A 144,179-nucleotide genomic window follows, 5' to 3' on the forward strand; every position below is an offset into this window, starting at 1 on the left:
AGAGAGAGCATGAGTGAGAGAGGCAGAAGGAGAGGGAAAGAGAAACTCAAGCAGACCCTGCTCTGAATGCATGAAGCCCAATGCTGGGCTTGATCCCAGAACCCTGAGGTTGTGATCTGAGCTGAAACCAAGAGTCGGATGCTTAACTGACTGTGTTACCCAGGTAGCCCTTAAACACATATGTTTTTAGAAAGTTTTAGAAAGTTCCATAGAGTACGGGGCACCTGGGTGGCTCAGTGGATTGGGCCGCTGCCTTCGGCTCAGGTCATGATCCCGGGGTGCTGGGATCGAGTCCCACATCGGGTTCTCTGCTCGGCGGGGAGCCTGCTTCCCTCTCTCTCTCTCTCTCTCTCTGCCTCTCTGCCTACTTGTGATCTCTGTCTGTCAAATAAATAAATAAAATCTTAAAAAAAAAAAAAAAAAAAAGAAAGTTCCATAGAGTAACTTTGATATAAAAACTCATGGATAGGGGTGCCTGGGTGGCTTAGTGGGTTAAGCCGCTGCCTTCGGCTCAGGTCATGATCTCAGGGTCCTGGGATCGAGTCCCGCATCGGGCTCTCTGCTCAGCAGGGAGCCTGCTTCCCTCTCTCTCTCTCTCTCACTGCCTCTCCGTCTACTTGTGATCTCTCTCTGTCAAATAAATAAATAAAATCTTAAAAAAAAAAAAAAAAACTCATGGATAACTGTGCACACAACTGCCTGTGCTCTAGGGTCAAGCCAGTCCTGGATATCAGAATCTAAAACCTCCTAAAGCAGGAAATTTGAATTCTATGGTTGGAAATGTGCTGTGATGCAGCAATCAGCTGCTTGTGAAAGCCATTACTATGTCATTTCCTCTGACCAAAGTCTGGATTTGGAAAGATGGGTTGAATTCGGTCCCAGCTTTGTTGTTAATCCAAGATATTTTTATGTTTAGTTGTACAGGATGAGAAAACACTAAGTCAATGCTAGTTTAATGAAGTTGAAAACATTTTTAAACAATTCTATTTGGTGATGAAATGGAAATGATTTATTTTGAGAAGTTTGGTGCAAAGACCATTTGCATTTTGCTAAAATTGTTTGCATTCTGGCAAGGCAACACATTTAATAATGGCCATGTTCTTAATTGTTAACACCCTGTTCCTAAAACTATTTGCATTACTTATGAAACATATTCTTAATTTTCAGAAAACTGAAAAGAGAGTATCTTATTTTTATATAGAAACTAAAGAGTATTAGAATTTCAGTTTTATTTAAATTATCTTTGATTTTTGAAACAAAGCTATCCACTTGATAGTTTCAGAAACAAGAACTGTCACAGTCATTTTATAGACGAGTAAAATAAGACTCAAAAAAAATTTACTTCCATTCTAGTGCCATATAACAGGACTGGAATGGGAGGAGTATCAACTGCTTCAGGTAATTTACATATATGACAGCATGTATTATTTTAACAGCTCCTCAAGAAAATTATTTTTTCTCCATTAAAGATTAAAGAGCTTTAAAAATGGTTGATCTAATGTTATTTGACCCCAAAGCCAAAGTCTTCATGACATACTAACTTCCCTCAGCAAAATGAGGAAACCTACAGAACCTCTAAAAAACTGTTTGGACCTCCTTTCTTCCCACTCACCTCCTGAATTAATAATGAGCCTTCAACTGGAGTAATAAAACTTCCATTGCATTTTATTGTTGCAGGAAAAATGGAGTAGATAAATGAAGGAAAGAAACTAGGATTCAGTATAAGACCTTCCTAAAGGTTTAAGATCAGAGCTGAGGGGTCAACATAGTTGACATAAAATTTAAATATTTTGTATTAGGAACTCTGCTAACCTATGGGGATAGATGACCAAGAAAAATACTTTGCCATTGAAGAGTTTGCTATCTAGTATGGGAGGTTGATGATGTCTTCAAAGTACGACCAATTTGATCTTAATTCTTTCACATCAAGATTTCCAAGAGAACGTAATAAATAGGATCCTTCACGGAACACAATAGGCTTTGGTAACTAAATAAACTTGAAGTCTCAGTGGCTTAATACAATAAATGTTTGTGTGTTGCTGAAACAAATTCAGAGCAGATCTATGGTTTGGAGGTGGAGGGTTCTGCTCCATACAGTCACTCAGAGATCCAAACTGGCACCATAGGAATCCATCGTCTCAAAGTTTTCCATGGAAGAGAAATATAAGGCATAGAAGATTCATACTTTCTCTTTTATGCAGAGAAGTAATACATGTTACTCTGCCATCTATCCTCTGGCCGGAACCAGCCACAGGAACCTACCTAATACAAAAAGTTGGGCACTCAGTAAGCAGATAAAGTCTTGGCTACAGATCTCATCCTTGACAATAATCCAAATAGGATGATATAGAACATTGTAATCTGGGAATTCTCTCCACAGGTTAGCAGAATGTTGAACTTAAATACAACATCCAGGAGAAAAACCAAACTAGAACACCTCTAGGTAGTCTCTTCCGAGGAGCATATACTAGGTTAAAAGTCAGAATCCTGGAAGGGAATGACCAAAGAAGATTAGGAATGAAATATAAAGAGTGAGTAAGGTAACTTTTTTTTTTTTTAAGACTTTATTTATTTATTTGAGAGGGGGGGAGAGAGAGAGAACATGAGACAGGAGAAGGTCAGAGGGAGAAGCAGACTCCCTGCAGAGCTGGGAGCCTGATGCAGGACTCAATCTCATGACTCTGGGATCATGACCTGAGCTGAAGGCAGTTGCCTAACCAACTGAGCCCCACAGGCACCTGTAAGGTAACTCTTTAGCTGAGTTATGTGTATAAAGTGGTTTATTAAGAGGAATGAGCCAGCACAGAGACTCCATGCTAACTTTAAGTTTATAGGTTTCTATGAATACTCAAAGCTGTTCCTACAGTTGCCTTTCTTTATTTGGAAAAAGAAAGGGGGGGAAGCCCACAGTTTTTAGATAATTAACTTTATTCCCCATTTGTCTGGAAGTTTATTTTTTATTTTTATTTATTTATGAAGACTTCTTTTTTTCCTATTTATTGGACAGAGAGAGTGAGAGAGCACAAACAGGGGGAACAGTAGAGGGAGAGAGAGCAGGGACCCCAAAGCAAGGCTCAATCCCAGGACCCTGGGATCACGACCTGAGCCAAAGGCAGATGCTTAACCATCTGAGGCACTGAGGCACCCCTGTCTGGAAGTTTAGAAAGGAGAAGTAAATAAACCATTTCATCATGCTTTTAAACTGGTTCAGATCTCGTCCTGTGAAAAATTCTTTTGAGTATTACTAACTGGCCACTGAGATGAACAGTGCAAAAAAGGATTTGGAAAACTAAAAACAAAAACTAAAATGAATGAATAAAAAGAAGTAAAGTCTAGATAGTTTAATTAGCAAAACTAGATGGGTCATTTATCAAGTGAAAAGTGAAGTTAACTTAGATGCGATTCACTTACATGTCATACTTTTGTATGAACATACCTGTGAAAAATCCCTGGTATATATAGCACACTAAGAGTGTCTTTTGACATTAGAAAATAATATTTCCCTAAGACACTAATATTTCTGGCACACCAAAAATGACACATCTGAGCAGAAATCCTGGTCATGTGATATATGGCAACAACTGAGCTAAATGGAAAGTTAAGTAAACTATTAAAGAACTTTATACTTGCCTGTTTATTTCTGAGTTCATTTACATGTTCCAGAACTTTATGGAAATCATCATACCTATGTTTTGTAGATATAATAAAATACATTACATTCCATTTTATTCCCAAGAAGTTCTTAGAAAAATCTCATTTTCTTATTAATATGATCTCTATAATTAATGGAACAAATACTCTTCAACTCAATTTTGTATATTAAAAAAACAATTTATGAAATTGATTTCCAGAATGCTTAAGGATGCATTCTGGAATGCAGATAAGGATGAAGAAAAGGCAGTTAAACTTTTCCACAAGAAGAGTGGTTGAACGAAAGAATGGGCTGCCTCAAAGAGTAATGGGTTCCAGTCATTTCAACTGTTGACATGCAGGCTCACTTGTCATTTGTCAAGGGGATTCCTGACAAATGACAATGTTATGTAAATATCTGTATTAAAGTAACTTTTTATATATCTTACCTCTGAACTATTTGCTTTTATTCATGTCTTTATGTATTAAAAACCTTAAGAGACTGATTAGTCTGGGTAGCTCAGTCAGGTAAGCATCTGACTCTTGATCTCAGCTCAGTTCCATCTCAGGGTTCTGAGTTCAAGAAAGATCCAGAGAGATAGATCACTATCAAATTAAGGAGTTAGTTTGAGGTAAGAGGACTGTCTTTATAGGTCGAGTAGTAAAATTGTGATGACCCATTGGCGAATGTGAAAGAAAATCTTTCGAAACTTCAAGAATAAGTTTGTCATATCTTCTTTCACTTGAACAATATGAAACAGTACTGGTTTGGGGCCACTGGAAGTTGACTTTAAAAGAAACACAATAATTAAGGAAAATATTTTACTGGCATAGGTTAGGCCAAATGACAAGTCCTGTCCATTACTGATGCTTATTGTCCATTTGGCTGTGTAGATGGGGACTTAATATCTCCAGTATCATGGGTCCTAAATATCTCTCTGTCTTCAGCTCTGATCTCAATACCTTCAGAAGATTCCATGATTCCCATTTCAGATAGGCAAGTAATAAAAGTAAGCTATTAGTTTCTACCTCCATTGAAAAAAGTACTTGATATTTAAAGTACCTTAAAGTGGAACATGGAATGAATCCCTGAAAATAGGAGTTAGAAATCTATTTAATCTGATCTCAACAATATTTTGGGATTTATACCATTTCTTAGGAAACTGGTTAATCATTCTAGAATGAGACGGTTTGTGTAAAATGCTAACAACTTGAATATATATCACTGAACTAAGATAATTTCTTTTAGCCTGAATATTCTAGAAGTGTAAGGTTATTTGTTTCAATATATACTTTTAGAAGACTTTCTGAACTGTCACCTAATTCTCTGAACAACATTCATAGTTGCCATAGTGATTATCCCCATTTTTCCTCTTGTAAATCCAGAGCATAAAAAGGTCAAGTAACTCACTCAAGACACATATGATTAAGGGAGGGAGTCAGAATTTGAACCCAGGACTCGTATTCTTTGCCAGTTTATGAGATCGTTTTTTGAAATTCCTTCCATTTTAGATGATTTTATTCAGTGACAAGCTGGCAGAGAAAAAGAAGGCAAGTATTGGGAGGAAGTTTAATTTGAGGGTGTAATAATGGTGCCAGTTGAAATTTTCTTAGCACCATAGGAGTTAACATAAACTCATCAGTGTTGGAGGCTTCATTACACAATTTCTTCAGTGTCAAAGATGGCAGCGACCAGCCTTAATGTGTGTTTGGAAAGAATTCTGAGATGGCTCTCGCAGAACTTCACAAGAGCTTATCTTTCAGATTAGACAAGGAATACAGAAGACATATTGTGTAAAAATAAAAACAAAAACATCTTTTTATCTCTCAGGCTAGGGTGGTTTAGCTCTCTTCACCTGTTTTCTTTCATTAAAGTTCTCTTAAATCACACACTCTCTAAAAATTCAAGCATTTCAGGGACATCTGGGTGGCTCAGTCAGTTAAGTGTCTGCTCGAGTCATGATCTCAGAGTCCTGGCATCAAGTCCCGCATCGGGCTCCCTGCTCAGTGGGCACTCTGAGGGCTTCTCCCTCCTCCTCTATTAAGAGATCTCTCTCTCAATAAATAAATAAAAATCTTAAAAAATATTCAAGCATTCCAGTATATTGGAATACAAAATTTTTTATAAATATTGCCTCAAAATTAAATTGAATTTTAAAAAGTATCAAGTAAAATAAGGGCTTTGTTTATTTGTTTAAAGATAGAAATATATACATTTCTTCTAGAAAATCTTTTAAAAACACAAATATAAGATAAAACTATCCATAATTCACTATCTAGAGATAAGCCACTGTTGACATTTTCTTTCTCTCATATGCAATAAACCAGAAAGTTCATACCCCAAGAATAAAACAGTAACTTTATTTGAGCATTCATCAAAATTGGATATTGCCAGAAAATATAACCAATTATATTTGATAGACAAAAAGTATTATCTCAATTCCTGAATATCCATTTCTTTGACTTCTAATGACATGAATACATTTTTTTTCCCATTTGAGTATGGCATATGGCATATGAACAAACTACAGTGAAAGGACAATGGATCTGGTTTTGGAAATGTGCAATACAAATTCTATGCCCTGGTGTGACATTTCAGGAAGACAGCTTGGAAAGCTGCATCGCAGTTCTTCTCTCTGCCTTGCCCTTACTCTGCTGTCTTCAGTACAGGGACTGCATAGTGTCTCCGGCTTAAGACTCACAGACACATTCTTAAGGAAAACATATGATTATGATGACATCGCACAGGTCTGTATGGTATCTTTGGCCATTAAAGTGGAGAGCTAAAGATTTCCAGTGCTTTTCATTGAATTTCACAGAACTGGGTTTTTTTTTTTTTTTTTTTTGGTCACCTTTGTGAAATGATCAAGTCTACAACAAAAATAAGTACCTATTATTTAAATTTCTTTCCTGGCAAAGTTAAGATATTAAATATTTGTTTTGAAAAGAAAAAAAAACCTTCTGTGAAGGTTTTCTGTGAAACCTTCTATTTCTTTTTTTGTGATGTTCTTTTGTCTTTCAGTTATAGAGTCATTGGGTTATTGTTGATTAGCAAGAAATCTTTACATATTAAGGATATCAAATTTTTATTTTGTATTTTTTTACAAGGTTTTCATTTGCCTTTTCATCTTAGGGTGTATTCTTGTGCCAATAATATTTTAGGTGTTTTTTTAAATTCAATTAGCTAACACATAGTACATCATTAGTTTTTACTGAGTGTTCAGTGATTCATTAGTTGCATTTAACAGCGAGTGCTCACCACATCATGTCCTCCTTAATGTCCATCACCCAGTTATCCCACCCCAAACACACCTCTCTTTCCACAACCTTCAATTTGTTTCCCAGAGTCAAGACTCTCTCATGGTTTTTCTCCCCCTCTGATTTCTTCCGATTCCATTTCGCTTCCTTCCCCTACAAACATCTCAGCTCCTTCCACAGTTTAGCTATTGTGGACATTGGTGTTATGAACATTGGGATGCAGGTGCCCATTCTTTTCACTACATCTATATCTTTGGGGTAAAGACCCCGTAGTGCAATTGCTGGGTCCTAGGGTATCTCTATTTTTAACTTCTTGAGGGATATCCATACAGTTTTCTAGAGTGGCTGTACCAGCTTGAATTTCCACCAACAGTGTAGGAGGGCTCCTCTTTCTCTACATCCTCACCAACATTTGTCATTCCCTGTCTTGTTAATTTTAGCCATTCTAACTGGTGTAAGGAGGTATCACATTGTGGTTTTGATTTGTATTTCCCCGGTGGCAGGTGCTGTGGAGAATTTTTTCATGTGTCGGTTGGCCATTTATATGTCTACTTTGGCGAAGTGTCTATTCATGTCTTTTGTCCATTTCTTGACTGGCTTATTTGTTTTTTGGGTGTTGAGTTTGATAAGTTCTTTATAGATCTTGGGTACCAGCCCTTTATCTGATATGTCATTTGCAAATATCTTCTCCCATTCCACATGTTGCCTTTTAGTTTTGTTGACTGTTTCCATTGCTGTGCAGAAGCTTTTTATCTTGATGAAGTCCCAATAGTTCATTTTTGGTTTTGTTTCCCTTTCCTTTGGAGACGTGTTTGCTGTGGCTGGTTGAAAAGTTTGCTGTCTGTGTGTTCCTCTGAGATTTTGATGGATTCCTGTCTCACATTGAGGTCTTTCATCTGTTTTGAGTCTATCTTTGGGTATGGTATAAGACAGTGGTCCAGTTTCATTCTTCTGCATGTGGTTGTCCAATTTTCCAAGCACCATTTATTGAAGAGACTGCCTTATTTCCATTGATATTCTCTCCTGATTTGTTGAAGATTAGTTGACCGGACAGTTGAGAGCCCATTTCTGGGCTCTCTATTCTGTTCCATTGATCTGTGTGTTTATTTTTGCACCAGTACCATGCTGTTTTGATTATCACAGCTTTGTAATATAGCTTGAAGTCAGGTATTGTGATGTCCTCAGCTTTGGTTTTCTTTTTCAACATTCCTCTGGCTATTCAGCATCTTTTCTTGTTCCATACAAATTTTAGGAATGTTTGTTCCAGCTCTGTGAAAAATGTTGATTGTATTTTGATAGGGATTGCATTGAATGTACAGATTGTTCTGGGCAGCATAGACATTTTCACAATGTTTCTTCTTTCAATCCATGAGCATGGAATGTTTTCCCATCTCTGTGTCTTCCTCAATTTCTTTTATAAGTGTTTTGTAGTTCTTAGAGCACAGATCCTATACCTCTTTGGTTAGGTTTATTCCTAGGTATCTTATGAGTTTTGGTGCAATTGTAAATGGGATTGACTCCTTAAATTCTCTTTCTTCATTCACATTGTTAGTATATAGAAATGCAACTGATTTCTGTCCCTTGATTTTGTACCCTGCCACATTGCTGAATTGCTGTATGAGTTCTAGCTATTTTGGGGTAGAGTGTTTGGATTTTTCACATAAAGTATCACGTCATCTGTGAAGAGTGAGAATTTGACTTCTGCCTTGCAAATTTGAATGCTTTTTATTTCTTTTTGTTATCTGATCACTGAGGCTAGCGCTTGTAGGACCATGCTCAACAACAGTGGTGAGAGTGGGCATCTCTGTCGTGTTCCAGACCTAAAAGGAACAGATCAAATCTTCTGTTTGGTGTTATACATAAAATGTCCTCACCAACCCAGCTATATGCAAATAATCACCCATGTTTTCTTCTAGAATGTTGCTTTTGTTGGTCACATTTAATTTTTTAGCATAAAAAAATTTTATTTTGGTATTTGAAACAAAATAGGTACCTAACTGTATTTATTTTAATGATTAACAACTTGTCAAAAACCGCTTATTAAGTAATACATCCTGCTCATCACATGTACTATTTGTTCAATTTGCCTGTATCTAATATCTCTCACACATACACATAGCTGCAAATATATCTAAGTACTAAGTACTAAATGTATGTATAAATATACATATACTTCCTATTTTATGCAAATGATCTATTTCTTCTGGCAATCACCATCATTTTAATGAATTATTTTACTTTAAAAATACCTTCTGATCTGTTAACAAAAGTGACCCACCATATCACTCTTATTTTTCATTTTTTTTTTCTTGCCTAAGCCATTTAAAAATTATTACTTTAGGTACCTGGGTGGTTCAGTTGGTTGAGCATTCAACTCTTGAGTTCAGCTCAGGTCATGATCTCAGGGATGTGAGATTGAGCCCCGAGTCTGGCTCTAAGTTCAGCAGAGAGTCTGTTTAATTCTCTCTCTCTCCGCCTCTCCCCTGGCTCATGCATGCTTTCTTGCTCTCTTTCTCTCTCAAACTCTCTATTTAAAAAAATGATTTTCTTCTCTTTCTGTCTTTTTGTTTTTATTTAAATCCAGTTCATTAACATACAGTGTAATATTAGTTTCAGGTGTGCAGTTTAGTGATTCAACACTTAACACAGTGCTCATTATAGCAAGTGCCCGCCTTAAATCCTCACTTATTTAACCCATTCCCTCACCTAACTCCCCTCTGGTAACCATCAGTTTGTTCCCCATGGTTAAGAATTTTTCTCGTGGTTTTCCTCATTCTTTTTTTCCCCCTATGATTATTTGTTGTGTTTCTTAAATTCCACATATGAGCGAAATCACATGGTATTTGTCTTTCTCTGATTGATTTATTTTGGTTAGCATTATATTCTCTAGCTTCATCCATGTCAATGCAAATGGCAAGAGTTCATTCTTTATTATGGCTGAGTAATATTCCTTATACTTATATATACCACATCTTCTTTACTCATTCATCAGTTGGTGGACATTTGGGCTCTTTCTATAATATGACTATTGTAGATAATACTGCTATAAACATTGGAGTGCATGTATCCCTTCACATCAGTATTTTTGTATCTTTGGGGTAAATTCCTAATAGTGCAATTGCTGCATCATAAAGTGGTTGTATTTTTAACTTTTTGAGGAACTTCCATACTGTTAAAAATGAATTTTCTTAGTTTATGTTTTAATTTTAGGCTTTTGTGGGTTTTATTGTTTTTTGTTTTTTGTTTTTAAATCTACAGGTCCTGTCTTTTAAATAGACATCATATTCTATTATCAAGCATTCTTGAAATAGGTATCTAGTCTTTTTCATGGAAATGCCTAGCAGTTAGGGTTGAGAAGTCAAAATGCTCTTGGAACCAGCATAGCAACAAGCATGGTCAACATTAGTGGTGACTCTGTGTGCTGAGAACTCCACAGTTACTGCAGAGCAAGGAGCAGGAAGTGAGGCAATGTAAGTGCTCCACTGTGAATTCATGGCCACACCTCAGTTTATTTCTGGTAAGCGCATGTGACAACTATTCACATACATTACTATCTTTATACTATCCAGGATATGCCAAATAAAGTAACAAGTCCAAAGGCAGTCTGTTTTAGAAAATTAATTAGAAGAGAGGGTAAAATCCAGTCTTGCTTATGCACAAAATATAAACTTGGAGCTTCTTCTGAGACTTGGTATAGTTTAGGAAGAAACAAGCTAGTGTTTGGAATATTTTGATCAGTTGACTTGCTCTAACCACTTTTTTAATGAGTCCTCCTCAGCATAGTGCAGCAGTGAAATGTGGAGGGTAAGGGTGGGGGAGTTTTCCTCGCTATTTTCAATTAGAGCATCCTATGAAAACGTCCCTAAGTGGAAATGGTGTAAAGTGAAGGAGCAATTATTAATTTATATGGAGATATTTTTTAGCATTCCCAGCCCACTCCTCCCAAAATAAACTTTCCTGAGCTTTTCTCATACCTTAGGATACATCGTGCTAATGGAAGCATAAGATCAACTGAGATAAAGCCCAGATGCTCCCAGGATACAGTTCAAGGCTGCTGTGGCTCTGAGGGGTGTCGCCCAGGGTGGTCCCATAGTAGGAGCTGGGTGGGGCCAGTCTGGCTGCCTACTGTCCCTGCAACAGCTGGGGCAATGCAAACGCCCAATGCTAGTTTCCAAAAGCAAGTGATTCTTGTGTAACTAATTTTTCTTTATACTTCATTGAATTCCACCAATAAAAGCCAGGAATGAGCAGTGAATGGTCGGATTGTTGCTTAATTCTATTAGACATAGCCTGAAAAACTTCCCTGGACATCCCTAAGAAGTCTTTTTGCTTACTACAGAGCAAAGCAGGACCTATTTAATACGGTTTGGCACTGATCTCCAGAAGGTGGCCTTTGCTCTTCTGGCTTTCAAGTTGGAGAGAAGGAAGAAAAAGTTGATTCCTTGTGCATTTTGCTCTAAACTTTAACCCTTGGGCGATTAAAGCCTCTTTATCCAAAGCGAGTCTCTGGTTAATAAGGTTCTTTTTATAACCACTCCGAAACACACTTTCAAAACAAAAGTTAGAAAGCTGTATGATCCATTCTCAAGAAAGATCTGTTTCTGTTCAGAACCCGCCCTGACCTTTTTGTTGAAGAAGAACAAAATAATGGAGTAACAAAAACACAAGTGGCTGCCAAAGGAAGAGAAAAAAAAGTTCCTGTAAGGCACTGAAACAATAAATCTCCTCTCTGCTGAACTCCCAAAGGGAGTGTGTGTATTTCCTCCCGTTCTTTATCAGAGCCCCCGAAATAAGTGGGAATGGGCAGTGGCTGCTCACACTCCGCGCACCTTTTCCATTTGCTAATAAGGCCCTGCCAGGCTGGAAGGGAGTTGTCCCTGTCTGACTCTGGAGAAAAGAGCCACTGAGACGATCCACAAGACGATCCACGAGCACCATGAAACTCATTCAAGTGACCATCCTTTGTCTTCTTCTGCCCAGTCTTTGTAGCAGTAACAACAACACAGGTACCGTTTTCTCTTACTCCGCTGACAGGGTGGATCAGAAATCACTGGGAGGGGACTCAGCCTCAGTTGACCTTCAGGGACCTTCCCCTGAAACTTGGATGCAGCAATTCCTTTGCTGTGTCGGGTGCATGGGTATTGATTGACCTGGAGTGCGTGGAGAAGGCTCCACAGAGAAGATGTTTGCGCGGGAAGGAAATGCTTGCTGGTTCCGTGGCCTTGCTGTGTATTTATTTGATGGCACCATAAAGGTACTGAGAATGCATGACAGCATTTTTGAAGAATAAAAATCTGGGGGTAAAATGCTGGTTACAAATGTACTGTTTCTCAAAAATGTTCCTCTCAGGCGTTAAGCCTAGAAATAACAAGATTGTCAGGTATGGGTGAAAGGCTGTAATCAGAAATACTGCATTGCAGATGTTGGCCTATATTTGTCCCAACTATCTTTTGGTTCTGATAAATGGAGAGGTTGGATCAAGCTGCCTGAGGAAGTGAATATTAATATCTTGAGGGGGCAGGATGGGTTAAGAGACGAGTCATTTGATTAAAGTTAATAACATTTGCTCCGGAAATAAGTACATACCTACACATATACACACAACATTTTGCACAACATTTCAGAAATTTGTAGATGGACCACAATTTCAGAAATTTGGTAATAAAGATATATATGAACCACTATAAGCTCTGACTATATTAATGACCAGTTGCAAGAAATTATTACATATTATTATAGCCCCGTCTGAGAGATTCTCTGTAAGCAATTAAATTTGATGAATATTTATTAGGATTCTAGTACTTACCAGTGCAAAGAATATATAAATGATTAAGATTACCAATGATGTCCTTACCAATGATTGTCTTTACCAATAGTGGTAAATGTACTATTGGGGAAAAACAAATATGTAATTCTAATACAGGACAGATTTGGCAAGTGTGAAAACCAAAGTTACCATCTATCAAAAAAGAACACAGTTGGGAAATATTGATTCTGAGGGGCCCTGGAAAACAATCAGTTCAATTTCATTTTACATGTGCTCTTTTCAAAAGTTTGCTTCCTACAAAAATTCTAATTTAGAATAATAGTGTAGGAAAAATTAGACACAGTCTTTCAACAATCTTTGTCATTAATTTCCCAAAATACATATACAAATTTAGGATACATTCCCAAACATTTCAAAATCATGTATGATTGCTTATCACGCATCTTGGCATTTCCAGAGTTAAGTTGCCCCAGGTCTAAAGACCAGAAATTCTAACTTAGAAGAGTTACCAAGCCTCTGATTTTTTAAAATAAAGAGTATGAAGGGCCACAGAAATCAGTGCATAAGCATGTAAATAACTCTTCAGTATGCAAGGGAAATCCTGATGCCATGAAAAACTCTGCTCACAAACAGGTGTCAGGTCAATATAAATTTGAAAGTCTGGCTTAGGCTTACCACTCCAGCTCTTCTACCTCACTGGTAATGAGCCCAGCCTGTTAATAATGTCTTCTTTCTAAGGACCAGTTAGTGCAAGTAGGATAATTTCTCTTTTGAGCAGAGATAATAATTACATCATGACTATCTCCTTAACCTTTGCCAACAACCCTATTTGTTAACTTAAAGAGCATGCCTGCAAAAACTACTCTATTTGTCTTAGAAAAGGAAGTTCTAGCACAAGAGCATAAACTGACCATCTGAGTGGTGCTTGGAAGGAGCTGGAAGAGATTTTCCATCCAGGTGTATGCTTTGTCACACCTGGCTCTGCCGGTTTTATGTTTCCCTTCCCAGACAGGGCACAGGAAATGAAGCATTTCCTAAGCTGATTTATTAAGTTCTTTCCCAAACCCTCTACACCGGAAACACATTGATTTTAAAGCTTTGTACCTTGCCCAAACTTAGAATGCTTACCATATTTCCTCAGCAGGGTTGATTATTAGGGATGAGGAGGGAGGCAATTCCTTGGCCTTAAATTCACAAGTTGTCAAGAATATCCATGCTACTTTGCATAGCAATTTATTCCTAAATAATGATATTTTAGAGAAATTGACTACTTTTCTTTTTCCTTCTGACATTTTTGTCAGTCACAGATTTAAATACATACAATGTAGTCTTTTGTGCTCTTTGTGAAAATCAAGTGAATCTTTTTACACGCCAGACAGTGACCTTCTATTACTTGGTTGGTGGTATAATATTTTACCATCTCCAATTTGGAAAGCTCTTCTGTTGAAATATGCAGGGAAGTTTCCTGAAAAAGAATTGTCATTCTTTCCCAAGGTTTTCTGAATTGTATTTAAAACTGAACAGCCCCTCCTCCTGTGGCTTTTAAACCCCTCTGGCTTATAAACCTAGATGGAAGAGCCTTTGACTGTCAGGACCAAGAGAAGTTAAATGAAGAGGGATTCCAAGAGAAAGGAGGCCCAGGAAACAATGTACTCTCCCAGCACCATTTGTTTTTTGAATTTTACACTAATTTAGGAAAGGTTAAAATGTATTAGGCATTTGCAAACAGGAACAAACATCATTTTATTGATATCTGAAGAATCATTGCTTGGAGAAATTCATTTGTTAGGGATTAAACATTCAGTTTCATGGGGAAAAAATGGATCGTAAAGATTGTGAGACAGACATTATGCTAAATGCTATAGATTTATAGAGATCAGTAAGACTTGGCCATGACCCTTGAAATGAGGGAGAGAGGAGGAGTCAAGTAATTATAAGTTTGATTATATTGTAAGTCTTAAGTGGTAAATAAAGAATGGTCCAGAGCTTAGTTTTCAGTGTGGGATATCAGTAAAGGCTTCATATAAAAGTGGAAATTGTGATAAACTTTGAAATTTGAAAAACAGATTTTAAATTGATGAAATTTCTTGAGTAGGAACATGAAAACCTGAGGATATTCTAAAGTACACATGTAAGAAGGTCAAAGATTGGACATAGGTTAAGTTTTGGAAAATAAGGTTGGAAATAGAGCCTCAAGATATATGCTGACTACCAGGATAAGAGCTATTGACTAGTTAATAGTCAATAGTTAAAATTGAATAGTTGTTTAGTTTAGAGCCTCTAAATACGTTTGAATGTGAGAGTTACATGATCAGGGATATAAATTGGAAAGATTAATCTGTCAACAGAATATAAATTAGACTATTGTAGTCAAGAGAGACAAAAGATAAAGAAAATAGAGCAAATGTTATTCTAAGTTTGAAAGCCTATCAATAAAATAAAAAGAAGGATCTGGGGAAGCACTAAAGGAAGTAGATTGTTGGTGATTTGACATATTCTTGACCAAAAATGAGGGAGAAAGTGACTGTGATGTACAGAAAGGATTATCTGAATACCAGGAGTAGGGAAATGGTTTGGGAAGAGAGGGAGGGAAAGAGAGGTAGAGACAGTTTAAGGAGAAAATTCGTGTATTTGACTTTGGACATGCTGAGTTTGAAGCCCTAGTAAGATATTTAAATAGAGATGCACAGGCTAAATTAAAATCCATGGGTAGTTGGAATCCCCCTGTAGCTGGATGAGGGGGTGAGTGTTCCTTACTCTTGAATCCCAGGAGTTCTTAGTCCTGCTTTTTGTAGAATTAATAACATAGAAAGACAATTTATTTCTCACCTAGCTACTCATATTTCTAACTCCCTTATGGCACTTGTTTTTTAATTCTGTCATAATTATGTGTAGGCATATCTTATTTCCTCTATCAGACTATAAGCACCTTGAAAGTAGGGACCATATATATTACCATATGTAGTTTGTCCAATAATAATTCTTTTTTTAAAAGATTTTATTTATCTATTTGACAGAGAGAGAGAACATAAGCAGGGGGAGAGGCAAGCAGTGGAGAAGGGGGAAGCAGGCTCCCTGCTGAACAGAGACCGGATGTGGGACTTGATCCCAGGACCCTGAGACAATGACTAGAGCCAAAGGCAGATGTTTAACACACTGAGCCACCCAGGCACCCCTGTGCAGTAACAGTTTTAAATATATAATAAGGGCATAGCTGAATGAACACTTAGATTAATGATACAATTGCCTTTATTTTCTTTCATTTTTAATTTCTTCCAATGACAATCACTTACCAGTTTACTGCCTTGTCCTTGTGAAAAGATTATGGACACATATAACACATAGCATAGAACACGGATACAAGTTGTGGATTACTTGGATCCCTGGCTATGAAAATGGGCACCAAATACAAAGAAAGGGGCTTCTTATCAAAGGTAAGCCAATTCCCAAAGTCTAGCCAGAGGAGAAAGTGATAGGTATAGATGGACAACCTAGTACCAGGTGACAGTAATCGACAAAAAATCTGGAGATTCAAACTGCTCTGACCAAAAAGAACAGGCTCTCCCTTTCCTTTTGAGGTATAAAATAATTTACATAATATCTTCTTATAGTTAGAAATATTCAAGGAGAAAATTTATGCTCAACCAACTTCTTAAAAATACAAAATGGCTTTTTTAAAAAATGAAGTTCACAAAAAAGGAAGTTTAAGAAAGTTAAATAAATACCACACATCCTTAATTGATGTCTTATTTTAGATTGCATATGAGTTGCTCTAGAGCAGATCATTTTACTTATTACTTCTGTTTAGCTTCATCACTATCAGAAAATCTTACCTAAAATAAGTGATCTGTTGTGGGAAGAATGAACCAATATATAAACAAATCCAATGGGAAAGTGTTTAGTCCCCAAACCATTGGTTTAGCATTCATTTTTTTCCACGACTCATTATTTTTAATAGTCTCTGCTTAAAAGTAGATGTAATTTCATTCTAGAATTCCTGTTCTCAAAAGACTCATAACAGCTGTCACCAATAAGTTCTCTGGCGATTTTATCTTGCTAATTTTAATTATTCAGGTAACTCAGGGGAAAAAAATGATGCACATTTGAGGGTTTCAGAAAGCTTTTATTTTACTGGATCATTGCCTGTTCTCTCATTTTCATTGATAAAGGTACATTTCAAGCTTTTAACTTCAACAAATTTTAACAATTTTAACTTGTGAATAATTACTAATTCAAGTAACTTCTATGCCTTTTTTTTTTTTTGTCATCTCTTTCCAACTTCCTCTTCATCTTTGAGAACAATTCGAGATGCACATTTCTAAACACTGAATGTCAAAGCAGGAATGTACTCTAAGGGACTTTCAATTCCTGTTAGTAAGTGCCTCCTTTCCTGTTACTGAATTCCTGTGGGTCGTTATAGCTCTATCAGGGTAGGATAATAATGCCTGTTGGGTGTTAAAAGAAACTCTTTCAGTTAGCAAACAAGACCCTCTTTGTGCTGTTGCAGACACATCAGCATCCATGTGAAAAACATTAGTGATGTTAATTACATCTAGAAAGGCCACTATATGGGTCCTGAATTTGGGAAAACCATAAGAAAAATCATTTTAAAAAAAGAAAAGAAAAATCGTTTTCTCAACTTAAATAGAAGTTTTGTGTCTTTTAGAAATATTAGCAGAGATATTCGTAACTAGTCTCTAAATAGAAGCAGCCCTTGTATAAGTATTAGATACCTGTTGTGTCTTTCCCTGTACCCTCTCTGGCTGTGCTTACTCCAGCCATTGCTATGGCAACCTGCTATGCACATGTGTAACCTCATGTGAACTTGTATCTTTTGCTTTCCTGTCTGCTGTTGTTCTGACAACAAGGCATGTGTCACTTGCAGAGCCCCTGTTGACAGTGATGTATGTCTGAACTGGAAGAGCAGGAAGAGTAGCCCTCTATGAGATCAGTCATGCCAAGAGGGGGGATGGAGCCAGTGAGTGAATGTTTTCCTCCTCTATTCCTGATCCATTTCACCGCCTTTGTCCTCTAAGCTTTTCCTTGACTTCACTCTTATTTATAGACTGTCTGCCCACAAACCTTTGTCTCAGGCTCTGCTTTCTGGGGAAATCCAGAATTTATTATTTTTCTTAATGAGAACCTTTTGGTTTGAATGACAATATATACCAAGATATAGATCATCACCATTTCTCTGATACTCCAATTATTATTATTTTTTTTAGATTTTATTTATTTATTTGACAGACCAAGATCACAAGTAGGCAGAGAGGCAGGCAGAGAGAGAGGGGGAAGCCGGTTCCTTGCCGAGCACCGATGCGGTGCTCCATCCCAGGACCCTGAGATCATGACCTGAGCTGAAGACAGAGGCTTTAATCCACTAAGCCACCCAGGCACCCCTCTGATACTCCAATTATTATTCACTACCTTTCTTCCTCTTCATTTAAAAAACGAACAAATGAGAAGTTTTATCAATCTTTTGTTGAATACATTCAATCATGTTCTAAGCAGACCCTGTTCTAAGGCAATCATTTGCTTATTTGTATAGAGTCAGTAATGAACTAAATTGTGAGGTTGGTAGCCAAAAATGTTGGAGTCATTGATTTTATTCTTGGTGTGCTGCCCATCTGAAATATGAACTGCTTTTGACATCTGTCTACTCAGTCATGTTCTGGCTTGAACCCAAATTAGCTGGGTCAAAACCCAGACTCATTTGAATCGGGTCCAAGTGAACCCAGGTGAGTACCGTCACAACATCTACTGACATCTACCATTCATCGTGTCTGGCCCTTCATGTAGATTCCTTCCATCACAGCATTTAAGGCCGACTTTATGATTCCCACTTTAACAATTAGGAAACGAGGCTATAAAATTATACTAGAGCAATGTGGCTTAAAATCAAACCAGAGGATGTTGTTCTTCAAAATCCTCCTTATAGCTTGCTGCCTTCCAATGTGGTGAAACTGTAGCAAGTTGATATTTTCGAATAGAAGAGAGGAAGGAGAGAAACTCGGCACTTGAGTAATTCAGAAGCCACTGCTGCCTCTCCTAACATCTTCCACAACTTTAAACCACAAACTAAGTGCCACAAATGAGTTTCTGCTTAATGTTAATGATCCTCTTCAGATGTTTGATTCAATTAACTAGTAGAAGATGCATTGAAAGGAGTTGCAGGTATTTGCCTACCTACCCCTTGCTAAATTAGTTGAAAAAAATATATAATTTTTTTTGTAATATAAATGTGAGTGCAGCTGATATGGGACTTGGAGGAGAAGAAAACAAGCAGAGGAAATAACTATTAGTGAATTAATCACTTAGTGTCACATTTATAATTCTTTTGGAGCCAGAATGTCTGGGTTCAAATTCCAGCTCTCCCATTTTACTGTCTTTGTGAACGTGGGCAAGTTACTTCGCCTTCAGTTTTCTCAGCTGTAAAGTGGGATGAGTGCAGTGCCTACCTTGTAGGAGTATTAGAGAGATCACGTGAAGAGATGGACACAAAGCACCCAACATAGTGTCATGCATGTGAGAACTCTAGAAGGTTTGCTGAGTTTTGGAACTCAGAGACCTATACCTTATTATATCCCATTCCTTAGATAAACTGCCTTATTTCCAAACTGATTCTAATGCAAAATCAGCAAATATTTAAATAACTACTATGTTAATTCTCACAAAATGAAAAACCAACACATGAATATTTTTCATGGAAGAATTGGTACGAGATACTACAAAAGTGATTGCCAAGTGATATTTTAATCACATTATATAAGGCACCATTTGCTATATACAGATTGTATACAGTGTTTTTCAGAATTGTAGGTTATTTAACTCACTAATCCCTGAAATTCATAAATAAAATTATTTTTATTTTTAATGCGGATTCTAACTGTGGAGTCTGGGAATTGTCAACATTCTCACACGTTATTACCTGTCTTCTAGCACTGAGCACTGCTTAATCTGAGAAGTGGAATGTTAGTAGAAGGAACCTTGATCTTAATGTGAGAAACAAGTTTGGGTCTAGCTTCTTAGTGTGCTGAAATTGATCAAGATATTAAGTACTTCTTAGCCTCTATTTCTTTATCTAAATATGAGACAAATGATATTTGTTGACACAGTATTAGAGTTACGTGGAAATCCAAAAACCTGTTTTAAGTGCTTTGTAAGTCATAAATTACTATTTAAATATTAGTTATTAATACGCAAGCTAACATTTAACTCACAGAATCAAGGGATAAGTAGGAAGACATTTCATAAATTTGAGAATTTTTCCTTATTGGCTTGGTCTATAATGGCCGTTCTACCCTTGCTCTTTTGGCTATAATACCTTTATAAGTTTCTCTATGGCTGCTACGTATTCAAAGAACCGTGTGTTGAAATAATGCTTAAGTCATAAAAACCACACACATAAAACACAGGAAACCATTTGTATCTTACACTGAGCTTGTTTTTTTAACTAAAATGGGAAAAGAAATTGTTTTCTTTGGTATGAATTGTGAAATCGTCCTCCCAGGGCATTCGGCAAGCGTGAGGACATAAACACTGAGCTCTTAGACACTGTCCCTAGGGCTCAGAGGCCACTCCTGTACTTGTCAGCTCATGGCCATTGTGAGAACTCCTCTCTCCAACAGTGAAACGTCCCTCAACTAACTCTCCCTGCAAATCCAGTTTTAAAAAACGAGACCCACTATTTTAAATGCACAGAATTAAGTAAGTAAAGATTTATTAATAGTAATTGCATTTTGGATATTAAGATAATGAAATTATGTGAATCCATAAGCTTCTTATTGTTTTTCTTTTCTTCTTTCTTTTCCCAACAGCCTCATTTGTTGAGTACAAGTTTTATATTAAAGTTTACAACTTTATAGATTTGCGAAGTAGAAGAAAGAAAAATGACAATGCTAAAACCATTTAAAAACCTGTTATTAGATTCTGTTTACAGCCTAACTGAATGTAAATCTGTTGGCAACAAAGACAATGTCCAATTGATATCATTTCCCCCGGACCTATCTTTGAACACATAAGTGATGCTTACTAACTAGCCCTTGCTTTGATTTGGAGAACTGTATTTCTTCAAAAGTCAGCAGAGTTGAAATATACAAGGTATTCCTGGATTTGTTTTCAGTAACTTGAGGACAATATTAACTTTTGTCCTTGGCCTGTATAGTGGAGAAGTTGTGAGTGTCTTTTGGGATACTCTCAGTTGACTGAACCAATTTGCTTTGTTTTATGAAACTGACCTTATTGCTGTATAAATAGTAGAATATGCCTGCATTTGGTTTATATGGACTGTTCAAATCACATAGGAATGGTGTATCAGAATGCAGGTGTTGAGTCATTCCTATCTCTTGTTCATGAAAAAAAATGGTATCTTATAATTCTATGTATCATTCATTGGGTAATTCTGAAACAGATAACACTATTCCTTATGCCTACCAAAATGCGAAATTAGGAAAATGCAATTGTAAAGATGCATTGATTTAAAGTTTTACCACTCTAACTCTGAGGTCTTCATTCACTGTGTTGAGTAACTAACTTTATTCGAATCCTATCCAGAGGCAAAGGCATTAGATAATTCAGTTATTCCTAAGTTTTAAAAATTCCATTGATTGGTAAATAAACAAATGCCCTTTGAACAGTTGACAGGGAGTTCTCAAGTTTTTACTTTGTCAAATAAAGACAGAAAGCACCTACAATGTGTATACCATTTACTAGTATATTACATAAAGTCTACTTTAGCTGTATGCATATATTTGGCAATTTAACAATTTTTTTTTTCAGTGAGCTCTGACCAGTGTCACAAGCCAGCCCTGTGCAATGGTGGAGTATACTGTTGGCTAAGTCAAGAGCTCTTGGTCTTAGTTACCAGGGGCCAGAAGCTTGTTGTGTGACTGAACCAAGCAAATATTTTAACCTCTAAAGTCTTTAATTTCCCCATCAATAATAAGAGTGTAGTTTGACTAAATGATATTGAAGTTTTCTTCCAGATCTACAGTTGTATGATCTCTCTGTAACAAGTGATTTCTGTATATTTTGCCTCAAGTTATCTTGCTTCACTTTCATCCTGTTATTCCTAGATTTGTTCACTTTGGACCAAGATGCTCAATTCTGTTCCCTAATGTTTGTTTCTTTTGGGAATTTTCAGTTAGGTCTGTAAGATAGTAACTGATTCTCATGTAAAGGGTCAGTTCTCTGCTATGAGAGACAATTCTCAGAGTACACATCAACAAAAGACAGCTTTTTCCATTTTCCATGTGGTATTATTTGTATATAAACTGGAGACACGTGATGGTGGGAGGGATTTGTTAAAAAAAAAAAAAAAAAGGACAGAGAGAGAGAAAGAGAAACTCATTGATATCCAGAAAGAGATTGAGAGAAAAGTTGGGATTAAAGGAGACTGACAAGGTACCACAGGCTAGGAGAAAGAGAGAAAGCTTCTCGGAGAGATTTGGAATGGGGAAATATCAGGAATGAGAAGGGGAGGGAGAAGGATGTGTAACAAATAGTCCAATAGTTTGGAAAGAATGGTCCCCATACCCCTTCTAGCCACTCTTACCACTCTAATAGACGTGGTATTGGGTAGGGTTCTTTCTTCTTTTTCTTCTTCTTCTTTTTTTTTATATTTTATTTATTTATTTGAAAGGGAGAGAGAGAGAAGGCAGGGGGCACAGGGAGAGGGAGAAAATCTCAAGCAGTCTCTGTACTGAGGGTGCAACCCAAGGCAGGGCTTGATCCCTTGACCCTGAGATCATGACCTGAGCCCAAACCAAGAGTCAGAGACTTCAACCAAATGAGCCACCGAGGCATCCCAGATCCTTTCTTCTCATCATTAAATCTCTTGCCTGTCCTTCCTCTCTCCATCCATTCTATTTGCAAAATACTTCACATTTTTCAAAGTACTTTTTGATCAATTATCTCATTTATTCCTTGCCATTGCGTAGGGGATTATACAGGCTGCTGTTATTGGGTTCATTATCAAGGACACACACATTAGAACTGAGATCAGTAAGTCTTAACATTTATTACTCATAAGAAACGCTTAAGGTGTCTGTTAAAAATAGATTGTCCTAGGGCTCAACCCTGTGATCCCAAGACTTCTTCCAGTAAAATCCATAGAACTATGCTTCCAGCAATTACTACAAATAATTTTTATACACTGGTATATGGACATACATTCTGAGAAATCCTAGACTAGACTCCAATTTCCTGACTAGCCATCTGAATTCTTTTCATTGTCCTATACCCACAAAATGACCAGAGGTGTTTACCTTTAAATACTTTAAAGAAAAATGCTAGGGTATAGTGCTTTTAGAGAGAATTTGACATTAATTCAGTGTGATCCTTTTTTGTTTTGTTTTGTTTTGTTTTTGTTGTTGTTGTTGTTGTTTTTGGCTTGTACTAGTTTGTATAATAGAAACTAGATTGGCCAAGACAAATATTATTTGAAGTGTTGAAATCTCCATAGGCACATAGATACTATTCTATTCTACAAAGTGAGATCTTTACAGTGTCTCTTTTTCTGCTTCCTTGTCCCCTCTCCAGCTTCCTTCTAATCACTCTATGTTGGAAGCAGAGTGAGGAAGGAGTGAGAAAGTTGACTGAAAGGTATTACTTGACCTGGCACTATAAGTTGTGCCCAGAGCTATAGAGTGGTGCATTTTCATGGGTTCCTCAAAGGTGTGCTTTTGGGCCTTTCTCCTTGCAGGTCTTTGGTTCCTAAGAATGGATCCTTATTCTGGGAGTTCACTGGTTGCTCATTCCACAGCCCTGGTAATCCTGTGTTAACCCAGAGTTTCAGATGCTAAAATGCCCAACTCTCTAAATAGCCCTGAGGAACAGGATTTAAAACAGCTCTAAGTCTACTCTCTCACTCTCTCCCTTCATTTGATCCACAGGAGACAGTCACGTGTCTCTTTCTGCAATAATCCCTGCTGGGGCAGTCATTCTCAGCATAGTAATAACTCCCCTGGTCCTACACCAAAGCAGCTAGCCAGCAGTCTTTCCTTCTGTTGATTTTACCAGATGTGAGTCATTGTCCCTATGTCATTCAACTATAAGGACAATGTATTTTAAGGGAGGTTTGAATAGCAGAACCAGGCAAGCCTTGCTCCTTTGGGATGAAGGAATTCGATATTTCTTCAAAAGAAGTAATTTGCAATAGCCTCCTATAAAAACATATCTATGTATCTCTCTCCACACTTTTATGTTCCAGGGTAGAAAAAGGGATTCAAGTGTCCACAGAGCAAATTTTAGCTATTTTACTTGAAAAATTATATGTGATTATTTATCTCACAATTTTGTGATTTTTCATACATTAGTAACCAAATAAAACTTTGATGTTCACATATTGTGCCAAGTATCCTGTGCCAATCTTTCCTATGAAACAGTTAAAAACTTGAATGTGTATTTTCTCAGTTTAATGTAATTTTGTTATAAATCAATATTATAATTGGAACAATAAAATTCTATGTATGTTTAGAAATAAAGACATTTTCTTACAAATAACCTAGGGATTGTAGAAAAAAGTCATGATGGAAATTAGAAAATATGTTGAATATGAAGAGAAATAAAATATTTTATACCAAGATGTGTATGATAGAGTTAAGTCAATGATTACAGGGAACACTATAGTCTTAAATATACACATTAGAAAGGAAGAAATAAAAGAACAAAGCAAACCCAAACAAAGTAGGCAGGAGAAGTTAAGAAAAGTAAGAGTGAAAATTCATGAAATAGAAAAAAATATATATAAAACAGAAAATTTCTGTATATAATAAGATTGTTAAACTTCTGCCAATATTAATCAAGAAAAAGAAGAGAAGAAACAAAAAAAAATGAAAAAGATGACATTACTGTAGTTGCCACTAAAAATTTAAGTGGTTATCATGAAAAACTTTATGTCAATAATTTTGGAAATTTATATAAAATGAACAAATTTCAAGAAAAATAAGCCTTTCAAAACTAACTCAAGAAGAAATACAAAAGTTTGGTAGACTTTAACCATTAAAGAAGTGCATTGGCAATTAATAATATTTTCACAAAGAAAAATCTCAGTCCAGCTGGTGTCACCAGAAAATTATACTAAACATTCAAATAATAAATAAATCTAGTTTTACACAAATTCTCCCAGAGTCCTAAAATAGGAGTTTTACTCCCCCATTTATCTTATGAGGTAAGCTTATGGCTAAAATCAAAACCTGACAGGAGTATTTAAAGAGAGGAATACTGTTGACCAACTTCATTATGAAAAAAGATTTAAAATCCAGCAAAACATTAATGTGCCCATGTTGGGATTATATTAGCAATGTGAAGTTGGTTTAAATCCGGAAAATCAGTCAGGGCACCTGGCCGCCTCAGGCAGTGGAGCTTGTGGTTCAGGATTGTGAGTCTGAGCTCCACATTATGCATAGTGATTCCTGGAAACAAATGAACAGAACAAAACAAAACAAAAACCCACCCAATAGCTATGAAATCAATCAACAAATTCGCTAGATAGACAGAATAAGGAGAACCACATATAATCATCCGAACAAATATCAAAAGACTCTTGTAACAACTCAATATTATTTTTTGTAAAAAACAATTTAGGGAACAAGACTATAAGGGATTTTTTTAATCTGACAGAGTAGCTGCAAAAACTACAGCAATCATCGTGCATAGTGGAGAATTATTAGCTTTTCCTCTGCAAATGACAAGATAAACTTGTCCAGTAATATTGCTTTTTTAAAAAGATTTATTTATTTAGAGAGCACAAGTGGTGGTGGGGGAGGGCAGAGGGAGATGGACAATCTCAAGCAGACTTTGTGCTAAGTGTGGAGCCCCATGTGGAGCTCGATCCACGACCCTGAGATCATGACCTGAGCAGAAATCAAGAGTGGGAGGCTTAATGGACTGACCCACCCCCAGGGAGCCCCAGTAATATTACTTTTATAAAACATTGTACCAAATATGCTACCTAGTTCTATAAAACAAAAAAAATAAATATTACAATAATTAGAAAAGAAAAAACAAAAGCTTAATGGTATGATTGCATAAGTAGAAAATCTACAAGAATTTACTGATACATTATTAGAATTAAATACCTAACTAAGGTTTCTTGATATAGAATTTATATGAATTGATCATATTTCTATCAACAGCTATTTAAAAAAAAGTAAATTTAGCAAAATATAGTTTACAAAAACATCAAAAAAAGAACACCAAATATCTATAAATAATGCATGACTTTTTTAAGATAGACATGATTTTTAAAAGTAAAAAAAATAAAATTTATTGAACAAAATTAAAGATTAAAGAAAGCTTTAAAAGTTAGTAAAATGAGCCATGTTCATTGATTGGGTAACCCAGTGTTTAAATGATGTTAAGTTTCTCCAAACCGATCCAGAGAGTCAATATAATTACAATAAAGTCCCAATAAATTATATTGTGAATATAAATTTTATATGGAAATGCATAAAGTCAAGAAAATCTTAAAAGTAATTCTTAAGGAAGAGAAACAAAAAAGGAGAACTTGTTCTACCAGTTATCAAGTCCCATAATAAGGACGTAGTAATTAAAACTGTGGAACTGGTGCACTGTAGAAGGATCAAGCAATGGTGGCGGCATTGATGCCACATACATCAGTGGATAAAATTGAAAGCGCTTAAACAGACCTACACATCAGATCTTTGATATAGAACAAAGATGGTACAGCGGAGCAGTGGGAAAGGATTGGCCTTTTTCATAAATGTTGCTGGGACAATCAGGTTGGCTCTAGGGAGGAATTAAAATCGATTCCCATGTAACAACATACACAAAAGTGAAATCCAGATGAATTACATGCTGATGTAAATGTAGAATTTAAGCTTTAAAACTTTAAGAAGAAAATATGAGAGAATATCTATGTAACTTTATTCTAGGAAAACACATACAAAAAAGCACTAAACATAAATGAAGGACATATATTCTGTTGCATTAGAATTAATTATTATGTTTATCAAAAGAAATAACACAAAAGTGAAAAGACAGCCACAAAATGGGACAAGTTATTTGACATGGATAAAACTGACTAAAAAAAGATGCAACTAGAATATGTAGAAAAAACTACAAATCAGTAAGGAAAATTAAAAACAAAAATGAAAACAGTCTTAAATAGGTACATGATTTTTGAGGGAAAACAAAAAAAAACACAAGTATGCTCATAGTGGCATATTTTTTATGATAGACAAAAATTAGTGACAGCTAAAAGACCTATAGATTACAAAAGTGATAAATAAATTATGGCTTATTCATTCAATAAACCATAGGCAGCAACAACAATGAATGTACTGGAGCTACAATCAATAAAATAAAAACTCTTAAAATTGATCATATTGAACAAAACAAAAAATACTACAATATATTGTAATTTATGTAGTTAAGAACAGTCAAGTTTAAATTCTATCATATTCAGATGTGCAAATAGACAATAAACCTATAAAGAAAGGCTAGAAATAATTACCATAAATCAGATTAGTTACAAATTACCTCTAGAACAGTGGGAGAGGGATACAATTCATAGAATATTCTCTGGAAGTTTCTGCACTCCTGGGAATATTCTATTTCTTTTTTTTAATTAATGCATAATGTATTATTTGTTTCAGGGGTACAGGTCTGTGATTCATCAGTCTTACACAATTCACAACATTCTCCATAGCACATACCCTCCCCAATGTCTATCACCCAGCTACCCCATTCCTCCCATCCCACTACACTCCAGCTATTTCTTAATTTGGGTCATAATTAAATCAGGTTCTGACTAATATCTATTCACAATATGCATATTTATAATTTTTCACTTTTCCATTTATGTTACCCTTTTATAATCGTAACAAAAGTTAGGAGGAATGCATAAGATATAGAGCTTGAGCTTAAGAAACTTAAAAATGAAGCTGGGATCTATAAAAAGGGAAATTAGCTGTCTTATTGGGTAGATGATAAGACTCCTTGAGGTTTCAAGAGTGATAAATATGTACCAGAAGCTGAATATATTTAATCAGAAAACCTTAAGAAATACCAAGGGGGAAAAAAAATGCTATGGAGAGAAATATCAGCAGCCTTCTGAAGCATTTGATGACAAGAGCAATCTCTTTTTACTAAATAAATCTCTACTGTCACTATTCATACAATATTTGTGATTCTCCATCTTCCCCTCCCTCTGCCCCCACCACATCTGTAGTACAAACTCTTAAGAATAGGGAAGACACTGTATGCTTTTTTTTTTTTTTGAAACTGTATACTTCAAGCTTTTATTTAGATGTTATCATTTTCCCCCAATCTCATTCTGTTTTTCTCTTGAATTTTAGGTGGCAATTCACCCTTACTTATTTAGGGTTAGAAGCTTTCTATGTAGGAATTGACCCTGCTTGGGTTTTTCACCTTGTACTGAGCTAGCTTTCTGTCTTTCTATAATCATTTTAGCACTCAGAGGCATTCATCCTCTTTAATTTAATATGCATTCATTTATTTGTAAGTCTTGCTCCATCAGACTAAATGCTGACCTGAGAACTCATGTCTAGCAACGCACCTCAAGATTTCTGATCTTAGATAAGACCTCCTTGAGGCTGAAACCTATCTTGCAAAGTCCTAATCAAAGCTTGCTTGCTATGTTGCTTGTGTTCAATACAGGCTTTCATGTGTTGGAACAATGTTTAATCCTCCTAGGTCTTTAACTTCATTTAAATTCAACATTCTCCAATCTCCATCTAATTTAGGTAAGGAAGTACTGTTTAAAGATATTCATAGCCATTCTAAGAAATAATAAAATATTCATTGAAAGTATTTATGAGCAGGGGCATCTGTGTGGCTCAGTTGATAAAACAAGTATCTGCCTTTGGCTCTGGTGTGATCTCAGGATCCTGGGATGGAGCACCCAACTGGGTTCCCTGCTCAGCAGGGAGTTTGCTCTCTCTCCCTCTGCCCCTCCCCCAACTTGTGCTCTCTCTTTCTCTCCCTTACTCTCTCTCTCTCTCAAATAAAAAAATAAAGTACTTGTGAACAAAGTCAAGTGCTTAGATTTCTATTGAATCATTTTAATACAGAAGCACAACTGACCTTATGATTTAATAACAATAATGTCATATTTATGCATAAATTAGGAGTTTACAAAGTATTTTTTATATATTTGATCTCTACAAAATCCTAAAAGGCAGGCAGACTGGCATATGTTAAATATTTACAATTTATTAATAGAGTTTTACATATTTAAGGGAATTTAACCAAATATTTAAATAGGATTAAATGTTAAAAGGTCTCTAAAATGATTGTTAAAATTTCATATTAATAAATTGAATAATAGCTGAATATATACTCCCAAAACTGAATTAACATCTATAAAACAATTTCTGCACACAAAATGTGTATTTGGGAACATTTAAAAAAAAAAAAGCTTACACTTACCAACTTGAAAATACACTTAGAGAGTTAATATATTAAGTATTAGTATCATGAATATGAGATATACAAGTAAATTCTTTGGATTGGTAAGGGAAATAAATCATTCATTTTATGCCATCATTTAGTATAGCCCTAGTACATAGTGGGCATTCTCAGTTACTGTCTGTAAAGTTAATGAAAAGTACTCATTAAGTATTTAATTGTGCAGTTTAAGAATATAAAATATAGAAATTCTAAGGAGATGATAGCCATCTTAGAAAGAACTAATAAATAAGGCTTCATGCAGATGGTGCAACTTTAGCAGAATTTCAAAGAAAAGAATTATCCATATTGTCTAAAATTTTTATTAAATTTTCTAAAAAGGAGCAAAAATACAGAGTAGGAAATAAAAATGCCATATTTAAAAGATGGCAAAGAAACCAGCTTATCTGTGGGGAAATAATGGGCAAGTTGAGTGGGTAGATTCGGGTTATATATAAAACTTAGAAGATTTTTTTCTAAAATACAGAAATTCATTTTTTAATATCTAATCATTTCTGTGCTTGTAATCCAACAAATTTCAAGTATTGTGGTAGCAAGTTTCAAAGATGGCCTCCAATGAGCCTTGCTTCTTGGTATTCAAGCATTTGGGTGGAACATTCTCACACTTAATTAGGGCTGACTTGCCTGACTCATAGAATTCCGTGAAAGGGATGTTGTGTGATTTCCAAGGCCTAAGCAGTAAAAGACATTATAGCTTCTACCTCAGTCTCTCAGATTGCTTTCTCTGGGGGAAACCAGCCATCACACTGTGAGAAGAGTCAGGTGACGCTGTGGAGAGACCTATTGGAGTAAAACTGACAGCCAGCATCAAGTTGCCAGCAATGTGAATAAGCCACCTCACAAATGGATCTTGCAGACCCATCACACCCTGAGCTGATTGCTGCTCCAGCTGCAATCTCTGCAGACTGCTATCTTGTAAGAGACCCAAAGCCAGACTTGCTCAAACCTGCTCTCAAGTTACTTCCCAGCAAAAACTGTGAGATAATGAACAACCCTTGTCAGACACGTGTGGTTTATTACACAGCAATGTGTGGCTAATATAAGTGCCATCATTCAAACTTATAATATGTTCTAGTGTTTGATACAACTTTGACTGACATTCAGATCCAAAAGAACTCCTGTATCAAGGGAATTTTTCTAGATTTCAATTTTCTCTCAAGCTATATCCACACAGTACATGTTTAATTATACTGACTGAACTTATTTAACTGATCCATTATTACTTGCTCCGTAAAGTGAAAAACATCTTTAGGATTATATGTCTTGCCTTATTACAGTCTTAAAGTTCAAAGCTTTAATTTACTGTCGAAGAAGTGGTGCAGATAGAACAAGAATAATGCTTTATCACCTTGTTTATAATACTGAAATAATTATAATAGCAATAAATTTTATAAGCAACTTAATTTTTTCTATAGTCCAACATAGATAATTTAGTTTTTTGAAGATTTTATTTATTTATTTGAGAGAGAGAGAGTGAGAGAGAGAACACACAGAGGGAGAGGGAGAAACAGGCTCCCTGCTGAGCAGAGAGTTGGACATAGGGCTCAATCCCCAGAACCTGAGTTTATGACCTGAGCTGAAGGCAGACATTTAACCTACTGAGCCACCCAGGTGCCCCCTAACATAGACAATTTAAAAGTTATACACTGTAATTAATGGAAGTTATAATGTTATTTTCCTTGTAAATATATTTTACTAATGAAGTTGGCTTAGTTATCATTTGCATTTCTTATATGAGAAATTGCTTATAAGAGAATTGCTGTGAATGAATTGTATTTGTCCATTTACGTCTCTGAATATTGGTAAAATAATTGGTAATTTTTTTCATCTAGTGAAACTTCAGAAATTTTAAGGTGAAATTCTTTTCACTGTCATACACATATTGGAAAATTAGGTTAGAGAAACAAATGATATTACAGAAACAAATTTGGAAAGAATTAAATATAGTTTCAGACTTTCTTTCTCAGATTAAACAGTAAATCATTCCAACTCCTTTTTCTTCTCCTACTGGAATCCAATTTCCATCTTTACTCACGTTAGTTCCTCTTCTTTGACGATTTTGCTCCTACTTGTTCAAAACACAGAGATCAAATTGAATTAATGTTGTAATAAGAATTTAACCACTATTGAGCAAAATAGCAGTTGTTACTTCTTAGTTATATAACCTGATATATCACTACAGTTCCATTTGCAAGTATGAATTTAAGATAAAATATTATATTAATTCATTCTTTTTTACTTGGAGTTTCCTTTCACTTTACATCTTTTCTTTATACTATTCTATTAAATTTGTCTAGTCTTTGCTTTTGCTCTTTTGTTGCTCGCTTTATATTTATTGCAACTCAACTTTATCTTATAAATAAACAATGATTTATCTAATTATTTTCATATTTATTCATTTCCTTATTACTTAATCCAAAATACTAAAAATCCAGTTCAACATACTATCCTTTAAAAACTTGATTTGGATTATTTTTTAAAGTGCAAAGGTCAGACTCATTTGAAATGTTCTTCTAGTTTTGTTCATAAATTGATTTTATAGTTTGCTGCCTTCTAGTTTGTCTAGTTTGTTGATGAAATGGCACAGGAGACAAAAATCACAAGCTTTTCTCAGGCCTAACTTGATTGCTTCTAGGCTTCTATGTAGGTCTATGGTATATTTAAGACATCACATCATTAATAATCACCAGCTCAGCCTTTACTTTATACCTGTATTTTCAGTCCCTAAAACAATGCTGGCTTTAAGCTGCTTTGACTTTGGTTCTTAAAAGCAGATGGGAACAAGTATGCTAGTTTGAGGAGAAAAGAGAAGGACAGAAAATAATTAGGGCTGACTTTCTGCTATATGGAAAAGCTATAATTTGTTGCATTTCAAGGCACTTTATGACTAATTAGGTGGCCTTAAGAAGTTTTCACCTAAAACAATATTTCCAGGGCATATAATGAATATAGCTGGCAGTGCCTGAGATAATTTGGGGGATAAATGTCAGAGAATTAAATAATTTGGACTCAAATCTCTATTGTATTTTTGGTTATCTCAGTGTATGTTTTGTGTTCTTAAATTTTTGTTATGGCCTAACACTAATTTCACTTTTCAACACAGACCATGCAGGATCAAGCATGGGACCACCATAGTTAATGGTATCTTTATGGAATATGACTGTTTTTATGGTTTTTATTTTTCTGGTTAATGACCAGAGATCTTACTCTTCTTTTGTGGTACCCTTATAATATTTCTTTTTAAAAGCTGGATTAAATTTTTAAAAAGTGATTTTACTTTTAAGGAAAAGAGTAAGATAGAATAAAGTAATAGAGTAAAGTAGAGTGAAGCATGTGAAGAAACTCACAAAGCTGGTACGGGAGTGCATGAAATTTTGGACATATTTTCCTGGAGATTAGACGTCAGGAGAGAGCTTGAGCCAACTTTGGTATTTTCTTCACTATCTCTTTTGTCCTTGCTAGTAGGTTGTTAAAATGAACAAGAGTTCTGAAGACACTATGATAGTTGGTTAGTGACTCTTCTGAACTTAGCAAAAACATTTTACCTCAACCTTTGTCACCAGGAGAATATGAAGAATGTGTTTTCAAATATCATAGAAGTCTCTCTGGAGGTAAGAAAAAATGCCAAGAACATAGAGAAAATGCCCCACAAATGATTCCCAGGTTTTGAAGTGACCCTATATCAGGAAAAATATCATAAATCCAAATTTATCCACTATTCAACACTACTGAGTTTACATAAGAGTAGAGATATGTTTACAACTAGTAATAAAGTATAAAAAATAATGATTTACCATTAAATGGAGAAAATTTATTTCAATATGAAGTTTCAACAATGAGTCATATGTTCACTATAAAATCAACCCAAGTTTTTTGCTTTCTAGTTTTAGGAAGTAGTACTTCTATTTAAAATGACAGTAGTACCTCTATTTAAAATAGAATAATTACAATATTTTGAAAATTCTGACCATTCAGGAAAAATTTACTCACATTTGTCATTTAATTAACATTTAATAAGGGCTTATTGTTAAATACTATGCTAGTAGTTGAAGATACACAGATGACTGTTAATGCTATTTACTAGAATTGCTTGAAAATTTATCATTCTGGTATGTTTTACATAATGATTCTAAACTAATAACCATGTTTATACAGAGTACTGTATTTCTTAGGAATTCTCAATAAAAGAAACCAATTATATACTGATAATAAAGTGAAATTACACCTATTGGTTTTCCCTTATTAATAGTTCTGTCACTTTGTCAGGAAAATAAATTTGTTTTGGCATGAATCTGTCATCAAAATCAGGAAAAAAAAAGCAGTTTACAGGTAAATGTCAACTGTGATCTAATGCTAACCTTCACACTTACTTTTTACTTTGAGCAAAAAAAGTATTTTTTTTGCTCAACATTGCTAATATCTCAGATTTAAGTAATTATTGATGCTGTATTGAAATCTTTTTTCTGTAGAGTCTATTTGTTCTGATAATCTCTCCTTCCACCTGTGTGAAGCAAACAATTTAGGACCTACTCTGGAAGGATTTTCTATAGAACAAATTTATGATTATCCTCTTCTCAATAAATGCATTGTCATAATCATGAATTAGCAAATATTATTCTCATTCTAACCTTTAATAAAACAAGGAAATCATTTTCTGTAACTCAGGTGTCACCTGGATGTCACCACACTCTCAGATTCAACTTTAATGTAAAGCCTTTAAAGTAAAACCATGTTCAGATTCAACTTATTTTCTCCTCTGGGTACAAGCCCAATACCCTGCGTTTCTGCAAATCCTTCATGGCAGGGGAAGGAGTAGGTTCTCATGCTCCCACCTTTCTTTCTGCCTCCTGCACCCCTCAAATCAGGTACGACATTTGGCTTCTTGTGAGCTTTTCTTTAACTCCACTTCAGCAAAATCCAAAGGACGGCTCCCCTTTCTTTCGTGCATGGCCCGAAAGATCCACTCAACTGAAGTCTTGATGGGTAATTTGCAGACTTTGTGCATAGTAGCTGATATTACTGGAAGGCCAGGTTTTACATAAGAGCTATGCAAAGTTAAGAGAGTATTAGGTATCCTTGGTCTGAAAAGTCCTTTGGACACTTTACCTTCTTCCTTGGCCTTTTCTCTCTCCTCTTCCCCCATGTCTTTCTCTTACTGTTAGGGGTAAAACACTGAGTTCATTTGGCAGAGCAATTCAGTTCTCTCCAAACCTTTCTATCACATCTATTATAGTTCTGAACATCCTTTTGAATTTCCAAAATTACCTCTTCCAAGGGTATGCCTGACAATTTGTAATTAGCTAAAAGCAAGTTTTCTATCCTAGTTTCTGTCTTTACATTTTAGGAAGCCTCTTGGAGTAGCTCATTATTCTAGGTGAAATTGGACAATATCATGCAATGGGGCACTACTTCCAATAATGAAGTAAATTTGAGTAACTGAGAAGTAAAAGTATTATAATTTACTTCTTATTCTCCTTTACTTTATATATGGATTTTTTTTTCTCCTGCTGTCACAGAGCAGACACTTCCCAACCAGGATTTGAGAGCATATTCTGGAAATGTGTCTGTTGCCTACTATTAAATACAAAAATCTGTTGCAATGTTCAGTGTAGGCTCCTTCTTTTTCCAAAAGCTGCATCTGTCCCACAACACGCAGAGTTATTTTTAAATATATTCGATTTAATTAACCCACCACAAGTGACTCCTTTGTTGACGTCCTAATGGAATGTTCAAAATATTAATTTGGAAAATATATATAAAAGCTAGACCCTAAAATCGGAAAGCAGATACTTTGACTACTTTCTTGTTCTTATATAAATACATGATGGACTCCTACTGGGCATATGGTTCAGAACAGTTTTTCCATCTCCAGTGTGGAGGAACTGTGGGGAGACAGATTCAGAGGAAGAAAAGATACGCTTTTGTTCTAGCACTCAGAATTGGCATATGCTAGAACCAAAAGGGCTCTAAGTCCCCTACTCTGTTGGTCTTTGCTTATTTGTTTCTAATTAATAAGTATGAGTCATAACGTATTTGAAAAGTGTCCCTAAACTTTGTATTGCAGTGGAGAAGACAAGATTTCAAATTCTGGCTGTTTTGTGATGCCTTTAATGCCTTCAGCCAAATTTTAAAAATTTTACTGTTATTGAGATACTTAGATCCACAAAGAAGTGGTCCTCAAACTTTTTGAAAAGAAACACCTTATTTACATGGGAAAGTTGCAAACTCCCCTCCCAGCAGGTTAATATTTGCACCCACTATCTGAGGAAGCAGAATGGTGCTAAATACTAAGCAACTACTTAAAATTTGTATTTTATTAATAACAATATAAATTAATATGTGTGATTCATCTTTTTTAATACACAGACAATAATTAGTGTGAATACAGATTTTTTAAGTTTTTATTTTATCTTAATTCCAATGTAGTCAACATGCAGTTATATAAGTTTGGGGTATACAATATAGTATTGTATAATACAATGTAGTATTGATGTCCTTGCATACGTCAGCTGGTACTCGTGTGAGACTTAGTGATCCCCACCAGAAACTCTGCAGATCCCAATAACGCCATGCCCACAGCATGGTAACAACCTTGTGCCCAAGGACTACAACATGAAAACCTCTTTCTTCTATACATGAAACCAACTTTCCAATTTTCTTTTTTCTATCCTAAAGCTTTCTGTTCTGCTACTTATAATCAGATTCTCATTAGGAAATGAAAATAATGAAAAAATAATTTATAAAGTCTGGCAAAGTGGTTGTCAAAGTTAGGACATAATTGGGAAAATGTGGTTATGATTTAGGGAAGAGCTTCAGCTTTTTCAGACTTTTCTAACACGAACCAGCTGACTATGTGGGACATGGCCCTGTAAGCAGTTAATCAAGTATTTAGGGGCAGTGGAAGTCAGAAACATAATTTATCTGATCTAATGGTAGAACTCTAAAAGGTGCTTCATTTCACTGAGTTTTTTATCAGAATAAATTGGAGTGTAACCTAGCTATTAACTGCACCCCTCACCTTTCGAGGCATATCAGTGGTTTGATCTGTACAGAAACCATATAGAGTAGGCTTCCAAAATTTTGAAAACTGGGGCTAAAGAGATGAAGCTATTTGCAGAAAGTCACATCACTCGTCAGTGGAGGGGCCTGGACTGGACAACATGGCCCCAGAACCCTGCTGTTATGACTCCCAACACTACACGGCCCCTTGTTTAATAACCTTGCTAAGAGATTATTTTCCTTTATTTAGTGTCTTTTCTTACATTCATATGGGGATACTGGATATATATATATTAAAAAATAACTTGATGTGAATAAAATTAAGAGGGTAAAATCGTTTTTGATGTGACTAAGGTAATGAGTGATTTTTGCTAAGTAAGACCAAACAATAATATATTTACAATAATACAGTGACTTTACCCCTAAACAAGAAAATAAACATTTATTTATATAACGTCACCCTAAATCCAGGACAAGTAACAAATAACGTGAAAAAGAGACTAAAAAAGTCACAGCTTCAAAAGCTGTTCAAAAATTTTCTGTGTGATTTGTTATTACAATAAAAGTTGACTTTCTTCCTTTTTAATTTTTTATTAAAAGTGTTTCACCCTAATGCTGTAGTCATGGACAAGATAAGACCAAGCTTTGAGCTAAGAGATTTTGTTTTGATTTGATTTATTTAATAATCACTTATGGATCAACCAAAAACAGATGAAATAATACTGATTTTTTTTTACTTTTAGTATTTTACATATGTTCATTAGTTACAATTTTTTTGATAACAATTATCAAAATATTGGAGAAAAATTAGGTACTCTAAAGTCATTAATGTAGTGGCATAACAATACCACGACTGCAAACATGAACTTACAGTTCTTGGATTCTAGCCAGTATTGAGGGAAAGAACATGATAATTAGATTAGATCATTAGGATTAGAACATCTGAGTTTAGGGAAGGCTCTAACACCTTCTAACTCTGCATCTTGGTAATTCTCAGTCACTTACCAGGACCTCAGTTTCTTCGTCTATAAAGTGTAGTTAACACTTGTGTCTGTTTAACTGTTTCACAAAATTGTTGTTAAAATCAGCTGATGTAATCAAAAGTAATTGTTACATGAGTTTGTGTCCTTGGGATATCTATCATTGAAAGGGTTTTTTGTTTTTGTTTTTTTTGGGTTTTTTTTTTGTTTGTTTGTTTGTTTGTTTGTTTTTTGGTCCTAGGACACCTGGGTGGTTTAGTTGGTTGGCTAAGTGTCTGCCTTCAGCTCAGGCTGATGATCCCAGGGTCCTGGGATTGAGTCTCCCATCCAGCTCCCTGCTCAGCGGGCAGCCAGCTTCTCCTTCTGCCCCTCCTCCCTGGCTCATGCTTGCACTTGCTCTCCCTCTCTCTTTCTCTCTCTCTGAAATAAATAAATAAAATCTTCAAAAAACATATTTTTAAAGTTGTTTTATACCTTCAAGCAACTCTCTTCAGGGCAAGAAAAGATTGACTTCTCATAAAAGAGAAATAACTCTTTTATTATTTTATTTTACCCCTTTATAACTAAAAGTATAGTTTCTCAGCTGATAATAAACTAAACAACATTTTAAATCAGTCAGAGAGTTTTTCTTTACATTTAGAGAAGACAAAAATTAAAGTAGATGAAATTATTAATAAGATACCTAAAATTTAGCTAAATACCGTTTTCTGGCTTCAAATGTAATACTGCAGACAAAAATTTTTGGAAATACAGTTGTCACTAATCAAATATAAACATAAGCATGTGTGCTCACACACACACACACACACACACACACATTGGTGAGAGGGAGTTGACTACCTTATTTGCTATGGGCTCTATTTATTCATGTAGAAATTAATTCACCTATACAAAGTATTTCTTCTTACACTTTTTCTTCTATTTGAAAAAAAAATTCCGGGGACGCCTGGGTGGCTCAGTTGGTTAAGCAGCTGCCTCCGGCTCGGGTCATGATCCCAGCGTCCTGGGATAGAGTCCCACATCAGGCTCCTTGCTCGACGGGGAGCCTGCTTCTTCCTCTGCCTCTGCCTGCCATTCTGTCTGTCTGTGCCCGCTCTCTCTCCCTCTCTCTCTCTGATAAATAAATAAAATCTTTTAAAAAAAGAAAAGAAAAGAAAAGAAAATTCCGAAACAAAATATTCCCAACGCCTATTTCAAAGTTTGTCTTTCACATTTCCCTCTAGTTCTGGGTAGACCAACACCCTACAGGGGACTATATTTAGTCCAGGTAACATTATCAGACTGCAAATGAATGTAGTCACTGTTGCCTCTTGAAATACAGAATTCCCTTTTGGGCTCAGATTTCTCCCTGGTAGCAAGTTGATGACTCCATAAAGCCATTGTGTATGACTGCTAAAGTACAAGTTTCCATAGGTATATAGAAATGCAACTTGCACTAAATGATTTGCCATAATGGATATTTACATAGCAACTTCATCTTAGAGGCAATACAATTTTATTGTTGAAGTGAAGTTGTTCAACAGATACTTTTTATAGAGAGGAAACTGAGACGCAGAGAGGTAGAGTGATTCACACCACATTACATGGTCAGCTAACGTCAGAATTGCCAGGTTTGGGTCTTGCTTCCATCTCCTGGTCATGTCATTTCATGCGTATAAGTTAAAATTCTAAATGAACGTGATCTGCTGGTCAACAGTGTCTAGTGAGACCTTCCCTTCTGAGAAAAACCATCAGGAGAGCTTATACTTAAGATCCAAGATCTCAAGTGACTACATTCTACATTCAGAAGAAAGTTGGAGGTGCCATTAGAGAAAGAACAGAGAATGTTCTCCTTTATTATCACTGTCCTTCTCTGGAGCCCAGCGAAGGGACAGGACAGTGCTGTTCCTCTTGGGACTGAAAGGGCCCCCCCCCCCAAATTCATCCTCTTGCTGAAGTCATGAGATGGGCCCAGGAGACTTGCTTGTGAAGTCTGCTGGTGCCTATAAGAATGCGTGAAGCCTAAGCATCTTGTTTTCTTGGAAGAAGTTTTTTTTTTAGCTTCGAAACCACAATTCCTCTCTGGCCCGAGTTTACAGCCCAGAGAGAGGGATGGTGTGACGACTGTCTAAAAGTCTGAGAGTATGGCTAGGTTGTTCCTTTTCCCTCCTACTCCCACCCCTATAAATATTAAATACAACCTTTTTCTTTTTATGCCTCAAGAAATTGAAATTCTTAAAACCCAAAGTTCGCTTATAATGGAGTCCACAATCTAAAATATCTCATTATTATGCATGATTTTTTTTTTAAAATCACAGTTATTTTTGTGAAGACAAATAACTGTACTGCCCTGTCGTTTCCAGCCTGACATCTGGGTGAGTAAAGGAAATTCGCCTTGTACACTTCCATCCATTCGTGAGCCAAAATATCTTGAGTTCTCAGGTCCATTTTGTAGATATTGTTGTTTTCTGTTTAAGAAACTCACCAATGTGATGCTGCCTTCCTGTTGTCCCCAGAGGGGCCAGGTGGCTGAGACACCTGTCCACCTGCTTGGAGCCTGCCAGGCTTGGCTCTCCCTCTCCACCTCACAGATGGCTGGCAACCTGAGGAGATTCTTCTTTTGGGCACAGCTTTCTCCCTCTTATCTGAATATTTTCCTCACTGTGAGAGATGAGATTTTCTTCTTCCTTATCTCTCTAATTCATTCCACCTAGGAAATGTAAGCATTTTCAACACTTGGGTGTTCACCACAGTTTTTTGTGAGTCTTAATTGAAAATATACTTCCAGGGGTGCCTGGGTGGCTTAGTGGGTTAAAGCCTCTGCCTTCGGCTCAGATCATGATCCTGGGGTCCTAGGATTGAGGCCCAAATCCGGCTCTCTGCTCGGCGGGGAGCCTGCTTCCTCCTCTCTCTCTCTGCCTGCCTCTCTGCCTACTTGTGATCTCGGTCTGTCAAATAAATAAGTAAAATCTTTTTAAAAGAAAGAAAAGAAAATATACTTCCAATTTAAAACCTTTCTTTCAAGATCTGCCTCTATCTCTAGCATCTCCATTGGGAGATGGAAGAGTGAGTTGGGGGAAATCAGAAGGGGAGAAAAACCATTAGAGAATGTGGACTCTGAGAAACAAACTGAGGATGGGGGGGGGGGCATGGGCAAGTGAGCCTGATAGTGGGTATTATGGAGGGCACGTTTTCATTGAAAATGGGATTTTCCAATTTTCCTCTCCCAAAAGAATGTCCCCTTTCAAGGCCTCATATTGTATGGCCTCTGTTTTACTTAGCACTGTTGACTTTCTTCTTTTTGAATATCTTTTCTTCCATGAAAAATTTTTTTTCCTTCATGTGTCTAATTATCTGATTACTCTTGAAATCTCTTCCCCCAAGAAAGTAACTCTGATTATTCCTGACTCATCACCTTACTTTGACTTCACTTAACATCGTACAGAACCAGCTATGCCTAGTATTAATGAGCACCAATTTATATGCTCCATTAGCATAATCTTATGGTTGTTTCACATATGCATAGCTTGAGTATTAACATAAACTTTAAGTTCCTCTGGGAAAAATATGGTTTTCTATTTTTTGCTTAGCTCCAAATGAAATAGGTGCTTGGGGTGCTTGGGTGGTTCAGTCAGTGAAGCATCTGGTTTCAGCTCAGGTCATGATCCCACGGTGCTGGGATCAAGCCCCTTGTCAGATTCCCTTCTCAGTAGGGAGCCATCTTCTCCCTCTTTGTCAGACAGCCATTCCTCCTGCTTGTGCTCTCTCGCTGGCTCTCTCTTTAATAAATAAATAAATAAAATATTAAAAAGAAAAGAAGCTTAATAAATGTTTATTGAGGTAAACAGTGCATTGGTTAGTGAGCCACTTATGCATTTTAACATAAGATATTATGAAATTCCAGGACAGTGCAAAGAAGAAATCATCAAAGACACATCATCACATAATAATTGTTATTTTATTTTAATTGATAAAAAATTAACTGTTAATTTGGTTGGCAATAAACCAAAGTGAATTGAAGGCTCGCTGATGAGATACTGATAATCAAAAGGAGTTGGAGTTAGTGTCTTTTCTTTTGTGAAGGTGCTGTTTTGATGGGAATATAGCAAGTAGTACTGTATTATATTTATTTATGTGTTTCTCTCTTTCATTATATTCATATATAAATATATTTTATTTTTATATCATTATAAAACTTGAGACCCAAAAAGAACTGTAAAAAAATCCCACTGTAGTAGAATCCCAACATTTTATAGCTTAGAGAATGTATGAGTTTAAGTTAGTTTCAAAAGATCATAATACAAATTACTAAAAAAGGTGTTAAAATTCCTAAATGAATACTCTGTATTATGTAATATAGAAAAAAAATTTTTCCCCCAATTCTATTTGGGCACATGGAATACACTTCTGACAGAAACAATGCTTAAGTTTCCCTTTGAACTATAGGAATAAATATTTACTTTGTGAGTTTTACACCATACACAAAGATAAACCTGAAATGGATAAAAGACCTTAATATGAGGCAAGAATCTATCAAAATCCTAGAGGAGAACATAGGCAGTAACCTCTCTGACATTGGCCACGCAACTTTTTTCAAGATATGTCTCCAAAGGCAAAGGAAACAAAAGTGAAAATGAATCAAGATCAAAAGCTTCTGCACAGCAAAGGAAACAGTCAACAAAACAAAGAGGCAATACACGGAATGGGAGAAGATATTTTCAAATGACAGTACAGACAAAAGGTTGATATCAGAGGTCTATAAAGAACTCTTCAAATTCAGCACACACAAAACAGATAATCACATCAAAAAAAAAAAATGTGCGGAAGACATGAACAGACACTTCTCCAAAGAAGACATACAAATGGCTAACAGACACATGAAAAAATGTTCATCATCACTAGCCATCAGGGAGATTCAAATCAAAACCGCATGGAGATATCACCCTACACCAGTTAGAATGGCCAAAATTAACAAGACAGTAAACAACAAGTGTTGGAGAGGATGTGGAGAAAGGGGAACCCTCTTACACTGTTGGTGGGAATGCAAGTTGGTGTAGCCATTTTGGAAAACAGTGTGGAGATTCCTCAAGAAATTAAAAATAGATCTACCTTATGACCCTGCAATTGCACTACTGGGTATTTACCCCAAAGATACAGATGTAGTGAAAAGAAGGGCCATCTGTACCCCAATGTTCATAGAAGCAATGGCCACAGTCACCAAACTATGGAAAGAACCAAGATGTCCTTCAATAGATGAATGGATAAAGAAGATATGGTCCGTATATCCAATGGAGTGTTATGCCTCCATGAGAAAGGATGAATACCCAACATTTATATCAACACGGATGGGACTGGAAGAGATTATGGTGAGTGAAATAAGTCAAACAGAGACAGTCAAGTATCGTATGGTTTCACTTACTTTTGGAACACAAGGAATAACATGGAAGACATTGAGAGATGTAGAAGAGAAGTGACTTGGGGGAAATCGGAGGGGTAGACAAACCATGAGAGACTGTGGACTCTGAGAAACAAACTGAGGGTTTTGGGATAGGTGGAGGGGTGATCCTGGTGGTGGGTATTATGGAGGGCACATATTACATGGAGCACTGGGTGTGGTGCATAAAAAATGAATTTTGGAACACTGAAAAAAATAAAATTTAAAAAAACAAGATATTTAAATGCAAAATTACTTACTTGATCTTTAATCCCACAGATTAGTTCATCTAGGTTATGAAGTTATTACCTACTAATGGTACTTTAAGGTTTATAAGACCATTCAGTAATTAACATTTTCTATATACTCTATATATTTCTAAAGAAATCACTCCTTTATTTCCTTAAAGAGCTTAAAATTTCTTCTAAGATTTTGTTTATGTTTAAAACTCACAAAGTAAATATTTATTCCTATAGTTCAAAGGGAACTATAAGCATTGTTTCTGTCAGAAGTGTATTCCACATGCCCAAATAGAATTGGGGGGAAAAAAAAGATTTTTCTATATTACATAATACAGAGTATTCATTTAGGAATTTTAGCACCTTTTTTAGTAATTTGTATTATGATCTTTTGAAACTAACTTAAACGCATACATTCTCTAAGCTATAAAATGTTGGGATTCTGCTACAGTGGGATTTTTTTACAATTCTTTTTAGGTCTCAAGTTTTATAATTCTAAGTTACTGTCATTCAGTATTCGTATTGATCTAGAGAAACCAAGACCTATTCTCTCTAGTAGTGGTTTTCCAGGGGACTTTAAATATAGACTTAGTAGGAGAAAAGATAATTGGAGAGCTAGCTTCTCATTATGAGGATGGATGAAACTCTAACTTCTAGAGACCACTTGGGAGTTACTTAGAAATGTAATTACGAAGCATCTCAAGAAGATTGGAGTAGATGACCTAATCATTTGAAAAGAGGAAAAAATATGATAGTTGGTTTTTCAGCCATATGCTGAATTTTCAAATTTCTCATGATTTCTGTAATTAAAATAGTTATTTTTTTAAAAAATCCCAATCTTGCTTCATCCTTTCAAAGCATAGGAAACTAAGTGTCATAGTATCTCTTGTGCTCTCTCAGCTGGTGTCTGGGTATAGGGTGGAATCAGGACAAAATGCCATCTGTTTCTCTTACAACATCATAAGAGCAGCACTATCTGGCTGGGCATAAACAAAGATGTGAAACACAGGTCTCCTTGTTAAATTTATCTCTAATTACTTTGGAGATAAAGGAAAGTAAAATGCTACCTCATTATGTCTTATAATGAGAAAATATTTCAAAATAAGCCATTTTCCTCAATAGTTTATTAAGAGATCAAATCAAACCTGAAAGAAATTTAGAGAAAATGCTGTAAAAACATAACCGATGATTACGTGCATCACAGTCAATAAAACCTTCAACAGCAGTAGTTAGAATAATCCTTTCCCACTGTAGAGTAAGAGAATGTTTCTATTTCTAGAATTTCCCAACTGAGTAAATCTCTTATTTTTATTTTTCATAGATAGCTGTAATAGATTGGAAATTGCCTTCAGAGATTTAAGTCTAAACATTTTACAGATGTTTATGGATGGACACATTTTATATATGTATATATGTAAATGTATATGACAAAATGATAGTACGTTTCAAGAAAAAAAAAAACAATGAGGTATTTTGTCTTTTCCTCATCCTAGGTACATGAGGGCAAAACATCAGTGTATCTAGTCACTTCTACCCCTTTAATATCATACCCCGTCAAAGGCAGAGAACAGGCAGAGCAGCAGGATGTGGCTTTATATGGAACCAACTTCCCATAGCAAAATCTGTGGTGGTTAAGAGTATCTTCTCTGGATTCCAAGGGGCCTGGATTAAAATTCCAGCTGTGTTACTTCCCACTGCATAATGTGGGCAAGTTGCTTTTTTCTTTTTTGAGCCCCATTGTCTTCATCTGTACAATGATGAATGATATGAGTATGGGCATCATGGTTTCCTCTTAGAATTAAAGGAGCTAATTCACAGAAAATGTTTACATGGACCTGGCACACGCTGACACTCAGTATTTTCAGGGGTGGTTTGTCAGTCCTTGCCAAAGGAGGGCATTCTCTCTGATGGACAACCTGAAGAACTATTAATGGAGACATTAATGAGCACTGCTAGATTAAGATTTTACTCAGGGAAATCAGTGACCAAATGTAGCAGTCTGGTGAGGACAAGCCTTGCAGTACATCTCAATCTTACCTCACCAGCCATTAAAAATGTGCCTGCTTCACCTGGGTGGCTCAGTTGATTAACCGTCTGCCTTTGGCTCATGTCATGATCTCAGGGTCCTAAGACTGAGCCCTGCACTGCGCTCCCTGCTCCCTGGGGAATCTGTTTCTCTCTTTTCCTCTGCTCCTTCCCATTCCCGCTGAGCAGGAGCCTGATGCAGGGCTCAGTCCCAGAAGCCTGGGATGACCTGATACTAAGGCAGATGCTTAACAACTGAGACACCGGTCACCCCTAAAAAGTTTTTTTAATTAAAAATGTGCCTACTTGTATTTGGCCACAAATCAGTTTATAGATGTGAACTCACTGATCTCATGTGATGACTTCAAGAGGTCAGAGACATCGGTAAACATAAAAATGGGGATTAGCTGTTCAGTTCAGCTGGTGTCCTATCATTCTCTGCTGCACCTGCTTCCCCGTCATTTTTCCTACAGTAGAATTTCTATTTGGTCACTCTCCAGGGCTCTCCACTGGAGAACCCCAAGTCCCTGGTTTGGTGTTCAAGGTCCTTTATGATCTAACCTCCAGTATTGTGGCAGACAAGGCCTTCTATGTACTTTCATAGTTTAGAGCAATCCAGCCAAACACAACTGTTCCCAATTCTCTCAATTACCTCTCACTTCCCCTCCAGACCTTTGACCATGCCTCTTCCTCTAGCCAAGTGGACATGCTACTTACTCTTCAAATTCTAGCTCCTAAGTCCACTCTTCAGAAAGGAGTCCTTGTTCATGCCAGCAGGGTGGTCATCCTTTATCTTGTAAACTCTTGCCCAATTTTTTTTTATCCAGTAAAATTTTTAGCCAGAATCACAATAGGAAACATATTTTGCGTGGACGCATGTTTTACTCAAATACACATATACACATCCACGTGCATGTGAACTTCATGAAACAATACTTACCCTCATTATTTGCAGTATCCCTCTAATGTTTCTTTTCTCTTTCATTTGGCCAAAGTTCTGACTGCAGTATACTAACTAGATCTTAATTACTCTTTGCTTGTACCATAAACTGCAGTTTGAAAAACAGTGATCCACCTGCCCCACACAGAATAACTTTGTTATTTATTGTGTATAGGCATTGTCTTCCTTACCAGACTGAGAGATATTCACAGGTGACACCATGTAGTACGATACAGTCTTTCACTAGATCTAATCATGCCTTTCACATTAGTTGCCCAGTAAGTGTTTGTGGAAGAGAAAAATGAAAAAAGGAAGGGCGGAAGGGACGAAGGGAAGAAAGAAATAAGAAAAAAAAGGCTTTGAAGATATTGATTATACCCAGAAATTGAGGTTGTTACTTTATAACAAGTCAGCAGATAGGGATCATTTCAGTTATTTATAGGTGATTTTTCCAGTCAAAGTGGTGTGTGCTTCTTGGAATAACTTTCTTCAACTTCAGTTTAAACTGAAAAATCAGTGTTACATCGCAAACTCTAGGATGAAAAGAAGAATAGCGGGAAAAAAATGACTAATACAGAAAAGATAACATCATGCATGCTTGCTGTGTTCCTTCTCCCTGTTGGGGGAGTCGGGGAGTAGTGGTGAGAACACGGGTGTGAAGTGTATCCAGAGGTGGAAAAAGCTTTCGACTTGATTTCTGTAAAGCCTGTGAAAAGGCACTCTGTGATTCCTGGATGTGCTGAACACATCCATAGGTGTTGAATACATCAACCCATTTCCCTATACTGCCTATAAACAAAGTCAGTGCTAAGTGCTAGCACGTCCAAGCACCACAAGTCTATAAAATGAAACAGGAAGTGTGCTCTGTCTCCTCACATCTGAAATATTGCTTTTCCCTGATGTGCAAGAATATTTTTTTCCATATTCAAACAAGAAAGTTTTGGATAAAATTTTAAATTTGAAAAGTTATACTAATGACATGTATTTACTCTAACGACATATCCAGTTTGACTGGGATCAAGACACAAGTCTTTGTCGCTCCAAGTCCATCCTCTTAACTAATGTGCTATACTATATATATTCTCTATGGACGAAGTAACAACATGAACACAATGCCTTCATGGGCATGAATAGATTGTCCAAGTCCTTCGTACACGTTTGTTTGTTATTTTCTGATCTTCGATACAACAGTGAGTATATAGAGACAGGACCAACAAACACAGAATTAAAAGGATTCTATAAAAGCTAATAAATTCAGTAATATTATACAAAACAAATATTTCCATAAATCATTGAGGATTAAGTTCTATACACTTCACTTTGAAAAAACAAGAATATTTAAAGATGAGTTTTAAGAGTTATTATTACTTTCTATTGTCAAAGAAGTATTATCAAAAATAAACATATAACAACAAAACAAAGTTTTGTTTTGCCACCTTCATTTTGGTGCCTTTGATTGTTAGAATTTAGAGAACTAAATTATTTGAAAATGCTTATTTATGGTGGTTCCATTGCCAAAAATTTAGGCATGTTGCTATGTTGAATTTCTTTAAAATTTATTGAATTTCTTTAAAAAATTAAAAAAACAAGACTTTTTGTCTTCCTTTGGCATATATGTAGAAAGAGAAAGGAGGGAGAAATCCTTTTTTTTATATCAGAAAGAGATGTACTAATAGTGAAATTTTACTGCTTAATAATTTTAATGTGCTATGAAAATATTTAGTAAAACATCCACAGTCCAGAGAACGTCCATTTAATTATTTCATCTGACAATATTTGTTAGGTTGGCTTAAAAATATTGTTAAATTTCAAATTTGTACTTGTATTTCTCACTAGTTTTGTCAGCTATAATTTTGTTTCAGAGCTATGGACTGTTCCTGACGGCTATCTTGAAAATTCATGCTGTTGGTGAGAAGCAGATAGAGTTCATGAATGAATAGCGAAATGAAGGCTCAATTCATTACAATTAGAAAATTAATTTCAAATCCATGCCTTGCTTACTGGCTTAGCAGGAGTACACATACAGTTGGCTTTGCTTAAATGTATTAGTCTGTATTTGGCAAAATAAATGTAAACTTTAAAGCAGCTACTTTAACACAGTTTCCCTTTTGCAGATGTTGGAAGTACAGTCCCTCGAGGATTACCATCAACAATGGCTCCTTCAGCAACTGCATCTGTACTACCAACCACCACAATGTCAAGCACTGTTATGGGATCAACGAGTGAAATGTCTATAGGTAGGATTAACTCTTAGTGAAATTTACTCTAACCTTAACAGATAAAATTAGTAGCATCTATATAATCCAATCACTGAAAAATAATTTGAGACCTTACATCTATTGTTATGAAGGTCTGTTCTATTTCACTATTTTGAAACTTATGTGTTATTTTGGCTTGAATACAGAACCCTGAGATCACAGTAGGCTTCTTTGATGATATCCCTCTGGATCATCTCCTGTTTGAGAATAATCCTATTGTGAATGTTACATACACAAAGTTAATTTTTAGAGAATTAAAAAAAATCCCCATTTCCTTAGTTATAAAAATATGTTCTAAATATTCCAATTGTCCACTTAAATATCACCATTAACAGGGTGAAACCATATTAATAACACAAGGATCTTGTTAGTTATATTGGGCTAATAATAGAACTAATTTGTAAGGTTCCGTAGCAATGTCAACATTATTGTTACTGAACTGAGTTGCAACAGCATCATGTTTTATGGTTCTAGGTATTTTTACCATTCATGAAAAATAAAATGAGCCATTGGGGTCATTTAATTAAAAACCCAAGAGGTTATCAATCCAATGCATACCACCTTGTCCTTCCTGCAGCACACATAAAATGAGGCATATCATTCAGGTTCTGTAATCAGTGGAGAGAGAAATACAGAATTGCTTTTTTATCGCTTATGGGCAGGAACTCTGGTTAGAATGCTAAAGTCACAAGAAGACCTGAAAATCATACCCTAACGAGGAGATAGCCGGAATTCCTCCTGCTCTCTTCCTCTCCTCTCCACTTACTCCCCGTTTAATTTTCATTCTAAGACCAAGTTCAAATAAAATGTTGAGGACTGATGAGGGCTGTTTCATGAGACTTACCTGGGGTGGTGATCCTCAAAGAAAAACGGTCTGATGAATATAGTCTGTTATTTCTGAAATGTGCAATTCTAAGATGAAACCAAACCAATTCTCCTAGAATTTCTGTACCAAACTGGAGAAAGCTTTACACAAAAAGGGCCACACAGGGGATTTTGTTCCCAGAATGTGGTAGGACCAATATCACCAACCAAGGGAAATTTCAAATGACACAGTCAAAAAAAAGTGAAGGACCATGGAGCCTCCAGCCAGTTCCTGCACTGTATATTTTCTTTTCTTTATTGTATTGTATTGTATTGTATGAGATAGAAGTTTACTGAATGCACTGTAAGGGAGCAAGCAGGCAGGATAACAAAGGGGAGATTGTCTGCCCTTTATTTTTAAAAATTGTTTCAATCCTATGTTTTCAGGGTTTAAGCAGAGAGGCACGCTCATACTTTTACCAAGTATAAGCATTTGCTGCTCTCCTCTCTCTCTCTCTCTTTCTCTCACTGTCTCTGTGAGTTGCCAGTGGTGTTCTTGACATAAAATTGCATTAATTTGGTAAAAGCATGTTACTTTTGTAATAAAAAAGTCACCCCAAAAGGACCAATAAAGAGAAGGTAGGTACTGATATTGCATACTGACTCAAAGGGTTGAAGTTTTGCAATTTATACATTAATCCTTGGAACTTATGCTTTCTCAGTGAGATGATTACTAGCTCTGACCATAGTGACCTGTGGTGAATAACAATGTCAAATTAACACAGACCCTAACTGTTATGTTATGTGACCATGGCAGGGAGAGACGGAAGCTTCAGAGAAGGAATTCAGGGAGAATTGTCATTTCTGATACTGGGAATTTATCTTACCTGCCCAGCTTGGAAGGGAAACTCTCTACCTGCTCATATAAACAGAAGAGATAACCCTAACAACTTTACACCGGTGGCTCCTAAAGTGGGTCACTGAAGCCCCTTATCTGAAACAAGTCGCTTCGGAAAACACTTGAAATCAGAGAACATACACACACACACACACACACACACACACACACACGCATAGCTTCTTCTAAATTTCTTTTCTGGGCACTTCGTTGTCTTATATAAACCAGTTAACAAAAACTAATCTCCAGTCTGTGTTCTTTAAAAGTTCTCCCAGATGAGTTTTAAATTACTCACATTCAATTATACAAATTGTAATAGGCCAGTGAAGCTTTACTTTTTATTACAAAAATGTCCAGATGTACCCACAATAGAGCACTATAATTAATCCCCATATGCCCATCTCCCAGAATTAATAATTATCAAAATTTTACCATATTTGCTTTATTTTTCGTTTTCTTTCTCCTCCCTCCCTCCCTTGTTCCCTTCCTTCCTTCCTTTTCCTTTTTCTCTTTCTCCATTTTTATTTGGTTGTCAAGTGATTTTTTTTAAAAAAAAATATTTATTTATTTATTTGAGAGAAAGAAAGGGCAGCAGGAGAGGCAGAAGGAGAGGGAGAGAAACTCCAGCAGACTCCCTACTGAACTCTATGCAGGGCTAGACCTCATGACCTTGAAATCATGACCTGAGCCCAAATCAAGAGTTGGAGGCTTAACTGACTGAACGACACTGGTGTCCCAGACATCATGGTCATTAGACAAAATAAAAGTATTTGCAAAAAAAAAAAAAAAACCACCACAACAAAAAACATGGAAAACATCTTTATTTTTCTTTTAAGTCTTTCCAACCAGATGTTCTTATTTTGAAGTCAAAAGATACTTGATTTAATAGTGCTTATGTCTATCTAAAGCACGTAAATTTCCTTTCTCTTGACAATGGCAGAAATTCCATCATCAGAAAAGTGGAAAATGTGCTACTGAGAGAACTCTTTTTGTAGCAATGTAGCAACAGTGGCAGAGGTGACTGACAGCTTTGCTTAGAGTAGTTTTCGCATTCAGAGGTTTACCCAATAAGAGAGAAGGGACCTGATCTCTTCCTAGCTATGTACCAAGTGCTCTGCCCATTTTGTTCAAAGGCCAAGTGGCCAGAGTTAATATCAACACTTGGCAGACACTGAATGTCCATCATCATGAGATTAATTTTTTTAATAAATATTTTATTTTATTTTATTTTTAAAGATTTTATTTATTTGACACAGAGAGAGAGAGAGAGGAAAAAAAAACACAAGAAGACAGAACAGGAGGCAGAGGGAGAGGGAGAAGCAGACACCCCAATGAGTAGAGAGCCCAATGAAGGACTCTGGGATCATGACCTGAGCCGAAGGCAGATGCCTAACCAATAGAGCCACTCGGGTGCCCCATGAGATAAACTTCTCAGAGAGAAAAATAACCTGAAATATCATTCTTAAAACATAATTATTTTTTCACCACACCCAGTGCTCCATGCAAGCCATGCCCTCTATATTATTCAGCTTGATTTTTAAACTTTTTAATAATCAAACTTTTTTGAATTAGCTGAATTAATTTGTCAGCCCTGATATTTCACATTTCTGATACTAAATAGATATTCAGTGTCTGCTGAGGTCAATAGAGGAGCCCAGTGTTTTTGGCCATCTCTTCCATATAGGGTGCCAGTCATGGTGATGTTTACAATGGACTTCGTCTCTGGAAACTAAGATAAAACTGCAAAGAAGGGACTTTAAAAAGGCAGTCTTATAAATTTTCTCATATTAGTGAGAAAATAGGTTTGGGTACCACATTTTCTCCATATCTTTCTTCTTTTTTTCACTGTCTTTATATACCTTAGTAAGATTGAAATGAAAATGACTTACCAGGGCGCCTGGGTGGCTCAGTGGGTTAAAGCCTCTGCCTTCGGCTCAGGTCGGGATCCCAGGGTCCTGGGATCGAGCCCCACGTCCAGTCTGGCCCTCTGCTCGGTGGGGAGCCTGCTTCCTCCTCTCTCTCTCTGCCTGCCTCTCTGTCTGCTTGTGATCTCTGCCTGTCAAGTAAATAAATAAAATCTTAAAAAAAAAAAGAAATAAAAAAAAGAAAATGACTTCCCTGGGGTATCTTTGTACAATATTTTTTGGGTTTTCCTTTTCATGGAATTTTGAAATTATAAAGTTGGCTTTTTGCTTTTAGTTTATACTCATAAGATATAAAATGTTTATAAATTAGGCAATTTCTTGAAACCCTGATGTCCTAAATGGAACTAAACCAAGGTTCAAAAGATTATTTTGGAAAATATTATGGATGATAGTTCACTAAAAATTTAATACAGTACAATTACGATATTTTAATGACTTAATCTTCTATATATATCTTAATCTTTTATAAATATCCATAAACATCTATAGTCTTTTAGAAACAAGATTACATAATATCCCTAAATACATATGGCTATAGTATTCTCTTATTGTTCATATTAAATTCAATCTATTTCTTTTATTAACTAGAATAAGTTCTTAATCATTGCACATAAAATTAACAGAAATCACAATCCTCATTAATTAGTATGACATTTTATTTTTGCACTAATAAGGATGCATTTATACCTCAGAATTTCAACATATTTAGCACATAAGAATTTTATTATAAGTTACACGTAGAATGCTTATCCATATTGGAAAGTGAATATTCATACATTAAATATAAATCTAAAATAATTGTGTTCTGTTTCTGTTATAGATAGAGTAACATTGATTAGATACAATGATCATGGTCATGATTACAGGATCACTGTTCACAAACAAGTTCAGGATCTCCAGAAATGGATAGCCATTCAGCTCTTCAGTTTTCCAAAGACCAAGACTGATATTGAAACCAAATAGATCTGGGCTGAATGCTCGGGCCAAAGCTCAAATTTGTCACCTCTCTTTCCTCTGTCAAACATGAAGTCTGGGTAGCTATAAAAGGAAAGGGTCAAGGGCTTCAGAAACTCAAGAACTGCACACACTTGATACTTTTTCTTTTTATATTCATGATTATTGTTATATGTATCCTGATTATTTCCTGTAATCATTCCTATTCTTGAAATTTTTAGTGAAATAGGAGACATATCCCAGTGAAACATATGAAGCAAGGTAATTATAAAAATTCAATTTAGCCTTTTCTTGGTACCAAGAATGCCAAGAGTAGTGCTGAAATGAAAACAAATTCACCACATCTGGCTGGAAAGGACAGTTGATTTATATCATTGCATCTTCACCTTAAGATGGCATTCTGGGAACACCTGGGTGGATCAACTAGTTAAGCATCTAACTCTTGATTTGGGCTCAGGTCATGATCTCAGGGTCATGCTCAATTATTGAGCCAATGTTGAGCTCTGCACTGAGCATGGAGAATTGGATTGGAATTCTTTCTCTCTCCCTTTCCCTCTGCCTTTCCCCCAGCTTGTGTGCTCCCATTCTCTCTTTCTCTCTCTCTCTAAAAAAGAAAGAAAGAAAGATGGCATCCCTGTGATTGGGCAATGTAAAAATCTCAAACCTAACTTTTAGGAATAATGTGTCCTTTTTTGGTTTCTTCTTTTAAAATATAAACCCATATTGGGTAGAGAAGACTTTGAGAATGTCTTAAGTGCTTCAGCACTCTCCACATATTTTAATTCCCAGTATCTGCATGATACAGCCACTTTCAATATCTATAATAACCTATCTCTTCTAATAAGAAGTGAGGAGAGAGGAGCAGAAGAGAACACCTCCACCATCCGCTTGGAGACAGTTGTCCCCAGTGACCCTTCAAAGATCTTAACTTCCTTGTGATTCCTTAGTTTCTTCTGTTAGACAGATCCAGCCAGATTACCTTTGAAAACTTTTTTCTGGAGGGGTTTTAAAGTATTAAACTGTGCAGAGCCAAATTGTTTCTTCCCCAATATAGCATGCATACCTTTAAGAACCAGGATTTTATATATGTCATACAATAAAAATAGAACCCATACCCTAATCACAAAAGGATATCCTAAAGTGTTTTAAGAAGGGAATGTTGACTAGTAGGGCTATCATATTTGTAAGTTATATTCACTACATAAAGCAAATCTTTGTCTTTTCTTGGTTCCCATGTTCTACATGAGTCCCTGCTTATTGAAAACAACATTTACTACATGCCTACCGTTATGCCAGGAATGCCTCGATACTACTCAGATTACAAAGATAACCAAGAGTTTGACACTTCCCTCAAGAGTCTAGAAAAGGGTCTTGCACAGACTGGGAACTCAGTGTATGTTTCATAAATGAACAAATTATCTAATTACAAGAATTTGCAAGTTCCTTTATAATTTATGTAATTTTGGAAGTTGCAGGGTCATAATCAAATCAACAAAATGAAATGTAATTCTGGGGGGGAAGGTCCTATTGACCAGGTTATTTTTCTCTTGGGAAAAATAGCAATTTTAAATCATGTATTTTTGCAATATATATTTTTTGCATGCTTAAAGATACCCAAGTAAAAATTTGCAGTGAAAATTTGCTTTGGGGTCCTATTGTAGAAAAAAAAACGTGTGTGTGTGTGTGTGTGTGTGTGTGAGTGTGTGTTTTGATTGGGTCACCCAAGCATTCAGTACTTGTGTTCCTTACTTTACACTAAAGGAGATAGGAAATGAAAAAATTAAAGATCGACAAAAGCTGACAGTACCACTGTAGAGAGATTCTAGTTTCCTCCAGATTTGACTGACATTTATTCTTTGGCAGGTGAGATGAAATTATGATTAATAATAATGTCATCTATCTTATCAAACTAGGAAGAACCAGTGAGAAACTCTCAAGTACATCTTTGCAGCCAACACATTCTTCGTTAACGCCAGCACTTAAAAGTGGAGGTGAGTAATGATCATTTGCAGTCATTTTTCTTTCATGTATGTAATTCATATGCCATCATAATCACTCTTCAGGAGTGGACAATGCAGTGATTTTCAGTATATCAACAAAATTATGCAACCGTCACACTATCTAATTCTGGAACATTTTCATCACTCCAAAAAGAAACCCTATATCTGTTACTAATCACTTCCCATTTACTCCTTTCCCCACTTCCGGGGACCACTAACCTACTCTCTGTCCCTCTGCCTATTTTAGAAATAAATAGGATCATATTGTATATGATCTTTTGTATCCGACTTTCACATAGCAGAATGCTCTTAGGTTCAGCCACGCTCTAGCATTTATCTGAGTTTATTTATTTTTATGAGTGAATAGTATTTCATGGTTTGGATGGACCACATTTTGTTTATTTTTTAGTTGATGGACATTTTAGTTGTTTCTACTTTTCAGCTGTTACAAAAAATGCTGCTATGAAGATTCTTATACAAGTTTTTATGTGGCCTTTCTTTTGTGATATGTATCTTAATGTGGAATTGCTGAGGCACATGGTAACCCTATGTTTAACTTTTTGAAGAACTGATTTCCCAAGCAGCTGCACTATTTACATTCTCGCCAGAAAAGTCAGAGGATATAAATTGTCCACTTTACAATCCCTACTTGTTGCTATCTATCCTTTTCATCATAGCCATTCTAGTGGGCATGAAGTGGTATCTTTGTGGTTTTGACTTACATTTCCCTAATGACGAATGCTACCAAGCATCTTTTCATGTACTTGTTGACAATTGTATATTTTCTTTGGAAAACTGTCTATTTAATTCTTTCCATTTTTTAAAAATTGGGTTCTTTTATCATTGGGTTGTAAGTATTTTTTTAAATATATTTTGGAGCCAAGAGCCTTATTGGACAGATATTTTGCAAATATTTTCTCCCATTCTATAGATTGTTTTCCCATTTTCTTGATGGTAACTTTTAAAACACTATAATCTCTAATTCTGATGAAGCAAAATATATCTATTTTTTTATCTTTCATGTAGAGAAGGCAAAACTTTACCTCTACCCATTTTATGTTTTCATCTGGGACACTAACAAGAAGACAGATTAACAAAAGACAGCTTATTAACATGGGCAGTGCACAGCACATGAGAAACCTAAAACAAAGAGTAACTCAAAGCAGTGGTTTAGAATTTTGGCTTATATAACATCTAGAACAAAGAACAGTAAGTTTGTAGAAAAATGACTGGACAAAAGAAAGTAGTTTAGGCTTCCAAGGGCAGGAAACAAATTGAAGGAAAATATCTGGAAGGAAAACTAATGGAGTAAGTTTTGTTTGCGGAGTCCGCTAGTTTCTTCTCTGGGCTAGTAAGAGTCTGTCTCCAGTAAAAGGAGAATTTATATCCTGCCCTTAAGCAGAAAAGCTTTTCCTGTGTTGGCTGCCTCTTAATTGGCTGCAGTCAAAATAATTTTTATGTCAAAGATATTTCAGGGTAACATTCTGGTTTCCTTCAGTCAGTGGGGTAAAATATAAGAAACCATGCTCAACTCAAGGTCACAAAGATTTTTTTTTTAATTTTTTAATTTTTTTTTGTAAACATATAATGTATTTTTAGCCCCAAGGGTACAGGTCTGTGAATCGCCAGGTTTACACACTTCACAGCACTCACCACAGCATACACCCCCACAATGTCCATAACCTCACCACCCTCTCCCAATCCCCTCCCCCCAGCAACCCTCAGTTTGTTCTGCAAGATTAAGAGTCTCTTATGGTTTGTCTCCACCCCCCCATCCCATCTTGTTTCATTTATTCTTTTCCTATTCCCACGTTGCATCTCCACTTCCTCATATCAGGGAGATCATATGATAGTTGTCTTTCTCCAATTGACTTATTTTGCTAAGCATAATACCCTCTAGTTCCATCCAGATCATCACAAATGGCAAGATTTCATTTCTTTTGAAGGCTGCATAGTATTCCATTGTATATATCTACCACATCTTCTATATCCATTCATCTGTTGATGGGCATCTAGATTCTTTCCATAGTTTGGCTACTGTGGACATTGCTGCTATAAACATTCGGGTGCATGTGCCCTCAAGGTCACAAAGATTTATGCCAATGGTCTCTTCTAAGAATTGTATAGTATTAGCTTTTCTATGTAAGTCTTTAATTTTTGTTTATGGTGTGAGTTAGATGTCCAGTTTCACTCTTCTGTTTATAATTATCTAGTTGTCCTAACACCTTTTGTTGAAAACACTATTCTTTCCCTGTTTAAATTGTGTAGGTGGCCATAAATGTATGAGGTTCTTCCTCCCCCGCCCCCGGACTCAAATACTCAAATATATTCCATTTATCTCTGTATCTATTTTTATGCCAGAATCATACACTCTGCATTACCATTTGATTAAGTTTTAAAATCAGGAAATGTGAGTCCTCCAACTTTTCTCTTGTTTTTCAAGATTTTTTCACTACCGTGGCTCACTTGAGTTTTCATAGGAAATTTAGGATCAACTTGACAATTTCTGCAAAATAACAACTGGGATTGTGATAAGGACGGCATCACATCTGCAGATCAAGTTGGGAGTATTGCCATCTTAATGATCTTAAATATTCCAATCCATAAATGTAGGAGAACTTTCTGTTCATTTTAGGTCTTCTTTAACTTTTTTTTATAATGTTTGTAGTTTTCAGTGTAGAAGACTTGCATTTTTGTCCAATTTATTCCTAATATTTTATCCATTTCATGCTACTGTAAGTGAAATCATTTTCTTAATTTTGTTTTTGGATTGTTCATTGCTACTGTATAGAAATACAATTTATCATCATATATTGATATTGTACCTTGCCATCTTGTCGAATCCATTTATTTGGTCTAATTTGTATTTGTGTGTTGTGTGCATCTATGCGTGTGTGTGTGTTCCTTTGTATTTTCTGTATATAAGATTTATTTGCAAATATATATAGTTTATCTTCTCCCTTTTCAATCTAGATGCTTTTTGTTTTTTATTTTTTTAGATGATTTTTAAAAATTTTCTTACCATTTTGCTCTTGCTAGAACCTCCAGTACAGCACTGAATAGAAGTGATAAGAGAAAATTTCCTTGTTTTGCTCCTAATTATAAAGGAATGCTTCATTCTCTCACCATTAAAGTATGATGTTATTGTGCATTTTTCAAATGTGCCCTTTATCAAGTTGAGAAAGTCCTCTTCTGTTACTAGGTTGTTAAATGTTTTTATAATGCAAAGGTGTTAGATTTTTCCATATGCCTTTTCTCAGCATATTGAGATAGCTGTGTGGTTTTTTATCCCTTAATTTATTAATAAGGCATATTACATTTATTTCTATATGTTGAAATAACCTTGCATTTCTGAGATAAATCTTACTTTGTCATGGCATATAATGCTCCTTATATGTTTCTGGGTTTGACATGTATTATTTTGTTCAGAATGTTTGTGTCTATATTCATAAGAGAAATACGTGTGTGATGTTTTTGCCTAATTTTGGTATCAGAGTAAGACTAGCCTCCTAGGACAAATTAGGAAGTTCCTTCCTTTACTAATTTTTGGAAGAGTTTATGAAGAATAGATCATAATTATTTTTTAAATGTGTGGTAGATTTTACCAGTGAAGCCATCTGGTCCTGGATTTCTCATTGTGTGTGTGTGTGTGTGTGTGTGTGTGTGTGTGTTTCTCTGATTACTAAGTCAATCTCTTTGCTCATTATAGTTCTATTCAGATTTTCTATTTCTTCTTGACTCAATTTTGGCTACAGTTGGTGATTCCCTGAGAATTTTCTCATTTCATATAGGTTATATAATTTGTTAACATACAATTATTTATTGTATTGCCTTATAACCCTTCTTACTTCTGTAAGGATGATAGAAATGTGTTCACTTTCATTCATTATTTAGCAATTTGAGTCCTCCCTCTTTTTTCTTTGTCTGTCTAAGGGTTTGTCAATTTTGTCAATCTTGTCAAAGAAGTAACTTTTTATTTTATTAATTTCTCTATTGCTTTCTTCTTACCTATTTTATTTCTCTTCTTTCTAGTCTTTATTATTTCCTTTTCTTTCTGTTGGTTTTGGGGTTAGTTCTCTCTTACTAAATTTTTAAGTTGGCACACTGGGATATTAATATGAGATCTTTCTTCCCTTATAAACTGGATGTTTACACCCACAAGTTTCCCTCAGTTCCATTTTTGTTACATCCCATAAATTTTGGTAGATTGCATTTCCATGTTTGTTCATCTCAAAGTATTTCCTAATATCCCTTGTTATTTATTCCTTGGACCATTGGTTATTAAGTTTATTTTTAAATTTCTACATGTTTATAAATTTCTCCCTATTACATTTAAAAAATTCTTTCCTCTTCAGTGTATTTACTACCTTCCAGAAGTTACCACCCTTAAGCATACAATTTTAAAATTTAATTTAATGTAATTTTAAAAATAAATGATTATGGAGGGCACATATTGCATGGAGCAGTAGGTGTGGTGCATAAACAATGAATTCTGGAACACTGAAAAGAAATAAAATTTTAAAAAATTATATAGAGACTATTCAACAGTATATTGCAGATATCCTTGCCTCTGTTAGGCAGAGCATAATAAGCATAACTTGCAAATGCTTTGCAATTTTTCTCAAAGTACTATTTTTATGCACTATTTTTATAATAGTGCATTTGGCTCTTATTTTAAGAAATGTGTTATCATTTTAAAGTTTATTTTTAAATTATTCTTTGAAGATGGAAAAACTGGGTTTCAGAGAGGCTAAGTGACTTAACAAAAGAAGCAAAAAATTCATGGTAATTCATAGTAACAATTTTCAATTTCAAACCTAACATTATTTCTTCCTATTCTGCCTTCTTCATCTTACTTTTAGTGTGGATAGGCAAGGTTAACATTTTATGACCCTCCTTATAAAGTAAGACAATTGTGACCTGAATTCTTTTAATTGGAAAATACATTTCCATATAAAATTACACACATTTATGGAATATGTAAGTACTACTTGTTTGAAGCAATGTGGTGGTGGTGCGTGCATGTGGGCAGGGTGGACTTCTATCCACTTCTCTCTCTTATTGCTAACAGTAGTCTTTGAGGCTTCCACACTTGAGCCCTTAAGGCTTCAGTAGTGCAGTTTAAAATTGCTTAAATAAGGTACTATTATGTTATTTAAATGCCATTCACAGTAAAATTTTAAAAAGTAATGTGCATTCTACAACCAGAAAACAAACAAACAATTCTTTTTTGCCCATTACCTGACGTGGGAGTAACCCCATGGTGGTTGTCATGAACTATAGTTTTCAAAAGGGGCAGCTCAAATGTTCCCAAAGCTTTTAAGATCCCCATAAGCACTGTGGCCAGTTATTCACTGATGTGTAAAAACATGTAGACAAATAGGATTAGCAGATCTAAGAAAATGAAGGAGACAACGCTACCAGTATTTGGTCTGGCTCCAAAACACTTTTAAAATAGATTTTTTTAAAAGTGGAAAGTCAATATTTACTTATTAATGAACTCTCTAAGGAAGAACAAGGACTTAAAAAGAATCCCAAATCACCACATCCCTCTGAGGTCACCAAACCACTGCAAATCACTTGATTTCTGGGGTATATAAGCAAAGAGTCACTGTAAATACAGGTAAAACTTTGTACCTGGCCTGGAATCAGTCCCAAATTCCTGTATGAACTTGACTTGATAAACTGAGTTAGAAAATGGATAGATCTGAAGACACTTAGACATCCTGTTAGCCAAAGCCAAAGTGTCAGGAGCTCTTGGTAGTCTGCTCTGGCTCCTTTGCCCTGGGGTTATAACCAGGTCCCAGTCAGTCTAGCAAAAGGGAGAATATTGGTAAATGCACAATTTCAAGGGGCCCTTCATTCTACCTTAACCCACTATCTAAATGATATGGAAAAGGAAAAGGGAATACAAAATTCACATAGAAATAAAACTCCCTTATCTGTATCTCCCAGTGAGACCTATAGTCCTACTTCACCTAGACTGTCCTCCACCATCACCATTTTGTTTTCTTCAGGATCTCTGGAACTCCATTGTAGCCTTGTTCATTATCTGAGTTGGAAGAGCCACAGTTCTGAATTCTCCTTGAGTTTTTCAGGTGATTGGCCTACACCCTTTCACTTTTTTTGCTCCTGTGCTTAACACTTGAATTTATTAACATTCTGACGTATTACTCTTTACTCCAAAAACAAAAAGATCGAAAAATCTGAACAAAATTTTTAAAAAGATCAGAAAATCTGAACAAAATTTTAAGAAGGATTTTTTTTCAGTTCTTGCCACTGCTTTGATGCATCTCTGTAAGCCCATTGGCATAAGTAAGTACTTAGGCTTCTCACAATCTTTCCATGAGTGGAAACTATTACCCCCAGAAGTCACTTAAATGAATCAAAACATTAATTAAGTTGTATTCCATGTTGCCAAAGATACAAAATTTCTATGGAGCACTAGTCCATAAAATGATCCTTGGAAATGGAGGTCCTTGGACAATTGCTTTAAAAAAGACTACCCTCGGGGCGCCTGGGTGGCTCAGTGGTGTAAAACCTGTGCCTTCGGCTCAGGACCAAGATCTCAGGGTCCTGGGATCGAGCCCAGCGTCAGGCTCTCTGCTTGGTGGTGAGCCTGCTTCCTTCTCTCTCCCTCTCTGCCTGCCTCTCTGCCTACTTGTGATCTCTGTCTGTCAAATAAATAAATAAAATCTTAAAAAAAAAAAAAAGACTACCCTCTTGGGGTTCCACAATACACAATAACATTTCTTTTTATATTAATAATCCTATCACAAAAACATCCGTTTAGCTTTTTTACAATCTATGCAGCTCCAGTTAATTTGACTACAAAATGTCTTTCCTTAAACATAAAACCAATTTAACAGACCACAGTAATAGTATTTTTAGCATATGCTTTAGTAAATGCTAACTTTGTAAAAAAAAAAAAGTCACTTATCCTGAATTCTATTTCTAAAGACAAAGTGACCACACAAGCAGCTTTTTCTTATGTGCTTTAGATAAAACAATACTGTAATTCAAATTACATAATTCCAAAGGAATAAAACTGCTTAACCCCATGCCTTGCACAATTTAACTCCATAAACCCTCTCAAATCAATTGTCAATCTGTTATAAACACATCTATGTTCCTAATATAAATAATACCCACATTTATTGCTTTCTCCAAAAAATTTAATTTCATGAAATATACAAAATGAATCTCACATCAATAATTCCAAAGCAATTATAAAACAGCCCTTCTCTCACATTCATTCTGCTCAGTTCCAGCCAATGGTTTTCACTTAAGAATATGGATGCAGTGAAGTTGTCTTCTTTGCTCTCATACTCTGGTATTGATGAGGTTTTCCAAGCATCTCATATATTAGACTCCTCTTAGCCCAAGTCAAATGTGGTTTTAAAATTCTTATATTTTGTCTTCAATTCATTCTATCTTTACCAAAGTTCCAAGAACTTAAAGGACATGAACTTCAAAAACACAAGTCCTAAAAGTAAAGTCAATACTATTTTGATGTCACAATTTAAATTAGTACTTCTCAAAAAAATAATATTTGTCAAACCTAATATAATATTATATTTATAGGCTTATAGTTCAATTTGCATTTGTAGACCAAAGCAGATATGTAGTGTTATCTGGGGCGAAATGGCCAGACAGAAAAACTGAAAGAAAGCAAACCACGTAAGTTTAAAAAGAACAACTTTAAGATTGGTTTTATTTTTCTAAGATGTCAATCACTTCCTGGAAGGAGTCCAGAGTCTACTAAGTGTGAACCCAAAGTGCAATTGGGAAAATTTTTAAAACAAAACATTAATACAAGATTGGATCTTCATATCTTAATAAATGTACATCACCAATTTTCTTCTCTCTTGAATCTAGGATTTGAAACACTTCAGTATAGTAGTAAAATTTCAAAATTTATGGCTGTGGCAACATTTGTCTCTATATCTTTCCTTCTGTTTGTTTTAAGTCCACCATGCATTTATATTTAAAAATATAAAGCATTCAGGATTCCTTCCATTGCCTACAGGACACTGTGAAATTGACAATCTGTCCTGAGTTGACTAAGAGCTCTCATTTTACCCTCATTTGTGAAGTATATTCCACATCAATAATAGGCAATTCTTGAAGGGAACTCTTTGGCATTGTATCCCCAGTTATTCCATTATTCCACTCTCTTCTTTGTATTTTTCTAATCTACCAGTTTCCCACATCTTTCTTAAATATAAATTCTTTTTTCCATGTCCAAGACCATTAAGTCTGTCTCATGCTAGGGAATCCTTTGGGCCATCAGGATATCTTTTCCATGGTTTTCACAGCAGAAGAATTCTCCACCAAAAATTTCTAAAAAGGAAATCCTGTTCTAACGTTTTCTAAGAGTATGTTCTTGGAGTTCTGCTGAAAAGCAAAATCTTTATCCCTACATGTCCCTTGATCCTCAAATGTTGAGTTTCTACCTTTTGGGTGATCTTTTGTATGTACTTCCATGTTATCACGAGCATCAATGTCTGCTATGATAAGATATTTCTTTATTTTCTCAAATATTTCTCTCTCAATTTATTACTTCAAGATGCATGCAGGGGTGCCTGGGTGGCTCAGTCAATGAAGTGTCTGTCTTAGGCTCAGATCATGATTTCAGGGTCCTGGGATCTAATCCTGCATCGGGCTCTCTGCTCAGTAAGGAGCTTGTTTCCCCCTTTCTCTGTGCCTGCCTCTCTGCCTACTTGTGATCTCTCGCCTGTGAAATAAATAAATAAAATCTTTTTTAAAAAGATGCATTGAAAGTTTTGCTTATTTCAATTCTTTCTTTCTCATATACAGTGTTAATGCTATAGTCTACATTTGAGTTTATGTTTATATTTTGCTGGCATATCAATTCCTGAAGGCTTTTTGTGTAAAGACATATTTACCCACTGTCTCTGAGGTTTCTTGCAAACTCTCAGTTTCTCTGGCATCAATCTCTTAATTGCACTAAGAATTTGCGTTACGGTATAGATGCTTGTTGTCATAGAATGGAAGCTGATTGGCACTTCTGGAAAACACCAGCAGTTCAGTCTTTCTGCCTATTGTGTGACAGAAATCTATTAAACTGGCTTCTTCCCATCTCCAGCCAGCATCATATGTAGCTAACATTAAGCATGCAGTACCCAGCATGCCTGTTTTTTTTTCACTAACCAATGATCTCCACATTAGACTTTGAAAAGAGTGAAAAACATTAATCATTTTTATAATATTTGTGCAAATATAAATTGTTTCAAGTAATCTTATTCCAGTGTTATTTCATAATCTCAGTTTATTTTTGTTGTTAGTTTTCCTCCCCCCCCTCAAAAAATGAACTAAGTATAATTAAAAGTTTATTTTAAGGAATTCCAATTATCCCTTTTCTGCTGTCTATTCCCCCTACCTGAAAATTTCTTCCAAGACAGCATGGAAACATGGTACCATCTTCAACTACCACCACTTCCTTACCACCCCCTTTCTAGGGTAGCTGAGTGATCAATTAACTTTTGCATCAGAAAGGCTTAGATTCAGATCCTAGCTCTCTCCTATTACAAGTTATGTGACAATGGAGAAATTAAGTCTTCTGAGTCTTATATATAAAATTATGATCATAATTATTACTTAAGAGGATTACTGTCTGCCCAAATAAGATAAACTATAGTAGACATATAAAAGAGTCAAATATGCCTTGTTTTCTTAACAAAATTAACCGGATCACTAAACAATAAGTATCAAAATGTTGGATTTCTAAAATTTGATCAGAAAACTTTCAGTAACTAATATTCAAGTCATAATTGGATGTTAATATTAATACTAATAAGATAATAAGACTGTCTATTTATTGGTTACACCTCTGATGGCTACTTTTTGTTTTTACATAATTAGGAGCCACAACCAGTATCATCACGAAGATTGAGGTAACTGTCACTAATGCAACAGTGACAAAGATTCCACTTTCAAATGTTTCTTCAACATTACAAAGCTCCCAACACAAGAGTAAGTATAAAAAGTTATGCTGAAATGTTTAACTTACGTGGTGGATAGCATTAAACTGGGAATGTTTTCCAGCCCATAGCTACCAAAGAACCAAGCCCAATATGTCTTCTCTAGTCTCTGTCGAACAGGACAACCTTTTGGCAACTTAGCTTTGTACCATGAAACTTTATCCCTCCATAGCCACAAATGGGTGGGTGCCAGGAAAGATCAATTCAGGGCCAAACAGTAATCTATGATATCACCTAACACAAAAAGTGAGCTTGGCAATAAATTAGAAAACTTTCATGAAGTGGGATAATTCTTTTTTGTTTGTTTGTTTTAAGATTAATTTATCTGACAGACAGAGATCACAAGTAGGCAGAGAGGCAGGCAGAGAGAGAGGCGGAAGCAGGCTCCCTGCTGAGCAGAGAGCCCGGTGTAGGGCTTGATCCCGGGACCCTGGGATCATGACCTAAGCCAAAGGCAGAGGCTTTAACCCACTGAGCCACCCAGGCACCCCAAAGTGGGAAAATTCTTAGAAAGAAACAAATTGTTTAAACTGACTCAGGAAGATAGGTAGTCTAAAAAGATATAAAAATAATCAAGATATTACATTGCATTAGAAATTTTTAATGGTCCCATGAAGAAAATTTCCAGCAGGATGGCTTCAATTATGAATTCTATATATTCTCTACATATTTTCAAAAGAAATGATACCAGTTCTTCTCAAACCCTTCCAGGAAGAGGAGGAGGGAAAACCACACAAGTCATTATTTGAGACCAACATTATCTGGGTACCAAAGCTAGAAAAAAATGAAAAGAAAAAGCAAGTAAAGAAAACTATAAACCAATATCCTTCGTGAACATTGATGCAACCATCCTTACCAAACTAACTTTGACAACATATAAAAAAGGGACAGAAAAATAAACAAGTGAAATTTATCCAGAAATGTATGACTGTTTTAATAAATTAAAATCAAGGACAGCAATGCACTATATTAGTAAAATCAGTAGATGCAGAAAAAGCATTTGACAAAATTTAACACCCACTTTTAATTAGAAATCTCAATAAACTAGAAATAAAATATAACTTACTCAAATTGAAAATGACATCTATGAAAAATGTATGGTAAGCATCATTCTTACTAGTTAAATATTTCATGCTTTCCTCCTCTTAAGATCTTGAACACAGAAAAGATGTCCATTTTCACCACTTCTATTCAAAAGTATAACCAAAGGTTCTAGATAGTACAATAAGGTGATGAGAGGTAGTAGGTAGATAGAGAGATTCATTCATGCAGAAATGAAAAAACAGAATAGTTTTTCTTAGCAGACTACATCTTTATGCAGGAAATTTAAAAATCAACAGTAAAACTGTAGAACTAATAGAGTATTTCCTATCACAAGCTATATGATATTAAAAAATAAATCATATTTCTGTATGTTAACAATGACAATCCAAAAATAAAATTAAATGAATAGTGATATCTACAAAAGTATCAGAAAGGATAAAATATTTAGGAAGATATTAATAGTCAAAGTATAAGATTTGCATACAGAACTACAAAATATTTCTGTGGGACATTAAATATCTCAATAAATGGAGAGACACTACATATTCATGGATTGAAAGACTCAATATTTTAAGATGGCAATTCTCCTCAAGTTGATAAATAATTGATTTATATATTAAATTGAATCCCTATCAGAATCACAGAATCATAACAAATCATTAGAAATTGATAAGCTGATCCTAAATAATACATGAAAATGAAAAAAACCTCAAAGAGTCAAGACAGTTTTGTCAAGGGAGAACAAAGTTGGAAGACTTGCATAAGCCAACTTCAAAACTTACTTTAAACCATGAGAGACTATGGACTCTGAAAAACAATCTGAGGGGTTTGAAGTGGTGGGGGGTGGGAGGTTGGGGTACCAGGTGGTGGGTATTATAGAGGGCACGGGTTGCATGGAGCACTGGGTGTGGTGAAAAAATAATGAATAATGTTTTTCTGAAAATAAATAAATTGGAAAAAAAAGCTATAGTAATCAAGACAGGTGTTTTTGAAATGATATTCACAGTAACGTTATTCATTGGAGTCACACTGGGAACAATCCAAATGCCCATTAACTGTTGAGGTGGAATATTCCATTGGATTTTCCATCTGAAATGGATTTGGAATATTATAAAACATAGGTTACCCTTACAATGGACTACTATTCAGCAATTTAAAGGGACAAATTAGTGATCCAGGTTATAACACTATGAAGCCCAAAACCATAATGCTCAGTGAAAGAAGACTTTGACAAAACATCACATATTTTATGATTCCATTTAAATGAAATATCCTGAAGGGACATTCTAATAGGGATAGAAACCATATAAGTAGTTGTCTAAAGCTGGAGGTGGAAACAGGGATTAACTGCAGAAAGTCCCACTGGAGTTTTTTGTGTTAAAAATGTTCTAAAACTGGCTTATAGTGATGGTTGTACAATTCTATAAATTTACCAAAAATTATTGACTTGTATACTTAAAATGAGTACATTTTGTTGTGAATTTCTTTATAAAGCTTGGTTTAAAAACAAAAAGAAAGAGATTAAGCTAGGCCAATCAAATTTCCTTTCTGTGTAATATGAACTAGGAAACCCAAACAAACAAAAGGGTGATTAGCTGTGAAACCCGAAGCAGCAAGCTTTCAGTAGAATGAGTCTGAGACAGCCATGGTGACTCCTGGGTGTACCTGTGGCACAAGCGAACAGATGTTAGGAGGAAGTAAAATTGATGGGAAGAATGGAGAGAAAGAATGCGAGGAGATGAAGAGATCCCATGAGCAAGATGAAGCTATTCATGAGAGAGAGAGCAGTAGGACCTAGAGATCCCCTGAGCACAGACAACTTTCTAGCTCCAACTACGCATATCATCACTATAAGCACTTCCTAAATCCTGACCTTAATGATATGAAGTACTCAGTACTTTTAGTCCAAATATATCCTGACTAGAAAAGCTAGTCATCTGCCATAACAGCCTTATCATATACCGTCCATTATAAACAACAGAGGCATTCTTGGCATATCCACAGTCCTCAATAAGGAGGAGCTATCAATGACTTACAGTCCCCAGGTCTTTTCTTGGGAGACCTTTAGAGTAGAAGGAGATGGCAGATGGGAACTGCTGATGTTCCAGGCCTACTTTCATCTAGAGACCCTCATGGAGCATCCATTTCCCCATATTTTATTGTAATTCTCTTGAGCAGAACCTAAAGAAGATTACATAGAAGGAACCTAATTTTATACCTAGTTTACAGTTTCACAACTGTAAACTAGTGATTTTATTTAAAGAGAAGATCACCAAATAGAGAAATTTGAAGAGCAGGGTCTTTTCTCCTTCAGATGTAGGACATTTCCTTGTGGGAGTGTTTTGACTTCTGATAAGTAGAATATTTTTAGGCAAAATATGTTTGAAAGGCATCTTTAGCAGACTAAAACCCTATCCATTTCATACCATGATTTTCCTGCTTATAAACAAAGTTAAAGTAAATATGCAACTGAAGCATGTATAGCAGTTGAAGGTTAAACTCAAATAATTTGCATTCTGCACTAATACCCACTCACTAAGTGACTGATTAGAAATGTTATTCAGGGACCATGGTTTATTAAAATTAGCACTTATACAGAAATGTGTGGTCAGTCCCAGGAGTCAATTAGGACCCCTAATTTTCCTTTGTTTTATGTATTAAAATGCCCACTACATCTGTGTTCTGGGGACTATTGTATTTATTTAGCTTCTAAACACAGTTTGAAGTGGCTTTCTTCTAAGTAGTTTATTTTTTTTAAACACACCCACAAACATTTCTTGAAATTAAGGCACTCCAGAAAGCAAGATAATACAATAAGAGTATTTACTGCTACCCTTTGCACTTGCCATTTGATTAACCAGTTCTATACTAAGTCCTTCAGATATGTTGTTATAAAACTCCTATTCTGGTATAGCCATTCCTTCCTGGATCTCTCTGGTTCCTTAAGGTTCATGCTGCTTAGTATGGAATCCACTTGATATAATGACTTGGCACACATTTCCATTTGTGCCCGATGAAACCAGGAACTAACCCAGATTCCCAGTTAGTAGAGCAATGTTCCCTTTCCATCTCCACCCAACACACACATAAGCATTCAGAAGTAGCGAAGCCAAGACAGAGAGACAGAAAGAAAACAAAGTGATCGTGGGGAAGGTTGAACAGATGAATCTTCATCTCTCCCTTAAACACATGGCAATGGGCCTTTGAATAGTGACTAAAAGTGTTGTGAGTATTTCATCTCAAGTGCAGATTTGATTTAGAGTAGAGTTAATGAGGTTTAGTGCTTTACTCCCTAGAAAGGAAGGGTATAGATCAAAAGCAAGCATGTCCTCAAAGCATTTCTCTCTAATCATTTCCCATTATCTTTTTTAGAGATCTATTTATTTATTTTAGAGAAAGAGAGAGCACGGGGGGAGGACTAGAAGGAGAGGGAGAGAGAGAATCTCAAGTAGACTCCACGCTAAGCATGGGGCCTGACTTGGGGCTCGATCCCAAGACACTGAGATCATGACCCAAGCCAAAAAAACCAAGAGCCGGACACCTAACTGACTGTTCCACCCAGGTGCCCTTCATTTTCCATTCTCTTAAATTTCTGCGTGTTTCTATTTAACTATTTTATTCTGCCTGGAGAAGCCATGTTCCCAGAATCCTAGAACTTTTAAGATGACTTTACAGTTAAATAAATGAGGTCCTATTGAACGAATTAATAGATTAGTGTATTCACTTCAAGTCTTTTGGAGGGCATCTGTGTGCCTGGAATGCCTCTTTGCTTCTGGGAATGGCCAGCAATCTTTTGCATTCCTTGGCTTGTAGATGCACCCCTATAATCTCAGACTCTGCCTTTACATGACCTTTTTTTCTTTGTCTTCCATGGACTTCCCCTCTGTGTCTCTCCTTCTGTCTGTGCATTCTGTTCTTTTTTTTTTTTGTTTTTTTAATTTCTTTTTAGCGTAACAGTATTCATTGTTTTTGCACCACATCCAGTACCCCAATGTTTATAGCAGCAATGTGCATTCTGTTCTTACACAGATACCTGGAATTACCAAGATCCTTAACTTCATTACAACAACAAAGATCCATTCCATTAAGATCATATTTACAGGTTCTGGGTACACATGTTTTAGGGACAGGGAACTCCATTTAACCTACTCTGGAGAAGATCTTTTTTTTCTTAAAGATTTTATTTATTTATTTATTTATTTATTTTTGAAAGAGAGAGAGAGCGGGGGGGGGGGGGTCAGAAGGAGAAGCAGACTCCCTGCTGATCTGGGAGCCCAATGTAAGACTCAATCCTAGGACTCCAGGATTATGACCTGAGCCAAATGCAATCACTTAACCAACTGAGTCACCCAGGCACCCAGATCAGATCTTGAACTACCTTTGCCACACCTAGATTCTGTTGTCCATGCATTTGTCATTGTCTATCTACAGGGGTACCTTGTTGGGCATTGAGGGGGGATTCAAAGGAAATGTCAATCACAACAGTCCCTACACCCCAACAGCTACCCTATGGTGGGATCACATGTAAAGCTCTGTTGTACAAGTACAAAACTTGCCCCTCCTCCTGAGTTCTTTATTTCTGCTAAGGGCTTGAAAATGTGGCGCCCTTTCTGACTCTTTTTGTTCATTTCCCATGCCAGCACATCCTGTTGGTTTCTGAGGACAGAAGAGAAAAGTAAGAGGAAGATGGAGAGGAGAGGGCAAATAGGTGATTTTCTTGCTGGTGATTTAATGATTCAGGTATCTGTAACCAGATTTGAAAGCAAGAGTGATACACATGGTAAGAGGCAGGTGGGAAGGGAGGATGATGGCTCTTTTTCTCTCCAGTGAATTCTCACTTGGCTGAGGAGAGAAAGTGGAATAAGATGATAGGTAGAAGGCACATTGAAATGGGCACTATGCCAATATATTACTTTACTGAGCAAGGATTTGGAGGGAATACCTCTAAGGGTTTTGCCCAGCCAGATTTTTTGCTACATCAGCATATATAATATTACTGACTTAAAATATGAAGGGAAAGTCTGGCTTTTGTCAAGTGAAAATGAGTAATATCTATAAGTCATCAGTAGGTTATTAAGTAAGAGTTAATAACATTTATATATAGTAACTAGTTTATCAAATATATATTCTTCTGGCATAATTTATTCAAGTACAGTATGGAATTTATTTTTACATGAAAAGCACAGATAACTGTACAATAACCAAATAGATATTTTAGATACACTGGTGGCTAAACATGAGAACAGCTTATGCCGAAGACTTGCTTTTTAAAGCCCACAGCCTTTTTTTTAAAATTAATATATAATGTATTATTTGTTTCAGGGTTACAGGTCTGTGATTCATCAATCTTACACAATTCACAGTGTTCACCATAGCACATATCCTCCCCAATGTCCATAACCCAGCCATCCCATCCCTCCCAGCCCTCTCCCCTCCAGCAACCTTCAGTTTGTTTCCTGAGATTAAGAGTTTCTTTTGGTTTGTCTCCCTCTCTGGTTTTGTCTTGTTTCATTTTTCCCTCCCTTCCCCTATGATCCTCTGTCTTGTTTCTCAAATTCTTCATATCAGAGAGATTATATGATAATTGTCTTTCTCTGAATGACTTATTTTACTCAGCATAATACCCTTTAGTTCCATCCATGTTGTTGCATATGGCTAGATTTCATTTCTTTTGATGGCTGCATAGTATTCCATTGTACATATAGACCACATCTTCTTTACCTAGTCATCTGTTGATGGACATCTAGGCTCTTTCCATAGTTTGGTTTTTGTGGACATTGCTACTATATACATTCAGGTGCATGTGCACCTTTGGATCTCTACATTTGTATTTATAGGGTAAATACCAAGTAGAAGGCACACTGCCTTCTTGAAATAAAAATTAGGCACTTCAATCACACCAAGAGGAAGTTGGTTTATTGACTATGAAGCATGATTCTGAAGCAGGATTGCTTAGGTTCAAATAATAGCACAACCATTTATTTGTCCCATGGCCTTTGGTAAGCTACTTAACTTCTCCAGGTCTCAGTTCCCTCATCTGTAAAAAAACTATAAGATTATAACATTATGGGATTATTGTTAAGAATAAAAGAGATGGGGCACCTGGGTGGCTCAGTTGGTTGAGTGTCTGCCTTCAGATCAGGTGATGATCCCAAGGTCCTGGGATCCAGCCCGCATCAGGCTCCCTACTCAGCAGAGAGCCTACTTCTCCCTATCCCTCTGCCTGCCACTCCCTCTACTTGTGTTCTCTCTCTCTGTCAAATAAATAAATAAAATATTAAAAAAGAGTAAAAGAGATAAAGTAGACAAAGCTTAGAACTGTGTCTGGCAAGTAAACACAACAAACATTAGCTATTATATTATTAATTACAATCCTCATACAAGCCAGGCAAGGTTGGTATTTGACATCAGTTTCACAAACAAGGAAACCGGTTCAGAAAAACTAAATGACTTGGCTAGAGTTAAACTAAAAGGATGAAATTCAAATGCTGTTTTTCTTGCCATGAGCCCAATAAACTCTTCACTTGTTCTCATTACAACTTTTTTACATAAAGTATCTAAAGGTAGTAGAAAACAACTTGCTTTTAATTGGGTGTATCATATGCTTGACAAGTAAGTGTTCAATAATTATAACACAAATTGGCTGACTGGCTGGCTCCCTGAACATAAGCCTGTGATTCTAAGAAAGGTGATTCTCTTGCTGCCGCCCACCAGGCCAGATTTATTCTTGACTGTGGTTTTGCTCATCCTGCCCTCCTCATTTGCATGATCCTATTCTTTCCTCCCCTCTTCTTTCCTCCAAATGCTTCTTCCAATTCTACACATGCATCAAAGGCCTCTACAAGATTTTGCCTCAGTATTTCCCACAACTTTAGGAGTGTCACGAGATACGTAAACCGTCGGCACTATTATTTTAGTGCTTTCTTTCAACTGATGCACTTTTTATTCTTAAATTTGCTTGAAAAGAAAACCATCATAAATGAAAAACTGTTTCACTAGGCATCAACAGGAGCTATAAAATCACTGATATAAACAAAATATAATTAAATTATAGCTAGATTTTGTTGCTTGCCAAAGGCTTTTAGTTTGAGGCTTGCTCATTCTTGTTTAAAAAATAAATCAAGATAAGCATATTAGATATTAATGACACATTTGCTTTAAATTGTGATTTTGAAAGTTCTTCATTGAAATAACCAAATAAACTGAACAAAGGCTGAAAAGCAAATAACGTTCTCGCTGAATGTTTCAATCTTATTTAATGTCGCTTTCCAGTACTGCCATATGGAACCTCTCATACAATGCTATGCACCTCAGCCTGGGAAACAGTCATTTACCAGATCATTCCGCCTCATTATTTCTTTTGTGAATTGCACCATTTACCTATGCCACTTATTTGGGAACTTGTCAGAACATTTCTTATATGATATTTAATTCATTTGTATCATTTCATGTGGGCAGATACAAGAGGAATTATCAGGGTAACACAGTCTTAGTCACACACAAGTCACAGTTTAGCCAAACCAGAAATATACGTTGACCCTTGACCAACATGGGTGTTAGTGGCGCTGACCCTCTGAATAGTAGAAAATACACATAGAACTTTTGACTTCCCAAAACGTTAATTACTATTAGCTTTCTGTTGCCCTTACCAGTAACATAAACAGTCAAATAACATGTTTCTGTGTCGTATGCATCACATATTGTATCCTGAAAATAAAGTAAGCTAGAGAAGAGAAAATGTTATTAAGGAAATCATAAGGAAGAGAAAATACATTTATAGTACAGTAATATATCGAAAAAATTCATGTTTAAGTGGGAGCACACAGTTCAAACTTATGCTGTTGAGGGTCAGCCAACTCTTAGTTATAATGAGTCAGCCAATGTGGTATACATGTGAATGATAAGGAAAACCTGAGGGATGCCTGGGTGGTTCAGTTGGTTAAGTGTCTGCTTTCAGCTCGGGTCATGATCCTAGAGTCCTGGGATCAAGTCCAGTGTCGGGCTCCTTGCTCAGTTGGAAGCCTGCTTCTTTTTCTGCCTGCTGCTCCCCATGCTTGTGCAGCTCTCTGACAGATAAAGTCTTAAAAAAAAAAAAAAAAGGAAGATTGAATTTTCATAGGAAATTATTTTTAGGCAAATCAATAAAGAATTATATATATGGAATATATATATGGGAATGGCCATATGTATATTCTTTCTCCTTGCCTGTTAATGACATTTTCTATAGATAACTCTACACAGTCATATATGCATTTATAGCTAGAAACACAATATACTTTGTAAGATCTTTTAAGTAAATCCTATTATCAAAATTATTTGCCATATTGCTGTTTAAGCTTTCTGTTTTAAAAGCTAATTGAGTAAAGTTTAGCTTTGGATTAAGGTGAATGAAAGTTTAGACATTTTCAAGTTCATTTCCATTTCATAAGACTTCCATATCATATTTTAAATCAAACTCGACTCACAGATTTTAAATCACCAACCACCTTGACTAAGGTTTTGGTCTTTACTAAATATCTAAGTTTGAGAATAGCATAACAGAATGCCCTATATTCATTTGTTATCTTACTTTACTCATTTCACTACAGATCAGAGTTTGGACTTTTCTCAAAACATGTGCATTATGAAAATTATAAGTAAACCTGAAGAATAACTGCAAATGACTTCACATTTCATTAATTCACACTTAAACTATGTTCCATAGCATTCATCTTTAGTAAGCTTTTATATCAACAGAACTGAGTCCAAATTTGAAGTGCTATATGAAAACACTTTATTGTCTTCAATATAGTATCTCTTTGATTTCAGACCGTAAAAAGGCATATATTCCAGTTTTGATTAAATATTTAAAATTTGAGCAGAATTTTGTCTTCAGAATAACAATGTATACATTATCATATAAATGTCTGGATTTCTCAGTACACTTAATACAAAATGTACTATGTAGGGTTATGAATTGGTATTTTATATTGGTATTTATTGGTATATTATTATTTTTTTAAGGTTCATCTAAACCTTACAGCACAGTTGTTTTTCTTTAAATGACATGTCTCTCTAAAATTATTATACATTTCTGAAGGCTGATTTAAAAAAAACTCAAATAAAAAATAGTCAGCGCCTGGGTGGCTCAGTGGGTTGGGCCGCTGCCTTCGGCTCGGGTCATGATCTCAGGGTCCTGGGATCGAGTCCCGCGTCGGGCTCTCTGCTCAGCAGGGAGCCTGCTTCCCTCTCTCTCTCTCTGCCTGCCTCTCTGTCTACTTGTGATCTCTGTCTGTCAAATAAACAAATAAAATCTTAAAAAAAAAAAAATAGTCAGAAAGTTTTGTCTGATACAAGCTTCAAATTTTTTCACTCTTAATGAAGTCTATCAGCAAGAAAGGTTATGACCTGATATTAATAGCAAGAGGAACAAAGGGTTTTGATTTTCTTTGTATCCTAATCCTTTAGCAGCTGATAAATATTTTAAGTGTGTCTTCCAAACTCAGCATTATATCATTTTCAAAAGTATTTTAACCCTTATCAAAATAGAAATTAATTACATAGGCTTTCTATGCAGAGTGGTTTATTGGATAGAAAAATCTGTCTTTTTTAGAAGAGGATAGTCATTAAAATGACCAGACCTGATTTATAATCATTGTCCCCATCTTGAGAAAGTGACACTTTTCTCAGCTAATATTTGTAGATCTGCAGAATGGAATGATGTCTCCTTTGCAGACACCAGCAAATAATATATGGAACTGATCTTAAGAGTTTCCTTTAAAAATGGTAGCTATCATTATCCAACTAGCAAATTTTAAGTAAATCATTCCTTTTTTTCCTTAAAAATTGAATTCAGGTAAGCAGAATTTGTCTTATTTATTATTATTTTTGTTTTCTATTCTCACTTATTCGTCCCACATTTTTACTAGAGACCTGGTGGTAGGTACTAGAATTGTGGCTCTGAATAAAACAAGTAATATCTGTCCTCCTGGATTTACATTCCACTGACAACAAACAAATTTAAAAAAATTAAATGTCACTGACAACAAACACATTTTAGAAAAAAAATAAATAATTGGCACTGTAATAATAAAACACTGTTGAGCAAATGAAGCCCCATGGTAGAGTAGTTTGAAGAGAAATAAGGAGACGACTTTAGGTGAGAGAGTTAGAGAAGACCTCTTTAAGTGGTGACATCTGAACAGAGTTACAAAAGATAGAAGGAAGCCAGCGTGTAGCCTGAGAGAACTCCAAGGCGTAGGGAAGAGCCAGCAGAGAAGCCTGAGGCAAGAAGAGCCCCATAAGGTTCTCTACCAAACAAGGTGAAATGGGGCTGAATGGTTGGAAATGAATTGAGCAAGGCAGAGGCCATGTCTGTCATGTAGGGACTTAGCAGCCATAGTAAGAGGTATAGGGAGCCATTAGAGAAGTGAAGTTTAAATTTAAATAGATTTTTCCAGGTGGCCATTGCAGGGAGAGAGGAGGGTGCTAGATGAACAACCAATTAAATAGTATACTTGGAATATATTTTGAAGCTAGAGCCCATGAGGTGAAAAAATAGGAACATCAAGAAAGGCCACTGTTCTTTGGCTTGTGCAGCTGGAGACAATGGTACCACACATTGAACCAAGAACGCATGGGAAAAGGCAGATTTAAGGAGACCAGTCAGGACTTCTGTTTTAAACACGTTTAGTTTCAGAAGCCGACAGTCAAGTGAACTTGAAAGTCAAGTGAACACACAAGAGAGGCATGGATTCTTTTATTTCTTTCTTTTTTTCTTTTCTTTTCTTGAGAGGGAGAGAGAGGGCAGGGGCAGAGGGAGATAGAGAATCTTAAGCAGCATAGAGCACAACCCAGGGCTCGATCTCACTACTCTGAGATCATGACCTGAGCTGAAATCAAGAGTCAGATGCTTAACCCTAACTGAACCACCCAGGTGCACCAGCAAATGGATATTTTAAACTATCATTAATGGGCTTCTCTTTATTTTAAAATCATTTTCTGTATTTTTCACATGACAGATTTTGTTCATGGTGCATTTTTGCAAAGTTGTTAAAGTGATCTTTTCATTATAATTTTCTCAAGTAATTTTATGGTAGAAAGGTCATCTGAACTATATTTACTTTTCCCTAAGTTTGAGAGGTATCTGTCTGAACCTTCCTGAAACTTCCTCAAGTCAAGAGATCTGTCATATCTTAGTAAGAATATGACACACGGCAGTGTCACTCATGAAGCCCTCCCCAAAGTTAGGTAGTTGTCTGCAATATCCTGGTTTATTGAGGATGTAAAGTTGGACCAGATGCTCTAAAACAGGATTCAGCAAATTATGGCCCACAGGCCCAATCTAGTACCCCACCTACTTTTCTATGTAAAGTTTCTTTGGAATACAGCCGTACTTACTCTTTAAGTATTATGTGTATGGCTGCATTCATGGTACAATGGCAAAGTTGAATAGTTACAAGAGAGACTTAAGACTCACAAAGCCTAGGGATGCCCGGGTGGCTCCGTGGATTAAAGCCTCTGCCTTCAGCTCAGGTCATGATCCCAGGGTCCTGGAATCAAGCCCGGCATCAGGCTCTCTGCTCAGCAGGGAGCTGGCTTCCCTGCCTCTCTGCCTGCCTCTCTGTCTACTTGTGATCTCTGTCTGTCAAATAAATAAATAAAATCTTAAAAAAAAAAAAAGACCCACAAAGCCTAAAATATTTACTATTTGGCTCTTTTAAGAAAAAATTGGACCCATGCTCTGAAGTTTTTCTAACCATGAAGCCTGTGTGATTTTATGATTTAAAGAAAAGTAGATTAAAAATGAAGTAGGATCTATACCCATTTACCACCCATAACAATTGGGAGAGTAAATCTGATATTCAATAACTATTTTCAGTGATTGTTTTTTCTTTTATTTTCTCTGAAGCTGAGAATCAGAGTTCAATCAAAGCAGCAGGAACACCAGGTAAGTTAATTATTTTCTCTCTGAGAATATTCATGAGTAAAATCCCCAAAATGAGATAAAGAAGATCAGTCAGTGTAAGAGCATGGAAAAATAGTACAAGGGAAAAGATTACATAGCAACTAAAATGTTTAGGAGAACTTGCATTCAAAAAAAAAAAAAAAAAAGTGCAGACCAGACCATAGGATTTGCCTGAATGCTCTGTGGCAAGAGTAAGTAGAACCAGCCCTAGTAAATGCATGAAGCCTGTGCAAGTGTCCTCTGCCCAGAACCCACTGTTCTGGTCTGTTTCTGCGGTCGGCCTGCCCTTGCCCAGAAGTACAGTGTGTCTGTGACTGTCTTCTCTGTGTTTCCCAACACAGCCTGATACTGGCAGCCCAAGAGTTGATGTTACAAACCACAGTTAACAGCCTAAAATATTATCACTCCAAGAAGAGCTTTTTTTTTTTTTTTTTTTTAATCCTAAGTTTTAAACTGAATAAATTGAGGGTGATGATGCAATAGGAATTGGAAAAGATTGCTGGGAGGGGGAAGATGGAACCGTTGTTGAGTCTTTCTGTTGTTTTGAAATCGTAATTACCTGGGAAACTTCCATCTTCCTACATTTTACCTCATAGTTTTATAAATGACAAATTTCTTAGGTTCTCAATCCTGGTCACATTTGGTATATATAAAAATGAGAAATATGTGAAATTAACTTAGAAGCTTACATAACTTAAAAAACTGTCAAAAAAAATAAAGTCATGAAAACTATGACTGAGTCTGTTTTCACAGTCAATGTAAAGAACGATCATCACAGTCTACCTTCCCCATCATGTGTTCAAGGAACTCAGAACTGAAGTGCTTAAGTTAACTTTTAATTATCTTCTATACAATATTTCTCATGAATAAAAGTTATTTTGATGTTAATCCTCCTTATTTCACCTCATCACTATATTTTTTTAATTTTTATTTCCATTTACATAATCTAGAAATGCACTAGAAAAAGCGCTGGGAGAAACAAAGCAAAACAAAACATAAAAACAGTGCATCCAAACAAACAGGGCAACTTTGCATTGGCTGATGGTTTGCACTGCTCTGGAGAAGTCCTTACTTTCTGCTTCATGCTCTGGTCATCCAGGAGAAGTTACATATGGAAGAGAATTGAGAAGCTGCCAAAATCATCAAGTCCTTAAAAGGAGGGATCAAAGCATCCTTTAAGAGAAAAATTTACAAAATGCCAGCTTTAACTATAGTTGACTTTTAACTATAATAAAAAGTCCAACTACACTACTTAAATTTTGAGTTATAGAAACTAGTTCCCCTAACACAGATAATAAATATGTCATTGATTTGAACAGTGGATTAAAAAAAAGTGAGACTGATTTAATAAACTATGAGAAAAGTCAGTCTTAACTTGAGAGGTATTTGTTATGGGTAGATTAAATTCACTCAAAAAAAAAAAGTGTAATGAAAGTATTCGTTACACATCTGCTAACAATTGTAATCATTTGTTTGTTCAGTTATTTGTTTGTTATCAAAGATTTCAATCATCACATTTGTGAAAGTCACTCCTATGATCAAGAATAAGCATCTTACTTGAAATAATTAACATTTTTTAGGTAGAAATTGAGGTAGAATTCTAGTCTGCAGAATTATTATTGCTGCTTCCTTTTTATAATTATGAGCTAATATGCATTTAGCCTTTGATTAGATCATATGCCATACATTTGGCATTTTCTTTCATATTATACATCCAGCTTTCATTTTCTTGGAAAAATATGTTCTTACCACTGACTTCAAAAATTTTTATTTAGAGTATAGAAATTGATGCTTGTTTTTACGTAAAAATCTTCTTGGGAATTCAAAATAAGCAAGGCAACTGTACATAAAGCATCAGTTATAAGAAATTGTACATAGATATAACATAGTCATAGTAATAGGGAAATGATTGATCAAGGTCTGAAAACATGGCCATTTATTCCACTCAATAGAGGAAACACAGTATGAGGTGGATCATTATGTTTTAACAATGCTGACAATGGCTTAGTGTCTGAAGTATGTGAGAAAGTCAAACTTCACCTACCAACTATAACATGTATGGTAAGACCACAAATTTAGTATGATACTATACTAAATACACAGAACCATATATTTGATCAACCACCGCTAACTCAGGCATTTAATAAATAGTTCTTCTGTTTCTTCACATGTAACTCTGGCTAAGAGTTATGAGTGATACTGGAGCCTGCCATTAGGGTTACCTAGAAGACTAATCAGCATGGCAAAAAATAAATAAATACTGTAATAACTCTAGTGGCCATACAGGTCTACAATGATGTGTCATAGACAAACTTCAGACTTCTTAACCTCAAGTTAAGATTGGAGAAAGGAGAGATTTTTTTTTCTCTCCCTTTAGCTATGGTTGTGTTATACATCAGATTTAGGAAAGCAGTGTAAGGAAGATGAGGAAAAGGTTCATGAAAGAAGTGACTGGGTATCTTCCAGATTATTCTGCCTACTCATTTTTCTAGCTCCGAATTCAGAGCTACTGAGGAAATGCAAAGAAAAAGTGATGCCGGACTATTTATTCCCAAGAGTTAAATGCAGGAATCATATGGCCATGACAACAATTTTAAGCAATGACGAAATTCACTTTTCTTTAGCCTTATCATTTTGCCACAGATGAGCAGAGATAATAATGTGTCCTTGAAAGTGAAACTTGATTTCTTTGATAAGGGACCTTAGATCTGAAGAAAAATGGACCAATACGCCTCCATGGATTGGGAAAGAAATAAATGACTAGCCCTCAATTTTCTGGAGAATACAACTATATTACTCAGGGTTCTCCAGAGAAACTCTATATATCTCTGTATAGAGATTTATTATAAGGAATTGGCTCATGCATTTTGAAAGCTGAGAAGTCCTAAGATCTGTAGCCAGGAAGCCTAGAGACCCGGGAGAATGAATTGTATAGTTACAGTCTAAGGCCTGAGAACCAAGAGAGCCAATGGTGTATGTTCCAGACTGAAAGCCAGCAGGCTCGAGACCCAGAAAGGCCCAATATTTCAGTTTGAGTCCAAATGTAAGGGAAGACCTATGTCCCAGCTCAAGGCAGTGACACAGATTTCCTTCTTTACTCCTTGTTTCTTACTGAAGGATTATTAGCCTGTTTATTCTATTCAGGTCTTCTACTGATTGGATGAGAGGCATAGACTTTATTCAGTCTACTGATTCACATGTTAATAGCATCCAAAAAATACACTCACAGACATAGCCGGACTAATGCTTGACCAAATATCTGGGAACCCCATGACCAAGTCAAATTGACATATAAAATTCGTCATTGCAACCACATTCCCATAGCCATCGGTACAACTTGAGAATGGTCTCATTGTATCCATCTTCTTTACTTTTTAACTGTGTTTCACAAACTCAATTGCATTGTAGACATTGATTTTGATGGAAAATTAGAAGCCAGAACAGACATTACTAGTCCTACCAAACCTGACCACTGGCCTTTTGGAAAGGAGAATGCTCCAGCCGGGCATCTTCATTGTGCTCAACACCCTGTGAAATGCTTGAGAATTAGTTGCTGGCCTCTAGGAATTCATATAACGTGAAGCATCGATCCTTCTATGCAGAAGGTTACTTACCTGAGTATTCTACCTTTGAATAACAATTATTCAAATAATTGACACAATTATTTAGGTAGAATCCACTCAAGCTAAAAATATACCTATAGTAAAGCAGTATCCAGAGGATTATTGTGTTTTGTTTTTTTAACTTAGAAATTTTATAAATGTTTTAAAGATTAGTTGAGAATAAAAGGACTTCCTAATGGAACATGTCAATATGGAGGTGATAGGGTCTGCCATAAACTTTCACTTAGGAAACTGTATAAATTTGGATATAGCTGAGTGGTTTCTCTTCTGGTTCAGAAATCTGTGGAGTCTCTGAGAAGTGCTTGTGCCTCTCTAGTCTACACGGAAAGTCATAAGAACTCACATTCTCAACTGATTAGCTACCCAGCATTCACTTTAAGAGCCAGTACATTTCAATGTTATTACTAATGGTGTGTGCCTTATAAACTCTACAATGTGCTTTATCTAATATATTAGGAATAATTCTCTCTGTCTTATGCATCTGCATGGTCTGGTTTGTCCTGTTGAAGGAAGGTGTTATTTAGTTTGCCTTGATGGAAACAAGTTTGTCTTGATTGGGGTCTAAATTGAAATAGACTATATTTAATGTAACAAAAATAAGAGGCATAAACTCGTAACTCATTCCTGCTGAAATGCAACTGCAAGTAGCATGGATTGATGTTTGACAGCACAGACTCGAGAGCCTACATTCAAATCCTGACTGACACCTGCTTGCTGTGTAACATTGGGCAAATCAATTAATCTCCCTGGGCTTCAGTTTCCACTTTGTAAAATGCAAATATTTATAATATGATAGTTGAATGAGTTAATATTTGAAAACACTTAGAACAGTGCCTGACACATAGGACCCTGAAAGGGTTTGAAAATAAAAATCCTATTTAATATTTTCATGTCCATATTTTGAAATGCTTACTTTTTTATTCTCAGAAAATATAACATTGGCACAGTTATATATTATAATGCTTTTCAATGTTTTCGGGTCATGTTATTCAAATTGTGAATTTAAGGTATAATGATGTTTCTATGTTAGGGGAAGGGTAAGAACACTCTAAAACTTTAGAATGTTGAGAAAAAATTTCATTGATTTCACTGATAATGATGCTATTCACAAATAAGTTGAACTTAACTCACTTAAAATCTGTTGGTTACCTGGTATAATGAAAAGGGAAAAGAAAGACTTTTAAGTCCTACTTGGTTTATGTCTTAGTTCCAAGCCACAGTATCTCTCATATTCAAAGCACAAGATTAAAAATATTACAGAATGAGATGATTAACACAGTGCCTCATTCATTCTTTGTATACTGTATACAGCTTTCTGGAAATTAATGACTATTCACATTCAAATAACAAAAAAAAATACATGTTTCTTCAACATATAATTCTACAAAGTTATATAAAGTAAATAAATCTCCATTCACAGTTATCACTGAGTTAGAAGATTCTGTTAACCAAGGTTAGTCACCTTGATGACCCAAAGCAAAGTGAAAGAAATTTGAGGTAATCATTTTTTTTTTTTTTTGCATGTTTTAAGAGTACACCAAGTTTGGGGCACCTGTGTAACTTAGTCCATTAAACATCTGCCTTTGGCTCAGGTCATGATCTACTAAAATATAAGCTCCTTAAATGCAATAACTACCTCTTGTATTCCACTCTATTTCTTTCAATATCTCCTGTTGAACTGGAGTAGGTATCTATTTTTTCTTATTGTAGAATGAATGAAAATATTAATGATACAATTATCTTAAACATGCATCTGTCCAAATATGAAGACACAAATGGTATGCCCATTAATTCATTTAATCTTTAGCAGTAGTCACTTCTGCCAAAAAATTTGTTTACCCATAAAGCAAGGACTTAGAGACCCTACATCCAGACACTGTTCTAACATTTGGGAAACATGAGTGACCAAAATATTATCCTGGTCCTCAAGGGTCTTAGTTAGAAGGTGGTCAACATGATGAAAAAGAGAGAATTCACAGCAGTATAGGAAGGAGAGCTCACTAGGTGAAGAAAGGTGGGGACCAGTTTGCAGGACCGAAAAAAGCGATCAAGGTAAGCTTACCTAAAAAGATTTGAGTAAATGCGAGGAAGTAAGCAAACCAGTCCGTGAGAGAAGAGCACCCAGGCAGAGCTAGAACTTGAGGAGAGAACCCATGTGTTTCAGCGCCTGTACTGAGTAAATGGGGTAGGAGATTTGCCAGGCAGATTGCCTAGGCTTGGAGGGCTATCGCAAGGACTTTGGCTTTTTCCATAAGTGGAATGGGGAAACATTGGGTGTCTGGAGCAAAGTAGTGACATGATCTGACTCATATCTTATAAATGTAAATCTGAGAACTAAGGAGAACCTGTTAGATGAAGCAAAAATACTTTGGAAATTTTCCAGGAGAGGAATGCTGTTAGCTTGGACCAGGGTAGTCACAGGGTAGGTTGTGTGAAGTCTCTAACTCTGTATATATTTCGGAGGTGAAACCAATAGAGATTCCTGCTGATCCTGCATGTGGGCTAGGATGCAAAAGATGAGACAAAAATAGCTGTGAGGTCTTTGGCCTGAAAGATTGGAAGGAATGATTGCCAGATGGGTAGGCTGCAGATGAAGTAGAAGTTCAAGTTTGGATGTGTTGAATTTAAGATGTTTGTTATTTGCTGAATAAGCATGTAGCTTTATGAGTCTGGAGTTTAAGAATGAAATCTGGGCTGGAAATATAAATTCAGGGATCAGTGGGATTGATGTTGTATTTAAGCCTTGAAATTGAATGAGATCGTCAAGGAAATTACTGTAGTTAGAGATGAGGACAATTACTAAGCTCCAGGACCCTCAAAGATTGTGAGTCAAAGCAAGGGGAAGCAGCTGGAGACCAAGAAGAATAAGCCATAAGATGTGTTCCTGCTGCAAGCCACATAAAGATGGAGGGTTAAGGAAGAGTGAATGATTTATTGTGTTAAATACTGAAAAGTTATTTTTAAAAATGAGACATGAATCCATCAAATTGCAATTAAACACTAGTACCAATTATTTATAAGTAATGGGAAAAAATCATTGAATTTAATTGAGTTTAGCCTCTCTGGTACTTAACTTTAAGTGTCCACATTTTAGAAAGAAGTGTAGGCAACATACAAGAAATAAAAATAGAATATATAATTTTCCTTTCTTTTTTATGTAGAATGTCTTCTCCTCTACTGCCAATCACACTTTTCTCCCATTAATACCTATGTATCTTATATACCCCCTCTTAAAGGGCAACAGGGACTTCTCCAGTCTGAGTCTCTCCTCAGAGGAGTTTCTGACTCCCAGGAACAAGCCTGCTTCCTTATCTTTGCTAGGCTCAGTCACGGACTGGGAGCAGCCTGGGGGACGCATGGCATCAGCAAGAACACAACTGTGAATTTTAGAAAGCAGATGGCCTGTAGTTGATTTTTCTGGCTTGCAAACTAAGTTTAAATTGTGACCCAACAGGGGGACCTGGGTTGCTCAGTAGGGTAAGCATCTGCCTTCAGCTCAGGTCTTGATCCCAGGGTCCTGGAATCAACCGCCACTTTGGGCTCCGTGCTCAGCAGGGGAGCCTGCTTCTTCCACTCCCTCTGTACTCTCTCTGTCAAACAAATAAATAAAGTTTTAAAAAAATTATGACACAACATATTTGCGATTAAATAAGCATTATAATCACCAAAAGTCAGGGTCCCACAGTAAATCTATGTTGTCTAAGAGTGCTATATACTCGTCATTCCAGTTCCTGGTTAGAGAAAAGAGGTATCCAAAAACATGGAGGTGTCTGAATAGTCTATCGCATATATTTTTATATCAAGAATTTTTGAAAAAAATGGGACAAGTTGACTGTGGTTGAAAAGTACAACTCTTTAGAGGCCTAATCACAATATAATAAAAATACTATAAAATAATATAATAATAAAATATTATTATAAAATAACATAAATATCTTAGTATCAAGTACTTTTCTAAGCCATTTAAATTTTATTTTACCCATTTAACTTTACAACACTATGATATAGAACTATTAAAATCACCACTTGTACATGTGGAAACTCAAGCACAAAGAGGTTAAGTGACTTGCCCAGCATTCTACGGAATGATTTGACTTACCTACTCTGACTTCAGAATCACGCCTGTAACTACTCCACTATACTCCTGTATCTCCTCTGTCAATCCTGTTTTAGTAGTAATGTAGCATAACCGAGTCTCAACAAAATCCACAAACATCATCAGCTCTGAACACATCATAGATCCCTCTATCTTAGTCACAGAAAGAATTCCATTAGGGCCACAATTTATGAATTAAGCCAAGAATAATAATTTCGATATGAGCATGCTAATAGACAAGTTTCCTCAAACGGTGAGTTAGTTTTCAACAAGTGGGTTATGGCCAGTTTTGGAAAAAATTAAATAAAAGACAATAGAAAACAAAATACCAGAAGGCATTACATGTAACCGAAGCAAAGTAAGTGTGGGTGTAGGTGTACCAGATTCAGAATTTTTTTTTTAGTATTTATTTATTTATTTGAGAAAGAGAGAGAGAGAATAAGAGCGTGAGTGGGGGGAAGGGCAGAGAGATAGGGAGAGAGAATCTGAATCAGACTTACTACTGAGAGCTTAGCCCAACTCAGGGCTTGATCCCACGACCTATGAGATCACAACCTGAGCCAGAATCAGAGACATTCAACCAACTGAGCCAGCAGATGCCCCAAGAAATGATTTATCAATTGAAGGTTGAGGTTAAAAGAAAAACAAAAATTTTAAAGTCTTTGTCCAAGGAGCCAATAAATTCTTCTTTTGAGAAGGTTAACTCTATTGCCAAGGCCTATGGATCGTAAGTAATAACAGATGGTACTGGACAATCAATATGTTAAGTAGGGCAGTTTGGAGTTTTATCTAAACCACAGAAGTAATAATCAGAATTGTAACCACTTGGATTGTCTATGAGAAGATAGTAAGATAGGGTATGGAATCTTGAAAATTAACCACTGGGAAAACCCAGGGAGCTTAATACTGTTGGTAATTTAATCGGCCATCTTGTTCTCTACCAACACAATCAAAAGGGCAACATTCTCACTAAAACACTTGATGCAGGAAAAAGGAAAAAGCAGCTAAAAGTACCACGGTTTCAGCTAGTTCCCACTCTTTCATTTAATATTTCTTTTTCTGCCTGTGTAGTGCACTAGCCTGACATTTTTCTTTGTTCTTATGGGCATATATCTAGCTTCCTCCCACAGATCTCTTGCATGGCAAGAACGGTACAGACTCTAAACATTATTCTTCCCCCACAGATGTCAAAAATTCATGAGCATGCAGGGCGTGCTGGGCTGTGGGTGGCAAAAAGGGAAAGATCCAAGGCAGTCATAGGCAATATCAATTTCTCTGATGCAATTATACACGTCCTCAGTACTCCTAAGGGGGCCATAATTATAAGAAATGCCTCTTGCTTCAGCCAAGCAGCCAGCTCCATTTCAGTGCACACCCACCGCCGTTAGAGCCCCATGTGGAGTATGGTGGCAGTTACGGCCTTCACACCGCAGGAACTTAAACTTCAGTGGTGAGAAAAGGCAAACAGGTGTGATCAAAGGAAATTACTTGAAACTACATTCTTTGAAAAATAATTTCTTTTTCAAAACCATTCTAAATACAAACAGTGCTTCATCGTAAATTCACAAGAACAGATACTACAAACTTATAAAGCATTTACACATTGGTATTTCTGTGCAACTTGTTGAGATTAGTAGATGTTGAATAATGCACTTTTTTTTTAAGATTTTATTTATTTATTTGACAGAGAGAAATCACAAGTAGGCAGAGAGGCAGGCAGAGAGAGAAAGGGAAGCAGGCTCCCTGCTGAGCAGAGAGCCCGATGCGGGACTCAATCCCAGGACCCTGAGATCATGACCTGAGCCGAAGGCAGCGGCTTAACCCACTGAGCCACCCAGGTGCCCCGAATAATGCACTTTTATTTAGAACTTTTGTTTCAGCCCTTCTGAAGAAAGGTGGCAGATGCTTAATTAAACAAATTAATAATAATAATGATAATAATGATGAACTTCAAATTAACAATTTCTTCGGAAGAAAAGAGCATGAAACGGTGAAAATGCAAGCAAGCAGCAGTTATTCTAGAAAAGGCACATACGTGTAAAGAACCACTGACTTTTAAAGGTGAAAATGAAGCAATCTTCCATGCTATCTTCCTCAATCCTTTTAACCAAAGCCTCAGTGGCAATCTTTTATTCGATCACTAAGAAACAGGATAAAATCTGAAGTCTTGTGCATTTATGTCTATTTGAAGTACATGTGTTGGAAAAAAAATATATCTCTATTCCCCCAAAGTTGCAATATCTGAAATGTGACTGCTGCTTCCAAATAGATCTGCATCCCACAAAATTTTCATGCAGCCGGTGACACAGACTGCAGCCTAGGAAAGAGACTTACTCCAGCTTTCTCGGCCAATCCTTCAAGATGTGATACTGATACCCAGCTCTTGTGATCCCAACTTTAATCATCTTTACAGGAGGAATAGAGGAACTTACAATTTAATGTATGATTTTGTGTATCCTATGATTCCACAAGAAACAGTTTTCACAGGTCCTCAGAAATGCAAACTGTAAAATCAGCAAAGAAATTCAGTAAGAAGAATTAATACCCTCATCTGACTGGATTTGTGATTTCCCTACAGGGGAAAGCTCTCTACCTCCGGAGGGGTCAACTTCTCATACCAGTACATCACCCTCAGTCTCAGTAACAACGCCAGGAAACAACTCCCAGTTTCAAGGTATGACTTCTGTGTGCATGAGTGGACATGTGCTTTCCTTGATCCCTTCTCACCAAGAAAACCTTATGAATCTTTTTTTAACAGTTTTATCAAGGTATAAGTGAAATACAAAACAAAACTGCATATCCGTGGTAAAGCAAGGACACAAGGAAACTTTGAAAGTGATAGACATGTCTATTACCTTGATTATGGTGATAGTTTCACAGGTATAGGCATTTGTCCAAACTCGTCAAATTGTATACATTAACTCCCTACCAATCTTGATTTACAAAACAGAGTTCTTTCAGAAGGAGGGTTTTTGTTTTTTGTTTTGCTTTGTTTTGTTTTGTTTCCACTTGAAACCATCATACCTAGAAATCACAGAGGCTTAGTTAAATGGGGTGGTTGGGGGGGGTGTGGAATGTGAGGATTGGCATACATTAACCAAAGGTGACCTATTGTTTTTCTTTTTTAAAATAATAGGTACTGAAGATGCAAAAAACGCAAGCTCTTCTTCAGCCAACCCCTCTTACTCCAGTGAGTAAAAGACGTTTCTTCATTTGTGTCAACAAATATTCAAAATGTTTTAATGTGGCTGATAACAGAGAGGATTCGATTATAGACAGTCTTTTATCAACTTTGCTGAACCTGGAATTTCATTATAATCCTACCTAATTACTGCCTGTTTTGAGAATTTCCTGCTGTTGGGTCTGGTTTTAATGAGCACACCTTAGGGATTTTTTTTTTTTTTTTTTTACCCCAGCGTTAAGCGATTACCACCAAGGGTCAAGGTGAATGGATAAGACTAGTCTCAGATAAGCCAAAGTGCATAGGCAGAGAGCTCCATAAAGATAAATTGTTCACCTTCACAGAACTTTACCTTATGTTAAAAATGGCCTTTAAAGAAACGCTCCATTTTATCCAAAACATAAATATATCATGTAACCTATGTGTGTATTCTAGGACTAAATAGAAAAAAAAAAAAAAAAATCCACTCACTTGCCTAGAAATTAAGAATGAGAAGAATGTATATGAAGCAGATGACAAAAGATGATCTAGATTTAGGTAAAACCATCCCATTCAAAAAGTCACCACTGCATTTATCGACCTGCTAATTCACAGCATGTTCATTTTTGGAGGCACTCATGATCTCACACAAGGTCTAATATGAAGCATATATTTAACTATAAAATTGGAAGTAGAAGCCATCCTACAGAAAACTGGATAAATACGAGGAGGACATATGCAAGCCGATGAGAATACTCAGTAAACTATCACAATCACTACGGCCTCTGCATCTCTGGTTGTATGACTATGACAGCTCTGTCTTTTCATCACCGTTGTCTTCACCTGGGCAATGACTGTCACAAAAGAAGACCAGATGCTAAAAGCCAAACCAAAACAGCAAGACCCTCTTCTGAATAAAAACTCACCCCAACTTACTGTCACAACACCACTCCCCTTAATGTGTGTACACATACACACGTACATCATTCTTGAACCATGTGCTCATTTTTAGAAATCATATCCATCCTGATATGCACTTATGTCCACTTATGCTATTTTATGCCTTTTCTAGTTCTAAGATATTATTATGGAAAGATAAGCCGTAAGTACACTGGCAGAGAGCTCCATAAAAATGAACGGTTCACCTTCACAGAACTTTACCTTATGTTAAAAATGGGCTTTAAAGAAATGCTCTGTTTTAGCCAAAACATACATATCATATACCATGCATGTGTACTCTACGACTGAGTAGAAAAAATCCACTCATTTCCCAAGAAATTAAGAATTTCTGTATTTTTTAGGAAGCCCACATCACAGCTAGAGCAGTTCCAGTACGTGATAGATGATAGATAGATTGATTGATTGATTGATCAATCGATTCTGGTAACCGTATTATAAAGTAGTAAAGAATATAATGTGTGAATGTGGATTTATAGCATAGAGGACATCTTCTGCTTCTCCAGTCTCTAAGGTGAGGAAACCAGCTCCCGTACGTTTGGAACTTGATTTCAAAAGGCTGCAAGACTGACATCAAGTGGATACATCAGAAATGACAACTAGAGGGAAACCTTTGAATCAGATACATCTTCTTTGCTGAAAATATAGTATGTTTAATAGAGTGATGTTTAAAGAAGGAAAGATGCATGCCTGCTTTTGTTCTGTAAATTCTTTACTGTTAAATTCAATAGCTACTCTAATTGCCAACGTCTTCAATACTTTTAGGTATTATTTTGCCAGTGGTGATTGCTTTGATTGTAGTGACACTTTCTGCATTTGTTCTTGTGGGTTTGTATCGAATGTGCTGGAAGACAGACCCAGGTAGGTAACAGAGTTTTGTTTCATTTTGTTTTTTCAAAGGTGAATGTACGTTCAGTCTAAACTTGAATTTAAACAGTTACGGGGAAAGAAGGATTACAGAAAGAAATAAAATGCCCTATTGCTTGATCACAGAAATAGAGGGGAAGGGACAGAGAAATCCACTGAATGCTGATGAATGAATTGATGAGAATTACCTGCTGGTGGCAGATATTATCAGATATGGACAGAGTCTTTTTAATGAAAGAACCCTCGTTTTTGTGAGTGGCCAGGGGATTATAGTAGTTAACGGAGGCATAAAATGACATACCTTATCTGTAGTGAAGAATTTTTCCACTTCCATGTGACAGAGAATAGAGGTAAGCATTGCTAAGAATTTAGGTGAGGGCCCCACAATCTCATGAACCGGGGAGTGGGGGGGCAGAGCTTCCTTTCAGGGAAGGTTGTTCCGTGACTGTGTGTTTTGCTGATTAATTCAGCTCCTCAGAACTAAACATGATTGCGATTTTTAGTGGGTTTTAAGCTTGACAATTCTTTCTTATCCGCCTTAATCTCTCCCATGGCATTTAAAGTCTTTCCTCGCTTCTTTAAAAGTCTTTCCTTCTCTTCTTTACTGCTGCTCTCAACTATAGAGAACACACGGAGAGAAGCTGGAGGGGAGGTGGGTGAAACGCATGTGGGGATTAAGGAGAGCACGTGTGAGGAACATGGGGTGATGTATGGAAGTGATGAATCTCTAAATTCTCCTGAAACCAAATGCATTTTTTAAATATTTATTTATTTGAGAAAGAGAGAGCATGAGTTGAAAGGGCAGAGGGAAAGGGAGAGAGAATCTCAAGCAGACTCCGTACTGAGTGAGGAGCCTATCACTGGACTTATTCTCACCCCCCTAAAGTCATGACCTGAGCTGAAACCAAGAGTCGGACACTTACCAGATCACGTGCATCACGCTGGCTCCCAAAATTGATTATTTTTATAAGATATGCAAGCCATACTATTTTTTACCCCATAAAGAGTGTGCCCCCAGGGCATTAAGGGATGCTGTTCCTGCAGCCAGTCTCCGCCATGCACCACACAGAGAGTTCAGGGCACAAGCGTGACAACACAAGGCAAAGTTAACACACAAAAAAATAGTAGTGTTCATTTTAGCTCTTATTGGAAAATGAGCAGAAAACAAATAAATGCCTTTCCTTTTGAGAGTTTGTGAATGAACTTCTTAATAATGTCTGAAATATGTCTCCTTAGTCTATTTCCAGAGGGCAAATAGCAATTTTATAAATCAGTTTACTTTCTCTAAGTTTCTAAACCACCAGTCCTATCTTTTATGGGACATTGACCATCTAAGTTGAAGCCTGTGGGTGTTGAGTATGTAGGATAGGTAAAAAAAATTAACGTGCTAAATCCACTTGTAAAAATACCCTACACTGAAAGACTGCTTTGCATAAGAAGATTTGCAAATATGTTATTTGAAAAGTTGACATTTTCTAATGAAGAAGATGAATTGGGTGAATTGGATCATTCAGGGAAAATAAGTATAAAATTCCTACAGCTATGGAGAGTTATTGTGGAGGCATATAATACTTTATAACAAAGTTCAGCAATTGTACAATTAGCCAAATCTATTTGGTTATTGTTAACTTTGTTTTCCAAACAGAAGTTTCACAGCATTGTTATTAAATTAGCACCATTAAACACCTACAGTTAATCTCTCCTGAAGTATGTGGGTGAGACTTCATCAAGTTCAGAAAATTTGTAAACCCTCTCTGCTCTGTGGAAGACAACATGAATCAGAGATTTCGGTATGAAATTAAGCTTATCTAGATAATGTTGACAGCAGTCTGAGCTTTAACCCAAGGAAGAACAGCCTATATGCAGAAGGTAATCTTTTGGTGTGCATCTATCTGCTAATGAAACTGAATTACAGTATTCTGAGGAAAAGTATTAAAACAGGCACGCAAAAAAGTATCAACTCATTCTGAAATAGGGTTATGAGCATCACAAGTGATATCATACATAACACTTAAAATAGGAAAAAAAATGCTGTTAAAATCCTACTGATGTTGGGAAGATAAAGTTAGATTGAGTTAAAGAATAGCATATGGTGCCATGAGTTGAATCCTAGGGATTAAGAGTCATGATGGCATATCTTAGCCAAGGTGACAGAAATAGAAGTAGCTAAAATATCAGTGGAAATCAAACTCTTTGTAAAACAATGATGGTCACCACCAAGAGAATTGTATTTAAAGGGCATATCCCAAAGACAAGGACTACATTAGAGGTGAAAGGAAATCCAAGAGACAAAAGCTGAGTACCTATGAAATAAAGCCACAAAAAATTGGGAGCAAAACAGGGGGGACCCTAAGCAATTACATTAGTTTGCTTAAGGCCTCACAGATTAATGATGCAGGGTTTGACCAATGCTCCCTAACATCCAAGGCTTTGTGAAGAACAAATCATTCTGAATTCTCACTCTATACCCTAAATGTCTTCTGTCAGACCCTGGTGGAGCAGCCCAGCAAAACAAAAAAAGATTAGTTACAGTTAGTAACCTCAGTGACATTTTGCAGAGCACTTTTGAGAGGCCAAATCAGTGGGCTCCAGATGCAATTAGAAACAAAGTCTACATTGTTGTTCACCACAAATGCAGTGATTTGTGTCTCCAGAAAGAGCAGTGTATGAAGGAGAGCCAAAAATTCAATTCTCTGGTATAAAAAGGTAATGCGATACTTTGAGGAAAATTTTTTTTCAGAGATACTGAAATTAACTGAGACATTTTCTAGTGTCTGTGGGATGTGTGATAATGGATAGTAGTTTCACATAACAATATGAAACTATAAGATTGAAATTAGTCCAGAACTAAATTCAGTGGAGTTGGCCTACTTCGGACTATCCCAGGAATGTATCAGCCGTACCTGAGGAATAATAGGAACCATATCTGAGAAAAAGACTAGTGGAGCTGGAGGGGAGACAAAAAAGTTACAAAATGGCATCATAAATATCTCTGCCCAGAAAGTAGCAGAGGACTTGGAGTTGTTTTTGTTTGTTTTTATAGTCAAGCTCCTCACAGCTCTAATAAATGTTCTTTCCTTCCCTAGGCACACCAGAAAATGGAAATGACCAGTAAGTAGCAACATCATTTTTTTTTCCCCCAGAAGCTCTGACCCTGCCTTTTATATAAGGGGAAAAAAAATTAATCTTCTACTTACACATTTTGGTTTATTTTTTAAATAATCTGTGTAAAAAGCCCAAGAAACAAGGTTTGGCTCTTTGTCAGAATTCCCTGAATCAAGAGAGAAATTCCAACAACTAAAGAGACATTGTTCTAAATCTTGGATATGGTAGTAAAATGAGAAATCAAAAGGTAAAATGCAGGGGCGCCTGTCTGGGTGACTCAGTTGGTCAAGCGTCTGACTCTTGATTTCAGCTCAGGTCACGATCTTAATGTTGAGAGATCAAGGCCCGTGGGCTCCACGCTCAACAAGGAGTCTGCTTAGGGTTCTCTTTCCCCACCTTTCTCTGCCCCTCCCCCCACCTGTGTTCCCTCTCTCTCTTTTTCTCTAAAATAAATAAATAAAAACAAAAATAAAGATGAAATGCAAAGATAGAAGAATGAATATAAGTAACTATAAGGAAAAATCTCATAGAAAACATACTTGGAGATTAAGAAGAGCTTTTCCAGTGAAATTTTCAGTATGTTTATCACAGGGGATAACCATGACTGCACCGTGAGACAGCTCTGAGTGGCTTTATCTTAGCAGTAGATGGTTATTCTATTTTGAGTTTACCAAAACAAAAAAAAAAAAGCAGTTGTCATTAATCCAGCCAGCTGTTAAAGTCAAGGTTCTATAAAGAAATAAATTGTTTTAATATCAAAAACAAGTTTTGTAGTTAAGACTTCTTTGTTGACCCAAATTTGCAGCCTGCCTTCACCTAGTAGTTTTTGTATGTTCATCGAATAGTGGACTTTAAAAATAATATCCTTAGGTCACCTATCCTTCTTATGTATTCGAAATGGTGTCTCTTGAGATGTCCAAGAAACTACTCTGGATTTGAAACGGTTTCGAATGTGGGAAAGGATAGGTGGGAACTCTTGGTCAGAACAGACACTTTACTGCAGGAGCCACAGCTTCATGAAAAGAGCTCCCCAGACCTCAGCATGGGCCCAAAAGGCTGGGAAACACCCCTATGTCTTCCCTTTCATAAGGCAGGACTGGAGGCCTGTGCAATATGGACCTTGTGAGCAATGTTTCACATGACCCGGTTTTGTGTTTGATTTACCTATCATTGCTTAACAGTATGACAGAGATTTTTTTTTTTAAAGATTTTTTTTTTTATTTGTCAGAGAGAGGGAGAGAGAGCGAGCACAGGCAGAAGAATGGCAGGCAGATGCAGAGGGAGAAGCAGGCTCCCCGCCGAGCAAGGAGCCCGATGTGGGACTCAATCCCAGGACGCTGGGATCATGACCCGAGCTGAAGGCAGCTGCTTAACCAACTGAGCCACCCAGGCGTCCCTATGACAGAGATTTATTGGCTTGATTCTAGAAGTAGAAAGTGCTATAAAGTTATATGTATGTCTGTATGTAAAAAGACACAGGTTTGTCATAGAAACACATAAAAATATATATTCTTGCATATCTTCTTCATTCTGTTTATATCATTTATATTTTCTTTCACAGACATGCAATGTTAATTACTGTGGTGCTGACTTATATTTTCTGTTCCAAATAGACCTCAGTCCGATAAAGAGAGTGTGAAGCTTCTCACTGTTAAGACGATTTCTCATGAGTCTGGTAAGCTCCCAGATTGCTGATTAGCTGCAAATGGTTATTTCAAAATCTATCTTGGATTTTGTTCAGGCGAAACACAACCAAAAAGCATAATTTCTTAAGAAATAGACAATAAGTAACTTCCCACAAAGCAAAATTCTCCCCTACAGAAATGATGACTCCTAGAAATATCGTTTTTAGTAAGATCATTGGACTATTGTACTTTAAGAGGTTGCTTTTTATAATATATATGAATATGTTCCAAAGAAGGGGTGATGACTCGACAGATTTTCTACTCTGTGTTAGTAGCACAAAGGACTTTAATGGTTTTTATTATTGCTGTTGCTTTGTTTCATTTTTGGTAATGACTACTTATAGTCAACTGGAACCTGGATTCATCATGTAAAATGAAATCCTACTTTGTATTATATAAAATTATATTGTATGATATAAAATTTTATATAATTTTAATTGAGCTTCCCAATGAAGAGAAAATTCAATCTCCTGTTGAAAAAATTTGTTTATTTTTCCCAATTTCCTACATTTTTAAATTGGATTTGAAATGTATAAATTTTCAAAATATAGGTATGATTTGTATTAATTATATTTGCATCAAGAATAATGAAAAATGAGGTGCTAAGTAAATATGAAAACATATTTAAACATGAAATAGCATAGATTTTTTTCTTGTTTTGAATAGACCATAGATTTAAAACCTCAATATTATAAAACAGATATATAAAAAATAATTATTCTCTCTACAAAACAATCCATGTGGATCTAATTTAAATAGCAAGTTACATGAATACATTCACAATATTCCACTCCCCATTTTACCCATACAAAATAGTGAAAAAATACAGATACCCGGTCAGGTGAAAGCTATGGGAAAATAAACTCCATTGTATATATGTAGCAAAAAAAGCAATTTTGTCAAACAAAAAGCAATCAATATTGTCCCAATTCAAGAGCAAGATACCAACAGTTGAATGTGGTCCCAACTTTAGGTGGAAAATTCTAATGAGAATCAACTACAACATGCAAACAGAGAAGCCTTAAAATTTGAGGGTGCCCGGAATCTGCAGACATGCTCAGACTCCCCTCATGGGAGTCAATTTCTTATGAGAAACATTCTTATGTCTCCTCTACGCTTTCTATGCACACATTTATTTTAGTCCCACACAGTTCTCTTAGAGGTAACTATCTGAATGGGCAAGGGAGTAAAATTCATTCATAAGATAATTGGAAATCATTTACAGGTTTCTCCTGGTTATTCACCAGTCTTGACTAAGTTGCCAAGCCTATTTTACCAGGTCAGGAAAGAGCAGCCTACATGTGAACTAATCCTAAGTAAGGATCCTGAATGTGACCACCCCATTTCCCAAGAAAAGCTTTCAGAATCGGCCTATAGCTTGCAAGAAAGCATAACAATAATTTTGCATGCTGTCCTTATTTCCGTGGGGATTTAGCAAAACACATTGCAGCCCCAGGGCTCTCCAAGCTATGGGAGACCCCGGCTCCATCTAAGAGGCCCTGGCTATCCTTGTCAGGAGAGGCCTGTGATCAGGGTCACCTGTCCTACCTCCCATTTCTACCAGGGAAATGACAACTGACACCAAATTGAGGATTGGGGATGGGGAAATTCCAGAGAACCTTGTTTTTTGGTTGCAAATTTAATATCTGAGTCTTCTTTAAGGCCCAGGGAAAATTCGACCTAATCTGGTTTTTCCCACTCCCATAACCAAGTGAATAGTCCATGGGGGATAGTTAATTAGACCCTTAGTTCTCCAAGATTCCTTTTCCTCATAAGTCAATTTTCAGGTCACGGGTCTAAGGAGGAAATATCATCACAGGAATAATAAAATCTACTCTCTGGTCTTTTTGTTTCTGCCGATCTTAACTTAGGAATCATACCTCTTTTAATGAAATAACCTCTCAATGGTCAACCTACCTGATTAACATGGAAGATATTTGGTGGTAGAGCAAAACTGAAATTGCTCATTCAGAGTCAGTTTCAATCGCCTAGAATTAATAATTAAAACATAACTATCTCCAAATGCTGTTTATACTACAATTTTTACTAAAGTCTGCTTCCTGAAACACTCATCAACAAATCTCTGTTCACTTCCTTTTAAATGTATTCAAATATGCGTTTTTAATAAAACTGTGCTCACTACACTCAATAGAAGTTACATTGTTATAATTATTTTACCTAAATATCTTTTGCGTGACCGTCACATTTTTCCCAAAATATAACTAGAGTAAAATCTGAAATGAGAAGTTTGATATAAATTCAGGCTTAGCTCAATTTTCCACTATCTCCTATATAAAAATTTTTAAAAATGTAGAAAAGAATTTGATAGAATAAATACCTGTCTACCCAGGACTCCAAATTGATGATTGTTACATTTTATGTTATTTGCTTGTGGCCTAAGAAATGAAATGTTAATGTGCCTCAGTGGTAACAAAATGAAATTTGAGCTTCAGTGGCCAAAAGAACTCATTGGATTGGTCAGTACTTTAATTTATAAGCTCTGGTTTCCTATTTCAGAATAAATTATGCCATTTTGGTGGTCAATAAATCATGTTTCTTTTTTTTTCCAATTTATTTATTTTCAGAAAAACAGTATTCATTATTTTTTCACCACACCCAGTGCTCCATGCAAACCGTGCCCTCTATAATACCCACCACCTGGTACCCCAACCTCCCACCCCCCCGCCACTTCAAACCCCTCAGATTGTTTTTCAGAGTCCATAGTCTCTCATGGTTCACCTCCCCTTCGAATTTACCCAAAAGCACATACTCTCCCCAATGTCCATAACCCTACTCCCTTCTCCCAACCACCCTCCCCCCAGCAACCCACAATAAATCATGTTTCTAAGGAAACAATGCTCTGCAGCAACCCACCTACAGTGGAAATGCCAGTGGGTGCTAACGTATCTGGATTTCCAGAAGCCTCCAAGAACCATGATTGTTGTTCAGGTCATTTTTTCCTAGTAAGACAGTTGCTTACTCCAAAGCCTCCTCTAAAAAGGCCATGGTATTTATCCATCAACATTTCTTGCTTTCTTCTACTATGTTCTTTCGTAAACAGGTTCTTCTGCTAAAAATGTAACCCATAAATGTTTAAAATTTGATTATTTATTTTCTTTAATATGAAAGAAAACATTTGCTAGAGTATGATAGGAATCTGCTTTCAGATTGAGCACCAAACATGGCAGATCAAGGAGTCCTTTATGAGAACATACAAGATCCCACTCAACTGTAGTAAGTAATCTTGCTCCGTTAAACATCATCATGCCTAAAAAAAAAAAAAAAACCATCACCATGCCTAACGCCAAAATGTACATGCGACAAGGATGCATTTTAAACATGACCCCCACTTGCGCATATCTCAGAAAGTGAATATACATGGTCTTATTTTTAATATCAAAAACTTTAAGAATTATGAAGAAAAACTGCTCAAATTAATGAAAGAATAGCTGACTTCACAGAAGAAACAAAGCATAATATCTTTGAATTTAGTTTTAAAGCACTACTTGATTTTGAACAATTTGGAAGAAGAAAAAGCAGATCTGAATCATTATAATATTCCTCTGCTTAGAAAACTGGTAAGTTTGTATTATCTAAGATGAAGTTCAAAAACTTTAGTATGTCTACAAAGGCCTTTTGTGACACACCAAGACTTCTCTTGCTCAGTCTGTGAACCACTTACTAACTCATATTCTCCAGACATCATGCATCTCCTGCCCCCGTCTTTCTTGCTGAATTCAAGCTCTTTTGAAGGAGAAGATGGTCCCTTGGTCCCTTTTGTCACCCCTTCCCTTCTACTACTTCACCATTATGGTAATGACACATTATTGGCATATTACTATCATGCCAATACTAATTAGTATGTTATGGTAATTATTAAATGTACAGTCACTGTTTTGCTTATTTATTTTTACAAACAAAAAAGAAATGTGAAGTGTGAAGATGAGCAAGAAGATCAAAAGATTCAGAAAGTCATTCACAGATTCAGCGTCTGCCTTCTCAGCTCTTCAATGTTTGGCCATTCCCTTCATTTCCACCAAAGCTTCCTTGACTGTCCTTGGTGTACGTAGTATCTCCCACTTCTGAACTTATTTTTTCATTTGGCAAATCAACATGTATCATTGCCTTATGATATCTCTTCATGGCTTACACTGCCATTTTAATATTAGACCAATTATGCATAATAGAGAATAGGGAGAACTAGAGAATAGAAAAGACTTAAAAATTATTCATGAAATCCAATGCAATGCAATCACTGTTGGCATTGGTGTATTTCCTTCTAGTTGTTTTTTTTTTTTCCCCTTCTAGGTAGGTGTTTTACTCACTTTTATCATATACATCATTATTATAACTTATTGGATTCATACTGTGATTGAATCTTTCTCATATTTCTATTACCAATTAGACAGCACTTAGAAGGAGATATTAAGAACTGGATTGATTTTCATATGATTTGCTTTAGATGACCCTGACAAACAGCAGGGGTTCAATAAGTGTTTATTTTTTTCACTTCTCATTCCTGTCCTTCATAGCCATGGATTCCAGGAAGTGCTGTGCTTTCTGCAAAATAATGATATGAGCAAAGAGTTGTTCTGGAAGGTGTCTGGGAGGGCTGTCACTCTGAAAGTGGCATCTCTCAGAGCACAGCACCTAAGGGGTTTTTAAGGGCATCTCAAGTTTGTTCTCCTCATCGGTCTCTGGCACTATTATCACCGCGATAGTGCTGGTGACAGGTAACATCAACAGAGTTCCCAGAAATAGGTTTCTAAGTGACATATAAAAGCTGGAGCAAAACAATGACATTTATTCTCAAAGCCAGAAACTTTGACCCATACTGCTTTTGTATAGTATGGCTGATGTTGATAGTTGAACCTACCTGAAAGACACAGGTAGTGTGAATGTGTTGATCATGGAGTCAGGGGCATATAAAAACACTTGGAATCATCAGCTTCCTATCAGCCTAGGTCAATATTTATATTGGCTGATGGAATAACATGATATTTTGAGTAATATGCCCTGTGCTGCTCTGTATATCACCAAAGGGTTTATGTTGGCCTCTAAATTCATTTTTACAAAAGTCTCTCAATTATTTAAACAGAGGAACCATTCTAATGGCTTCTTGATAAAATGGCACTTTAAACATATAACATAGTTTTGCTTAGGATCAGGGAAGAAACAAAAATCTATACCTCATTCCCTAGGGTGCCTCTCTTGTTAACTCACACACACACCCCCAATTCCCAGGGAGTTAGTTAGCATTGCTCCTTTAAGGATCATGTTGATGGTGGAAAAAGCTCATAAATCTTGCTGAACAGTTTCCAAGCAATACCAAGAGAAAAGTTGTGACTCTTGACATTCTTGAAGGAAAATTGGACTTTCCTGGAAAAAAAAAAAAGCCAAGAAACTTTATTTTCATCTTTCACTCTCTGAGCTCATAGATCAAAACACATCTTCTGTTTGTAGGTGAGCACTCTGCACAAGGAAAATCCAAGAACTGACAGCTTGATGAATCCTCCCCACACCTGGGCAATAAATATGTAAGTGTTTTTTTAATTTTATTCACTGAGATGCTCATTAGTATCTGCTTTGTTAGAGTGCTGCAACTTAGATTATTTCAAAAGACTTTTACAAGCTGAAAAGTTAATGGTTTGTGTCAATGAAACCATCCTTATCTATTTGTCTAAAAACAAACTCCAAGAAGCCTTGCCAGAGGAGTGCATATGTTGGGGGCTGTAGAAGATTCTTCCAGTTGCCTTGCGCACCTCAGAAATGACACAGTTCACTTGACCTGTTGGTAATGTTTTCATGTAAAAGCAATTTGCCTTTACCTCAGTCGGTATATGCACGATAACAGTGGTGGTTAGACAGGGTTCTATAGCTAACAGAGAATCCAGAATGAGAATGCTTACAAATTTTCAGTTCATTGCAGGAAAAAGATATGACACAGCAGCTGCACAAGTAAAGATATGCATCATGGCCAAAGGCTGGTTCAGGGCAAGGGTTTCTGAGAAGGCAGGAGGGAGGCTCATCTGTCCTCACACTGTAAAGACTATACCAGGATATACTTTCTCTGTGGATGCAGGAACCGTGGATGTCTTGTGTAAGACACGTCAAACAAGGTGATCCAAAAAGGTAGTCTCAGCTGGGGTTTCTTATACCCAGCTGGTCACAAGGGCATATTGTTGCTGTATAACTAGCTGAGGGACAGAGTCTGCCAGTGTCTCTATGAGAACAGATGCAAATGAACAATCTCATTATAGCAATTTTAAATCAATAAATATGTGAAATCTTCTGAAACTATGGTTATGAGCAACACTGTTATTCTGCATGTCCTCTGATTTGTCCAGGAATTAGTGCAATGCAGATTCACTTCTTATTTCAGTAAAATGTCTCAGGCCAAGTTCTTGCATTGTGGAATTAACCCTCTCAGTTTAGCATGAGATTGTCTTTTTTTCCCCCTAGAATTGGGTAAAGAGGTCTTCTTCTGATATTAATTTAGTTTTCACAAGAAACATTGATTAAGTGCCCTCACAATTAGTGTTTGTTGCTTTTTAGAAACTGAAGAAGAATTTATCCTTTGGTAACTAAGAGTAAAAGAGCAAAATACCAAATAAATATGTATATGCCCAGAATTGACCTGACCACTATGGTAGGCACTCTGGGTAGTGTCTAGAGGGAGAACCATTATTGTTGTGTTCACTCCCCATGCTTACTATCCAGCCACTAACACAGGACTATTACAGACACATAGAGAGTGCTTGCTGAGTAAATGATGCCTGCCAATGTTTCTCTGGCCAGAAGCAAGAGATAGAGACAAAGCATCACCATCCAGATGTGAATACCAGTATCACAATCCTATCTCTTTCTAGCCACCCAAGTGGATTAGAAAAAGGGGAATCAGAGTCTGCTTATCCTTTTGCACTGGGCAATTTAAGATGCAAAGTTTGAGAAGTTGAGAAATTTAAGTTTGTTGAAATAGATGGTCCAAACCTACCTAGGGCATGGAAAGCTTCCTTGCATACCCACTATGGTTTCTTGGCAACCTTGTGGCTAGTAAAAAGATGCTTTCTAAATTATCAAAATGCTTAACTATTTGTGACTCCAATTTAGAGAAAGACAAAGTCTTCTTTCTAGTCAGAAAGAAAAACTATACAGAGATAAGGAATATTGGTGACCCAAACAAGTTTGACAAGATAAATTATCGTCCAGTTCCCATTCCTTTCCAATTTTTTGTAATTTAAAAAAATTGCCTAGCCTTTAATTCTACATCTTTCAATTTGGAGAAATAAGTAGCTTTTGTTGCTCTTCTATGTAATTTTGGAATTATGTAACAATGTTCTGAAGAATAAAGATCAGAAAATAAAGAGAAGAAACAAGTTTGACATGTCAATCCTACAATGCATCTTACTTTTTTTTCAGTATGTTTCTTTTGGCAATCATTGTACTTTAATGTAGTAACCAGTGAGAATGACTTTCTAGGTTATTAATGAGAAATCAGGTTTCAACTCAGAGATTCAGAATAAATAGGAATACAGTCATCAGAACTAGGAGATTTGGGAATAAAAGTTGAGAAGTCTGGATCTGTATGCAACAGCAAACACTGATATGGAAAGTTCACAGTGTTAAAAATTTTCATCTCAAAATCCAATTCCAGAATAATTTAATGCTCAGTGCTTCATATATTGATCCTCTATTTTGTGCAGAGCATTATATTTAATGTGATTTGCCAAGATAGACAAAACTTCCAAAATACTTATAATCTATGATCTTTGCCCTCTGCAAAGCTTTGCCTAGTGGGAACATGACATCACATTTAAGAAATAAGATAATAATAATTAAAGAAAAAAATTAAAAGCTATATGAGCATGATTGATACTGATTCATCAGTTCAAACAGATTCTAAAATCTCTGAGACTTTTATATCAACAATAGGAAGATCAATAAGGGTTTCAAATATGTTATCCTTTCACTGAAGATGCACTGCTCTACTTAGGGATCATAACTTTTTAAGAATAAGAAAAGAGGGTGCCTGGGTGGCTCAGTGGGTTAAGGCCTCTGCTTTCGGCTCGGGTCATGATCCCAGGGTTCTGGGATCGAGCCCTGCATCGGGCTCTCTGCTCAGCGGGGAGCCTGCTTCCTCCTCTCTCTCTCTGCCTGCCTCTCTGCCTACTTGTGATCTCTGTCAAATAAGTAAATAAAATCTTTAAAAAAAAGAAAAATAAGAAAAGGATTATTTTAGCCAAAACTTTGCCAGTATAATTCACTTTGGTCCCAACTACTAGCTGGTACCACCTTCAAAATAGCTACTAATGCAAAAATAATTTGTGTTAAGTTTTGGAAACCACCAGAATCAAAGATTAGAAATATATTAGTGATATGCATGTCCATGTATATATAGATATATCTCTATATATATGATACAGATATATATATATCTCCTCATTTATAGTGAAAATGTGCTGTTATTTTCTTCTGAGATTAATTCTTTTATGAAAAGGAGTGGTAAGGATAACAAAGCTAAAGGAATTCATTTGCTGTCACAAAGAACTTACACTAAGGCCAGACTTTCTATGCAAAAATGTGCAGCAAACTACATTATTTTTTTATCATTGATGCCAATAAATGAATAAATTGGTCCATAATGATTGTGGAACTGGAGACATTAGCTAATAGTATCTATATGTGGGAAGATGTATAAGGAACTAAATATTTAAAAGGAGAGTAAAAGAAAAATTATGTATATATTATTAAATAACTGATTAAAATTTTTTTTAAAACATAACATAAGGAAATTCAATGGAAAAGATAGGAATTCTATTACACCATGACTTAAAACATTCAAACAAAAAGAAATTATCATAAAAAAAATTATGAAACAAAAAAACAGGGGCGCCGGGTGGCTCAGTGGGTTTAGCCTCTGCCTTCAGCTCAGGTCATGATCTCAGTGTCCTGGAATTGAATCCCCCACTGGGCTCTCTGCTCAGCAGGGAACCTCTTTCCCCCTATCCCTCTGCCTGCCTCTGCCTATTTGTGATCTCTCTCTCTCTGTCAAATAAATAAAAATAAAATCTTTAAAAAAACAAAATGGGAAAATGTTTGCTATAAATATGAGGCCAGTTAACTAATATCCTAAATATACCATATACCAAAGACATTTATACAGATTAGGAAGTAGAAAAATGAGCAAAGGCCAAGAACAAGTAATTCATGGAGAAAGAAATAGAAATGGTTATATAAAATTATAAAAGAGTTACTATAATAATGAAAAAATGTGAATTAAGACCAAAAAATTATAACCTTCAATTTACTTAAATTTTTTTCCTTAATTTTTAAAAGTCATACTGGTGAAGCAAATAATATCATATTTGATATCATATGCTGCATTTGAAAGTATAAATTAATCTTTCTGAAGAACAGTATTTTCACTAAAGGACTTAAAATATTCACAGTTGTTGCCTAGTAAATTCACTTCTAGGAAATTTTCATAAGGACATTATTTGAAATGTGATTAAAGGTTAATATACAAAGAATAGGAGTGAACATTTAGAAAGAGTTTACATGTCTAATGGTATGGACAAGTAAATTACGCTTCTTCTAATCAAAGACATTATTTAAGTTAGCAAAAGTAATTCTCAAGACAGTTTTTTAATTACATGCAAACATGATTAAGGTATATGTTAAATGGGTGAGGGGACAATTTTAAAACTGAAGAAAGCATTTGATTGTTCCACAAGAGATTCTGTGCTATGGGAAGGGAGAGAACTAGAGTAACCTGCTTGTTCCCTCACCAGTAGGCTCTCTCTCTATTCTGTTTCAAGCCTCCTGACAGTTAAAGTAGAAAAGGGAGCTTCAGATCGAACAATGATGTGGACGGACCAGTGGCTTATGTGAAGGTCTCTTTCCACCAACCCTCAGCAATGTTACCCATTTGCACTTTTCTCAAAAATACAATCACTCCACTTCTGCCATTTCTCAATGGTACCACGATGACCTAAAAGCATCTTTATGAACTTTCAGAAGAGCTTAACATGTTTTCAACTATTTTTCTTACATTTTAAGACAAAATAGTAGGGGCTATAAAGAAAATATCATGAAAAAGACCTATTTTCTCATCCTAGTTATGACCCCAAACAAAATTATTTTTTAATATGTATTTCTTAATATGTTCAATTATCCAGCATATAGTACATCATTAGTTTTTGATGTAGTGCTCAATGATTCATTAGTTGCATATAACGCTCAGTGCTCATCTCAACACATGTCTAAACAGAATTCTTAATAATACTTTGTACCGGGCTTCACATCTGGGCTTCCCAAAAAGGTCTTACATTTAAGACCATTTTGCTTCTTTGCTTATAAAGTGTTGTCAGTGTTCAAGAATCCATTATGATACTTTATTATAAAAGTGATCATTTAGGGAGGAGGAGTCAAGATGGCGGAGAAGTCGCAGGTTGAGACTACTTCAGCTAGCAGATCAGCTAGATAGCTTATCTAAAAATTGCAAACACCTACAAATCCATCAGCAGATTGAAGAGAAGAAGAACAGCAATTCTAGAAACAGAAAATCAACCACTTTCTGAAAGGTAGGACTGATGGAGAAGTGAATCCAAAGCGATGGGAAGATAGACGGGGGGAGGGGCCGGCTCCCAGCAAGTGGCGGGGCAACGGAGCACAAAATCAGGACTTTTAAAAGTCTGTTCCACTGAGGGACATTGCTCCAGAGGCTAAACTGGGGTGAAGCCCACGCGGGGTCAGCATGGCCTCAGGTCCCGGGGGGTCACAGAAGGATCGAGGAAAATCCAGGAGGTGCAGAGAACCCCCCTCAAAATCAATAAGAATAGGTCCACACCCCATCACCTAATAGTAAAATTTAGAAGTCTTAGTGACAAAGAGAAAATCCTAAAAGCAGCCCGGGAAAAAAAGTCTGTAACATACAATGGTAAAAATATTAGATTGGCAGCAGACTTATCCACAAGACCTGGCAGGCCAGAAAGAGCTGGCATGATATTTTCAGAGCACTAAATGAGAAAAACATGCATCCAAGAATACTATATCCAGCTAGGCTATCGTTGAAAATAGAAGGAGAGATTAAAAGCTTCCAGGACAAACAAAAACTGAAAGAATTTGCAAACACCAAACCAGCTCTACAGGAAATATTGAAAGGGGTCCTCTAAGCAAGAGAGAGCCTACAAGTGGTAGATCAGAAAGGAACAGAGACAATATACAGTAACAGTCACCTTACAGGCAATACAATGGCACTAAATTCATATCTCTCAATAGTTACCCTGAATGTTAATGTGCTAAATGCCCCAATCAAAAGACACAGGATATCAGAATGGATAAAAAAACAAAACTCATCTATATGTTGCTTACAAGAAACTCATTTTAAACCCAAAGGCACCTCCAGATTTAAAGTGAGGGGGTGGAAATGAATTTACCATGTTAATGGACATCAGAAGAAAGCAGGAGTGGCAATCCTTATATCAGATCAATTAGATTTTAAGCCAAAGACTATAATAAGAGATGAGGAGGACACTATATCATACTCAAAGGATCTGTCCAACGAGAAGATCTAACAATTTTAAATATCTTTGCCCCCAACACGGGAGCAGCCTTCTATATAAACCAATTAATAACAAAATCAAAGAAACACATCAACAATAATACAATAATAGTAGGGGACTTTAACACTCCCCTCACTTAAATGGACAGATCATCCAAGCAAAAGATCAACAAGGAAATAAAGGCCTTAAATGACACACTGGACCAGATGGACATCACAGATATATTCAGAACATTTCATCCCAAAGCAACAGAATACACATTCTTCTCTAGTGCACATGGAACATTCTCCAGAATAGATCACATCCTCAGTCCTAAATCAGGTCTCAACCAGTATCAAAAGATTGGGATCATTCCCTGCATATTTTCAGACCACAATGCTCTGAAGCTAGAACTCAACCACAAGAGGAAATTTGGAAAGAACCCAAATACATGGAGACTAAACAACATCCTTCTAAAGAATGAATGGGTCAACCAGGAAATTAAAGAAGAATTGAAAAAATTCATGGAAACAAATGATAATGGAAATACAACGGTTCAGGACAAAGGCAGTCCTGAGAGGAAAATACATAGCAGTACAAGTCTTTCTCAAGATACAAGAAAGGTCTCAGGTACACAACCTAACCTTACACCTAAAGGAGCTGGAGAGAGAACAAGAAAGAAATCATAAACCCAGTAGGAGAAGAGAAATCATAAAGATCAGAGCAGAAATCAATGAAATAGAAACCAAAAAAAAACCAATAGAACAAATCAACGAAACTAGGAGCTGGTTCTTTGAAAGAATTAATAAGATTGATAAACCCCTGGCCAGACTTATCAAAAAGAAAAGAGAAAGGACCCAAATAAATAAAATCATGAATGAAAGAGGAGAGATCACAACTAACACCAAAGAAATACAGACAATTATAAGAACATACTATGAGCAATTCTATGCCAACAAATTTGACAATCTGGAAGAAATGGATGCATTCCTAGAAACATATATAACTACCACAACTAAACCAGGAAGAAATAGAAAGCATGAACAGACCCATAACCAGTAAGGAGATTGAAACAGTCATCAAAAATCTCCAAACAAACAAAAGCCCAGGGCCAGACAGCTTCCCGGGGGAGTTCTACCAAACATTTAAAGAAGAACTAATTCCTATTCTCCTGAAACTGTTCCAAAAAATAGAAATGGAATTTCCAAACTCATTTTATGAGGTCAGCATCACCTTGTTCCCAAAACCAGACAAGGATCCCATCAAAAACAGAGCTATAGACCAATATCCTTGATGAACACAGATGCGAAAATTCTTACCAAATACTAGCCAATAGGATTCAACAGTACATTAAAAGGATTATTCACCATGACCAAGTGGGATTTATTCCAGAGCTGCAAGTTTGGTTTATCCACAAATCAATCAATGTGATACAACACATCAATAAAAGAAAGAACAAGAACCATATGATACTCTCAATAGATGCTGAAAAAGCATTTGACAAAGTACAGCATCCCTTCCTGATCAAAACTCTTCAAAGTGTAGGGATAGAGGGCACATACCTCAATATTATCAAAGCCATTTATGAAAAACCCACCACAAATATCATTCTCAAGGGAGGAAAACTGAAAGCTTTTCCCCTAAGATCAGGAACACGGCAGGGATGTCCATTATCACCACTGCTATTCAACATACTACTAGAGGTCCTTGCCTCAGCAATCAGACAACAAAAGGAAATTAAAGGCATCCAAATCGGCAAAGAAGTCAAACTATCACTCTTCGCAGATGATATGATACTGTATGTGGAAAACCCAAAAGACTCCACTCCAAAACTGCTAGAACTTATACAGGAATTCAGTAAAGTGTCAGGATATAAGATCAATGCACAGAAATCAGTTGCATTTCTCTACACCAACAACAAGACAGAAGAAAGAAATTAAGGAGTCAATCCCATTTACAATTACACCCAAAACCATAAGATACCTAGGAATAAACCTAACCAAAGAGGCTAAGAATCTATACTCAGAAAACCATAAAGTACTCATGAAAGAAATTGAGGAAGACACAAAGAAATGGAAAAATGTTCCATGTTCCTGGATTGGAAGAACAAATATTGTGAAAATGTCTATGTTACCTAAAGCAATCTACACATTTAATGCAATTCCTATCAAAGTACCATCCATCTTTTTCAAAGAAATGGAACAAATAATCCTAAAATTTATATGGAACCAGAAAAGACCTAGAATAGCCAATGGAATATTGAAAAAGAAAGCCAAAGTTGGTGGCATCACAATTCCAGACTTCAAGCTCTATTACAGAGCTATCATCATCAAGACAGCATGGTACTGGCACAAAAACAGACACATAGATCAGTGGAACAGAATAGAGAGCCCAGAAATAGACCCTCAACTCTATGATCAACTAATCTTCAACAAAGCAGGAAAGAATGTCCAATGGAAAAAAGACAGCCTCTTCAATAAATGGTGTTGGGAAAATTGGACAGCCACATGCAGAAAAATGAAATTGGACCATTTCCTTAGACCACACATGAAAATAGACTCAAAATGGATGAAGGACCTCAATGTGAGAAAGGAATCCATCAAAATCCTTGAGGAGAACACAGGCAGCAACCTCTTCGACCTCAGCCGCAGCAACATCTTCCTAGGAACATCGCCAAAGGCAAGGGAAACAAGGGCAAAAATGAACTACTGGGATTTCATCAAGATCAAAAGCTTTTGCACAGCAAAGGAAAGAGTTAACAAAACCAAAAGACAACTGACAGAATGGGAGAAGATATTTGCAAATGACATATCAGATAAAGGACTAGTGTCCAAAATCTATAAAGAACTTAGCAAACTCAACACCCAAAGAACAAATAATCCAATCAAGAAATGGGCAGAGAACATGAACAGACATTTCTGCAAAGAAGACATCCAGATGGCCAACAGACACATGAAAAAGTGCTCCATATCACTTGGCATCAGGGAAATACAAATCAAAACCACAATGAGATACCACCTGACACCAGTCAGAATGGCTAAAATTAACAAGTCAGGAAATGACAGATGCTGGCGAGGATGCGGAGAAAGGGGAACCCTCCTACACTGTTGGTGGGAATGCAAGCTGGTGCAACCACTCTGGAAAACAGCATGGAAGTTCCTCAAAATGTTGAAAATAGAACTACCCTATGGCCCAGCAATTGCACTACTGGGTATTTACCCTAAAGATACAAATGTAGTGATCCAAAGGGGCACGTGCACCCAAATGTTTATAGTAGCAATGTCCACCATAGCCAAACTATGGAAAGAATCTAGATGTCCATCAACAGATGAATGGATAAAGAAGAGGTGGTGTATATACACAATGGAATACTATGCAGCCATCAAAAGAAATGAAATCTTGCCATTTGCGACAACGTGGATGGAACTAGAGGGTATCAGGCTTAGTGAAATAAGTCAAGCAGAGAAAGACAACTATCATTATAATCTCCCTGATATGAGGAAGTGGTGATCAACATGGTGGGTAGGAGAAGAATAAATGAAACAAGATGGGATTGGGAGGGAGACAAACCATAAGTGACTCTTAATCTCACAAAACAAACTGAGGGTTGCTGGGGTGGGGGGTTGGAAGAAGGGGGGTGGAGTTATGGACATTGGGGAGGGTATGTGCTATGGTGAGTGCTGTGAAGTATGTAAACCTGACGATTCACAGACCTGTACCCCTGGATACAAATATATATTTATTAAAAAATAAAAAATTTTACAAAAGTAATCATTTATTCTTTTTTTAAATTATTTTTATTAACATATAATGCATTATTTGCCCTAGGGTACAAGTCTATGAATCATCAGACTTACACATTTCACAGCACTCACCATAGCCCATACCCTCCCCAACATCCATAACCCAGCCACCCTATCCCTCCCACACAGCTGCTCCGCAACCCTCAGTTTGTTTTGTGAGATTAAGAGTCACTTATGGTTTGTCTCCATCCCAATCCCATTTTGTTTCATTTTTTCCTTCCCTATCTCCCACAGCCCTACCCTCTCTCAAATTCCTCATGTTGAGCACCTTTTCATGTGTGTGTTGGCCATCTGGATGTCTTCTTTGCAGAAATGTCTGTTCATGTCTTCTGCCCATTTCTTGATTGGATTATTTGTTCTTTGGGTGTTGAGTTTGAAAAGTTCTTTATAGATTTTGGGTACTAACCCTTTATCTGATAAGTCATTTGTGAATATCTCCTCCCATTCTGTCAGTTGTCATTCGGTTTTGTTGACTGTTTCCTTTGCTGTGCAAAAACTTTTGATCTTGATGAAGTCCCAATAGTTCATTTTTGCCCTTGCTTCCCTTGCCTTTGGCGATGTTTTTAGGAAGAAGTTGTTGTGGCTGAGGTCGAAGAGGTTGCTGCCTGTGTTCTCCTCAAGGATTTTGATAGATTCCTTTCTCACATTGAGGTCCTTCATCCATTTTGAGTCTATTTTTGTGTTTGGTATAAAGAAATGATCCAAGTTCATTTTTCTGCATGTAGCTGTCCAATTTTCCCAACACCATTTGTTGAACAGACTGTCTTTTTTCCATTGGACTTTCTTTCCTGCTTTGTCAAAGATTAGTTGACCATAGAGTTGAGGGTCTATTTCTGGGCTCTCTATTCTGTTCCATTGATCTATGTGTCTGTTTTTGTGCCAGTAGCATACTGTCTTGTTGTTTGTAGCTTTCTAATAAAGCTTGAAGTCTGGAATTGTGATGCCACCAATTTTGGCTTTCTTATTCTACATTCCTCTGGCTATTCGAGGTCTTTTCTGGTTCCATATAAATTTTAGGATTATTTGTTCCATTTCTTTGAATAAAATTGATGTTATTTTGATAGGGGTTTCATTAAATGTATAGATTGCTTTAGATAGCATAGATGTTTTCACAATATTTGTTCTTCCAATTTATAGGCATGGAACGTTTGTCCATTTCTTTGTGTCTTCCTTAATTTCTTTCATGAGTACTGTAACTAGTTTTCTAGTTACAGGTTCTTTGACTCTTTGGTTACATTTTTCCTAGGTATCTTGTGGTTTTGGGTGCAGTTGTAAGTGGGATCAACTCCTTAATTTCTCTTTCTTTTGCTTTATTGTTGGTGTATAGAAATGCACCTGATTTCTGTGCATTGATTTTATATCCTGACACTTTACTGAATTCCTTTACAAGTTCTAGCAGTTTTGGAGTGGAGTCTTTTGGGTCTTCCACATAAAGTATCATATCATCTGGAAAGAGTGGGAGTTTGACTTCTTTGCTGATTCAGATGCCTTTAATTTCTTTTAGTTGTCTGATTGCTGAGGCTTGGGCTTCTAGTACTATGCTGAATAGCAGTGGTGATAATGGACACCCCTGCCATGTTCCTGATCTTAGCAGAAAAGCTCTCAGTATTTCCCCATTGAGAATGATGCTCGCTGTGGGTTTTTCATAAATGGCTTTGATGATATTGAGGAGTTACCCTCTATCCCTACACTTTGAAGAGCTTTGATCAAGAAAGGATGCTGTACTTTGTCAAATGCTTTTTCAGCATCTACTGAGAGTAACATATGGTTCTTGTTCTTTCTTTTGTTAATGTATTGTGTCACATTGATTGATTTGTGGATGTTGAACCAAACTTGCAGCCCTGGAATAAATCCCACTTAGTCATGAATAATCCTTTTAAAGTACTGTTGGATCCTATTGACTATTATTTTGGTGAGAATTTTCGCATATGTGTTCATCAAGGATACTGGTCTGTAATTCTCCTTTTTGATGGGGTCTTTGTCTGGTTTTGGGATCAAGGTAATGCTGCCCCATAAAATGAGTCTGGAAGTTTTCCTTCCATTTCTATTTTTTGGAACACTTTCAGAAGAATAGGTATTAATTCTTTAAATGTTTGGTAGAATTCCCCTGGGAAGCCATCTGGCCCTTGGCTCTTTTTTTTTGGGAGATTTTTGATGACTTCTTCAATATCCTTATGGGTTATGAATCTATTCAAGTTTTCTGTTTCTTCCTGGTTCAGTTTTGGTAGTTTATATGTCTAGAAATGCATCCATTTCTTCCAGATTGTCAAATTTGCTGGTATATAGTTGCTCATAATATGTTCTTATAATTGTTTTTCTTTGGTGTTGGTTGTGATCTCTCCTCTTTCATTCATGATTTTATTAATTTGGATTCGTTCTCTTTTCTCTTTGATAAGTCTGGCCAGGGGTTTATCAATCTTATTAATTCTTTCAAAGAACCATCTCCTAGTTTTCTTGATTTGTTCTACTGTTTTTCTGTTTCTAATTCATTGATTTCTGTTCTGATCTTTAAGATTTCTCTTCTCCTGCTAGGTTTAGGCTTTCTTTGCTGTTCTTTCTCCAGCTCGTTTAGGTGTAGGGTTAGGTTCTGTACTGGAGACCTTTCTTGTTTCTTGAGAAAGGCTTGTACCACTAGATACTTTCCTCTCAGGACCACCTTCGCTGTGTCCCAAAGATTTTGAACAGTTGTGTTTTCATTTTCATTTGTTTCCATGAATTTTTTCAATTCTTCTTTAATTTCCTGGTTGACCCAGTCATTCTTTAGTAGGATGCTCTTTAGTCTCCATGTATTTAGTTCTTTCGAATTTTCCTCTTGTGACTGAGTTCTAGCTTCAGAGTATTGTGGTCTGAAAATATGCAGGGAATGATCCTAATCTTTTGGTATTGCTTGAGACATGATTTGTGACCCAGGATGTGATCTATTCTGAAGAATGTTCTATGTGTACTAGAGAAGAATGTATATACTCTTGCTTTGGGACGAAATGTTCTGAATATATCTGTGATGTCCATCTGGTCCAGTGTGTCATTTAAAGCCTTTATTTCCTTGTTGATCCTTTGCTTAGATGATCTGTTCATTTCAGGGAGAGGGGTGTTAAAGTTTCATACTATTACTGTATTATTGTCAATGTGTTTCTTTGATTTTGTTATTAATTGGTTTATATAATTGGCTACTCCCATGTCAGGGCATTGGCATTTAAAATTGTTAGATATTCTTGTTGGACAAACCCTTTAAGTATGACATAGTGTCTTTTTTTCATTTCTTCTTATACTCTTCAGCTTGAAATCTAATTTATCTGACATGAGGATTGCCACCCCAGCTTTCTTCTGATGTCCATTGGCATGGTAAATTGTTTTCCAACCCTCACTTTAAATCTGGAAGTTTCTTTTGGTTTAAAATGAGTTTCTTGTAGGCAGCATATCGATGGGTCTTGGTTTTTTGTTTTTTGTTTGTTTGTTTGTTTTTTATCTATTCTGATATCCTGTGTCTTTTGATTGGGGCATTTAGCCCATTTACATTCAGGGTAATTATTGAAAGATATGAATTTAGTGTCATTGTATTGCCTGTAAGGAGACTATTACTGTATATTGTCTCTGTTCCCTTCTGGTCTATTGTTTTTAGGCTCTCTCTTTGCTTAGAGGACTCCTTTCAATATTTCCTGTAGGATTGGTTTGGTGTTTGCAAATTCTTCTAATTTTTGTTTGTCCTGGAAACTTTTTATCTCTCTTTCTATTTTCAATGATAGCCTAGCTGGATTTAGTATTCTTGGCTACATATTTTTTTCTTTAGTGCTCTGAATATATCATGCCAGTCCTTTCTGGCCTGCCAGGTCCCTGTGGATAAGTCTTCTGTCAATCTAATATTGTATTAGTAACCATTGGGTATTATAGACCTCTTGTCATGAGCTACTTTCAGGATTTTCTCTTTGTCACTAAGACTTATAAGTTTTACTATTAGATGATGGGGTGTGGACCTATTTTTATCGATTTTGAGGGGGCTCCCTGTGCCTCCTGGATCAAAATAATAGGGAAATTCTCTATTATAATTTCCTCCAATATATCTTCTGCCCCTCTTTCTCTCTCTTTTTCTAAGATCCCAATTATTCTAATATTGTTTTATTTTATGATATCACTCATCTCTCAAATTCTCCCCTCGTGGTCCAGTAGTTATTTGTCTCTCTTTTGCTCAGCTTCTTTATTCTCCATCATTTGGTCTTCTGTATCACTAATTCTCTCTTCTGCCTCATTTAACCTAACAGTAAGAGCCTCCATTCTTTATTGCATCTCATTAATAGCTTTTTAAATTTCAACTTGGTTGGATTTTAGTTCTTTTATTTATCCATGAAAGGGTTTCTCTAATATCTTCCGTGCCTTTTTCAAGCCCAGCTATCACCTTGAGGAATCATCATCTGAGCTCTAGTTCTGACATATTACTAATGTCCATATTGATTAGGTCCCTAGCCCTTGGTATGGCCTCTTGTTCTTTTTTGTGTGTGTGGTGAGTTTTTCCACCTTGTCATTTTATCCAGATAATAATATATGAATGAGAGAGCAAAATACTAAATGGGTGGCAAAGACCCCAGAAAACCAAATCAGAAGGGACGTGAAACTGGAGGAAAAGGAAAGATGAATAGAACAGAGCCACCCACTTGATTCTGGGTGCATTCTGGTCTCTTAGAAGAAACTACCTCTCAAAATTTTAAAGAAAGGAAAACCTGCATATGTACAAAAATAAGGATAAACACAATGAAGGGATGGAATATGCCTGTAAAGATGAAAATTTATAAAAGATTCTAAAAAAAGAATTGATAAGTTGGTTGGGAAAAGGGAAAAAAAAGAGGAGATCAGGCTGGAGCTATATTTAAGGTATATTTTGATCTAGTAAAAGAAATTATGTCCCAAAATTTTAAAGGCAAAAACCCTACATGTATACAAAAAATAAGGTTAAATACAATGAAGGAGTAAAGCATAACTATAACAATGAATATTTTAAAAGGTATTGATAAGATAAAATAGTTTAAAAATGTTAAAAAGGAAACAGGAAAAGTTAAAAATAGAATAAGAAAAAAATAAAATTAAAAAAATTATCTTTGCAAGACTAAAGGATCATGGGGGTAAAGCCATGAATTCTATGTCTTGCTTTCCCCTAGCTCTGGAATTCTGCAGTTTCTGTTGATCGATAAACTTGGTCTTAGCTAGAGGTTCTTGCTGATCTTCTGGGGGAGGGACCTATTGAGGTGATTGTCTTTGCCTGAGGTGGAACTGCACTGTACTTGCCAGAGGCCAGGCTAAGTAATCTGCTCTGGTTCACCCTTGGGAGATTTTGTTCCCTGAATGCTTTCCGTAGAGCTTTGGAGGACAGTAATGAAAATGGAAGGCTCCCAGTCTCTGGCCCCAGAGGAGCTGAGAGCTGGAGGCCCCACTCCTCAGTACACCCTCAGAAAAAAACAATCCCTCCCATCTCCCTGGTCTCCAGCTGCACTCTGTGCTCACCCAGCCTGTGACGGAGCATTTCTATCTCTGGTGTGCAGCCCCATTTGGAGTCTCCAAACCCAACAGATTCCTGCTGCGCACTTCTGTGCCACTCCTCCCAGAGGAGGAAGGAGGGGGTATCTCCAGATCTGCCACTTGTGGGGTCCCTGCTCAAAGAGTAGTGGCCCAACTGTGCCTTGGATCATGGTTTAAGGTAACTTCGATCTAAGAGCCCTGCACCTCAGCTCCGTCTCTGTAGCCAGCTTCCCTGCTCCGATACCTGGCAGTTCTACTACAGTCAGCCACTCCCAATCTTTCTGTGTCCCCATGGGTCCTGAGACCACACTGTCCCCATGATGGCTTCACACTTTCTTAGCTTCTGGAGCAATGTTTTTCAGTGGAGCAGACTTCTAAAAGTTCTGATTTTGTGCTTTGCTATTCCGCCACTTGCTGGCAGCTGACCCCTCCCCGCCATGGTCTATTTTCTTCTATTGTCTTCAGATTCACTTCTCCACATGTCCTACCTTCCTGAAACTGATTTATTTTCTGTCCCTAGAATTGCTGCTCTTCTTCTCTTCTATCTCCTGTTGAGTTTGTAGATGTTCAGAATGGTTAGATAACTATCTAGCTGAACTCCTGGGACCCAATGCTATTTCAGTTTCCTACTCTGCCATCTTGCTTCCTCCTGAGTGTGATCATTTTTTCCTTATAAGCATCATAAATTTATAAGATTTTAGGGTTGTGAGACATTTAGTGACCATAAAGTCATGCATTATTATTACTGAAGACAGCACACTAAATTTAGAGAGATTATAACTTTAGAATAGAAGCAAATACTGATTACTGGTACATTCAAATTGAAACTTCTAACTGAGGAAAAAAAATCATTAATGTAGCAAAATCCAAGTCTTGAAAAAAGATTATCAATGTGAAGAGTATTCTAATGAAATGAAAATATCAATTTGTTCCCATATTACTTGCTGATCCTTGAAAAATATAATCAATAGTATTAATCAAGAGCATTATCCTATTCACATAAATCCCGGTGTTTACCTAGTTGGTCTGTGCTGCAAACTCTTGACTGCACCTGAAAACTCACCTACAGAAGAGTCTGGGTCAGTTGAACAAAAAGTGACAGAGATCCTGCTCTTTGCCAAGTATGAGACCAGGTACATGGCATGTTGCCATGAAGAGAAGAGAAATACACATAAGGAAGATAATTTTACTTTAATATGGTAAATAATAAGAGAGTGGTATGTAAAGTTAGACATAAGTACCTTGAACTTAATGGCTAATTGCTTAGAAAGATGGCATTTGAGCTGAGACTTTTAGGATAAGCAACTATAGGTATATGAAAGAAATTAGAAATAACTGGTTGTCCTAGGGCTATGCTATGCACATCTGCTGCTAGGTCAATGAGCTGTTGATACTGTTCTACGGTTAGATTAATTATAGAAACTGAGTATGAGTCTTTAAAAATTATTATAGCAATTTGATATCATTGCAACATTCTATTCATGTTATTATATTTTTTAGTATCATTTTGCTGCTGATTAGAAATTGAAAAAAAAATATATCCGGTCCTAATCATTCATAGTTTGAGATGCACTGGCCTAGAGGATATAGTTCAATATCAGAAATATTGGAGAACAGGACTGAAGCAGTAGAGGACACCAGATAGTGGGAGGTCTTGTTTTCCACAGTAAATGGGCAAGGACTGCAGAAAGCAAAAATAAAATATGTTTTCTACACAGAATAAAATGAGGTTCTTTCTTTCTTCATTAACACCATGTAGATATTTAATCATTTTGGTAGACCCCCTAATCCTGCAAACTTGGATGTAAAATATCCAGGAAATCAGTTCCAAATTTTAGAGGGGTGTTCTGTTCTGCAGTCATGCCTATGATCACTGTGTTTCTTCTAGAGCTATGCCATGCTCTAACATAAACTGGACCATCTGTCTACTGCAGATACTCTGGGAGGATATCAGAAATACTCTGTTTTATGATCTTTTCCATAGACTAAAGCTTGACATGGATCCTGTGGCCACTCACTGCTCTCCAAACCACTCTCCACCATGGCAGCCAGGGTTTCGTTTTCCTCCACGTGAGGCAGAAGTATGACTAACCATCCCTACCAAAGTACCTGCAGTCACCAACCATGCTATGAAGGAGCAGGGTGCAGGTTTTTACCCCTGGTACCAGGGCCTACCCCATCCAGATTCTTGGGAACTGCCAGTCCTGCCATCAACAACATGACAACATCTAACATTTGCCAGGTCAGACCACTTACCCTTTTCCACTTAGGCACAAAAGTCTCCATCTCCTGCTCCTTGTGGGACCAACAGAGAAAGTTGTTTCTGCACTGCAAAGAAGCAAACCCCAAAGTCATAAAGAAAGCTCTGGCTCTCCTTCTCTCCTTGTGAAGAAGAAGTAGAGAGTTGTCTGTTCATGCTTCCCCCTGATAGCATCCAGCAGCAAAGCTTAAAAGTTGCTAATAAGTATCTCCATTTTTCACATTGTCACCCCAAGGAACAAACCTTGAACTGTGTCCCATTAATGATAGGGTAGAGTCAAGGACTTCAATCAGAAGAGGAATATGATGAGATTTGTGCTGAAGACACATCACCAAGTGTTTAATAAAGATTAATTCAAGAGGAATAATACTGGAAGCAGAGAAGTTAAAAAAAACTGCTGCAATATTGATTGCCTAAGTAAAGCTCAAGGGTTTCACCAGTTCTGCAGGTATAGTAGGGATGAAGATGAAGAGGCAGAATGGAATAGAGAAAGAGGTCATGATTGATTGAATGTGGACACTGGAGAATGAGGAAGATTAGGAATATAGATATATCCACATTTCCAACATGAGTGCCTGGGTGGACCATGGAAGTTACAGCAAAGATTAGAATTTTGAGAGGGAACAGGTTTGGCAGGCAGTACACATGTTCCAAGACCCCCAGTGGATGCCTGAAACCATGGATAGTAGTAAACCCTGTACAAACTATGTTTTTTCCTGTACATACACACCTACGATAGGGTTTAATTTACAAATAAGGCACAGGAAGAGATTAACAACAATAACTAATACTAAAATACGAGTTTTAAAAATAAACTGTAATAAAAGTTACGTGAATGCAGTTTTTCTCTCTCTCCAAATATCTTATTATACTGTACTCACCCTTCTTATGATGATGTGAGATGACAAAATGTCTGCTTGATGACATGAAGGTGACTGACACAGGTGTTGTGACGTAGCCTCAAGCTACTATTGACCTTCTGAACAATAGAAGAGAAGGAGGATTAGCTGCTTCCAGACTGAGTTTGACTGCAAGTAGGTGAAATCATGAGAAACAAAGCCATGGATTGGGATGGGGGTGAGGTTACTGTAGTGAGTTTTGTTGACATGTTAAGTTTGGAAGTGCTTGTGAGATAGTCAAGTGATTCCACTGGGTGGAAAAAATTCAGCAAGTTATTAACACTTCTTAACAAGAAATGGCCCCTCCAGCATCTCTACTTCCTCCCTTTCTTGGAATCTAAACTTTCTTTTTCCACCCCCACAGGCTTAATCTTCAGCTTCTATGCTCCAGGGATAAGAAGGGATATTCAATTTGTGGACTCAATCCTGACTTCCATTCCTGCTCTCCAGTCTGTGCCAGTCACCTGTCCCAATAAAGTGATGTCCAGATGACATGCAATAATTTTAAGGAATCACAAAGAAGCCTGGGCCTCTCCCATCATTTGAGAAGTGAAAAAGCACATTCTTACATTTTACAGGAATATTCTTAGGAGATCGAGTTTTAGGAAGGACATTTCTGAGCAGTTATCCTGACAGCCTAGGCAGGTAGGTTCATGATGGCATGACCTTCGAGTTTAAAGTTGCCAGAGCCAACAGTTCTTATCCATGGAGACTTTCCTATTTTCTTGGTGTTCTTATATTACCTGACGTTTGTATTTATTGTTTTGTACTATGTTAATGCAGGGACAATTTGCAAGTGTATTATTAAATATTAGGTAGAAATCATGCCATGCCACTTTGTACATAAAGATACTTTATTTGTATTTTCATGTGTTACTTTTAATAAATATTTACTATATTCAACTCACTAAAAATAACATACTGTGACTGTGAAAATATCAATGCTATTGTCTTCCCATAATTATGAATATTTGGGGGCTGATTATTTGAATATGAGAATTCACTAATGAAAGGCATCTATAATAAGTGAGAAAGGAGCAAAGGATTCACAAATCAGACTCCATGAAAGAGAAGTCAGTTTGCCATTTATTTGGTCTTTCTATTTGTAATTCACACTGTAACAGGGATGTAAGGGGCATTTATGACACTCTGTACTGCATTCATTAAGATGATAACAGGATTGAGATTTTTCATAATCAATTTGGTTGACAGTATGTGCATTTTTTTTCTTTAATTTTTTTAGGAATGTAATGATTTGTTCTAGCAGTCACCATCAAATCCCCAGTTTGTAGAAACCAACACTTCATAAATATATAATTATGGTATTATTTTTCAGTGTATCACTTTCCTAAAAATACTGTACAATTATAGCTGCCCCTCCATCAAGAACAAATTCTTCTGCTGAAAGCTGACTGATCAACCTTGAACACTTCTTGGACACAAGGGATCAAAATGTCATGTTGGCTGAAGTTCTGTGGAAAGCTTTGGAACTAATAAGCTGCCAGTGGCAGACAGCTCTTTAAGTTAATGATTACCTAAATTGTTTTCACTGCTAAATTATCTTAGTGATGTGAGAGCAGTGTAGTGGAGACAGAATGGTAGATTCAAAGCTGTTTTTTAAAATTTCTTTTGTTGCACAGTATTTCAAAACTTCCAGCTTAAAGAATTGTATAATCATCTTGGTTTTAGGTTCCTGATGTCCGGACTATTTCTAATTAAGGACACACCAAGAAAGCATGTCTGTATTACTGAATGGTGTTTCTTTGAGAAGAGAGAAGGGGGATATGGGCGTGGGAAAAAAGCAAGCAAGAAGGTAGAGAAAAAAGCAAGGCTCTCCAATACATACACTTCCCTTGAGGGGTGCTTTAACTATGATCACCTCTAACCTAGAAGCCTCTAAATGGGAAGAACAAAGGCTGGAGAAGGCCAACCACAGAACATTGGTCTCCAGAAGGAAAACACTCCTTCTGGAAAGTGAAAACACGCCTAGAATGCTGTACTGAGCTGAGCTCCTCAGTGGAAGTCTTGTTACACAGAACGTACTGCAAAGAAGCAAACTTTCCTGCGGTTTAAATTACTACAAGTGATACGTTATTCTGGCTTCTAGAAAAACCATTTACTTGACTTCATGAGTATTATTGGAAGAGAGTTTGTAAGGATCATAAGAGGAAAAGCTTTTTGATGGTCATAAAAGGATGCATCTCATTCTAGTTCAAGATTTTTCCACAAAGAATATGCTTTATACTAATAAAAATAGCATTAAATCTTTAAAACAGTCCAAGTGAAAAGAGGATTGAGGACTTGGCGGAGATATTAGTGGCATTTTGTAGCACTAATGTCTGCATTTTTATAAATCAACTTTAAACTTCTGTTGAAGTAGTGTATTTTGTTTTCAAACAGAATTATTATTAATCAGATGGTTTTTTAATTATCTGATTTAGATCTACTTTTTATGCCTGACTTATTATAATCTTTTTATTCTGATATACAGTTCAAATGTCACTGCAGCAATAGAAAGGCTGTAATTAGATCAAAGCTAAACCTTTTTATGTATTTATTCTGCATGACAATATGAATATAATTTAAGTCTATCAATAGGCAAAACATAACCAAGAGCTAATTAACTGGCACTGTTGTCATCTGAGAATAAGCAGATGTTGTTGGCCAACACAGGGGCTGTGATCAGCTAGCAGAGAAAGACTTCTAAATTCCCCTTGCTGGGCTGAAATATTCCATTACACATCTGACAGATCTATGTCTTATTTTTTGTCTACCTGCCATCATGAGGATCAACTTAGGACATCAACAAACCTTCATCAATGAACATGCTAGCCTCCCTTGATTTTCTTCTGTTGAGCCTTACTTGTGACTATTCAGAATTTTGTGAGGTTCTAAAAAGAAAACTGGATATGTCCTTTAAAACTTATGCTTTGGATGACACTAGTATCAAAAATATGAGACTGTTTATTATGACCCATATTCAAGATATCCATCATTGTGGTTAATTAAATAATAGTTATCCTGAGCTAAGAATTAATGGTGAATTATGCACAGATATTCCCTTAAAAATTTCCCCACCAACATAAACTAGGTTGCTCATGTTTTATTAAATGAGTATACTTTGTCATTGCTTCAGGGGGATGTGCCCTGCGGGTGGACCTGAATATATTTTCCTGTTCTGGATACTTTAAAAAAAAAAAAAAACTGTTTTGGTAAATAATGGAAAAACATCTATCATGTCCATCAATGTTACATTCCTGAACTTGAAGTCAGAATTCTACTGATGTGATCATGGACAATATCATTAGTTTCCTAACACCATATCCAAGATTGACTACATGCCAGGCATTATGTTAAACACTTCACATTCATCATCTCAGTGAATCATCACAATAATGGTAAGAAATAATTTCTAATATTATATTATTTTTATTGTTGTTATCATCATAAACATAAACATAAGCATATCCATTTTAAAAGATAGGGAAGCCAAGACAGAAAGTTATATAACTTATCCAGTTTGTACAACTCGTAAACAGCAAAAATTTGGATTCCAACCTAAATCCTAAATCTCTGTTCCTCATCACTGTACTACTTAGTCTTTTTAATCTAAGTTAATTTATCTAAAAAAAATGGGTGAAAGCACTATACTCCTGGCCATAGTTAAAAACAGGGACCGTATTTCTCATACCCCTATAAACAATTAAAAAAACTAAACAACTTTTTCAAATGATAAACAAAAGGCAGAACAAGACCATGAGCCATGAAAAGAGAGAAATAAAATTGTTAGCCTTATGAGGGCCTGACTTTGACACATTTCAGACCAGCTGCATAGAAGAGGATCCCTGGGCAGAACCTGAAAGTCACACTGGGTTGAGGAGACATAGATTGGAACAAGGGGCCTACAGTAGCTGCAATTCGTGAAGCACAGTACCAGACAGAAAGGAGCTACGCAACGACCTCCAAAAAACCTGCATATAGGTGACTTTCTATCTGCTGATAATGGGATATTAAACTGTGCAAACACTTAGGGGAAATCTTCATGAAACCAGGCAAAAAAGAACTGTATGCTGAAAATTCCTAGACATCATCCAGGGCAGAAAGACATTCAGGGTCTGACCAGCTATATTGGAAAATCCTTACTGATCACCACGATTGATGATATCACAAGAGTCACACTTTAGTAGTTATGCTAAAATACCCCTAGAGTGAGGGGGACTCTAGATAAACCCTAGCACAGCCTAAAAATAAGCCCTGAAAAAATGAAAAAAACTAACATATTTAAAGGCTTTCCAGGACAAGGTCTGATAATCTTTGATAAAGACAACAAAATATAACAAAGCAACACATCAACAATGTAAAGTACCAAATAGTCATCATCCAATCTAAAATGATATAGATGTCCCCAAAGAAGTAAGCTGTGGACTATAATCATGCAGAAAAATCGGTTAATAAAGAGGGACTCATAAATGATAAAAACGGATGGATACTCACAACTAGTTCCACAGGATTGTATTACCCTGATAACAAAACTAGCCAAAGACATTGCAATAAAGAAAAAATAAATAAAAACAAAAAACCATGGATCAATAGCCCTCATGAACATAAATACAAAAACAAAACAAAACAGAACAAAACAAAAACCTATTAACTAAATATTAGCAACTAAAATTCAGCAATATAAAAAATATTAAGTGAAATTTATCCTGGGAATCCAAGGTTTTCTGACATTTGGAAATCAGTTATTGTAATGCAACATATTATCAGAATAAAGGAAAAAAACTCATATGCTTACCTCAATAGATACAGAAAAAGCATTTGATAAAATTCAGTATTCATTGATGACAAAATATCTCATGAAATTAGGATTAAAAGAGAATTTCCTCAGTCTGATAAAGTTCATTTATGAAAATCTAACTCATATAAATGGTGAAAATAAATATTTTTCTCTAAAATTTGAAACAAAGTAAACTTTCTCTCATCACTTTCATTCAACATTATTCCAGGCTGGAGTAAGGGAGGGGCTTAAGTCTTAGCCAATGCAATAATGCAAGAGATAAAAACATACAGGGACTGGAAAGAAAGATGACAGAACCTGCCTAATCCTATGAAACCCTCAAAAATCTCCTAGAATTAATAATCAGATTTGTTTTGATTATAGAATGTAAGCTCAATAGACAGAATCAATTGATTACTCTAGTAACAAAAAAATTGAAAAGATATACCATTTACAAAAAAATAAAGTTCTTAGGGATAAATTTTACAAAATATGTACACTCGTTATACGTTAGAAACTGTTAAACATCTGTGTGAAATTAAAGAACATCAGATCATAGTTTAAACTACTCAATATTAAGATGTAATTCTAAATTTATCAAAATTTCATTCTAAATCAAGTTTTCATTTTTTATAGAAATTGATAATTCAGAAGTTTATATGAAAATAAACTTAGAATTGCTAAAAAAATTTTTTAAGGATAAACTTGGACTACTCACACTCCTGGATTGGAAGACTTACTATAAAGCTTCAATAATCAAAATGGTGTAGTACTAACCTAAGAATAGAATTTATTCAACGAAACAAAATAGATATCCCAGAAATAAATAAATACATGATGTTGCCTTATACACGCATGCATATATACTCAAATGACTTTTGATGAGGGTGCCATATTAATTCAACAGAGAAAGGAATGGCTCTGGAACAATAGTTTACTCACGTGCATTAAAAAACTAAGGTCAATACTCACCTCATATTATACACATACCAACTTGAAATGTGTCATAAACTTAAACATTAAATCCAGATCTATAACAATTTGCTTTCTATAGAGTCAGTAAAGATTCCCTAAATAGGAGATAAAAGGTAAAACTAAAAGCAAAATGGTAAGTTGAACTTAATCAAAACTAAAAATTCTGCTCTTAAAATGAGCACTAATAAACCCAGAATTCAAGCTAAAGAAAAGAAGAAAATATTGGAATTACACATGTCTGACAAATGGCTTATATCTAGAATTCATGAGGAGCTCAAAAAACTTAAAAATAAGTCAACCCACTAAAAACTGGAAAAATATTTTAAAAGACAATTCACAAAAGAAGATACATGATTTTCCCATAAGCACATGGAAAGATACTTAATATCATTTAGTCATCATGAAAATACATATTTAAAACTACAATGACATACCACTTCACAAAAAAGGCTAAAATTATAACGAACAATAATACCAAGTGTTGGAGGGGATATAGAAGACCTAGAGCTCTCATATACTGCTAGTGCGATTATAGTAGTATAATACAATCGTTTGGAAAACAATGTAGCAGAGTCTTCTTGGAAAAATTTTTTTTCAAAGTTAAATGCATACTTCTCATATGACACAGTATTCCACTTTTATATATTTACCCAAGAGAAATGAAAACACATGTCCTGGCTATACAAAGACGGATAACCAAAGGCTCATTTTAGCTCTTTTCATAATAGCCCAAAACTATAAACAATAAACAAATGGTGGTAGAGTCATACAATGGATTGCTACACACTAATCAAATGGAACAGATTGCTGATACACCCAAAAAATGGATGAATCTCAAAACATTATGCATCATGTGGTAAAAAAGAAGCCAGGGATAGTGGTGTGCATACTTTACGACTCCATTTTTATGAAACACTAGAAAAGAAATCAGACCAGTAGCTTTCTTGAGCCAGGGATGAAGGGGGAGTGCCAGGAAATAAGCACAAGGCAATTTTTTTGAGATGATAGAAATTTCTACAGTTTGATTGTGGCATCGGTTAGATGGTGTACATATTTGCCCAAACTCAAGCTGTACACTTGAAATGGGTATCATTTTAAGTACAAAATAGGCTTTAATAAAATTGACTTTTAAAAAGATTCTATAAACTTTTTAATTTTTTTTCTTAAACCTTTACTTTAAGGCATTATGGAAAAATTCTACAAGTACACATGGAAAAATAAGCCACGGTCACACTTAAAAGTGAAGACAATTTAACCAGAAAGCTTTAACGCCTGTCAGCTACTGTTGAAGCTGAAGTTGTGAGTTTATCATGCTCTAGTGCCGAAAAGAATGGTAATTAGTGTTCCTCTCTTTCTTCCTCATGCTCTTCTTCAACAGAATCCATATCAACCTCTTCATAACCCTTTTGCAAGGCAGCTATGTTCTCAAAAGCCTCATAATACTCTCCTTTCAGGGCATCTGGATGGCTCAGTCAGTTCAACATCCAACTCTTGATTTCAGTTCAGGTCATGATCTCAAGGTTATGAGCTTAGGGTCATGAGGCTGATCCCCACATTGGGCTCTACACTCAGTGGGGAGTCTGATTAAGCTTCTATCTCTCCTCCCTCTGAGAGAAAACTCTCCTTCCTCCATGCTCTCCCCCCTGGACCAGTTAATGCACACTTGGCACACATACATGAGGTCAAATTTGTGGTCCAGGTGAGCCCAGGACTTAGCAATGGCTGTGGTACTACTCAACATGCACATAGCTCATTGTAGTTTGGTCAGGTCTCCACCAGGTACCTCAGGGAGAGGCTGGTAATTAATACCAACTTTGAAGTCAGTGGAGTACCATTCCGCAAACGGGATGCTTGGTCTTAATGGTGACAGCATTAACATTAACATCCTCTGGAATGATGTCTCCATGATACAAGAGGCAGCAAACCATGTATTTATCTTGGCCGCATTTTACTATCTGATTGTCTGGGTCATAGCAGATGCTGATGATCTCTGCTGCAGAGTACTATTGATGGTAGGATTTCTAAGCAGAAATGACGGGGCATATGTGGCCAGAGGGAAATTGATGTGGGGATAGGATACCAGGTAGGTCTGGGATTCTGTCAGATAAAATTCAGGGCTCCAGTGAATCTGAGGAAAACAGGGATGGAAGACATAATCTGGCTAATGAAGCAGATTAGTGTAGTTTGGGCATTCAAGATCAAGGTTTCAAAACAGATGGCCTCTTGTCTACCATGAAGGCACAATCAGAGTGTTCCGGTGTGATGTAACTGGTGAGGAGTTGTAGGGCTCAGCTATAGCTGTAGAAAACTGAAGTTGGTGGGGGGAGGGTGTTTGGTAAGTGGAAAACAACAGTTTGGTTTTTCTTGCCATTATCAATAGAGTTCCATCAGTGGGGAAGTGAACCCAGAAACAGTTCACCCTCCAAAGCTGTGGAAAACCAAGACATCCTGAAAACCTGTAAACTGGTGGGCCAGTTTCTGAATTTAGTACAAGACATGGTCAATCTTGCCAGTGGTGTAGTGCCCTTGGACGTAATTGTTGGCAGCATTTTCCTTGCCGGTGATGAGGTTCACAATGTGGAATAGCTGGAAGTAGGTACCAGTGTAAACTTCATCCATGACCATGGATTCCAGGTCTACAAACACTGCCCTGGGCACAGGCTTGCCAGGATCCATCTCACTGAAGTAGGTGTTGAAGGGCTCATCTCCTCCCCCAATGGTCTTTTGCCTTGGCATGTGGCTACTGGGCTGGATGCCATGTTCCAGGCAATTATATGTTCCAGGCAATTATATGATATATTGAATGCCTCCCAGCAGGCATTATTGATATGAACAGAAGTCTGGCCAAGATAGACAGAGAAACACTTGTGCGTAATAGCTACAGGTTAGCAGGTACAGATGACAGGAGCAGAGACCAGGTCCCACTTACCATCCCTGACAAGTTAAGTTGAGGTAAGTAATGCACTGACCATATAGTTGTTTTTTTTTTCTTTTTTAAAGGAGGGTTTATATTACTAAATTTCTGTTATGGGCTGAATTGTGCTCCCCAAAGTTTATATGTTCAAGTCCTTGGGGATAGGATCATTAAAGTGATAAATTGATGATGTTATTAAAATGGACCCTAGTCCAAAAGACTGGTGTCCTCAAGAAGAGGAAATTAGGAGACAACACACACACAGGGAAAACCATGTGAAAACGCAGGGAGAAGACAGCAATGAATAGGGCAAGGAAGGAAGTCTCAGAATGAAATCAGCCCTGTTGCACCTCAATTTTGGCTTTCTTCCTTCCAGAATGGTGGGGAAATAAATTTCTCTCATTGAAGCCACTCAATCTGTGGTGCTTTATTATGGTAGCCCTAGTAAGCTAATAGAGTCCGACTCTACTCAGATAATTAAATGAGATTATGATGCACTGGGATACAAGATATAATAACCCTTCCCCTCCTTGATTTTTCTAGTGACAGCCAGGGTTAGAACTACTCACATTTGTATTCAAAATTAATTGGCAAGACTGAGATCCCTTTCCAACACCTGGGAAAATTTCTAAACCCTTCTAGTCTACCACTAGACTAGAACTTCCTCTGTTTCCAAGTGTTATGATTCTAGGATTACCTATCAAAATAAAGGAGCTCTTACCAATGTTAACATTTATCTGGTAAGCTGTTAAAATATTGAAATGGTTCAGTATCATTGATAAATAGCTGCTATCCTAAGCTTACTTCCTCCCGAGAGCCCCCACAGCAGCCCGCCTTGTCCCTCCCCAGGAACCTTAGATCTCTCTCGGATCCAGCTCCTGAATGGATAATGTCTGACAAAAGTGAGGCCATCTGTTCTTATAAGTCGATGCCCCATATCACACCTGTGATTAGATATTTTGACAATCAGGGCGCCTGCTCAGTGGTTCAGTGGGTTAAGCCTCCGCCTTCGGCTCAGGTCATGATCTCAGGGTCCTGGGATCGAGCCCCGCATCGGGCTTTCTGCTCAGCAGGGAGCCTGCTTCCCCCTCTCTCTGCCTGCCTCTGCCTACCTGTTGATCTCTCTCTCTGTGTGTCAAATAAATAAATAAAATCTTAAAAAAAAAAAGATATTTTGACGATCACTCATTTTAGGGATGTGTTTTATAATGAGTAAAAAGGCAATAAGGGTAAGTAATTTGAAAAAAAAATTAATACAGATTTGTTTGATTTCTGGGACACCTTTATTTTGTTGGCCTGATGTAGGCTTGGACCACATCAATTTAAGCAGACTCAAACAAGACCATGTTTGCAATGTTTTAAGGTACAACACCTTACTTGTACATTCAAATTTAGGGTCAAGCTTTCATTCACCACCTCTAGGATCGAAAGTTTGTGATATCCATGTACTTCCTTGCTCACAAATATAAACCAAGCGTGGATGTGTGCATGTGCATATGTGTCTATGTGTGCGTGTGTGTGTGTGTGAGAGAGAGACAGAGACAGAGAGAGGGAGAGGACAGAGAGAGAGAGCACGTGCACATGCGCTCTGATAAGGGAGGAGATTTTTGGTGTGTTGGCAATATATTGGCAGAGTAAGGGCTATCTTTTGCCAGCACTGCACTGCAATATAATAATGCTGCGTTTAAATTTTAAGTGTAAGCACTATGCAGGATTCAGGGCATTTTGCTTAGAACTTAAACTAAAGCAAATGAAAGCATTTAAAATAAAAGCTGGCAGCCAGGACACTGATGCTCCCACTGCGATTCCACGTAGTTATCTCAAAGAGCTTAGATGATCTGATAGAACAGAGGAGGCCCAGATGAGGTTTTCCCTGGCTTTGCAGTAAAGCCCACTTGCTTGCCGAGTGCTGTACCACTGTTTGTCATGTGTGTGCCACAAGAAGCAGTTTTTAATTCATGCCTCTATTACCTAAGACTAATGGTTCAGTCAAGTATCTGATGAAACTCTGGCATCTGAGGATATGTGCTCAGTCTCAGCTCCATCCTCTTATTGGGATCTGGCCCAGTCCCTAGGACTGGTGTGAATTTTTATTTCAAAAGAAGAACAGTTCTGATAGCTGTGCTTCCCACTCGGAGGAGGTTCGGAGTGTGAAGTATGGATCTGAAGTCTAACTGTCTGGATAGAGAAGTGTGGGAAGATTTCAAAGGTTGAAGCTTTAAGAAATGTGTGTGGGAAGGGAACAGAAATTGAAATCTGCTATTAATACCAAATGTTAATAGTTATTATCATTATTATGATCAATAAAGTTTTATTACCACCTACTAGTCCAAAATATTATTTTAGGCACAGGAGTTATGAAAAGACATCCTAGGTGATAATTCCCTCTGAGAATGTATTGCTGGTACAAGAGAAGACACATAGCTTAAAAAGGAGGGCATTTCTTGACCTATGGCTACTATGGGCAGGTGAGAAGAAGTGAGGACCTGAGCATAACATTTACTGTTATGTGACACTGCTCTGCTCTCCAAGTGGCGTACAGTGGGTGCAGGGCAAGGAGCGAATGAACGATGAGCTCCAAGTTAGATAGGAGCTCAAGTCTAGCTTCCACGATTTAGCCTCTCAATGCTAAAAAGGTGATATTAAGGTTTTGAGAGGACTTAGTAAAATAATGCATGCAAATCATTTCACACAATGCCTACCCCATAAACCAAGCATGAACAACAATCACTTCAAAACATCAACAATAACAACAAAAATTAAATGTAGCAGAGAGTTAATACAGACAAGTGAGTAGTTATACAAGGTTAGAGCATAAATATAAGCTACACCCTGGAAATTTTTGCCTCTTTTTCTCTAAGTATTGAGGAAACTCTAAAAGTATTTCAGCCAAATAGTATGGGGAAGAAACAGTTAAGGGAAGATAAAACCAGAGATTTTTTTTTTTAATTTTGCTTTTTGACTTTTTTTTTTTTAAATGCAGGAAGGGAAAACACACAATCAAGATTATTCCCAAAAGAATATATGTGATTTGATGTTGAGAATAGCAAACTGCAAGAGAAACAATTTAATGACACAGAATTATATTTCCTACTCTTAGTGCCTTGGTCTATTTTGGCCAAAGATTGATAGGATTCCTTTCCTTGCTGAGCCCAATTAATGAATAAAGTATTTTGCCAAAGCAATAAAATATTCACACTCATAATATGCAAACATTAGTCTAAATATTTCCCCAAAAATCCCTTTACTTGCTACTCAACTTAATTACTAATCAACTATCACCCACACTGTGTTCTCAAACTCCACTCACCTGTGTCTCTTTCCTTAATTATTTCAAAGTCCTGAGATTTTTGATAACTCCCTCCACTCTCTCCCTATCTTAAAAAGGTTAGATTTTTAAAAACTAATTAATTCAGGGTCAAGGTCTACAGATCACTGAAAATGTCCTTAGAAGTAATCTGCCTGCTTCTTTTATCCCAAGGTGATGGACAACAATAATAACCAATTATAATCTGTACTTTCCTATTATGGACATTGGGAGGCAGGTCTCCACTATTCTCTAGAAGACATTGCAAAATTTCACACAGGCAGAAATTCCCATGAAAGTTCAAGCTGCAATGACTTAAGGAGATCTTGTACTGAATGATCACCTGATACATAAGCTGCCTGTTGGACTAGAAGAGCACACTGCTTTCTCTTTCCAAGAATGACTTTTCAGTCCACAAGGAGGAAGCCTCCACAAAATGACGCAAAGACCCTTTAAGGTAAAGCAAACCTTACTCCTGGATTCTGCTGTGAATACACTTTATCTAATCATAATAATGTAAGATACGTTCACAGGTTCTCAATTTTGGAATTATTCAGTAGACAGAATTTAAGATTGAACCCAAACTTAGAAGATCCAAAATAACGGCAGAGTTGAAAGAAGTTATGGGATGAGAAAGAAGTTGAAAGAAGTTATGGGAGGAGAGGTGAGAGATCCAGTAGGGACACTAATGCCTGTATTTCACACAAGGAAAAAGAAACACTCTTGAAGCTAATGGAAAAAAAGAATAGGCTTAATTATATTATTTAAGGTTAAAAGAAAACAATAAAAGCACTGAGGAGTAATACAGGTTATTTAACTTGGGAGGTAGTGTTTTTTAGTTAACTTCTCTTTTACTCATAGCACGGGGTCAATTAGCCACTACCTACAGAAAAAAAAATGGGTTTATTATTTGCAATTATAGTGATGAACCCCATAACAGCTGAAAACAGAAATAGTTAAGATCATTATCTCAAGCTGGAATCTGGGACAGAGAGTAAATGTAAATCTGACTTTGGGCTGTGTACTTTATCAAATAAATACTACATGTATATTTTTCTCCTTCAAAAAGCATAATAAAACAAATATACATATAGTTTTATTGTCCATATATTAAAAGGTAACAAAATCACACCTTATATATGTAATAACAATTTACAAAAAATTTTACTGAAATTTGATTCCATTTGCCACAACAACCTCATGTGTAAGTTGGGCTCCTATTATTAATTTCCCCCTTCTTAAAGATATGAAAACACATTGTTGACTCCCAGCAAGATAATTTATTACTAGAGAACATGCAAACTGTTTGTAACTGGCCAAGAAAGTTTTGGCTTTTCCCCAGGACTTCTGATGTTAATTCAAAGCCATTTCCATCAGGGAAGCTGACATTTTTTGCTTTCCCTAGACTTGAAAAATTATGGCTTACCAGCCTTGCCTGGAACTACCAAAAATTGTCATTATGTTAACAAGAAGTCAATCAGTCATCCAAAAATTAAGAGCAAGTTATTGTTTTCAACATCTTAGCTTCATGAGAAAATTAAAAAAAAAAAAGAATTTAATAGGTATATATTTGAAGACACATGATCAGAATGTTTTAGGCTAATGGAATTATTTTTTTTTAATATTTTTATTTATTTATTTGACAGAGAAACAGTACAAGCAGGGGGAGCAACAGGCAAAGGGAGAAACAGGCTCCCCTCTGAGCCCTGGACCCAGGATCTTGGGACCATGACCTGAGCTGAAGCAGAGGCCCAAATGACTGAGCCTGCTCTGAGATTTTAAAGAACAGAAAATATGTTAAATTAAAGCACTTGCTCTCAATCTTGGCTGCATATCAAAATTATTGAGAAGTGAGTTGGGGGAAATTGGAGGGGGAGACAAACCATGAGGGACTGTGGACTCCGAGAAACAAACCGAGGGTCCTGGAGGGAAAAGGGGTGGGAGGCTGGGTGAGTCTGGTGGTGGGTATTAAGGAGGGCACAGATTGCACGGAGCACTGGGTGTGGTGCATAAACAATGAACTCTGGAACACTGGAAAGAAATTTTTTAAAAAATTAAAATTAAAAAAAAAATTACCTGAGGGGTTTTGAAAAACTACAAAAGCCTGGTAGATCTTTGAAGAAGAATCTCCAGAAATGCAGTCTAGGCCCGGGTAGTTTTGAAATTTCTCAAGGTGATCTGAACGAGCTGGCTGACTTGAGAGCAAGTGTCCTAGAGCAATGGTTCTCAAACTTGAGTGGACACCAGAAATACTTGGAAGGCCCATTAAAACATAGATGGGCCCTCCCTTAAGGCTTCTAATTCAGCTTGTCTTGAGTCTGAGAATCTGCATTTCTTTTTTTTTTTTTTCCAATTTATTTATTTTCAGAAAAACAGTATTCATTATTTTTTCACCACACCCAGTGCTCCATGCAAGCCGCGCCCTCCATAATACCCACCACCCGGTACCCCAACCTCCCAACCCCCCCGCCACTTCAAACCCCCCAGATTGTTTTTCAGAGTCCACAGTCCCCCATGGTTCACCTCCCCCTCGAATTTACCCAAAAGCACATACCCTCCCCAATGTCCATAACCCAACCCCCCTTCTCCCAACCCCCCTCCCCCCAGCAACCCACAGTTTGTTTCGTGAGATTAAGAGTCACTTATGGTTTGTCTCCCTCCCTATCCCATCTTGTTTCATGGATTCTTCTCCTACCCACTTAAGCCCCCATTAGGCTAATGGAATTATTAAAGCTTACATATTCACTGCCTGAGCAAATTATGTCACTAGACCACAATCCTATGACAGTTTTTCTAAAGTCTAAGCAATGTTATTCAATAGAAATATGTGAGCCACGTATGTAATTTTAAATTTTCCTGGTAGTCACATCAAAAACTAGAAGGAAGCAGACAAAATTAATTATTTTAATATATACACAAAATACATATTTTTTATAAACTACAAAAGAAATACTTTTTTTTCAAATGAAGTCTTTGAAATTTGGTATGCATTTTACACTTATAACCTATCTCAGTTCAAATTCACCATATTTCCAATGCTTGAGATTCACATGCTCAAATGAGGGAGATTTCCTGACCTGAACGTAGCCACTGTGTTTAATGGCTACCAACTAGGTCCAAATACTGTAGGGACCCCAGACCTGGGATTTAGTAACTCCAATATCCAGAGGAGAAAGAAGATAGAACAATACCTTAAAATATCAAGAGTTCAGAGCCAGTCCTTAATGATGAGATCAAATGTTTGTCAAACTATCCAATTCTTCAAAATGAAGTGTCACCTATATCATTTTTTTTTATTTTATTTTTTCAGTGTTCCAAGATTCCTTGTTTATACACCACCCACCGTGCTCCATGCAATAAGTGCCCTCCTTAATACCCACCACCAAGCTCATCTATCCCCCCATCCCCCTCCACTCCAAAACCCCTCAGTTTGTTTCTCAGGGTCAGAGTCTCTCATGGTTCATCTCTCCCTCCTATTTCCCCCAATTCACTTTTCCTTTCCTTCTCCTAATGCCCTCCATGTTATTCCTTATGCTCCACAAGTTAGTAAAGCCATATGATATTTGACTCTCTCTGCTTGACTTATTTCATTCAGCATAATCTCCTCCAGTCCCATCCATGTTGATACAAAACTTGAGTGTTCATCCTTTTTGATGGAGGCATAATACTCCATTGAATATATGGACCATATCTTCTTTATCCATTCGTCCGTTGAAGGGCATCTTGGCTCTTTCCACAATTTGGTGATTGTGGCCATTGCTGCTATGAATATTGGGATACAGATGGCCCTTTTTTTTCACTACATCTATATCTTTGGGGTAAATACTCAGTAGTGCAATTGCAGGGTCATAGGGAAGCTCTATTTTTAATTTCTTAAGGAATCTCCACACTGTTTTCCAAAGTAGCCACACCAACTTGCATTCCTACCAACAGTGTAAGAAGGTTCCCCTTTCTCCACATCCTCTCCAACACTTGTTGTTTACTGTCTTGTTAATTTTGGCCATTCTAATAGGTGTAAGGTGGTATCTCAATGTGGTTTTGATTTGAATCTCCCTGATGGCTAATGATGATGAACATTTTTTCATATGTCTGTTAGCCATTTGTATGCCTTCTTTGGAGAAGTGTCTGTTCATGTCTTTTGATGATTTTTGATGTGATTATCTGTTTTGTGTGTATTGAGTTTGAGGAGTTATTTATAGAACTTGGATATCAATCGTTGTGTTTGCTGGAAGTCCAACAACAGCAATCAGAAAATTAAAAAAAGGTAAATAAATAAAAGGTATTCAAATTGGCAAAGAAGAAATCAAACTCTCTCTTTGCAGATGACATGACACTTTACATGGAAAAACCAAAAGACCCAACCCCCAAACTACTGGAACTCATACAGCAATTCAGTAATGTGGCAGGATACAAAATCAATGCACAGAAATCAGTTGCTTTCTTATATACTAACAATGAAAATATAGAAAGGGAAATTAGAGAATTGATTCCATTTACTATAGCACCAAGAACCATAGATACCTGGGAATAAACCTAACCAAAGAGGTAAAGGATCTGTACTCGAGGAACTACAGAACACTCATGAAAGAAACTGAAGAAAACACAAAAAGATGGAAGAGCATTCCATGCTCATGGATCAGAATAATAAACATTGTTAAAATGTCTCTACTGCCTAGAGCAATCTATACTTTCAATGCCATCCCGATCAAAATTCCACCAGCATTTTTCAACATGCTGGAACAAACAATCCTAAAGTTTGTATGGAATCAGAAAAGACTCTGAATTGCTAAGGAAATGTTGAAAAAGAAAAACAAAACTGGGGTCATCATGTTGCCTGATTTCAAGCTTTACTACAAAGCTGTGATCACCAAGACAGCTTGGTACTAGCACTAAAACAGACACATAGACCAGTGCAACAGAATAGAGAGCCCATATATGGACTCTCTCAACTCTATGGTCAAATAATCTTCAACAAAGCAGGGAAAAATATACAGTGGAAAAAAGACAGTCTCTTCAATAAATGTTGCTGGGAAAATTTGACAGCTATGTATAGAAGAATGAAACTCGACCATTCTCTTACACCGTACACAAAGATAAACACAAAATGGATAAAAGACCTCAACCTGAGGCAGGAATCTATCAAAATCATAGAGGAGAACATGGGCAGTAACCTCTTCGACATCAGCCACAGCAACTTCTTTCAAGACATGTCTACAAAGGCAAAGGAAACAAAAGCAAAAATGAACTTTTGGGACTTCATCAAGATAAAAAGTTTTGCACAGCAAAGGAAACAGTCAACAAAACAAAGAGGCAACCCACGGAATGGGAGAAGATATTTGCAAATGACAGTATAGACAAAGGACTAATATCCAAGATCTATAAAGAACTCTTCAAACTCTACACTGTATCATCTTGATCAATAAAAACTATCTTAAATTATCCATCGGTTTCCCTGCTAGACATTCCCATTCTAATTTTCTTCTTGCAAAAGATTACCACCAGGTTTTTAAATTTAATATGCCACACATAAACTCAGCAGCTATTTGTGTTTGGTATCCATAGTGAGGTTATTATTAAGAATAAAGTTAAAGATGCAGTAGGACAATTTTACCAACCACTCAGGTTGCAAATTTGTAAAGAGGAACCACCTATAACTCAAATAAGGTCATTACTCCCTTGATCATATGCTATTAATATTTCCTTGAGACTATTTTCTAATAAAACTGCTCAAAGAACAGTAATAAGCTTATTAAGAGAGAAAAAAAGTTAATTGGCAATGATGTGAAAATCAAGCTTAGGTTTTAAAGTCCCCAATCTACAGCATATATTTAAGAGACTGGATAGTGTCTGCTAGAGCAATCATTCTTTGTTAAATTAATAAGTTCTACTCTAATAACAAGGAGGTACTTTAAAGATAACTACACATATTAGCTGAACATTAGCCATAACAAAATATATATATGCTCACAAAGCTCCATGCCAACTACATTAAAACTGAAATAATTCTATTTGTAAATACAATTTAATTGGAAAATATTAAGTAGTCTCATCAAGCAGATCCATTTATTCAATGCTTTGGCACACATTTGCATATGAATTTATTTTAATAGGCTCATCATAATAGAGTTCTGTTAAAGCACCCTTACTGTTACGAAATAATCATCACCTGATCTTACAAATTTGCAAATCAAAACTGCCCCTTCTAAGTCAAATGCCACAAAATTCTCTGGTTATGACACATTACCTGGGATAGCTGCAGTAACTCTAATGCTGATATGAAATACCGTCTTCCCAGAGGACGATGCTGGCCAAGCTCCTACCCATTCGTCCACTCACTCATTTGTGTATTACGTGTTTCATTTTCATTGTTTGTATCTGCATCAGATCTGTGACTTTTTGTCCAGGTAGATGCACAATTAGGTAACCAAAAAGTCCTTATGAATTATATTTTTCAGATCTCTTTTCTTCTACTTGTATTTCTCAACATTTGAAGGAGATTTCCTCACCACAGCAACATATTCTGAAAACTCTCTTTTCTGTCCCATCCTTTTAATTCATAAAATACACTTACCTTTCTCAGATCTTCTCTAAAGGTTCTCTTAGGAATTCTTCTGCAAGTCCTATCTGAAGACTTCCCCTTCACACTCTCCTTCTTATCTTAATTCCCTATTACAAAAATCCCAGAGAACCAGGCAAAAACCTGCAAAGAAGCCAAGCAAAGAGAAATAAATGAGATGACAAGGCCTCTAACCTCTTTTAAAAATAGGAAAGATAGGGACATTCTTTTCTTTTCTTTTATTTTTTTAAGATTTAGCTATTTATTTTAGAGAGAGAACATGAGAGCAGGGGGAGGGGCAGAGGGAGGGAATCTCAAACAGACTCCCTACTGAGCAGGGGGCTCAATCAGGGCTCAGTCTTATAACCTTGAGATCACAACCAGAGCCAATATCAAGGGTTGGATGCACAATGGACTGAGCCACCCAGAAGCCCCCAAATAGGGACATTTATAATTCAATTACTTTTGTCCCATTTAATAAGCATTTAACAACTAGAAAGAAGTGCCAAAAGGCAAAAATGAAATAAAGATCCATGCTTTTAAGGGGCTTCAGTCTAGTGTTGTATATATGTATATGGGGAAAGAGGTGAGCGTTATTAAAATAATTTCATGTAAATTTTATTAGTATCTGGATGAATGCAATTACTGCAAAGGAAGAAGAATGGGCAAATGGACAACATTCTGTAATGTAAGATATGAAAGACGAGCAAAGGAGATACAACCTAGATGATTCCCAGATGGATGCCTCGTTTTATGACTGGTTGAATAGTGGTTATCAGTCGAAGAAACATAAATGTAAGAGTGAATCTGGTAAGTTTAATTTTGAAAAAGCAGAGCTGGTAATATCTACTTATACATATGTATAGCCACATGACGGAAATGCAGTACGAATTAGAAGCTTGACTCTCAGGAGAAATATCTCAAATGGAAACTTCACCTGAGACATCATCAACATAGGCACGGTGGTTAAAGAGAGTGAACACATGTCTCAGGGAGAGCTCACACAGTAGGAAAAAAACAGTGGACAATTATAGGAAAGAAACTGAGTGTTGCTGAAGGGGAGAAGGATGGAGGGATGGGATAATTCCGTGATGGACAGTAAGGAGGGCATGTGATGTAATGAGCACTGGGTGTTATACAAGACTGATGAACCACTGACCTCTACCTATGAAACCAATGATACATTATATGCTAATTTAAAAGAAAAGAATAAAACAGTGAAGAGCACCCATAGGTAAAAAAATGGGCAGAAGGAAAATCAAGATTGAATAGCCACAGGTGACAAGCCAAGAGAGAGAAATGTCACCGAGGCAGAGGGAGGTGCGTATCACTAGAATGCTCAATTCCTGAATCAAACATGAGAACTCCAGTCTAACAGATAAATACTATTTATTTGATAGGAGCTTTACTCCAGGCTCTCATCAGATAAATACCAAAAGCCAGTTCTGAGCATTTGTGAAGGGATCATTTTAAGCACCTGAAATGTTGGAAAAATAACATAATGGGCATTTTATCTAGGCATTTCCCTAGATTCTAATGCCTGCATTAAGAACATTAATGCCTGCATTAAGAACATTAATCCCCAGGATGCCTGGGTGGCTCAGCTGGTTAAGCTGCTGCCTTTGGCTCAGGTCATGATCCCAGGGTTCTGGGATCGAGTCCCGCATTGGGCTCCTTGCTCAGTGGGGAGCCTGCTTCTCTCTCTGCCTCTGCCTGCCACTCTGCCTGCTTGTGTTTTCCCTCTCTCTCTCTGACAAATAAATAAATAAAATCTTTAAAAAAAAAAAAAAAAGAACGTTAATCCCCACATTACTACTATTCGGAAGCAATATTCCTGAATCCATCTCATTTTCCTGCAGAAATGCCTTCTTTGAGTGATTCTTTATTGTAAGTTCCTCAACCTTTGTAGATAATAGGCATACAAAACTCCATTTTGAATCATATAGATGTGTTCTTTGCGAAATTCTAATTGAAAACATTGCCAGATATGTTATCCCATGGCCCTTATATAAAGACCCACACAATGGATGCCTTTTTGAATTTGTGCCATTGAAGTTTGTTCAATGCTGCTGATGATCTGATATTATTTTCTTTATAGGACAACATGAAACCAACATATCTTCCATTTTGCCAAAGTTATCAGGACACTCAGAATGAAATCTACATTAATCCATTAATTTGATGTCTGGTAACAAAAAGATTTACCTTGCTATTTTTGTTTCTTTTTAAATTGTGTTTACATGTTTAAAGCAAACTTAAATACTTCTTAGATTAAAAAAAAAATCAGCTCCAATTTCCCCTACCCTCTTATTCTCCCCCACATCTCTACCCCAACAAAGCTAGGGCACCTTTCCATGGTGGCTCCTAGCAATTATTAAAATGCAGTGAGTGGGGTTGCTGGGGGTAGGGGGGTTGGGAGAAGGGAGGTAGGGTTATGGACATTGGGGAGGGTATGTGCTTTTGTGTAAATTGGAAGGGAAGGTGAACCATGAAAGACTATGGACTCTGAAAAACAATCTGAGGGGTTTGAAGTGGCGGGGGGTGGGAGGTTGGGGTACCAGGTGGTGGGTATTATAGAGGGCACAGCTTGCATGGAGCACTGGGTGTGGTGAAAAAATAATGAATACTGTTTTTCTGAAAATAAATAAATTGGAAAAAAAAGGGGGGGGGGAAATGCAGTGAGTGCATGTCTTTCTTGAAAGAAGTCCAGATATTAAATAACATTAAGGAATGATTCTGAGCATTATCATGTCCTTGGTCCCTTTCACTATGTCCAGTGCCAAATAACTACTACCCGGGATAATGATGAATCCTTATCATCATTGAAAGATCTATCTCAGCACATAAATAGTCCCTTTGGGTTGTTCAAGTAATTTGCATAACTAAAAGATATAGCAAAATAGTGCGATTGTTTTTTATCTCCACCCACAGGATATTTGAACACTTATCAAAAAAAAAATCTCAAGAACATTCTTGAGCATACTATATTTCTTGATTTAAATATAAAAGTTATTTTAAAATTACCTGTGTGTTTGTGTGTGTGGGTGATGACAACATTTAAATTATCATAGGTCTGGGGCGCCTGGGTGGCTCAGTGAGTTAAAGCCTCTGCCTTCGGCTCATGTCATGATCCCAGGGTCCTGGGATTGAGCCCCCCATTGGGCTCTCTGCTCAGTGGGGAGCCTGCTTCCTCCTCTATCTCTGCCTACTTGTGATCTCTGTCTGTCAAATAAATAAATAAAATCTTTAAAAAACTTAAAAAAAATAAATTGTCATAGGTCGTAGCAATGGATGCCACTGCTCGATGACAGTATGAAGAGATAAAGGTGTAGAAAACCTAGATTATGCCAAAGGGCCCATGCAGGGGATGCAAGAAATAAAACCAACATTGGTGGGGTGGAATTCGATTTTGAGGAAAAGTGAATTGGGGTAAATCAGAGGGGTAAAAAGTGAATTGGGGTAAACCATGAAAGACTGTGGACTCTGGGAAACAAACTGAGGGTTTCAGAGGGGCGGGGGGGTGAGAGTTTGGGTGAGCCTGGTGGTGGGTATTAACGAGGGCACGAATTGCATGGGTGTAGTGCATAAACAAGGAATCTTGGAACACTGAAAAAAATTTTTAAATAAAAAATTTTTTTAAAATAAAAAATATTAAAAAATTAAAAATTAAAATTAAAAAAACAAATAAAGTGGAAAATTTGGTACAGTCAATGATGGGGTTTATATAAGTTTCTAGAGGTAAGGCCTGCATTTTGAATAAAAATGAATGTCCATTCTTTATGATTTTAATATCCTCATCCTCACATCCTGCTTGTCTGGACTTACTCTTCTTCTACAACCTTTACTTAATAGTTTTCCAATTATATTTACTAGTTAAGGTTATATGTTCCCTCAATATATCCCTCTTCTGACATCAGCTCAGAGTCCTTGAAAATCTGTGGTGATGTTTCCCTAGCAATTTCCCTGGTGGTTCATCTTGTTCTATTCTCCAAGTATTCTTAGTTTATGATTTAATTTTATCTGTACTTTTCCTCTCTTGGAGTTGAGCCAGTGTTTTAAGCCATGACTCCAAGAGATACCAAACAAATGCTGGCTGAGGGAAGCAGGAGCAACACGGCTCAAACTCTAGGTTGTGTGTGCTTCTGATCACACACACACACACACACACACAAACACTTCTCTTTCCATAAGTACACAATAATTCCCTCAGCACACTCTTCTAACGTGTCCAAGGCTATTTTAAATCCATTCCTTGAAGGAAGTTTTATCCAATTATATAACTCTTACCCACATGCACTTCTCACAGCCCCACATTCGCATAGCTAACTCTGTCATTATCACTCTGGTTTATGATCCACCACCCTTCTGAATCTGGTATCATCCATGCATTCCAGGGAAAACTATCCTCAGTGACCCATAGATAACTGCATTTTCAAGACCTTCCCAGGTAGCCTTCACCCTCTTTTTTCAATCACATTTAACTATATATAATTTCCTGACTATTCTAGACCCTGGATATTACTACCTTCCCCAGAAATGCTCTTCCTCTTAGATCTTCATCCTTCAGAACTCTTAGCCTTATGGTCTTCTCTAAAGACCCCATAACATAACTCAAGTGTCACTCCTTCTATAGCTCATCGCACATTTTACATTACTTTATTATAACTCACTGCGTGTTGTAATTATGTATGTACATTTTACATTTTACATTACCTTATTATATCTCACTGCATGTTGTAATTACTCTTAATATAAAAATGTATTTGTATATTGAACCTATGCTCTTCATATTTATATAGCTGCCCACAAATCCCTACCTGAAAAGAATTCTATCATGCCATAGTGATAACCTAAGTAGACAAGTAATAAATGTTTGTGAAAAAAATGATTGATCTTAATACAATTTCTTACATATCAAAATTTCCAAATCAAGTTATTAGCTTCTGTTATTTTTTTTTAATATTGTATTTATTTATTTATTTGAGAAAAGGAGAGAATGAGAGAGCACAAGTGGGGAGGAGGGTAGAGAGAGAGGTAGAAACAGACTTTCTGCTGAGCAGAGAGTCTGAAGTGGGGCTCAATCCCAGGATCCTGAAAATGTTACCTGAGCTGAACATAGATGCTTAACCAGCTGAGCCACCCAAGCTGCCCTATTAGCTTCTGTTATATACCAACACTACTAAGTAGGAAGAAAATAAAATTAGCACTAGAATTTAATGAAACCAACCATAATCATGAAGTCTCATTTAAAAATTTATTCTAATTGTCCTAATAACGCAGTCATATAACAATGGTGACTTTCACCCATTTATGAAGTGAATTGTTTATTGAACACCTAGGGTATTCCAGACACTGTGAATATGTCAGAAGCAAAATGAAAAACCCAACTGCCACTTAGAAATCAAAGAAAAAGATGAAAACTCATACAATTAGCTAAAGCTAGAGTTAAAATGATGAAATGGGACTGGGAAATAAAACTATTATCCCACATGTATTTTGCTTCTGAAAAAAAGCAGATATGTTCTGTTCTGCAAAATTTAAATAACAGAAAGGAAAAAATCTTTTTATTTCCTCACTCTTTGTCCCACTCCAAAGGAGGATATGAACCAACCAACACATTGAGCATGAAACCTGCTGCTGAGTGGATTCTATTTTTTTGAGGCAAACAAGACATGACAAACAAATTGTCATGCTTCTCCTTCCCCCAGGACATCACACTGCTCTTTCTATATCCATCTAGAGGATGCAACACTCAGAAAATAATTGACCAGAAAGTAGGAACAGGTCTTAAGCACAGGCATGGAAAGAGCCAGAGGAGTAGAATATTCTGAGTACCACTCTTTTTCATCCAGTTCACCAATTTAATTCATTATAAAAGGAAGTTGGGTGGGGAAGTTCAAGAAGGGATATCAGGTGTTCAACTTCAGCAGGGTTGCATTAGGCAAAAGGCTTTCAAACTCTGGAAATAGAAATAAAGACTATGTGCAACAATTTGCTCTTCTCTTGTCATGCATCTAAGATGGAACCAACAGAACAAATACTCAAGTGGTTGGTGAGTGAGGTCAAAGGTAATCAATATACTGTATTTATTTATAAACACCAGATATAGCTCTATTTCTTCAAGGAAGAGACAACAACAAGCAAGTTAAAGACAACCTATGCAGTTCAGGAGAACAGAGTGTAATGATGAAGACTCAGAAGAAGAATATAAGTCTGAAAGTGATCCACCACAGGAATCAGGATAAGCTTGGAAAGAATGTAATCTCTAAATCATGGAGAAACCCACATGACCCCACACGTTAAGAGGAGAGGATGGCAGCATGTGAAAGCAAGTGATTTGAAGATTCCAAGGGAACCAAATATAATAGAAGGATTTAATTTTTCTTTGGAGGCAATAAAGAGTAGGGAAAAAAGAAGACAAATATGAAAAAAGGTCTATAATGAATACAGAAGATGTATTATTTTAATTAGAAAAGAAAAACCCATACAATTAAAGAGACTAATAAATTTTAAAATCTTGATAAAATGAGTGACTTTATAGAGAAATATAAGTAGCTCAGACTTACTCAAGAAGAAATAAAAACCTGAAACTGCCAAGAATATCATTTTC

The 144,179-nt window shown here is 36.4% G+C and overlaps 1 protein-coding gene and 1 pseudogene across 1 annotated transcript; one reads left to right on the forward strand and one right to left on the reverse strand.

Moving 5' to 3' along the window:
- Positions 1-11,609: 11,609 nt before the first annotated feature.
- EMCN (endomucin) lies at positions 11,610-119,957 on the forward strand. Its single transcript, XM_044224409.1, has 12 exons — positions 11,610-11,894; positions 47,818-47,940; positions 54,456-54,533; positions 64,428-64,538; positions 77,481-77,519; positions 87,835-87,930; positions 88,393-88,446; positions 90,139-90,234; positions 93,327-93,351; positions 94,959-95,020; positions 100,494-100,567; positions 119,405-119,957. The coding sequence occupies exons 1-11, from the start codon at positions 11,825-11,827 to the stop codon at positions 100,526-100,528; spliced, it is 789 nt and encodes a 262-aa protein (XP_044080344.1). The 5' UTR covers positions 11,610-11,824; the 3' UTR covers positions 100,529-100,567; positions 119,405-119,957.
- Positions 119,958-126,129: 6,172 nt separating this feature from the next.
- Positions 126,130-127,644, reverse strand: LOC122890445 (annotated as a pseudogene).
- Between the last annotated feature and the right edge of the window lie 16,535 nt (positions 127,645-144,179).

The sequence above is a fragment of the Neovison vison genome, chromosome 11 (genome assembly GCF_020171115.1).
Source record: "Neovison vison isolate M4711 chromosome 11, ASM_NN_V1, whole genome shotgun sequence".
Taxonomy (NCBI): domain Eukaryota; kingdom Metazoa; phylum Chordata; class Mammalia; order Carnivora; family Mustelidae; genus Neogale; species Neogale vison.

What these genes read in the sequence shown, in the direction of transcription:
- EMCN (XM_044224409.1), top strand. Translation starts at nt 11,825, where the DNA reads ATGAAACTCATTCAAGTGACCATCCTTTGTCTTCTTCTGCCCAGTCTT. An exon ending in TAGCAGTAACAACAACACAG is followed by an intron (nt 11,895 to 47,817) that starts GTACCGTTTTCT and finishes TCCCTTTTGCAG; the next exon opens with ATGTTGGAAGTACAGTCCCT. An exon ending in CAAAGCAGCAGGAACACCAG is followed by an intron (nt 77,520 to 87,834) that starts GTAAGTTAATTA and finishes ATTTCCCTACAG; the next exon opens with GGGAAAGCTCTCTACCTCCG.